We start from the raw sequence: 143785 nt of genomic DNA, 5'->3' as shown, positions 1-143785 counted from the left end.
ACCTAGATCCTGAAGCCTCAGAAAACCAGCGCATGGTAAATACAATGTTCATAGGGCAAGCAGCACCAGATATAAGAAAGAAGCTGCAGAAAGCTGAAGGAGCCATGGGCAAGCCACTCTCCGAGTTGGTAGAGATTGCATATAAAGTGTATGGCAACCGAGAGCAAGTAACAGAAAGAAGGGAGACAAAACGCGTCGAAAAGCAGCTGGCGATGCTAGCAGCCGCCTTGAGTGGCAGCTCAGGACGCATAGAGCCTCAGCAGAGGCCAGAGGGGGGGCAGAAGAAGGGAAAGGGCCGCCCGATGTTTGACGAATGTGCATATTGCCGAGAGAAGGGACACTGGAAGAAGGACTGCCCACTGAGAAGGCAGAGAGAGAGAAGAGCCAGGGGGAGGGGCGCCAATTGAGAGCAGACTCCTCTGAGGAATGTAGCTGAAGGAGACCGGGATCTAAAGCCACCACCCTACGAGTAAGTACTCGGGAAGATCCCATGGTAAAGATAAGGGTCGGTGGCAGAGACTATGAGTTTCTGGTAGATACTGGAGCCACCTTTTCCATGATCCCTGCAAAAACCCCCCTCGCCAAAGAAAGCGGACGATACGTGACAATAGAAGGGATTGAAGGAAGAAAGGCTAGATTGCCTGTATGTGAGCCCCTCCTCACAAAGATCGGAGACAATAGACTAGAACATGCCTTTGTGGTCTCACCCACATGTCTGGTCGCCCTTCTGGGGCGGGACTTGCTGACGAAGCTGCAAGCTGAGATCTTCTTTCGTGGGGATCAGATTGTAGTACAGCTACCAGTGAAGCAGAGCTCAAATTACCAGATTGCCCTCCAGGCAACTGAAACTGTGTCAAAGGCCAAGGGGATTGAGCTCTTAGAGAATGTTGACCTGTGTGTATGGGCAGATGGAACCCCAGCTCGGGCAAAGTATGTAACACCAATCAAAATTCCCCTAAAGGAGGGAGAGCTGCCTGTGTACGTGAAACAGTATCCTTCGAAGAGAGCTACTCGTGCAGGCTTAAAACCGCTTATTGAAAAGTTTAAGAAGTATGGCTGGCTAGTAGAGGGCTCATCCCCCTTTAACACCCCAATATTGGGGTTGCTCAAACCAAACAGCACCTCCTACAGGCTGGTGCAAGACCTGAGAGCCATAAACAAGAAAGTTTTAGTGGATCATCCCCTGGTTCCGAACCCCCACACCATTTTGATCCAAGTCCCAGCAAATGCAAGGGTGTTTTCTGTCCTAGATTTAAAAGATGCTTTCTTCTCTATCCCACTGCACAAAGACAGCCAGAAAATATTTGCATTCGAATGGGAAGACCCAGATACTTATAAAACTCAATTGTTATGGGCTGTGTTGCCCCAAGGGCTCGTTTCAGCCCCCCACATGTTTGGATTAGCATTGCAGAAGGATTTGGAGCAGTGGAGAGACAAGCACCAGGAGGTGGCGCTGTTGAAATATGTTGATGACCTGTTGATAGCGAGCCCTAGCATGCAAACGGGGAAGAGAGCAACAGAGTCCTTGCTGAACACCTTGGGAGAAAGGGGGTACAAAGTATCACGAGAGAAGGCTCAAATATGCCAACCAAAGGTCACTTTCTTAGGCTATGAAATTGAAATGGGAACAAGAGCCCTGAGCAAAGATCGAATTCAAGCTATACAAAATATGCCTGCTCCTAAAAGCCCAAAGGAGCTACGAGCCTTTCTGGGTCTGACAGGGTTTTGCAGAATGTGGATTCCTGATTATGGGGGAAAGGCTAAGCCAAAGAGGGCCTCGCAAGTTGGAAATGGATCAAAGAAAATCAGCATGCATTTGAACTATTGAAGACTGCCCTCTCACAACCTCCAGCACTCATAATTCCAAATGGGCGCAAGCCCTATAGACTGTACGTGTATGAGAACAAGGGAGTTGCCTCGGGAGTCTTGACTCAACCAGTGGGCCCGACATGGAGGCCTGTGGGCTATTAGTCCAAGGTCCTGGACCCTGTAGCAAAAGGGTGGCCAGAATGTCTGAGAGCCATTGAGGCCACTGCTACCCTTGTAGAGGAGGCACAAAAGATTGTCATGGGAGCTAACATGGAGATACACACCCCACATGGTGTGCCCCAAATCCTTGGAGCAGAGGGAGGAAAGTTCTTAAACCCTTCCAGACAATCTAGATATGAGATCTTTTTGTTATCTAATCCAGGCCTCACCTATAAGCATACCACGGCCCTGAATCCAGCCACCTAGGGATGGCAGAGAATTTCTCCCCGAAACTTCGGGGGGCCGAGCGCCAACGTGTTTGGCCCCCCGAACAAGTTTCAGGGAGAAATCCTCCGGACCCCCCTCGCCCCCCGCACCCCCCCGGGATGGGACTTACCTTCGCCGAATGTCCCTCCCAGCAGCGGGTCCGGCCGGTGGTTCGGCGGGTGTTCAAGCGGGGCAGGAGCGGCAGACGGTCTTTCGACCAGCTGCTGCCACCGCCATTCCAATCCAAGAAAAAAAAAATGCCCCCGTGATAGGCTACGTGACGATTAATGTAGCCTATCACGGCTAGATTTTCAAAGTCAGCCGTGATAGGCTACGTTAATCATCACGTAGCCTATCACGCGTGACTTAAAAAAAAAAAAAAAGCACGTACGGATAATGGCGGCCCCCATAGGGAGCCACCATTCCCGTTCCTTATTTGGTCGCTGTAGTCTACGTAAAGATTTACGTAGACTACAGCGACCAAATAAGGAACGCGAATGGCGGCTCCCTATGGGGGCCGCCATTAGCGTACGCTCTTTTTTTTTTTTTTAAGTCACCCGTGATAGGCTACGTGACGATTAACGTAGCCTATCACGGCTGACTTTGCAGATCTAGCCATGATAGGCTACGTTAATCGTCACGTAGCCTATCACGGGGGCGTTTTTTTTTTTAAAAAAAAACAATGGAGTTCGCGGCTGGGTGAGGCGGGAAGCCTCCCCCCCGGCCTGAATTTTGGCCGGGGTGAGGCGGGAAGCCTTCCCCCCGGCCTGAACTTCGCAGGGGGAGCCGCAAAGCGCCTCCCCCCACCGCGAACAAGCTTCGACGAAAGGTAAGTGCCTTTCGTCCACCCCTACAGCCACCCTTCTGCCAGAACCAGGACCCCCATGTCATGATTGTCTAGAAATGTTAACTCAAACATTCGACCCGACTTGACAGATGACCCGCTTGAAAATCCAGAAGAAGAGTTCTTTGTAGATGGCTCAAGCAACGTAATTGATGGCACACGACATACAGGATGCGCCGTGGTAACGCTGACTGAAACTATGTGGAAAGAGAAACTCCCCGCAAGTTGGTCAGCGCAAGCAGCAGAACTCACTGCCTTGACACGTGCACTAGAATTGGGGAAGGATAAAAGAGTGAACATATTTACAGACTCATGCTATGCCTTTGCCACCGTACATGCCCATGGACTACTGTGGAAAGAACGTGGGTTCATCACAGCCTCTGGACAGAAGATTGCAAATGGACTGCAGATTGTGGCACTACTGGAGGCTCTCCAACTGCCAAAGGAGGTAGCCGTGGTGCACGTAAAAGCGCATGGCAGAGCCGCAGATGAGCACCAGAGAAGGGGAAATGCGAAGGCCAACATGGCAGCCAAAGAAGCAGTGCAGATGGGAGGAGAAGTAGTGTTTCAAGGCTTAGCCCATGAGATACCCCTCCGCTTGGAAGACTGTAAAGCAAAATACACCCAGGCTGATGACAAAGCTGCCGAGGAAAACAAGGCCATAAAAAATCCCCAAGGGTGGTGGATAGTCCCAGGAGGAAAAGTCATGCTACCCTGATGGCTGGCAGAAAAAGTGGTAAAACAACTTCATGCGAAGACCCACATGGGAGGCACCGCAATGGGAGACTTACTAGTTCGACAGGTTGTGGCACCGGGATTGAATGTAGAAGCCCAATGAGTCGCAGCAAGATGCCCCACCTGCCAGAAGGTAAATCCAAAAGGGGCCCAAGCGCCACCGCCAATGGGAGGACGACAGTGGGCGCACTACCCTGGACAGGCCTGGCAGATTGACTTCGCAGAGCTTCCAAGGTCAGGCCGACACCAATATTTATTGGTACTGGTGGACCAGCTAACGGGATGGGTAGAGGCCTATCCTACAAGGACAGCTACAGCATCAACAGTGGCACGCTTCCTGCTCCAGGCACTGATACCCCGGTTCCTGTTGCCTGAGTCTATTGAGTCGGATCAAGGGAGCCACTTTGTGGGAAAGATAGTGCAAGAAGTGTCTAAAGCTTTAGGCATTAAATGGAGACTCCATACCCAATGGAGGCCTCAGAGTTCAGGTCAGGTGGAGCTCATGAATAGGACATTAAAGACAATGATAACAAAAATTTGCATTGAGACCCACTTAAAGTGGCCCCAGGCGCTCCCACTGGCTTTAACTCATATTCGTAGCACTCCACGTAGAGGGATAAAATTGTCACCTTTTGAATTAATGTTTGGAATGCCTCCTAGGGTTCTGCCAGCAGGGTGGAGGGAACAAGTCACTGTCGATTTGGGAAAAACTGAAATTGGAGAACATGTTATTGCCTTGCAGTCTGTTTTGTCATCCCTTCACAGGTTTGCTGCACCATTCCAGAGCGTACCGCTGGATGCTCCGATCCACAACTTCCAGCTGGGGGACCAGGCGCTGCTCCAAAAGTGGAAAAAGGGCCCCCTAACTGAGAGGTGGGAGGGACCATACCAGGTGTTGTTGGTAACCCATACAGCTGTCAAGCTCAGCGGCAATGACAGGTGGACTCACTGTTCCAGAATAAAAAGGTATAACCAAGGTGAGGACACCAGCTCCCAGGGCGTGGTCACTCCGGAAGCTGACCTCCTCTCGGAAGAAGAAGCCTGCAAACAGCGGGATAAAGACAACTGGCACAGTTATCCTATTTCAGAACTGAAATTAAGATTATGTAAAACAAGGACCAAAGATTAAGTATGCAGCAGCTGTGTCTGTTAGTAATAATCCTAAGGCTAAATCTAGCTGTAGGAGAAAACAGCATGCTGTTTTTAGCTGAAGCTGTAGCCAGATACTTGAACCTCTCGAACTGCTGGGTCTGCATACAGGCCGAGAATGAGGGAAAGGTAAGCACATGGATCCCTCATCCTCTGAACCTGACTGAATTAGTACAGACTGATTATAGAATACATAAACAAACAAATGTTACTTGGGAAGACGATTTTATCTTAAGTCAAACTCCATCATGGGAAGTACGGCCCCAATTAGGAGAATGGTGCTTCATGCAAAACAGGTCTGACACACATACACACTTTGTAGGAAATAGCAGCTGCAGGAATTATATAGTAAAGGGAGGTGCATGGCACAACAACCACACCTAGAAGAGAACTTTTTGTGCAGGATATGCAGATTACATCACCCTTCGGCCCGAGGTTTCAAGGGTGATAGGTGGCCACAAATGTGTGTTGTGGTCAATCCCTCATAGTAGCTCACAATCCTTGTTCTATTGCATTCAAAACCAGACAAAAGATCAAAATGCTAGAGCTTGCTATATGAATGGAACTCTCAGCCCGCATGGAGATTCAACCCTATATTTGGGATATTATAATCAGTATTTGGATCCCCCAAAATATGGCCTAGCAGACAAGTCTTGGCCTGCTTTGACTGGCCGATATTGGATCTGTGGGACTCACGCATACACCCAGTTGCCCACCAACTGGACTGGCGTGTGTTATCCTGGGATATTAAGGCCCCCATTCACGCTGTTGCCTCAAAGGGCCTCAGTACTGCACCGACTATACGGAATAGATAAAAGATCCCTGAGCATGAAAGACTTGTCTGCTACACAAAGATGGGGAAATGATGAGTGGCTGGCAGAAAGGATAATAAGGTATTATGGGCCTGCCACTTGGGAACCCAACGTGGTGGGGAGAGAACCCACGTACCTTACTAACCATATAATCCAGCTTCAGGCAATAGTGGAAATCTTTGCAAACGAGACTGCAAGGGCCATAGATTTAGCAGCCACACAGCTAACCCAACTCCGCAATGCTGTCACCCAAAATCGGATGGGACTTGATTGCGTGTTAGCAGCAGAGGGGGGCCTTTGTCAGAAGTTTAATTGGACAGACTGCTGCTTGCAGATTGATGACAATGGCAATATCCTTAGGGATATTGCAACCAAAATTAGAAAAATAACTCACGTCCCAGTACAAACCTGGAACGGGTGGAGTACTGACTGGCTGACTTCATGGTTGCCAGACTTTCTCTGGCTGAAGACTGGATTTATGATATTCTGCTTAGTTATGCTAATTTTGTGCTTATTAACTTGCATACTTCCCTGAATTATAGCCCTAGTCAAACGTACAGTAGAATCTGTAGTCAGCAGGGAAATGTTTGTACATTACCAGAGATTAGCGATGGCTGAAATAGACTAAGTGTTATAAGAAGAAAGCATCTTGAGGGGGGAATTGTAGTAAAAATGTAACCTAAAAGCCATTGTATGTGCCTTAAGCAGCACGTAGCATTGTAAGAGCTGCGCATGCCTGGAATGAGTGGACAGTAACCCTAAGATAAGGTTGCTAAGCAAACCTCTGGCAACCAATCAAAAGTAACACGCTGGCTGAGGAATGCAAGCTAAGTGATAAAACTGTAGCACGGGGGTTGCCGGGGGTCGACTCTGCTTTTGAGCGTGAGCTCCTTTGTCGAACTGTTTGCAAACAATAAAATCGAGTTGGACCCAGCCTGAAGTTGACTGTCCTCTTTGGGGCAAATTGGACTAGCCTCCAGGAGGCAAAACTAGCAATTTGTGCAACAGCCTCACAATGTCAACAACAACGCTGGATGTGGAAATATAAAGCTTAGCAGGGAGAATAATACCTTGTGCAGGGCTCCAGACCAGCACGGTAATTTTAAAAGGCTTTTCTTTCTTTCGAACAGTGTTGCTTTAAACAAAGAGTGCATCGCTCAGGCACACCTAGGACAGCCTTGTTTTGGGAAGCCCCGAGGAGGAGGAAGTGTTTTGGCTGAAAGTAATTACTGCACGTCTCAGGGTAGGGGAAAAAATACGTAAATATCTATGAAAAATAGCCTTTCTTATGGAAGTTATGCAGACTCACGGAGATGGTTGGGCACCGGAATTATGGTTGTCGGTACGGATTTATCTTCGTAATCTTCGGAGTGGAAAAAAAAGAGGAGAATTCCAGGGGCTTGTGAACAACTGTACGGAGCACTGGCCGCAAACTGTGGAAGTCAAGTGGCACGGAAGGTACACAATTCGTACATCCCTGGAGAACAATGTCAGCAGTAGTCCAAAATCTTGGGGGCCAACAAAGGTGATTTTGAAAAAAGAAATCAATGTCTACTGAAGCTACCTCAGTCATGCAGGAGAGAGAATTCCTGTTCCTATTCTGGCCTTGCAGTTTCCATTTCTTTCAAGCTTTTTTATGTTATGCTAATTGTTCATGGATACACACACTTAAATCCATACCACTCATGGAATGCATAAAATGTACTCTGCGTTAAAAAAATATATATGCAGAGTTGCCATATTATCCTTTATATATAATGATTAGGGATGTATGAAAGTTCCACCACGGATCTCGGGAAGCCGAATGCCAGCGCATTCGGGACTTACCTGGGGCAGATCTTCCTGGCGGCGGCAGCTCCGGCGGCGGCTCTGGTGGCGGTTCGGCGGCAGCGGCTGCTGCGGGACTTACCTGGGGCGGATCTTCCTGGTGGTGGCAGCTCCAGCGGCGGCTACGGTGGCAGTGCAGCTGCAGTGGCTGCTGCCGCCGCCATTTCCAAGTTTTTTAAAAAAACAAAAACAAAAAAAATGATAGGCTACATAAAGATTTACGTAGCCTATCACGGCTAAATTTTAAAAAACACCGTGATAGGCTATGTAAATGTTTATGTAGCCTATCACGGCTGATTAAACAAAAAACAAAAAAACGCACGTACGCAAATGGCGGCACCCTTGGGTGCCGCCATTTGCGTTCCTTATTTTGGCACATCTTAGTCTACGTAAACATTTACGTAGACTAAGGTGAAAATAAGGGGAACGCAAATAGTGTAGTATCTACGCTATTTGTGTTCCCCTTATTTTCGCCGTAGTCTACATAAATGTTTACGTAGATTAAGACGTGCCAAAATAAGGAACGCAAATGGCGGCGTCCATGGGCACCACCATTTGCGTATGCGCGGTTTTTTTTTTTTAATCAGCCGTGATAGGTTATGTAAAAATTTACATAGCCTATCACGGCTGACTGCAGGGACGCAAACGGAGGCGGGTACAGCCACCGCCATTTGCGTCCCTGCTAGCCAGTGGCCGGATGTCCGGCCGCTGGCGGAGCTGGCTGGCGGCTCCGCAGAATCCCTGCGGAGCGGAGCCGGCCGGCCAGGATTCGGGGGGGGGAGGGATGGAGCGCCTCCCTCCCAGCCAGAATTTCAGGGGGAGGGACGGAGCGCCTCCCCCCCAGCATCAGCATAATCCACGAACAGGTAAGTGACTTTCGTACATCCCTAAAAGGTTTGGAAGTAGCAGTATTTGCGTACTAAGAATATAGGTATTTGCCCCATCCCACATTGTGGTAATTAAGGCAGTGATTTTGTGCCCAGCCCTTATTGGGTGGAGGAGCGGAAGGTGTTGTGAAGGGGCGTATGCGCCCAGAGGGGAAGGGGATGAGTGGGCAGCTTAAAATCACAGCTGTTCCTCCTTCTTGCATTATCAGCTTGGCACCATCAGCCTGGAATACTGAGTAGGTGTCTTCATTTGTTCTTGATGGTTATATAGGGATTTTATTTACCACAGTGATCTAGTTTGCCTTGGTGGTTGGGTTGCAGGGTTATTTTTTCACCTATGCCATACTGACCTGGGGCTACGGCTGTACTCAGGTTCATAGAAAAGTTATTGGATATGAACAACAAGGCAAGATAAAGAGAAAAAAAATGCAACATCAATACATGTAGCAGTGATGCCTGAATAAACAAATGCTCCCTGCATTTAAATCAGGGGTGGGCCAACCACGGCTCATGGGCTGCATCACTGGTTATGGGGCACATCAGTTAAGACATCAGTCTTAGCTTTCAATTTCCTTGCATTGTGGCTCTCTTGAGCCAATATAAGCTAGCCTTAACTCTGACCTTTAACTGAGCAGGTTTTTTAATCATTTAATTTATCTGGTTTTTTAAAAGGAATTTTCTCCACACAGTATTTGAATCTCCTTTCTTGCATATGAACCTGTATGGCTGCAATTCTATTCTGACTTCTTGGACAGTACATACTATTAAATGAAATCGAACTTTCATTTGAGTAAGAAAAAATGGGGTGGGAATTTACTCCGGGAACATGTGCAGTCCTGTCAGTAGGATTCACTTCTGATGAACCATCACAGGATTATAGTTTATTATAGTAGCTGTAATTCCAGCCTTCCATCCCTAATAAAACCAAATAACCTAATTAAGGGCGCAATCCCAACGAGATAGGCGGCTGCCTCTGAACTTGGAGGCAACCACCTATCCTAAGCAGGGCAGGAGAAGCACAGGGCGGATCATTCCCTCTGCACTTCCCCTGCCCTGCTTCTTTGGCTAGACAGTGACTGCAGTTGTCTAGCCACAGGAGCGCAGAGCAGGGAAGAAGGCTGCTGTATGACACATGGGATGTGTTGTACACACAGCTATGATCTCGCCGCCCCAGAATGCCCCTAGCCACACCCCTTTTTAGCCATGATCCATGCTCCTCTTGTGAGTGCAGAGGATGAGGCTGTTCTGGGCTGCCTCTGAGGCAGCGGGGAACGGGGGGAGGTCAGTTTTCCGGGAACCAACCTCAGAGCACGGGCTCCAAAGTCAGTTCCCGGAAAACAGCATATCCTATGGCCATCTAGCTGCTGTCTAGCAGCCATAGGATTGCTCCCTAAGTTAATCACAATGAAATTTAGCCTATTTAATAGCTACTCACAAAACTCATGGTGTAAAAAGCCGGAACAGAACAGAATGAGCTGCAATGGCCCTTTTATTATTGTTGTTGTTGTTGTTCAGTCATTCAGTCGTGTCTGACTCTTCGTGACCCCATGGACTATAGCACGCCAGGCCTTCCTGTCCTGCACTCTCTCCCGGAGCATGCTCAAGTTCATATTCATTGCATCAGTGATGCTATCTAGCCATCTCATCCTCTGCCATCCCCTTCTCCTTTTGCCTTCAATCTTTCCCAGCATCAGGGTCTTTTCCAGAGAGTTTTCTCTTCGCATTAGGTGGCCAAAATATTTGAGCTTCAGCTTCAGTATCGGTCCTTCCAATGAACACTCAGGGTTGATTTCCTTTAGGATGGACTGATTTTACCTCCTTGTAGTCCAGGGGACTCGTAAGAGTCTTCTCCAGCACCACAGTTCAAAAGCATCAATTCTTTGGCGCTCAGCCTTCCTTATAGTCCAGCTCTCACAGCCATACATTACTACTGGGAAAACCAAAGCTAATCATAGCTTTGATTAGACAGGACCTTTGTCAGCAAGGTGATGTCTCTGCTTCTTACTATGCTGTCTAGGTTTGCCATAGCTTTCCTCCCAAGGAGCAAGCATCTTTTAATTTCATAGCTACAGTCACCGTCTGCAGTGATCTTGGAGCCCAAGAAAATAAAATCTGTCACAGCTTCCATTTCTTCCCCTTCTATATGCCAGGAAGTGATGGGGCAGATGCCATGATCTTCGTTTTTTTAATATTGAGTTTCAAACCAGCTTTTGCACTCTCCTCTTTCACCCTCAACAAGAGGCTCTTGAGATCCTCTTCGCTTTCTGCCATTAGGGTGGTATTGTCTGCATATCGGAGGTTGTTGATAATTCTCCCAGCAATTTAATTCCGACCTGTGATTCATCCAACCCAGTGTTTCTCAAGATGTACTCTGCATATAAGTTTATGCAGCCTTGTCATACTCGTTTCCCAATTTTGAACCAATCGGTCGTTCCATGTCTGGTTCTTACTGTTGCTTCTTGACCCTCGTACAGGTTTCTCAGGAGACAGGTAAGGTGGTCTGGTACTCCCATCACTTTAAGAATTTGCCACAGTTTGTTGTGATCCACACAATCAAAGGCTTTAGTGTAGTCAATGAAGCAGGAATAGACATTTTTCTGGAATTCTCTTGCTTTCTCCATGATGCAGAGAATGTTGGCGATTTGATCTCTAGTTCCTCTGCCTCTTCGAAACCCAGCTTGTACTTCCGGTAGTTCTCGGTTCACATACTGCTGAAGCCTAGCTTGTAGGATTTTGAGCATCACCTTGCTGGCATGTGAGATGAGCGCAATTGTGTGGTAGTTTGAACACTCTTTGGCATTGCCCTTTTTTGGAATTGGAATGTAAACTGACCTTTTCCAGTCTTGCAGCCACTGTTGAGTGTTCCAAATTTGTTGGCATATTGAGTGCAGCACTTTAACAGCATCACCTTTGAAGATTTTAAATAGCTCAGCTAGAATATTGTCATCTCTGCTAGCTTTGTTGTTAGTCATGCTTCCTAAGGCCCACTTGACTTCGCTCTCGAGGATGTCCAGCTCAAGTTCAGTGACCGCACTATCATGGCTATTAGGGACATTCAGATCTTTCCTGTATAGTTCTTCTGTGTATTCTTTCCACCTCTTCTTAATCTCATCTGCTTCTGTTAGGTCCCTGCCTTCTTTGTCCTTTATCATGCCCATCTTTGCACAAAACGTTTCCTTGAGATCTCCGATTTTCTTGAAGAGATCTCTAGTCTTTCCCATTCTGTTGTTTTCCTCGATTTCTTTGCATTGTTCATTTAAGAAGGCCTTCTTTTCTCTCCTTGCTATTCTCTGGAACTCTGCATTCAGTTGGATATATCTTCCCCTTTCTCCCTTGCTTTTTGCTTCCCTTCTTTCCTCAACTACTTGTAAAGCCTCATCAGACAGCCACTTGGCTTTCTTACATTTCTTTTTCTTTGGGATGGATTGAGTTGCTGCCTCCTGAACAATGTTATGGACCTCCATCCATAGTTCCTCAGGCACTCTGTCTATCAGTTCTAATCCCTGAAATCTATTCCTCACCTCCACTGTATATTCATAATGGATATGATTTAGGTCATACCTGAATGGTTTAGTGGTTTTCCCTACGTTCTTCAATTTAAGCCAAAATTTTGCAAGAAGAAGCTCATGATCTGAGCCACAGTCAGCTCCAGGTCTTGTTTTTACTGACTGTATAGAGCTTCTCCATCTTTGGCTACAAAAGACATAATCAACCTGATTTCAATATTGACCATCTGGTGATGTCCATGTGTACAGTCGTCTCTTGTGCTGTTGGAAAAGAGTGTTTTCTATGATCAGCGTGTTCTCTTGGCAAAACCCTATTTGCCAAGCTATTGTGTTGCCCTTATTTTTGCTGTAGTCTACGTAAATCTTTTTACGTAGCCTACAGGGACCAAATAAGGAACGCAAATGGCGGCGCCCCATGGGGGCCGCCATTTGCGTATGTGCTTTTTTTTTTCCCAAAGTCACCCGTGATAGGCTATGTAATGATTAACGTAGCCTATCATGGCTGACTTTGGAGATCTAGCTGTGATAGGCTACGTTAATCGTTACGTAGCCTATCATGGGTTTTGTTTTGTTTTTTACTTCAGCTGTAATGGTGGCGGCGGCAGCCGCTTGGAAGACTGGCTGCCGCCCCTGCCAAAAGCCCGCCGAACCCCCACCGGGACCCGCCGCCGGGAGGGACATTCAGCTATGGTAAGTCCCGTCCCAGGGGGGTGGCGGGGGGGGTGGCAGGGGGGTGGTGGAGAATTTCACCGCCGATTTCAGTGGGCCGAATGTGTTGGCGCTCGGCCCCCCGAAGATTCAGTGAGAAATTCTCCGCCATCCCTAGAGATGGCCCGGAAACCAATCCCCAAGCCAGCCAAGCCAACCAGAGTCACCAGTCATGCATGACTGTATGGGAGGGATGCCATGATCCACAAGATTTCCACAAAAAACATGTTCTGATACCCACACTGGGCAATAGTCCATATTCTGAAGAAAAAAAGTACCCTGCCTGGAACAGCAACTTCCAAGTGAGCCAAATCAACCAACTTCAGCAGTTAGACATGACTAAATGGGAGGGATGCAATAAGCTCATAAAATCTCCACTGAAGCCACATTTTGGTATGTGTTCTGGACAATAGTCTGTATTCTGGAAAAATAATGTTCTGGAACATGAACTTCCAAGTGTGCCAAACCAACCAAATTCACCAATCACACATGACTGTATGGGAGGGATGCAATGAGCCCCCAAACTTCCACAAAACCCACATTTTGATACACGTTCCAAGCAATAGTCCTAGGGATGTACAAAGTCACTTACCGTTTCATGGATCAAATTCGTGATGGGGGGGAGGTGCTCCGTCCCTCCCCCCAGAATCCTCAATGGGGGGGAGGCACACTGTCCCTCCCCCCAGAGACCTGCCCGGCCGGCTCCGCTCCATGGGGATTCCGTGGAGCCGCTGGCCAGCTCTGCCTGCAGCCGGACATCCGGCCGCTGGGAAGCAGGGATGCAAATGGCGGCGGCCGTAGCCACCACCGTTTGCGTCCCTGTTCTTAGCCATGATAGGCTACATAAATATCTACATAGCCTATCACGGCAAAGTAAAAAAAAAATGTGTACGCAAATGGTGGCGGCTATGGCGGCCGCCATTTGCTATTTTTCGCCATTCTAGCCTGTGTAAATATTTACCTAGGTTAGAACAGCGAGAAATAATGAATGCAAATGGCGGCCGCCGTAGCCGCCACCATTTGCATAAGCTGCGGCTGGCTGTGGCTGGCCAGGAGACCAGCCGCCGCCACCCCAGCTGCTGCCCTCGCTGCCCCACCGCAGCACTCGCCACACCTGCTGCCGCCGCCCCTGCCCTGCCACCCCGCCGCCGCTGCTGCTGCCGGCCCCGCTGCCTCGCTGCCCTGGCTGCCCTGTCGCAGCACCCGCTGCCGCCCCTGCTGCCCCGCCGCACCTGCTGCCGCCGCCCCGCTGCCCCCGCCGCCCTACCACCGCCGCACCCGCTGCCACATCTGCCGCCGCTGCTGCCGCCCCACTGCCCTGCCGCCAAATCCGCTGCCACCACACCCACCACCGCCAAATTCGCCACCGCGCTGCTGCCCCAGGTGAGTGCCATCCCAGGATTTCGCGGGTGGGCGGGGGCAGGAGGCTGTCCCACCATGGATTCTAGGGGGGTGGATTCTACAGAATCCGGCCTTACTGGAATCCGTGGCGGAATTCTCCGCCATCGCTAAATAGTCCATATTCTGGAAAAATGTCACAAGTGAGCCAAACCAATAAAATTCTCCAATGACGCATAACTGGATGAGAGTGATGCAGTAGGCCACGAAAGCACATTCCGATATCCAGTCTGGGAGAGAGTCCACATTCTGGAAAATGGCCAGGAATGGCAACTTCCAAGTGAGCCAAATCCACAAAATTCACCACGTAACTGGATGCAATAAGTCACAAAGCTCTCACAGAAACTATGTTCCAATACCTATTCCAGGCAATAGTCCATATTCTGGAAAATGGCAACTTCCAACTGAGCTAAATAAATCAAATTCACCAGCCACATGTAACTGCATGAGAGCCTCAAACACATGCCAGAATTTTTGACATTTAAAAATGAATGAATGAATGAATGAATGGGCCCTTCTGGGCCATTCCATTCAGTTCCAGCTTTTACACATTCCCCAATTTATCCATGTATTCTCAGCTCTCTAACATCTCTCTCTCTTAGCCCCTAGACTTTGTAGGGATGTCAGAAAATTCCGCCATGGATCTCGGTGAGGCCGAATGCCAGTGCATTCGGCCCTCCAAAATCCATGGTGGAACGGCCTGCCCCCCGGCCCCCCACAGATTCCCCCCGGGATGAGACTTACCTGGGGCGGATGTTCCGGGTGGTGGCGGCTCCAGCAGTGGCTCCAACGGCGGCTTCGGCAGTGGTGGCTGCAGTAGCTGGTCTTCCAACTGGCTGCTGCCGCGCTAGGGATGTATGAAAGTCACTTACCTTTTAGCGAAATTGATTCGAGGTGGGGGAAGAGGTGCTCCATCCCTCCTCCCAAAATTCTGGCCAGTCGACTCCGCTCCACAGGGATTCTGCAGAGCCGCCAGCCAGCTGCACCAGCGGCCGGACATCCGGCCGCTGGCTAGCAGGGATGCCAATGGCGGCGGCCGTAGCCACTGCCGTTTGCATCCCTGCAGTCAGCCGTGATAGGCTACGTAAATGTTTATGTAGCCTATCACGGCTGATTTAAAAGAAAAAGAAACGCGTGTATGCAAATGGCGGCGCCCATGGGCACCGCCATTTGCGTTCCTTATTTTGGCACGTCTTAGTCTATGTAAACATTTATGTAGACTAAGACGGCGAAAATAAGGGGAATGCAAATAGTGTAGACACTACGCTATTTGCGTTCCCCTTATTTTCGCCATCTTAGTCTACGTAAATGTTTACATAGACTAAGACGTGCCAAAATAAGGAATGTAAATGGCAGTGCCCATGGGCACCGCCATTTGCGTATGCACGTTTTTTTCCTTTTAAATCAGCCGTGATAGTCTACGTAAACATTTACGTAGCCTATCACAGTGTTTTTAAAAAATCTAGCCATGATAGGCTACGTAAATCTTTACGTAGACTATCACTTTTTTTGTTTTTTGTTTTTTTTAACTGGAAATGGTGGTGGTGGCAGCCCGTCGGAAGACCAGCCGCTGCGGCCACCGAACCGCCGCCGGAGCTGCTGCCGCTGCCACCAGAAAGATCCGCCCAAGGTAAGTCCCGGGGGGGCGGGGGGGCAGACCGTTCCTCCACAGATTCATGGCGAAATTCTCTGACATCCCTACCGCCGCCGCCATTTGCAGTCTTGTCTTTTTTCTTTTTTTTTTTTACAGAGACGTAATAGGCTACGTAAGTTTTTACATAGCCTATGACGTCTCTTTAAAAAAAAAGATGAAGAAAATTAAGGAACGCAAATGGCAGTGGCCGTAGCCACCTCCATTTGCATACGCGTTTTTTTTTTTTTTTTACCCAGACGTGATAGGCTACATAAGTTTTTACATAGCTTAAAACGTCTGGGTAAAAAAAAAGAAAAGAAAAGGCATACGCAAATGGCTGCGGCTACGTAGATTACGTAGATTATTTACTTAGATTAAGATGAAGAAAAATAAGGAACGCAAATGGCGGCGGCCATAGCCACCGCCATTTGCATACGTGTTTTTTTTTCTTACCCAGAGCCCTCTACGGCTGGAAATCCGGCTGTGGACAGCCTTGCCCTGGGCCTGGCTGGCTGCTCTGCGGAGCCACTGTGAAGCACAGCCAGCTTTCGAGGATTCTGGGGGGGAGGACCGGATCGTCTCCCCCCCGGTGAGGATTTCGTCTCCCAGCGGAACCCGGTGGAGCCAGGTAAGCGGGGTTTCGTACACCCTTAATTTTTTTTTTTAAAAAAGAAAAAAAATAATTTTTTCAAAAAGTCTTAATTTTTTCAAAGTGGAAACTTCTATGCCAGTATAATTATCATGATGTTTTGTTTAAAATATCAAAGAAGGAAGTTAGGATTTCAACAGGTACAGTTTGTTGCCTCTCTTGCTATGTACACACGTTCTGATTTTACTAGTTCGCTGTCAGAACACCAAGGAATGCAACACTAAAATAATAATGAACTCATGATTATAACTAAGGGACACAAACAAAGTGCCAAATATCTACACATTAAACTCTAATTTACTACTGTACTTCTGTCCTACCTTTCTTCATCAAAATAAATTCTCAGGGAAGCTAGGGATGGTGGAGAATTTCTCCCCGAAACTTCGGGGGGCCGAGCGCCAACGTGTTCGGCCCTCTGAACATGTTTCGGGGAGAAATCCTCTGCACCCCCCCGCCCCCCGCACCCCCCCCGGGACGGGACTTACCTTCGCCGAATGTCCCTCCCGGCGGCGGGTCCGGCCGGCGGTTCGGTGGCTGTTCGTGCGGGGCGGGAGCGGCAGCCGATCTTTCGACCGGCTACCGCCGCTGCCATTCCAATAAAAGAGAAAAAAATGCCCCCGTGATAGGCTACGTGACGATTAACGTAGCCTATCACAGCTAGATTTGCAAAGTCAGCCGTGATAGGCTACGTCAATCGTCACGTAGCCTATCACGGGTGACTTAAAAAAAAAAAAAAGCACGTACGGATAATGGCGGCCCCCATAGGGAGCCACCATTCGCGTTCCTTATTTGGTCGCTGTAGTCTACGTAAAGATTTACGTAGACTACAGCGACCAAATAAGGAACGCGAATGGCAGCTCCCTATGGGGGCCGCCATTAGTGTACGCGCTTTTTTTTAAAAAAAAAGTCACCCGTGATAGGCTACGTGACGATTTACGTAGCCTATCACGGCTGACTTTGCAGATCTAGCCGTGATAGGCTATGTTAATTGTGACATAGCCTATCACGGGGGCGTTTTTTTTTAAAAAAAAAACGTTCGAGTTTGCGGCCGGGCAAGGCGGGAAGCCTCCTCCCTGGCCTGAATTTCGGCCGGGGCGAGGTGGGAAGCCTCCCCCCCGGCCTGAATTTCGGCCAGGGCAAGACGGGAAGCCTCCCCCCCCGGCCTGAACTTCGCAGGGGGAGCAGCGAAGCGCCTCCCCCCCACCGCGAACAAGCTTCGACGAAAGGTAAGTGACTTTCGTCCACCCCTAAGGGAAGCTTACATGATTCTCATCTTCTCCCTGAGAGGAAACAGGTGTTCAGAGGACCAAAAGGGGTTATGCTACATGCATCCTTCAGGCATCTACATTTTACATCAGTCTCAATAAGGATTGAGGTATGTACGTGTATATGTATACATGCACACACACACACACACACACACACACATGCCTCAATCCTTATTGACGCTGATGTAAAATGTAGGAAAATGTAAAAAAAAAAAAAAGGAAATAAAATAAAATGTATCATTTTATGTAACTTCTTATGTCCTACCCTTTTGTGGTGAGAACATCCCATCTGGACATGGAGCACAATCATAGCAGCAAAAATTCTCCCCCTCCTTTTTCTTGCTGTATCCAGGATGGCAGTTGTCAGTACACAGAGAAAGAGGGGGCATCTGTCCAAAAACGCTGTATTGGTTCAGTATTAAGAAAAGGTTTGCAACTTGTCTCACAACAGATGATCAACCAGTTAACAGGAGGGCCAATAACATGGAATATTACATCTCTAAGTGCACGGCTGACACATTCAGCGGCAAGGATATCTGTTGTACTAAGCATTTTATTTCATTTATAGCATTTCTATACTGCCCAATAGCCCAAGCTTTGCTGGTGAGCCACTGCCCCACATCAGGTCCAGGCAGATAAAAGCCATCCCAGGAGACAAACACAGCTCATTCAGATTGGCAACTAGCCTGCAACAGTTTTTCTCCTTTATTTGGTGGCAAAAACAGCCAAAAATGCAGTCTAGAGCAGGGCATGAGAGATGGTAAATTGGCTCAACTGCCCATATGATGTCCCACATTGTATGAACACTAGAAAACCAGTATTAGTATGGCACAGTGGACTTAGCAATCCATCTAAGGCCATTAACTTGTATTTTGTCTCAGATTTCACATGAAAGTAATGCTGGGCAACATTATCTATTGTCTACTAGTCCATGTTAGTCAGAAAATATCCTCCCTGGACCTTGCATTTTTCTTATGGTGGCTTTTGTCAGCTGGAATGCCCACCCTCTATATAGAGATTTGCTCCTTTAAAAAACCCATTTCTCCTATTTGCCAATACAACACAGTATTCCAGTGAATTTCAGATTATATATGCATTGTGTAAGGAAATGCTTCATTTGCTTTCTTTTCATCTATCACCACCTTATTTCATTGGATAACCATGAATATTGATGTTTGCAAGACTGTGCAGTTGTTTTCCCACCTGAGTCAAGTGACTGTGCCATTCAATTTTGTTCTCATTAATGGTGAATCCTTTGCCTGGGGTAGCGTGAGGATCCAGCCTTCCCACTTTGATCCTGACATAGGACTTATTTCGAAAAGTGACCAAGTTTGTAATATCAAATCCACCTTCCAACGCTCTATGTTCATTAAATGTTATGTCATCTCCAGCACTGTTGTTGAATGAGATTGTCTGAATCAGTGAGTGGAGCTACATGAAGAAAATAAATCAGTTGCAATATTCTCATTAATATTCCCATCACTGTAAATTCAGTAGTTGAAAGTGTTGCAAAGATCTGTGAAAGAGAAATGGTGATTTACATACAGGGCTGTATTTAGACTTAGTCATACTTAGAATTATAGAATAGTAGGGTTAGAAGGGGCCTACAAGGCCACTTAGAGTAGACCCATTGACATCAATGGGACTTATGTTATTTGTGATTTCTGTGGGTCTACTCTAAGCATGATGAAGTCTGAATTCAACCAGATGGCTCTGTGTTATTCACATTTGACAAGGAAGGGAAGGAATTTGAGAAGATGGCAGGGGGACCCATTAGGATGGTCTGCCCTTGGAACCTGATGGGTTCCTGAATGTTCTGGGCAATTTTTATTCTCATATTCCATTAACGAGTAGTGTGTAGTTCCCTTTAGTTCCTCCTAAAGCTTTTTGGTAGAAATTCTGTGTGGGCAATAGGATGCCACAGTGAGGCTAGTGGGGGGGGGGGACTTCCAACCAATAAGATGATTCCACATGAGGTAATTTTTCATTCATGTTTCTCTGACTAATCAATGAAGGCTCAATTTCACCTTGACCATTCATGTTCACTTTTACATCTCTGTCAATGAGCAGCCATACCCTCTTCCCCAGGTGAATTGCTGTGCCAAATTCAGCTAAATGACAAACTGGCTGGTGAGTGTCAGTCACCTGCAGACTATGGGCATTGCTGCATGAGGCTTTTATTATGTGATCATGATTGGTCACTCATGGTTTTTTGCGAGTCCTTTACACAACGTTGTCAACCTCCAGGGCCCCTCCCATGCTTTCTGGCCATTATAGCCACATTATTCTCAATGGGGGAAACCCAGTAAGAGATCTTATCTCACTTTGAAGTGTAATAAATTTCTGGTGAATTTCCAGAATCCCACTATATCGCACTGCCATCTAGTGGCTGCATAATGAAACATATAGAACTTGCCCAGAAAGAAAAAGAAAAACATGTGTAAAGGAGGCAATCTTAATCCCACAAGGAATCTGTAAGCAGAAGCCCCAGTAAGGGTGTGGGATTTTAGCCTCATGTGGAGGAGCTCTATGTCAGCAATGCATGACAATGCATGCAGCCAACCCAGCTCAACTCCTGCCCTGAATAGGGGGACAGGGGGAGTTTTGTCTTGCTCTGCAGACTTATCATGCACTGAGCAGGGGCTGCACTACATGACCTTCAAAGTCCCTTTCAACTCTGTCATTGTATGTGGATGGTATTGGTTGCCAGTTGGGTACTTGTATCATGGAATAGTAGCTTCATGTGCACAACAGCTTCAAGTGCATAAGACTCCATGTATCTATTCCAGTGTACAGACAAATGTGGGACTTGGGTCCACCACTCTGACACTAGCAGCCATCCAGCTCTAACGTAGTGCCCCAATTCCCAACTCACGGTATCAAATTTGTTGAGAAATCAAGAAGAAATAACAGTGTCATATTCCCCCTCTCCCAAAGAAGGTCATCCATCAGGGAGACCAAGACTAATTCCATCCCAAAACTGGGCCTGAACCTAGACTGGACTGGATCTACATAATCAGTTTTATTCAAGGGAAGTTGCAACTGAGATGACACCACTCTCTGGACCACCTTACCCAGGAAGAGGTATTTGTGACCAGACAATAGTTGGCATGGATCTCTGGATCCATGGAGGTTTTCTCAGGAGTGTCAGTACCTCATTCAAGGCAGCAGGGACTCTCCTGATCTAGCTGGTCAGTTCCCCATGGCTAGCTTGAAGAAGCCATGATGGGCAAGGGTCAAGAGAGCAAGTGTTGGGTACCCCCACCACATTGCTGGCATGGAAAGTGAGGTTACATTTGGAAGCACTTGGCAGTGGGTGCATACATTAGTGGATGACAGAGAAGGATGCTGACCCCAAACCAGTGTGCCATGTCTCCAGCCCACTGGGACTCTTCTTCCCTGAAAGCAGGTGAGGAAAAACCAGCGAGCAATGCATTTTTTTAAATGGATTTATTTAACAGGAAGGGAAAATGGGGTGGGGGTGGGGGGAGGAAGCAAAACAAATGAATGAATGATTTAAAGTAGCTTTCCCCATCCTGGCTGTCATCTTTCTTGGAGGGGCAAATTCAGAAGGTGGTGCTTCAGGATTCCTGTTCAACACTATGGCCATTGGCCTGTGGTGTCCTTAGGGGTTCCATCTAATCCTCCGTGCTATTTAACATATAGATGAAACCACTGGGAGATATTTCCGGAGTTTGGGGGTTTGGTGCCAACTGCATGCTGATGACACCCAACTCTATCTCTCCTTTCTATCTAGATCCAAGGATGCTGTTTTCAGTCTAAACCAGTGTCTGACATTGGTGATGGACTGGATGAGAGCAGACAAAAAAAGTTTAATCCAGAAAAGACAGAGGTGCTCCTGGTCAGTCCAAAGGCAGATCAGAGAAAAGGGACTCAACCTGTGCTGAATGGGGTTACACTTCCCCTGAAGACTCTGGCTTCCAGTTTGGATGTACTCCTGGGCCGGGCCAGGGGGTGGGTGGGATCTCCATGACAATGGAAGGAGAAGCAGATGGAGGATTACCCAGATTTTTCAAGGAATTGGCTTTGGTCTGTGCAATGCTCCATGAATGAGTGCACCATACCATTATAAGTCACTTCACAGGAACATATTTCCTGGTGGGGTGGGAGGATTGGAGTGAACGTCGTCAGAGTGTCAGGGGCTGATCAACCAATAAAGGAGGTTCCCCCCATCCAGGCTTTACCCCCTTTCTCCTTCCCTCAGAAGCTCCCATTGTGAAAGATCAAAGCAGCGTATTAATTACTTCTGAAAAGTAAACCAAACATCAAAGACACACAGCCTCGACCTAGTGTTTCATAGCCTTTAAGGAACTTTAGTCATCCTTTCCCCCTATAAACGCACCAACCAGCCCCCTGTCTAACCTCCTTTCTCTTTCCCCCTCAAGATCCAGTTTGGGGGACTTACTCCAGTCAGCATTTACCCCTCTCAACACTTGATTGTGGCTCCAACCAGCCCCCTTCCTAGCCCAATGCTGCGAAGGATCGAAGCTGCGCATAGGGATGTACGAAAGTTCCACCACGGATCTCAGGGAGGCCGAATGCCAGCGCATTTGGCCCCCCAAAATCGGTGGCGGAACAGCCTGTGCCCCCCGCCCCAGGACGAGACTTACCTTGGGCAGATCTTCCTGGCGGCGGCAGCAGCTATCTTTACGTAGCCTATCACGTTTTTTTTTTTTAACTTGGAAATGGCAGCGGCAGCAGCCAGTTGGAAGACCGGCCGCCGCTGCCGCCGCCGCCGAGCTGCCGCCGCCGCCAGGAAGATCCGCCCCAGGTAAATCCCATCCCAGGGGCGGGTGGGGGACCGTTCCGCCACCGATTTCGGGGGGCCAATTGCGCTGGCATTCAGCTTCCCCGAGATCCGTGGCAGAACTTTTGTACATCCCTAGGTGTTTGGCATGTGAGCTAGTCTGCTGGGTTGGATGCCGTTTTTATTCTGTTATTTTTCATTTCTTTTATTTATTGCTTTAATTAAGTGTTATTTCTGATTGTAAGCCATCTTGAGCATCATTTTTTCTTGGTAGAAAGGTGGGGTACAAATCAATTAGTCAATTAACAGATGTGTTATTTAGTCAATATGCACGTGGTATGGAAACTTATGCTGTGGTTAGTTCCAGCTTCACCACTACCTTGGAGCTGGATGAGTATCAGTGGCAGAATGATGGACCTAAGTCCCAGATATGCCTGTGATCTGGAATAGTCACATCAAGTCTATGTAACTGAATCTATCATGTAACTGAAGCTACCATTCCACATTAAATATAACCAGCTGGCAACTAAAAGTAGCAGCGGCCTGTCTTCTGACAGGAATAGAGCCAGGGACTACAGAATGGAGTGTTTTTCCTAGAACAACTCTAATTCCCCCAGTTGTCAATTTCCTGAGGCACTTATTCCCAAAACATGGAAAATAGGTTGAGAGGTTTATTAAGTATAATTTTATCTCTAGAAGTATAGTAAAAACTATTTAAAAACCTGGAGTTTATCCTATATTAAAAGAATTCTTGGCCTCATGGAATCATCACTTACTATTTACTTATTCCCATACGTGGGGAGAATGATTGGGTTGGCAAACACCACAGACACACATTCAGATGGATTATTTTGGTCACAATTCACATTACAGTTATGTTCTTGTGTAGGATACCAAATACATCAGTGAAACCACAGACTCTTCTGTTATTTATACCTTTCTTTGCATTAGCTTCTCTCTGTTGTTCAACTCAGGCCTCACCATAATAATGTAGCATTTGGGGAAAAATATGCAGCTTAGTAACCCAGAACTAGAGGCCAAGATGGAGAAGACCTCCACAGCCACCATGTACTTTCCTTTTGTGCTGAGGTAGGTTGGAACAAAGGACAGCCACACACTGCAAAAGACCAACATGCTGAAGGTGATGAACTTGGCTTCATTAAAACTGTCAGGCAACTTCCTGGCCAGGAAGGCCACAGTGAAGCTGACAGCGGCCAAGAGGCCCATGTAGCTCAAGACACAATAGAACATGAGGACTGACCCTTCATTACACAGCAGGACAATTTCTTCAGTCAGAGAGTGCATGTCCAAATCAGGGAATGGAGGAGATGTTGACAGCCACAGAACACAGATCCCTACTTGAATACTGGAGCAGGAGAGGACAATGGAATATGCCAGCCTTTTCCCCACCCATTTCCTCATCTGGGATCCTGGTTTGGTAGCCATGAATGCCAAAACCACAGATACAGTTTTTGCCAAGATGGTTGAGAGGGACACAGAGAAGACAATGCCAAACGCTGCCTGTCGAAGAAGGCAGGTCACATTATTAGGCATTCCAATGAACAGCAAAGAACAGAGGAAACATAAGAGGAGGGAGCTGAGGAGAATGTAGGTGATGCTTTGATTGTTTGCCTTCACTATGGCAGTGTTCTGGTGCCTAATGAAGATGCCAAGCACCAGAGCTGTGATCAGAGACAATAAAAGTACAGAAAAAGTTGAAATGATGGCCAATGTTTCTTCAAAAGCTAGGAAGTTTGGAATCTTAGGAATGCATTCGTCCTGGAATTTGTTTGGATAGTGACCTTCTGGACAATTGGCACAAGTTTCCATGTCTGAAAATAAACAAACTTATGTGAATTTAAAAAGAACGCAAAACAGTTCTCAAGGTTAAGAACTGTCCACCTAGCCATGGAAGACTTCAAAAACCTCTGCCCAAGATGTGTCAAAGAGGAATTTGAGGTATGAATTCTGGTATTGCCTTCATGAATTATCTAGTGGTGTGACTCCTTCCTTCTTTTTAAAATAACAAGTACTGTGCAATGAAATGAGAGAATAATTCTATCAGTAGTCCAAAATCTTGGGGGCTAACAAAGTGATTTTGATAAAAGAAGTAAACCTCTCCTTGAGCAACCTCAGTCATAACAGAAGACAACATTTCTGTCCCAACCCAGCCTAGCATTTGCTGTTTTTATGCTGTTTCTTTATCATGCTAATTGTTCATGGATACGCACTTTTACATTCATACCACTCGTGAGATGCATAACTTTTGCTGGTGGTGCCAACATATTTTATTGCCTAGAACTCTTCACCTTCATCTGTAATGGTCTTCCTTTGCTGAACACTTTCTTCCTGGACTGTTTGTGCTTCCAGAGAATCTTGTAACCAGACAACTCCAAACTGGCAACTAGGGATGTTAGAGAATTCCGCCACGGATCCCAGGGGGGCCAAATTCCAGTGAATTCGGCCCCCCGGAATCCATGGCGGAATGGAGCAACCCACCCCACCACCCCTCGAAAACCCCGCGAAATGGAGCCTACCTGGCTGTGGCTCCACAGCGGCTTTGGCTCCGGCGGCGGCGGTAGCGGCTCCGGCTGCTGCCAGGCTGGTGCGGATGCAAATGGCGTCCTGAGTGGGGGACGCCATTTGCATCCCTATGGTAGCCCGTGATAGGCTACATAAAAATTTACATAGACTATGACAGCTAAAGCAGGGACACAAATGGTGTCTCCTACACCATTTCCATTCCCGTTTTAGCCATCATAGGCTACGTAAATATTTACTTAGCCTATCACGGAGAAAAGGGAACGCAAATGGCGTAGGGGACACCATTTGCGTCCCTGCTTTAGCCATCATAGGCTACGTAAATATTATCATAGGCTACCATCATAGGCTACCATAGGGACGCAAATGGTGTCCCCTACTCAGGATGTCATTTGTGTCCGCACCAGCCCGGCAGCGGCTGGAGGCCCTGCTGCGGGTTGGCCTGGCCAGCGGCTCCATGGCCTGGCCACGGAGCAGAGCCAATTGGGCAGGATTTCGGGGGGAGGAATGGATCACCTCCCCCCCCGTCGAGGATTTTGGGCCTCCCCCCCACCGCGGATGTCCCTGGACAAAACCAGGTAAGTGTTTCGTACATCCCTCCTGGCAACTAATGCTACACAAGGGATTTGAGACTTTGTCTAGCTCCATGCCAAGGTACAGCTGGTTTGTTTTTACTGCCTGTTCCACTTTCTTCCTGGACTTTCCATCAATCAGAAATGCTGTCTCTCTCTCTGGATTCACCATATACTCCGGATCTTTGTTGAATCTTGTATTGTTAAAACCTGCTGTGGAATATAATGCCAGTCTTCTCCTAGACCATGAATTATTGTTTGCCATGAATCAAGTACCTTCATCCATGATTGCCTTCTGGCCTGGAATATTAATTACTTTTAAGAGTGTTGCTTTGCCTTGACACCTGTACATTAGCGATTTCCAGAGCAGACTTTTTTTGTTGGACCTGATCTCTGCCAGTGTGCATGTATTTCTAGCCTTATCTGATTTTAGGCCTGTCTCCTGAACCAAGATCTGCCAGGGGCCCTTTTCAGTAGAGGTGAAAACTTCCTTTCAGTCTGAGGGGGAAACTGCTTTACTGGTCAGGACTCCTTCTTGGCTAGTTAATTCCTGAATCCCTAGATTTCATTCAACCTGTACCTCAAATGCGAGATCCTGAAATATGTAATATCTCCAATAAACTGGGATTCTGCCTAGACTTATTCCTGCATTCTTGAACCTGAACCAGCTTGGGGCTTCTGTGCATGGAAATCCTGCATTTGGAACTATTTCCATTGCCTTGGGGTCTTTGTCTACTTTATTCTTGAATCCCCATGCTTGGTTTGGTTTGGATCACTGTCATGTAGCAATCCTGAAAAAGGAACAACTCTAAGAACGGGGAATCTGCCTTGCTGTAAATATTCTTGACCCTAAACCTGAGTCAGCTTGGGCCTCCGGAGCATGGAGATCCTGCTTTGGGGAATGTTTCTATTTTTGCCTGGGGCTCTAGCTGTAATTCCTCAGGTTGTGAACCATAGCCTGTTTTTTAAACTTCTGTCATGAAGCTGGATCTTTAAGTGCTTTGAACCCCTAATCTTGTTCTCACAGTATGACTATGCTTCTGTTTCTGGAATGCTACTTAATCTAAGCCAAGGGCCATTAGCTCTCGAGTTAATTGATGTGTAATTTCTAAGACTGAGTGCTGTGACTTCTGACGTATGATCTATGTCACCTGATGCGCCTTTGAATAAAGCTAAGTCTCTGTCATCCTGTCCTACAGTGAGGATGCTAAGCCCACCTGACACACACTAAGTTTGTTACAGTTCTGTCTCCCCTTCTCCCACCTCCAAAGGTTTCCCTTCACACAAACCCCCAAGTCACTCCTTCAGCTTCAGTGAGTCCTGAGTCCTGACACACAATACAGATCGCGAGTTATTTCAGGAAGAGGCATTTCTTCTGCTAACAATCATTGCTTCTCTCTAATGTTTAAACCTTTTGCTCTCACTCTTCTCTGTTGTCTTGGGTGCTTATTTCACCATGTCCCTCTTTGTCATGTAGAATTTCTTTAGCTTCTCTCTTTGTCAGCCATGACTCCTCCACTCTAGCTATTCTTACTCTCCCACTTCCACCACATCAACTGCAAACCTTTTGCTTTCACCCAGGTAACTGCCCCCTCCCCCTGCTGAATCTATCTGGTCATTTCAGGTCCTGTTACAAATAGTTAGGTAATGGTGGGCAGTGTCAGTGCAAGTTTATTTTGGTAAAAAACAGAAAATACAATTTGTGAGCAATCTGATACATTGCTGAAGGAGAAGCGAGGCTTCCTCAGACCTGCTCCTACAAAGCCATGAGATGAGAGGGAATAGGGACTGGACGAGGCCTGCTCAACTCACCCACAGAAAGCTGCAAGGCCTGGACATGGCAGGGAAGAGAGCAGAACTTTCTCAACTTACCATTAGGGGGCTTTCTGGGACATGGGTAGGAGGAAGGCAACCCATAGGCCTGGAGCCAGCAAGCTTCCTCAGAAAGTCCTGAGGAAGAAGCACCAAAGTCCAGAAATTCAGAGGGGTGGGGAACAGCTAGGTGCTGTGGCTTATATCCATGAAATGGCTCAACTGATTGATCTGAAACTTGCTAATAAGGAGAAATATGTCTGGGGTTGGTCCATGCCAGCTTTGAGGTAGGAAGTGTAAGACATGTTTTTCCCCCACCACCTTAGATTTTACTGGGGTCAGATGCACTGACTATATTAGATCAAGGGGAGCTCCTACTACACCGAGTGCATTAGTATTATAATCTGTTGTAGTTTTTAATGTAATGTGCTGTTTTCCATTCCTTTTATCCTATGAGAGGTCTTAAGTTCTGTCATCGCACATCCCCGTTAAGAGCCTATGTTGCCTAGCAACACCTCCAGAATGAGGGCCCCAGGCCTGGCTTTCTTTAGTAGCTCAGTTAGATCCAGCCCGTTTTCAGGTGGACCTCAGTGCTGCAGCCCACCCAGTACCTAGAGCAGGAGGGAGGGATGAAAGAAACTGGCCGCGTAGAGGGATAGGTTATGCAAGTTAAGAAGGGGGAGAAGAGAAGGGGAGAAGACACGACAAGAGGTAAATAAGAATACTTTTGGAGGCATGAGTTCAGATTTCACCAGCCTGGCCAGAAATACTGAGACTGCTTCCTCATCCCACCCGAGAGATAATCAGTTTCACTGTAATTGTTTTCAATAAGAAGGGTAATCCTGAAGCAATTGGTGCATTTCCAAGACAGTCACCTCAATGGGTGGTTTCTTTTTTAAAAAAAGAAGAAAAGAAAATACTTTTGACTAATAAAACAAACATGCTGAAGCAACTGGATGCCCTTGCCTAGACAGTCAGTCACCCAAGTAATCAGTCAGTCACCCAACCACTGTGTACATATATTTACCTGAGTGGAGAGAAAACATATTAAATGGGAATGGGAATGCCCCTTTAGTTAAGAAAAGTCACAAAAAAGGAACGTTTCCACCATTATAAGCATCAAAATTCTACTCCTTATACAAGTGACACACATCTAACTAATCTAGGGATGTCCCTTACCTTTCACGAAACTTGATTCGCGGTGGGGGGGAGGCGCTCCGTCCCTCCCCCCCAAATTCTGGCCGGGGGGGAGGTGCCCCGTCCCTCCCGCCGCGAATCCTTGCCGGCCATAGCCACCGCCGTTTGCATCCCTGCAGTTAGCCATGATAGGCTACGTAAATGTTTACGTAGCCTATCACTTTTTTTTACTGGAAATGGTGGCGGCGGTAGCTGGTCAGAAGACTGGCCGCCACTGCTGCCGCTGCTGAACCGCCACCAAACCACCGTTGAACTGCCACTGGAGCTGCTGCCGGAGCCGCCGCCGCCAGGGACATTCGCACAAGGTAAGTCCCGTCCCAGGGGCGGCGGGGGGGCAGACCGTTTCGCCACCAATTTCGGGGGGCCAAATGCGCTGGCATTCGGCATCCCCGAGATTCGTGGCGAAATTCTCTGACATCCCTACTAATAACATGAAAGTACTGGGCTACTAAAGAAAAACCTTTTTAAGGTTTGTCAGGGACACATGAGTCTTTAATCGGGGCGGTGAAGTTCTGAGTAGCGGTTCAGAAATTAAGGTTTTTCTCTGCCATGAAAGCCTATGGCAGCAACTGTTGGCACAAGTCAGGCATGCTCAGTTTCACTCTGTGCTCCAGTGTTTTGAAAAAAATTCCTGTCAGCATTATGACGGTGGGTTAGGGGTAGCAGGAGACTGTCAACTGAGATAAGAGTGAGATAATTTTGAAGGATGAGAGAATCACTCTCATTGACTGATAGATTACTGATGAAGAGGGGATATTTATTTACATACCTGTACCTAGCTAGTGGTGTATGTATCCGTGTGTATGTTTTAGAATCATTTTGTAAGTTGGAAATACTGCAGGGCTATTGTAACAGTATTGTGCCAGGGCTAATAACCTGTAAGGATCTACGGTAAAGTGCATGAAACTGACTGTGGTGAATGAGGAGTAAATATCTGTAAGATGGGCCATCTCACTCTTCAAGGAGTGTGTGTGTGTAGCGGGGGGGGACTTCTTGTTGGCTGTTACTGTTAAGATGCCTGATGGTAGTCTAGAGTAGGGATGTCAGAGAATTCTGCCACAAATCTCAGTGAGGCCAGATGCCAGTGCATTCGGCCCCCTGAAATCCATGGCAGAACAAAGCCCCCCACCCCACCACCCCACGAAAGATACGTGAAACGGAGCACTTACCTGGTGCCATTTGCGTTGCTTTGCGAATGGTAGCCATGTCTGCGGCCGCCATTTGCTTCACCATTTAGGCCGTGATAGGCTATGTAAATACTTACATAGCCAATCACAGCTAACACAGGGACACCATTTGCATCTCTGCGGAGGCTGTGATAGGCTACATAAATATTTACGTAGCCTGCCATGGCAAAAAAAAGGGAACGCAAATGGCGGCTGCCAGAGCCGCCACCATTTGCATCCACAGGCTCCGCACAACTGCAAATGCACCCGGCCAGAGGCTCTGCAGAGCTGCCGCGGAGCGGAGCCAGCCAGGTTAGGATTTTGGGGGGAGGTGCAGAGCGCCTCTCCCCCACCGCAAATCACCCCCTTTGAAAAGGTAAGTGACTTTCGCACATCCCTAGTCTAGAGGCTCTAAGCCTCCACTGTTTTATACACAAATAACCAGTTTAAGTTAATTCCTTTGACACTGTGTCTATTCTGTGTAGAAGCCAAGGAACACTTCTGAATCTCTGTTTTAGAAGTTTCTGAGCACCAATAGTGACATGGGAGAGATCTGTAAACATGGAGAGAGCACCGTGACTTTTTTGGCCTGGGTCCCATTCCACCTTCCCTATGCTTTTCAGGAAAGGTGTGGGAGGGATGGAATGCCTCCTGCTGAACATACTGCCTTGTTATATGTTGGTACATGCCACACCATTTTGTGCAACAAGGTTTATATTACACTGGCATTATCTATATCTACTGTATATCTATATCTTGCCGCCTTGGGTTCCTTGCAAGAGGAAAAAAGGCAGGATATAAATGCAATAAATAAAATATAAAAATACATATATCTGTATCTATATCTATATCCATATCCAAAAATGTAAAAAAAAAAGAAAAAAAAAGTGGTAGGCTACGTAACGATTTACGTAGCCTATCACGGCTAGATTTTCAAAGTCAGCCGTGATAGGCTACGTAAATCGTTACGTAGCCTATCACATTTTTTTTTTTTTTACTTTACTGGGAAATGGTGGCGGCGGCAGCCGGTCGGAAGACCGGCCGCTGCCGCCACCGCCCCCAAAACGCTGCCGAAACGTCGCCAGGACCCGCCACCAAGAGGGACATTCGCGCGAGGTAAGTCCCATCCCGGGGGGGGGCGGGGGGTGTCGGAGAATTTCCCCACCAATTTTGGGGGGCCAAATGCGTTGGCATTCGGCCTCCCGGAGATTCGTGGAGAAATTCTCTGACATCCCTAATTATAATGCATAAATTATAATAATCTGTTAAAAGCATGGTCCATAACAGCTGGCTGCAATTCCTCATATTTTGGAGTATGAGTGAACATGTAAGTCCTTAACGCAACACGTTAAACTAATTGCTGCTGCTGTTGTTAACTAAATATCTATGAAGAGTGAGAACAATACATAGTAGCGAAGAACCCAAAACAAACAAGCAAACACCTCCAGAAAGTTATCAACAACAGAACCTGGAGAATAGTTGCTTGGATTTTCCATTAAGAAAATGTATCATTTGATATAACATGACTACCTGGGTCATGTAATGACAACCTATGGTTTAATTACCTCATTGGCTGTTTCCTTATCCATAGTTTACCCATTATTTTCTTCCTGGTGATAGACAACACCCTGGTTTCCACCCTCTTCCTAGATTGTTTGTTTTACCCCTTCTTTGCTGATTCCCTCCCTGTATCCCCAATTCCTTGGTGGCACTATAGTACTGGCATGTAGAGTGACTGTCTCTCTCTCTCTTTTTTTAACTTTTTCTTGCCCACCACCTCTGTTTCCCATGAAGAAACCACAGTTTTGGTTGTTGTTCCCAACTGTTGGCTTTCAACCTTCATGCATGAATAAAGGAGTGTCTAACTCAACCTCAACCTCCAGCCTCATTCCTTATTGAGCGGAGAACCCCACACTTCACACATATGACACCCAATGGTTTAAACAAACTTGAGTTCACAACCAAGCAACAAATCATGGGTTGTTCTTGGTTAAATACGCATGATTAGTTAGCACAGCTGGGTTTGCATGTAACAACAACCAAGGATTCAACAACACATGCTATGGATAGTACTTAAGTGTGAACCAGATCAATATGTGCTACCTTTCTGGTTTGAGAACATCCCATCTGGACATGGAGCACAATCATAGCAGCAAAATTCCTCCCCCTCCTTCTTTTTCTTGCTAAAACCAGGATGGCAGTTGTCATTGCATAGAGAAAGAGGTGGTACCTGTCCAAAAATATTGTAAGAGCATCGTATTAAGAAAATGTTTGGGGAGCATGTCTCACATCAGATGAACAACCAGTTAAGAGAAGGGCTAGTGACATGGAAGATTACATCTCTAAATGCACAGGTGGTGCATTCAGTGGGAGGAATATCTTTTGAACTAAGCATCATAAAAACTCAAGAATATTAGATTTTCCATATTGTGCCAGGCCAATATTACAACTAGCTTAGCATTCCATATAATGCCGTTAACTTGAGATTTGTCTCAGATTTCACATGAAGGTAATAATGGCCAGCACCACCTATCCTCTGTTAGCCTCTAGTCCATGTTAGTCAGAACATCTCCTCTCTGGATATTGCTTTTTTGTTATTGTGGCTTTTGTCAACTAGAATGCCCACCTCCATACATAGATTTGCTCCTTTTAAAAAGCCATTTCTCCTATTTGCCAATACAACACAGTATTCCAGTGAATTTCAACTTAGTTACGCAGTATAAAGAAATGCTTCCTTTGCTTTCTTTACATCTATCACACCCTTACTGCATTGGATGACCATGAATATTGATACTTGTGAGACTGTGCAGTTGTTTTCCCACCTGAGTGAAGTATCTGTGCCATTCAATTCTTTTCTCATTAATAGTGAATCCTTTGCCTGGGGTAGCATGAGGATCCAACCTCCCCACTTTGACCTTGACATAGGATTTATTTGGGAAAGTGACTAAATTTGTAATATCAAATCCACCTGCTAACTCTCCATGTTCATTAAATGTTACTTCATTTCCAGCACTGTTGTTGAATGAGATCGTCCGAATCAGTCCGTGGAGCTAGGTTAAAAGAGAAGGAGAATCAGACCATCTAAATGGTGTTGTAATATTCTCATTAAGATTGTTCAAATAGCTTTCCATCAAAGGAGAGCACCCCCCTTTAGGTAGCATATATAGGAAAAGAGTGGCAAATCATGGTTCAATATACATTTAACAATTGAAGGTGTTGACAAGAAAACTTCCAAAAAGATCTGTGAAACAGCAACACAGATGTGTGTGTGTGTGTGTTGGATTCAGTCATACTTAGAGTAGACTCACTGTTAGCTGTGTTTTCTGTGGGTCTAGGTCTGGATCCAACCCTATGGCTGTATGGCATTAGCATGTGACAAGGAAGGAAAGGAATTTGAGAAGATAGGTATGGATGATGGAACAAAAGGCACCTGACAATCCATGAAATGCAGATGGTATGGATTTTACAAAATCCATACATCCCTAGGGTCAATAAACTGAGTTTAAATCCTGGCAAGATGGAAGCAGTGTGGGTGGGTATGTCACAGGTCTGGGAAATTGCCTCTTCTGGATAGGGTTGCATATCTGCAGAAGTAAAAGGTGCATAGTTTGGAGTATTTCTAGATTCATATTTGTCATTGGAGGCTTAAATGGCTTTTGTGGCTAGGACTGCAGGCTTGTCTCTAGATATTTTTGCGCCTCAGGTAAGGTGGTATTTTGGCACACCAGTGTACATGTTGTCACCACTGCCCCATTTTCCCTCCCCCCATCCCCTGGCTGTGCCCTTCTCTTCTCTTCTCTTCTCTTCTCTTCTCTTCTCTTCTCTTCTCTTCTCTTCCCTTCTCTCCAACAACCCCTGATACCCACTGCCAGCCCCACCTTCACTCTGACATCCTCTTCTTCACCAGCTTCTGCAGCCACCGCCTCCTCCTCTGCCTCCTCCTCCTCTTTACTCTACCTTCTATATAGCTCCCCCTCTATGCTGTCCTTTCAGGGGTCCTTTCTTACAGAGAAGCATTCTGGGTGCGGTGACCCTGAGGAAGATCTGTGCAACAGCAGCACAGCCAATCTTCATAGCCAACTCACCCAGAATACTTCACTTTAAGGAGGGAACCCCTGAAAGAATGGCATTTGGCCCTGGCCAGATCTCTGGAGGTCCTGTCTGCCTGATCAGTCTCTTGCTCTGGGACAATTCTCAGAGTGAGAGATTGGGTGGGCATGTGGGCTCTCTAGGTATCATGGAAGGGGGTGTCCAGCATGGGGCGTGGGCAGAGCACCACTGCCACCTTCAAGGGATCATTTTGGTACCCCTAGAATTTGGTGCACAGTGAAGCTGCCTTGCCCCCCCCCCCAGTTCATGTAGGAATGTCTTTTACCAGTTTGGTCTGGTACACAAACTATGGTTGTTCTTGGACCATGATAGCTTAGCCACAGTGGTTCAGACATTGATAACCTCAAGACTAGATTATTGTAATGCACTCTGTGTGGGTCAACCCTTTGGCTTAGCCTGGAACCTGCAGCTGGTGCAGAAAGCCACAGCAAGGTTGAGAACTGGCGCCTCTTTTTGAGAGCAAGTTGCACCCTTGGTAAAAGAATATATAAAGCCCTAAACAACTTGGGACCAGGTTACCCTTAGGTACAGGGACCCATATGTCCCTGCCTCATCTCTGGGATTATCAGAGGGAGCACTTCTAAGGGCGCCACACGCCCCTGAGTTTCCCTTCAGGAGCACTTACAGTAGAGCATTGAGTGTTGAAGCACCCACCCCCTGGAAGGCTTTACCAATTGACACTAGGGATGTCAGAGAATTCCACCACGGATCTCGGTGAGGCCAAATGCCAGTGCATTCGGCCACCCGAAATCTGTGGCAGAATGGCCTGCCACCCGCCGTGGATCCCTCCGGAATGAGACTTACCTGTGGCTGAACTTTCGGGCGGTGGCAGCGGCAGTGGCGGCTTTGGCAGTGGCGGCTGGTCTTCCGACCGGCTGCCGCCGCCGCCGCCATTTCCAAGCTTGTGTAAAAAAAAAAAAGACGTGATAGGCTATGTAAAGATTTACGTAGCCTATCATGGCTAGGGTTTTTTTTTTTTTAAACGTGATAGGCTACATAAATCTTTACGTAGACTATCATGGTTGGGTGGGTTTAAAAAAACCAAAAAAACGCATATGGCCGCTGCCATTTGTATTCCTTCTTTTTCTTAATCTCCTTTTGATTCGCCATTTTAGCCTACGTAAATATTTACGTCCCCTTCATGGATCACAGCCTTGTTGTGGCGAAGGGGCTTGCGTAACTCAGTGAAGCCATAAGCTATGCCGTGCAGGGCCACCCAAGATGGACAGGTCATGGCAGAGAGTTCTGACAAAATGTGGTCCACTGGAGAAGGAAATGGCAACCCACTCCAGTATTCTTGCCAAGAAAACCCCATGGAATGTAGCACAAGGCTAAAAGATATGATGCCGGAAGATGAGACCCTCAGGTCGGAAGGTGTCCAATATACTATTGGGGAAAAGCAGAGGGTATTTCCAAGTAGCGCCAGAAAGAATGAAGTGGCTGGGCCAAAGCCGAAAGGACACTCAGCTGTGGATGTGTCTGGTGGTGAAAAGACAATCCGATGCTGTAAAGAACAATATTATTTAGGAACCTGGAATGTCAGATCAATGAATCAAGGTAAGCTGGAGGTGGTCAAACATGAGATGGCAAGATTGAACATCGACATCTTGCGAATCAGCGAACTAAAATGGACAGGCATGGACGAATTTAATTCAGGTGACCATCATATCTACTACTGTGGGCAAGAATCCCTTAGAAGAAATGGAGTAGCACTCATAGTCAACAAAAAGGTGGGAAAAGCAGTACTGGGGTACAATCTCAAAAATGATAGAATGATCTCAGTACGAATCCAAGGCAAACCATTCAACATCACAGTAATTAAAGTCTATGCCCCAACCACAGAGGCCGAAGAAGCTGAGGTTGATCGGTTCTATGAAGACCTACAACACCTTCTAGAACTAACACCAAAAAAAGATGTCCTCTTCATCATAGGGGATTGGAATGCTAAAGTAGGAAGTCAAGAAATCACCGGGATAACAGGCAGGCATGGCCTTGGTGTACAAAATGAAGCAGGACAAAAGCTAATAGAGTTTTGCCAAGAGAACACGCTGATCATAGCAAACACTCTTTTCCAACAGCACAGGAGACGACTCTACACATGGACATCACCAGATGGTCAATATCGAAATCAGATTGATTATGTACTTTGCAGCCAAAGATGGAGGAGCTCCACACAGTCAGTAAAAACAAGACCTGGAGCTGACTGTGGCTCAGATCATGAGCTTCTTCTTGCAAAATTTCAGCTTAAATTGAAGAACATAGGGAAAACCACTAAACCATTCAGGTATGACCTAAATCATATCCATTATGAATATACAGTGGAGGTGAGGAATAGATTTCAGGGATTAGACCTGATAGACAGAGTGCCTGAGGAACTATGGACGGAGGTCCGTAGCATTGTTCAGGAGGCAGCAACGAAATCCATCCCAAAGAAAAAGAAATGCAAGAAAGCAAAGTGGCTGTCTGATGAGGCTTTACAAGTAGCTGAGGAAAGAAGGGAAGCAAAAAGCAAGGGAGAAAGAGGAAGATATACCCAACTGAATGCAGAGTTCCAGAGAATAGCAAGGAGAGACAAGAAGGCCTTCTTAAATGAACAATGCAAAGAAATCGAGGAAAACAACAGAATGGGAAAGACTAGAGATCTCTTCAAGAAAATTGGAGATCTCAAGGGAACGTTTTGTGCCAAGACAGGCATGATAAAGAAGGCAGGGACCTAACAGAAGCAGATGAGATTAAGAAGAGGTGGCAAGAATACACAGAAGAACTATACAGGAAAGATCTGAATGTCCCTGATAGCCATGAGAGTGCGGTCACTGAACTTGATCCGGACATCCTAGAGAGTGAAGTCAAGTGGGCCTTAGGAAGCATTAGTAACAACAAAGTTAGCGGAGATGACAGTATTCCAGCTGAGCTATTTAAAATCCTCAAAGGTGATGCTGTTAAAGTGCTGCATTCAATATGCCAACAAATTTGGAACACTCAACAATGGCCGCAAGACTGGAAAAGGTCAGTTTACATTCCAATTCCAAAGAAGGGCAATACCAAAGAGTGTTCAAACTACTGCACAATTGCGCTCATTTCACATGCCAGCAAGGTGATGTTCAAAATCCTACAAGCTTTTATGTAAGCAGTATGCGAACCAAGAACTACTGGAAGTACAAGCTGGGTTTCAAAGAGGCAGAGGAACTAGAGATCAAATCGCCAACGTTCGCTGCATCATGGAGAAAGCAAGAGAATTCCAGAAAAACGTCTATTTCTGCTTCATTGACTACCCTAAAGCCTTTGATTGTGTGGATCACAACAAACTTTAGCAAATTCTTAAAGTGATGGGAGTACCAGACCACCTTACCTGTCTCCTGAGAAACCTGTACGAGGGTCAAGAAGCAACAGTCAGAACCAGACATGGAACAACCGATTGGTTCAAAATTGGGAAAGGAGTACGACAAGGCTGCATATTGTCACCCTGCTTATTTAACTTATATGCAGAGTACATCATGAAAAATGCCGGGTTGGATGAATCAGAGGTCGGAATTAAGATTGCCGGGAGAATTATCAACAACCTCCGATATGCAGACGATACCACCCTAATGGCAGAAAGCGAAGAGGATCTCAAGAGCCTCTTGTTGAGGGTGAAAGAGGAGAGTGCAAAAGCTGGTTTGAAACTCAACATTAAGAAAACTAAGATCTTGGCATCTGGCCCTATCACTTTCTGGCATATAGAAAGGGAAGAAATGGAAGCAGTAACAGATTTTACTTTCTTGGGCTCCAAGATCACCACAGACGGTGACTGTAGCCATGCAATTAAAATACGCTTGCTCCTTGGGAGGAAAGCTCTGGCAAACCTAGACAGCATAGTAAGAAGCAGAGACATCACCTTGCTGAAAAAGGTCCGTCTAATCAAAGCTATGGTTTTCCCAGTAGTAATGTATGGCTGTGAGAGCTGGACTATAAGGAAGGCTGAGTGCCGAAGAATTGATGCTTTTGAACTGTGGTGCTGGAGAAGACTCTTACGAGTCCCCTGGACTGCAAGGAGGTCAAACCAGTCAATCCTAAAGGAAATCAACCCTGAGTGCTCATTGGAAGGACAGATACTGAAGCTGAAGCTCAAATATTTTGGCCACCTAATGCGAAGAGAAAACTCTCTGGAAAAGACCCTGATGCTGGGAAAGACTGAAGGCAAAAGGAGAAGGGGACAGCAGAGGATGAGATGGCTAGATAGCATCACCGATGCAATGTATATGAACTTGAGCATGCTCTGGGAGAGAGCGCAGGACAGGAAGGCCTGGCGTGCTATGGTCCATGGGGTCACGAAGAGTCGGACACGACTGAACGACTGAACAACAACAGAATATTTACGTGGGCTAAAAAGGTGAATGAAAAAGGGATGCAAATAGCGCCTGCTATGCTATTTGTGTTCCCCTTTATTTTTGCCGTCATAGTCTACGTAAATATTTACGTAGATTAAGATGGCCAAAAAGAAGGAACGCAAGTGGCCGCCATTTGCGTACGCAGTTGTTGTTGTTGTTGTTTTACCCAGAGCCCTCCGTAGCCGGAAATCCAGCTGCGGACGGCTCTGGCCTGGCTGGGCCTGGCCGGCTCCTCCGCGGAGCTGCCATGGAGCACAGCTGGCTGTTCGAGGATTCCGGGGGGAGGAATGGAGCGCCCCCCCATCAAGGATTCCGGGGGGAGGGACGGAACGCCTCCCCCCCACCATAAACATAATCCGCGAACAGGTAAGTCACTTTCGTACATCCCTAATTGACACCTCCACCACGCCCAGTTCTGATATTTAGACATCTTCTCAAGCTTCTCAAGGATGGGCTTTTCCTGAAAGGTGATCCAGCCAGCTATGGTCTCTACACACAGCAGAGTGTGCAGTTTTACTGCTCATTACTATTTTCATTATTGCACTGTTGTACTTCATTGTTTTGTATTACATTTTACGTTCACTGCTTTAATACCTCTGTGGAAATGAATCAATCAGGCAGGCAAAACAAGAGTTCCATGTTCCTGCTTTGTACAGTTTAGAGCCAAACAATATGTCATAGGTCTTAAAAAAAAAACAAAAAACAGTTGGGGGTTCACTTTATGGGGAAACCCCTTTGGCAGGTGAGGTTTAATATTTCCTTCCCGAGCTGTAACTTTACTGGTAATCACTCCTCTGCCACGGTTGCGACTGCTGCATTTTTTACTAAGTCCCATAGCTCTCTCTGTGTACCATTAATGGTACAATCATGGCCAGGGAGGAAGGTAATATAATCCCCTCCCTGCATGGGGGGCAGGGTCCCAATAAAAATCAAATGACTGAAGTATAAAGAAAAAAGACCTAACTGCTAGCTACACCTTTGATGTTTGGTTTTAGTGGTCTTTTACCTGCCAGGATTCTACGTTCTGAGGAGACAGTTTGCCTGTGCCCCCCATTGCTCCAGGGTTGGCTTTAGGTGAGTGCAAGATGCGTAAGGCATGTGCCACAGTGTAGATAGCATTATAGATACTGTAGCTGTGGCTGATCATACTCATTTCAAAAAGGGATGGAGGAAGGCTCTCCAGAATCTCCTCTCTGGTACGTGGTGCAGTTAAGAAACTTAAAAGAGGAGTTTGAATGCACACTATTTGCCCAATATCTTGGGGGGGGGGGTCTCCATGAGTGATTTACTGTGAGTTGGCTGTGTTTGGAGGTCATTCGGGGCACATGACATCTTGGCCATCCCATAGCCACCCCAGAGATTTTCATGGAAAAAACGTGTTGTTGTTGTTGTTACTACTTTTAGTCCAATTGTTTTCCTTAATTCTCAATAAAAACCTGGCCTCTGAACTATACAGAAAAGAAAAGAAAAGAAAAAGACATTGGTGCTAGCTATGCCTTTATTGTAAAATAGTTTGACTTCTAGTGGTCAATCCTGTACTGACTACTGCATGTCACTATTGCCCAATATCTTGGTCATTATGTATGTTTGTGTGTGTGTGTGTGTTTGTTTGTTACATTTATATTCCACATTTTTTCCTCTTTAAGGAACCCAGGGCGGCATACATAATCCTTCTCCTCTCCATTTTAGCCTCACAACAACAACCCTGTGAGGTAGGTTGGTCTGAGAGTCTATGACTGGCCCAAAGTCCCCAGTGATCTTCCATGGCTGAGTGGGGACTAGAACCCAGATCTCCCAGCTCCCAGTCCAACACTCTGGCCATGACACCACACTGGTCATGACAATTGACTTCTGTCAGTGAGGAAAAGTTACCTGCCAAGGTTCTACACTCTGAGAAGACAGGCTGGCTCTGTTCTCCATTGTTCTGTGGCTGGCTCTAGTTGAGTACAAGACGTGTAAGGCATGTGCCACAGCATAGACAGCATTATAGATACTGTAGCTGTGGCCAGTCATCCTCATTTCAAAAACAGACCCAGGAAGGCTTTCCAGCATCTCGTCTCCAGTACATTTTCCAGCTATGAAACTCATAATTGAGTTTGCAAATGAACAACCAAATGCTTGTTCCCAGAAACCATTAATAAAACCATCTTCCTCTGCCCAAGAAGGATTTACAAACTGAAGAAATTCTGGGAAGTCTTGAAGGTCTCTTGTTTGAATTGTAAAGGAGATAGCACCATGGAGCATTTGTATATCAGTACCACTGATCCTTTGAAATGTATTTAATGTGAAATCTATTTGTGCTGTTGTAATCCACACTTTTTCTGCAGAGAAGCTTTCCTTGTATTGTGGAAATATTAGGTGAAATACCCTGCTTGCCTCTATACCAAATTGCAACCATGTAAGGGATGAAGTTTCTCCATGTATTACAACTGCATTGGCTTTGCTCACTAGGAAAGCTGGCAAAATATTCTCTTCATTATAGAGCATTTCATTTATGTTATCGTAAATATACATATTTTTTTTAACCCTTTCTGTGAAGGCTGAACAGATTCTATTCTGAAACAGCAGGGGCTCCATGGTCCGAAAGAAATGATCTCCACCATCGTCATCCATAGCTATGAGCCCCACCCATTTCCACTGGAAATGCAGAAGTAACTGGACAAGTCCTTGGTATTGAAGCTCTTCCTTGGGGACCATGCGGTAAAAAGAAGGAAAATTGGTGTGATCATTCTCTGCAGGTTCAAATGAGCCATATGAAATCTGAAACAGGAAAAGAAAGAGAAAATAAGCTAGATGTTTCAGAGTGGTAACAGTAGTATCTGGTGGTCTCTTCAGTCCTTATATTCTCATTTATTTTGGTTCCAACCCTATAAACTCTTAACTGAGACACAGCTCCACTGACATTAATAAGACTGCCTTCTGAGTAGACATGCATAGGATTTCACACTTAATTATTGTCTTACTTATTTAAACACTGCTTTTACATACAGATGTTCACCCATGGTGGCTTATAAGGGATCATAAAGTATAATTAAACATTTCAATTGAAAGATGGATTTGTCACTATCATTTTATATTTCCTCTTTAGTTCAAAAAAGTAATTCAATGTCAGTCTTCCCAGCCAGATAGAACTGGAGGAAGGAGGCAGATAAGGGACAAAAGAGCTATTGAATGGATAAACACATTTTTTTTTAAAAAAAAAATATTCTAGGACAGAATATATTTCACTGTAATTGTACAAATAAAATTTGGGTTGGATCCAAGATCTGCTTTCCATGAGAGGAAGGACTAGAGGTGCTGCTGTGGGAAGGAGGGGACAGAGAAATCCACTTCTGTCTGCATAGTTGATCAGTATAAATCTGGATCCAACCCTATGATTTAGAAGTGACATTGTTTTGAATAACATTTTCATCAAAATAGGTATGTTTAGGATAAAAGACTTCATTAAATTCGAATTGAAAATACTTTAAACAAAATCTGTCATTTCTAGGCATGTTAAAAAAGTGAAGTCTTTTTCTTCTGAATACGTGCCCAAAATGAGCACCCTCCTTGAATTTTTAAAGGAGGAAACATTTGCCTTCAAGAGGAGAAACTCTCCTCAGCATTTAGAAGTGGTTATGGCCAAGCAACAAAGGAAGAGTACAGGCAGGTAGCACAGAATTGTAGGGATGGCGTCAGGAAGGCTAAAGCTGAGAAGAGCTGAGGTTAGCGAGGGATGCTAAAAGCAACAAAAAGGCTTTCTTCAGCTACGTGCATAGTAAAAGGCAGAGGAAAGAAATGGTGGTTCAGCTATTAAATCAGGATGGCAAATGATAACAGTTGAGAAAGAAAAGGCAGAGGTGCTCAATTCCTACTTTGGCTCAGTCTTCTTCCAAAAGAAGATCTATGACCTCCCTGGCAAAGGTGAAGTACAGGCTGTAGGGGCAGGATTGCAGCTTGAGATCGATAGGCATATGGTCAAGGAACACCTAATTACTTTGAATGAGTTCAAATCTACATGGCCAGATGAACTGCACCCTAGAGTAATAAAGGAACTGGCAGAACTCTCAGAACCACTGTCTATTATCTATGAGAAATCATGGAGGACGGGTGAAGTGCCAGATGACTGGAGAAGGGCTAATGTTGTCCCTAACTTCAAAAAGGGTAAAAAGGAGGAACCTGGGAACTACAGACCAGTCAGTCTGACATCAATCCCTAGGAAAATTCTGGAGCAGATGATAAAGCAATCCATCTGTAAGCACCTTGAAAACAATGCAGTGATTACTCGAAGCCAACATGGATTTGTCAAGAACAAATCCTGCCAGATGAATCTGATCTCATTTTTTGATCAAGTAAACTCCCTTGTGGACTGTGAGAATGCTGTAGGCATCATATACCTCAACTTCAGCAAAGCTTTCAATGAAATGCCCTGTGATATCCTGATGAGCAAACTAGCTCAAAGTGGGCTAGATGAAACAGCTCTCAGGTGAATCCACAGTTGGCTACAGAATTGGACTCAAAGAGTGCTTATCAATGGGATCTTCTCAAACTGGGGAGCGGTAATGAGCATGGTACCACAGGGCTCAGTCCTGGGCCCAGCGCTCTTCAAGATTATGATTAATGACTTGGAGGAGGAGGTGCAGGGAATGCTGATCAAATTTGCAGATGACACAAAATTGGACAGGATAGCCAATACGTTGGAAGACAGAAAGAAAATTCAAAGTGATCTTGATAGACTGAAGCGCTGGGCTGAAAAGAACTAGGGATGGGGGAGAATTTCTCCCCGAAACTTCAGGGGGCTGAGTGCCAATGTGTTTGGCCCCCCGAAGTAGTTTCGAGGAGAAATTCTCCGCACCCCCCCGCACCCCGCACCCCCCCCGGGACGGGACTTACCTTTCCCGAATGTCCCTCCCGGCGGCGGGTCCCGGCGGCGGTTCGTCAGGTCTTCGTCAGGGGCAGGGGCGGCAGCCGGTCTTTCGACCGGCTGCCACCGCTGCCATTCCAAGAAAAGTAAAAAAAAAAACACAACGCCCCCGTGATAGGTTACGTGACGATTAACGTAGCCTATCACGGCTAGATTTGCAAAGCCAGCCATGATAGGCTACGTAAAACGTCACGTAGCCTATCACGGGTGACTTTAAAAAAAAAAAAAAGCGCGTACAGCTAATGGCAGCCCCCATAGGGAGCCGCCATTCGCATTCCTTATTTGGTCGCTGTAGTCTACGTAAAGATTATGTAGACTACGGCGAAAATAAGGGCAACGCTATTTACATTGCCCTTATTTTTACCATAGTCTACGTAAAGTTTTACATAGACTACAGCAACCAAATAAGGAATGAGAATGGCGGCTCCCTATGGGGCCGCCATTTGCGTACGCGCTTTTTTTTTTTTTAAAGTCACCCGTGATAGGCTACGTGACGATTTACATAGCCTATCACGGCTGACTTTGCAAATCTAGCCGTGATAGGCTACGTTAATCGTCACGTAGCCTATCACGGGGGCGTTTTTTTAAAAAAACTTTTTATTTCGCGGCTGGGCGAGGCGAGGCTCCTCCTCCTCTGCCTGAATTTCGGCCGGGCGAGGCAGGAAGCCTCCCCTCCCGGCCTGAACTTCGGGGGGAGCAGCGAAGCGCCTCCCCCCCACCGCGAAGCAAGCTGCGAGACCAGGTAAGTGGCTTTCGTGCACTCCTAAAAAGAACAGAATGACATTTAATAGGGATAAATGCCAAGTTCTGCACCTAGGAAAAAGAAACCAAATGCACAGTTACAAAATGGGGATATGTGGCTCAACAACACTACAAGTGAGAAGGATTTTGGAATTGTTGTAGATCACAAGCTGAATATGAGCCAACAATGCGCTGTGGTTGCAAAAAAGGTAAATGCTATTTTGAGCTGCATTAATAGAAGCAAAGCTTCCAGATCCCATGAACTACTAGTTCCGCTCTACTCAGTGCTGGTTAGACCTCATCTGGAGTACTGTGTCCAGTTCTGGGCACCACACTTTAAGAAGGATGCAGACAAACTGGAGAGGGTTCAGAGGAGGGCAACAAAGATGATCAGGGGACTGGAAACCAAGCCCTATGACAAGAGACTGAAAGAACTGGGCATGTTTAGCCTTGAGAAGAGAAGCCTGAGGGAAGAGATGGTAGCGCTCTTCAAGTACTTGAAAGGTTGTCAAAGAGAGGAAGGCCAGGATCTCTTCTTGATCATCCCAGAATGCAGGACACAGAATAATGGGCTCAAGTTACAGGAAACCAGATTCCTGCTGAACATCAGGAAAAACTTCCTGACTGTTAGAGCAATACAGCAATGGAACCAATGACCTAGGGAGGCGGTGGGCTCTCCCACACTGGAGGCATTCAAGATGAGGCTGGACAGCCATCTGTCAGGGATGCTCTGACTTGGATTCCTGCATTGAGCAGGGGGTTGGACTCGATGGTCTTGTAGGCCCCTTCCAATCTTACTATTCTATGATTCTGTTGAAAGCTTCACCTGTTGAATTCCTGCCTGTTTTAAATTTCTGGGTGGTGGCAGCCACACCTATCACCCTGCTAAAGTTCTTTGAGAAATCAAGTCAAAATGAACACCCCAAGTGTAAAAAAACCCTGACAATATTGCACTGGACCAGTTAATGGTTTATTTTGAAAAGTTTATAATACCCATTTAGGTACAATCATCCTAAATGGTTTCTCAAAACAGCCATATCAACTGTAGACAATCGGACAATTTTTCAAATACAGCAATATCAATTATATCTGGCAGTCCATTTTACAGAAAAGTTAGATCTAGCAGTCTATGGATGCCTGGTATGATTCTGTTTCAACCATGAAAAGTCTTCCTTGGGTGCTCCTGTATACATAACACAATCTAACAACAGTTTACAGAGACTGATAATGTTAAAAGTAGTTCCACTTTCCTGAGTGAGTGAATTCTTTCAGTAGTGAAGGTAAAATAGCTAGGGATGTCAGAGAATTCCGCCATGGATCTCGGTGAGGCCAAATGCCAGTGCATTCAGCCCCCCAAAATTCGTAGCAGAACGAAGCCCCCCGGGCCCCGACCCCACGAAAGGCGTGCAAAATGGAGCATTTACCTGCTGCCATCTGCACTGACTTGCGAATGGTGTCTGCGTCTGCGGCTGCCATTGGCTCCCTCATTATAGCCATGATAGGCTATGTAAATAATTACGTAGCTTATCACGGCTAATGCAGGGATGCCATTTGCATCCCTGCGGAGGCTGTGATAGGCTATGTAAGTATTTACGTAGCCTATCACGGTAAACCCCCCCCCCAAAAAAAAACCAGCGGACTCAAATGGCGGCGGCTACGGTGGCCGCCATTTGCATTTCCTTTTTTTTGCCGTTTTTTTGGCAAAAAAAACAGCAAGAAAAAGGGAATGCAAATGGCCGCCATAGCCACCGCCATTTGTGTCTGCAGTTTTGTGGGGGGGTTTTGCCGTGATAGGCTATGTAAATATTTACTTAGCCTATCATGGCAAAATACAGGGATGCAAATGGCGGCAGCTATGGCAGCCGCCATTTGTGTCCCTGCAGGCTGCCCAGCGGCTGAATGTCCTGATGCGGGTGGCCCCAGCTGGCGGCTCTGTGGAATCTGTGGAATCTGTGGATGCAAAATATTCCAGCCCAGAGAGAGAAAAGATGTCAATGCTGGGGTAAAAAGGAAAAGGTGAATAAGGAGAAATAAACTCATTGGCAGTGTAGTATGGCATCTATAAACAAGGTGTTCTAGCCAGCAGCTAAGAGAAATAGAATGGATATGAATTTCACTCTGCCATGGACCTCTGCCCATTAAGTTGAGTAAAGAATGGCAAGACAATTTTCTGGATTAGCATTTTTCCACCCTTGGCTTAGTGGTTAAGATGCTGAACTGCAGACCAGAAGGTCGGCAGGACAGCAGTTCGAGACCCGAGTGCCGCATGACGGAGTGAACTCCCGTCTTCAGTCCTAGCTCCTGCCAACCTAGCAGTTTGAAAGCAAGAAATTGCAAGTAGATAAATAGGTACTGCCTTGGCGGGAAAGGTAACAGCATTCCATGCACCTCGGTGTTTAGTCATGCCGGCCACATGACCACGGAAGCATCTTCGGACAGCGCTGGCTCTTCGGCTTAGAAACGGGGATCAGCACCACACCCTAGAGTCGGACACGACTGGTTGGGGACACCTTTACCTTTTTTTACCTCATGTGCAGTGGGCATATTTGAAATATATGCTTGAAAGCTCTCCAATTTTGGTTCATATATGGGCTCTTGCCCCTCATCACCAACTTACTTCTTTTGAGGACAGCTTTCCCCACCCTTTACACATGCACACTTATACAGACATGGACACTTGGTCAATGACTCTTCTAGATATTCATTCCTATAACTATTGGAGCAATTGTCCTCTATGCATATAAAACAGACAGTGATGGACTACTCCAAGTAAGACTAAATATGGACCTTTGGAACCTCCCTTTCCTCATACAGATATATGGATACCCATATAATGCCCCAATGCAACTCCACATATTACAGCCCCCTTTACTCCCCTGCACCTGACACCCCCATAATACTCTATCCTTACAAATCATCAACTTGAACTGGAAAATGAGGGAAATTAGAGTGGAGTTTGGAGGGTATCCCTATAACTCCCATGTGATGACCCTACCTGTGGAATCTTGTAAAGTCCTAAGATGTCTGCCATGCATGAAGAGATATCTGAGCTAAGTCCTCCGATCACTCCTATTACTTTTTTATAGATGCTACATTTATAGTTGGGAAGAAGCTGATGTGAGGTGAAAAGCACGTCCAAAGTGGTGCGGTAGGTCATCTTTGAATTAAAGTAGCTGTCACAGATGTGGAACCCAAGAGTGATATTGGGCAAGATCTTGGGATTCTCATTGATCTCATCAATGGCAAACACCAAAGCCAGGATGTGCTGGTAGAACTTTGTCACCACTCTGCAAAGAAAGTGACTTCCTGTTTCATGGGAGAATTAAACAGTGCAAAAACTCAATGTATAACAGTACTGGTCTACTCGAAAGATTCAGCTCCCTGGCTTTAAGTAGAGAGCATAAACAGCACTGGTAGTAATAAACTGAGTCCTTTTGGAAAGAAAATGTGGCTACCTTTTGTTGAATTATGCCTTTTGGCTTGTATATCATAGAATTAGGTATGTCTGGATCAATTTTCGGCTCAAATCATGTTAATATCTCAGAACACCAGTATGTATGTATGTATGTTTGTATTTAATTAATTTCTTACATTTCTGTGCTACCCATTAGCTGAAGCTCTCTGTGGAGATGTCTAGGTACAATGGATCAAACATTATCTTTAATTTCACTGTATTCATCTTCAGTATTTCTATCTCTTGTGTTCTTTATTATAGGCTTACACTACAGCTTTTGGAACCATTGCCACTTCCTGAGTGCTCCTGAAACTGCATCTTCTTCATAGCCAACTGGATCTCTTTGAATCTTCAGCATCTCATTTTTTATAGCTTGAAATCCATGGATGGGTGAACAGAAGAAGCAATATGGAAGGAAACTGTGTTATGTAGATTCAGAGCACTGTTCCATCCAGCTCAGCAGTGACTTGCTGCAGCTCTCTGGAGTTTTGGGAGGATATATTTCCCAACTCTACCAACAAATGTCAGGGATTGAACCTGGGCCATTCAGTTGACAAAGCATGTTGTCTACCACTGAGCTATGGCCGTTCCCTTAAGGAAGATATAGACAGAACAGGTGTGTTTAAGGCTTGCCCACTTCCTAGTTTTCTTTTAGCAAGTAGTTTCAAGACACAAGTGATCCAAAAATGTATTCCCATTTTGGGTGCTTTACTGAATTTTCATCTATTCTGCAGGATATTTCTATGCTTATAACCACATTATTTTAGATATATCAAATAAAAAGACAGTACAAAATGAAATCAATGTGTGTTTCTTTACAGTGGTTTGCTCTTTATAGCTTGCAACACATCTAGAAGTGAAGGAAGGCAGTAACGGAACAGTTGTTTTGCAGCTGTGGTGCTCAGTTTTTCTTTAGCTCAGGAAAGGAAAGAGTGAAAATCCTTTCCCTCTAGAATGCTCTATTCGTGCTTTTTTCTCTGTTGGCAATATAAAATTAGAATATATTGTGAAATGAAAATAATGGCATTTAAAACAGTCATTTTCAGAACACAATCCCCCCCCCCACGCCCACCCGAGCATAAAGATGCTGTATGGACAGCTTCACCTGTTGAAACTCTGCTTGGTATGCCCACCTAAACTGGCAAAGGTTGTTGTGATGTCATTTTCAATTAAAAATAGAAAGCCCTGATCCAATAATTACTATCAGGACAACTCTATGCACCATGTTCAAGGGCACTTACTCCCAGATAATCACACATAGGATTGCATCCTTAGGCAGCAATCCATTACTAACTTCATCCTACTGTTTTCAATGAGCTTTAAACATGGTTTTTGGTTTGCTACATTTTAATACCAAAGATTAAATTGATACCCTTCATGGATCACTGCCTTGTTGTGGCGAAGGGGCTTGCGTAACTCAGTGAAGCCATAAGCTATGCCGTGCAGGGCCACCCAAGACGGACAGGTCATGGCAGAGAGTTCTGACAAAATGTGGTCCACTGGAGAAGGAAAAGGCAACCCACTCCAGTATCCTTGCCAAGAAAACCCCATGGAACGTATCACAAGGCTAAAAGATATGATGCCAGAAGATGAGCCCCTCAGGTCAGAAGGTGTCCGATATACTACTGGGGAAGAGCAGAGGGTATTTCCAAGTAGCGCCAGAAAGACTGAAGCAGCTGGGCCAAAGCAGAAAGGACACTCAGCTGTGGATGTGTCTGGTGGTGAAAAGAAAATCCAGTGCTGTAAAGAACAATATTGTTTAGGAACCTGGAATGTAAGATCAATGTATCAAGGTAAGCTGGAGGTGGTCAGACATGAGATGGCAAGATTGAACATTGACATCTTGGGAAACAGCAAATTAAAATGGACAAGCATGGCCAAATTTAATCCAGGTGACCATCATATCTACTACTCTGGGCAAGAATCCCTTAGAAGAAATGGAGTAGCACTCATTGTCAATAAAAGGGTGGGAAAAGCAGTACTGGGGTACAATCTCAAAAATGATAGAATGATGTCAGTACGAACCCAGGGCAAACCATTCAACATCACAGTTATTCAAGTCTATGCCCCAACCACTGAGGCTGAAGAAGCTGAGGTTGATTGGTTCTATGAAGACCTACAACACCTTCTAGAACCAACACCAAAAAAAGATGTCCTCTTCATCATAGGGGATTGGAACGCTAAAGTAGGAAGCAGGTAATTGCTCCATTTCGCACACCTTTTGTGGGGTGGGGGGGCGGGGGTCTTCGTTCTGCCACGGATTTCGGGGGGCCGAATGCACTGGCATTTGGCCTCACTGAGATCCATGGCAGAATTCTCTGACATCGCTAGATGAATCACAGGACAGAATTAAGATTGCTGGGAGAATTATCAACAACCTCAGATACACAGATGATACCACCCTAATGGCAGAAAGCGAAGAAGATCTAAAGAGCCTCTTGCTGAGGGTGAAAGTGGAGAGTGCAAAAGCTGGTTTGAAACTCAACATTAAAAAAACTAAGATCATGGCATCTGGCCCCATCACTTCCTGGCATATAGAAGGGGAAGAAATGGAAGCAGTGACAGATTTTATTTTCTTGGGCTCCAAGATCACCGCAGACAGTGACTGTAGCCATGAAATTAGAAGATGCTTACTCCTTGGGAGGAAAGCTATGGCCAACCTAGACAGCATAGTAAGAAGCAGAGACATCACCTGGCTGACAAAGGTCCTGTCTAATCAAAGCTATGGTTTTCCCAGTAGTAATGTATGGCTGTGAGAGCTGGACTATAAGGAAGGCTGAGCGCCAAGGAATTGATGCTTTTGAACTGTGGTGCTGGAGAAGACTCTTACGAGTCCCCTGGACTGCAAGGAGGTCCAATCAGTCCATCCTAAAGGAAATCAACCCTGAGTGCTCATTGGAAGGACAGATACTGAAGCTGAAGCTCAAATATTTTGGCCACCTAATGCAAAGAGAAAACTCTCTGGAAAAGACCCTGATGCTGGGAAAGACTGAAGGCAAAAGGAGAAGGGGATGGCAGAGGATGAGGTGGCTAGATAGCATCACCGATGCAATGAATATGAATTTGAGTACACTCCGGGAGAGAGCGGAGGACAGGAAGGCCTGGCGTGCTATGGTCCATGAGGTCACGAAGAGTCGGACACGACTGAACAACAATACCAAAGAGCTCTGAATGACATGTGTCATTCCCCACTCACCACTCTATCTTCACAACAACCCAGATTATAAGCAGAGAAACATAGCGACTGGCCCCAATGTCCCACAGTGAGCATCACAGCTGAATGAGGATTTAAAGACAATTCTCTCAGTTCTAGGCTTCCATGCTAACTGTTACACTAAACTGGCTCTCAGTTGATTGGATGACTAATTGACAGACTGATTTCAGCTAGACATAATTGAGCACTGAGGAAGGAAGAATGAAGTCTGAAGGATTAAGAAGAAAGGAATTTTGACACCCAGTCCACTCCCTATTCTCCCATTTTATTCATTTAGGGTTTTGTTTTTGTTTTTTTTAAAGTTGTATTTTTAGATATTTACACTGCTACTGGTTTTTCAATTTGGTTTTAAACTGTACTTTAAAAGTTTTATATTTTTATCACATAGTTATATATATTTCATGGTTTTAACTGTTGTGAACCTCCCAGATGCGTTGGCAATTGGGTGATGTAAAAATGTAATAAATAATAAATACCAGCACATGTAAATGTCAGTATGGAAGAGAAAACATTCGATTATTTTAATTTCATTTATAAAATTGATATCCTACTTTTCTTACAAATAACTCAGAGTACCTAAGAGCAACATTATTTTTAACTGTATTAGGATTAAACCAACTCAATACCATTGAGAAAACTCACAACTTCAAAAACAGATAAGTATATCTATCTCGAAACAAAGTCAAAATATAGAAAACAAAACGTCAGTCAATCCCAAGGTCCTTTGTGAAGGGACAAGTTTTGTCTGGCATTATAGGCACCCAGTGTTGTAAGCAGGGGGCTTCCATAGGGAAGGCATTCGACAGAGTTGTTACCACTACCGGAAACGTCTGAAAAGATCCCACTACAATTTTCCATAGAGTAAAGCAATGAAGATGATTGGAGATGTAAGGAGGACATGGTATAGAGCCATTTCAGATGAGCCAGGGTGGCAAAAGTTAAAAAGGTGTGAAGAAGGTGTGAAATGGAACCCACAAGAAGATAATGAAATAAATGATATCAGATGAAAAGCAAAATCAATATCATGGGTTGGTTCCTGCTTTGTGTGTGCAAAATTAGACTGGTGGAAGTGGATTTCCCTCCCCCCTCCTCCCCACAGCAGTCCCTGCAGCCCCCAGAAAATGCAGTACAGAAGGTCTGGGGCCCTGTGTAATTGGGTAGGCCCTGGTGTCAGGAGGGATGAGAGGGAAGCGGGGGTAGTATCAGTCGTGGGCCTATGCCTACATGCAGACTTGCCCAAGATCACCTTGAAAAGAGAGAGAGAGGGAGGGAGGGAGAGACAACACTCCATCACACCCCACAAGGAATGCCTCCTTGGCCACCAGATTATCCATCTGTTTACTTATATCTGAGACTAGAACAAAGGAGGTCAAAGCTCAGGTGGGTATACTTAATGTACAGGTCCAGTGACATTAATATGGAGCTTAATAAAATATTGCAGAGCTCTATTCACATCCACACTTTTTATAGAGATGGATGAAGTGGGTTGCGACATTTCCCACCCTATGGAAGTGGAGCCCATCTGACACCCTCCATACATACATACATACATATTAAAATAATAAGTAATTTGCAATCAGTCATACAAATATAAAGAAACACAAAAATAAAATTAAAGATTATATTTGGGGACAAGGAGAATTACTTACATTGGGAAGTTAATTGACTCCTGAGAAGGATGCCTGTTGAACAAAACTTTGGGAAATGCATAATAAATATGTGATACCATCCCACCAATCAGGAAATCACCTGGCTGGTACCACTCGTGTGGAATGTATGCAGGCTTATTTCCAGTGCACTTAATAGCGTGCACTTTGTACACCATGTTTGGGAGCAGCAGCATTGGAAGCAGCACCATCCTGATGGCAAACTCCCGTCTAGACATTATTGGGTCCCCCACGTCTCTCTCTACATCAACATCATTGCTACCATCTGACACCATTTGAAGCTTGACAGGAGAAAAACAAATCAAAATAATAGAGCCCTGCTGTCTCTTCTTCTGAATCACAGCTCTACATGGCACATTGGGAGACTAATAAGTATTTCAGACGTACTTGATTATTTTTCTTTTTGTTTTTCTGGAAAGCCATTTGTAGAAGACGAATCAATTATAGTGATTGTGGTAATTACGGGGGAGATCTACTCTTATGCAATGTTTTTGCACTCCATGACACCTCAGCAGTAGTAGAACTGCTGAAACAAACATATTTGTCTGTTCTCCCTGCTACATTCTGCTGCTCTATAATGGTGAGGAGAAATAGAATAAAGAATAATAGAGTTGGAAGGTACTTCAAAAGTCATCTAGTCCAACCCATGTTAATGCAGCTAATCCACTGCATTGGAGGAAGAGTTCACGTAAATAGGTACATTCAGGATATCCCCAAGTGACTCCTAGAAAGAAATCAATGAGAAAGTGAGCATGCGTGGAATAGGAATACAAATCCTGTTAGTGACCACCTCCTCTTCTTTTAAAAAGCCTGATTGCAGTGTGTGTGTGTGTGTGTGTGTGTGCATGTGTGTGTGACTGTTTTACAGACTGCGTAACTTCAGAAACACATGCCAGCAGTGGCATAGTCTTACACACTTTTGGATGTGTCCCTCCCCACTGCTGTCATACAGACCCCCTTGTGTTTGACTGGAACCAATTCACCCCATGGCCCAAAACTATTCCCCGTCCCAGATGTAAAGAGGGAGAAAAAAAAATCTGCTTCTGTCTTTGAACAATATAAAAAAGATGTTCTGGGCACATACAATGGCTACCATGTCTGCTAGTAGTTATCTCTTCTTCTCTGGGATACCTTTGGGTATTTTCCATTTCCTCTCCCTTAGAATGGATTGATTGCGGGTGAGAGGGGGGGGAATAAAAGAGATGAGACACAAGTATTTGGTATGAAATTTGAGCCACATTTATTGAAATTGCTCTGGTCTGCAAAGGGCAAACTAAGTGGGCACCTTCTCTAAGCCAGAGTAGCTTGGTATTGTATTGGGTGAGACATTCACTGCCTGTAGAGTGGCATCTTTGATCGCCACCCTTCAGGACTCCCCAATTTGGGGATGGGAGGCCTCCCCTTGTCACCTCCTCTCGAGTTGCAAAACTGTGAGTGGGTGAATAGAGTTGGCTTCAAAGGTAATCTTCCAACTGGGGCTGCAAAACCCTGAGCAGGAAGCCTCAGGCTTTACCAGTCACCTGAAACAGTGCCTCCGAATGCTCACTGACCCTATAACCACCAAAGGTGCCCACGCAGAACTGCCACAGGAGGATGGCAAGCCTCTGCTTAGCCATTCACCCACCACCTGTGCTGACTCAATTCCAGCATGCCCCTTGCAGATCAGCCAGAAACAAATCATTGCCCTATCAAATAAATGGACCCCATCCTGCCTATATAGCACCCTCTGCCCATGAGAAGTATCTGGATGTCTTACTATCCCATCACCCTGACTTGATAAGGAATTACCTACTCCCCTATTCACATTCTTCCTTGCATCAAGCCAGGCAGCTGTGATAGGCTATGTAAGAATTTATGTAGCCTATCACGGCTAAGCCCCCCCAAAAAAACCCAGCGTATGCAAGTGGCGGCGGCTACAGCCGCCATTTGCGTTCCCAATTTTTTGCTGATTTATCTTACGTAAATATTTATGTAAGATAAAACGGCGAAAAAAAGGGGAACACAAAGAGCGTAGTGGGCGCTAGTTGCGTTCCTTCATTTTTCGCCATTCTAGCCTACATAAATATTTACGTAGGCTAAAATGGTGAATTAAAAAGGAACGCAAATAGTGCCCACTATGCAATTTGCATTCCCCCTTTTTTTCGCCATAATAGTCTACGTAAATATTTACGTAGACTAAAATGGTGAAAAATAAGGAACACAAATGGTGGCCACCGTAGCCACCGCCATTGGCGTATGCCATTGTTAAAAAAATTACAAAAAATTAAAAAATTAAAAAAAAACACGCGCGTATGCAAATGGCGGCGCCCATGGGCGCCGCCATTTGTCTTCCTTATTTTGGCACGTCTTAGTCTACGTAAACATTTACGTAGACTAAGATGGCAAAAATAAGGGGAACGCAAATAGCGTAGCGTCTACGCACGTTTTTTTTTTTAATCAGCCGTGATAGGCTTTGTAAATATTTACATAGCCTAACAAGGTGTTTTTAAAAAATTTAGCCGTGATAGGCTACGTAAATCTTTACGTAGCCTATCACGTTTTTGTGTGAGTGTTTTTTTTTACTGGAAATGGCGGTGGTGGCAGCCAGAGCCGCCGCCACCAGGAAGATCCGCCTAAAGTAAATCCCGTCCCGGGGGGGTGGGGGCCATTCTGCCACTGATTTTGGGGGGCCGAATGCGCTGGCATCCAGCCTCCCCGAGATCCGTGGCGGAACTTTCGTACATCCCTACCTGTACCCCTCTGGTCGGTCCTGGGCCTCCTGAGCTGGATATGTATGGCCATTTGTGAGAACTAAATAGGGATGGCAGATAATTTCTCCCCGAAACTTCGGGGGGCCGAGCACCAACGTGTTCGGCCCCCCAAACAAGTTTCGGGGAGAAATTCTCCGCACCACCTCCGCACCCCGCACCCCCCCCCCCGGGATGGGACTTACCTTTGGCAAATGTCCCTCCCGGCGGCGGGTCCGGCCGGCGGTTTGTCGGGTCTTCGTCCGGGGTGGGACCGGCAGCCAGTCTTTCGACCGGCTGCCGCCGCCGCCATTCCAATAAGAGAAAAAAAAAATGCCCCGGTGATAGGCTACGTGACGATTAACGTAGCCTATCACGGCTAGATTTGCAAAGTCAGCCGTGATAGGCTACGTAAATCGTCACGTAGCCTATCACGGGGGCATTTTTTTTTTTTTTACTTTTAATTTCGCGGCCGGGCAAGGCGGGAAGCCTCCCCCCCGGCCTGAATTTTGGCCGGGCGAGGCGGGAAGCCTCCCCCCCTGGCCTGAACTTCACGGGGGGAGCAGCGAAGCGCCTCCCCCCCACCGTGAAAAGCTGCGAGACCAGGTAAGTGACTTTCGTGCACCCCTAGAACTGAATATCCCCCAACTAAAAAACCCATTTGGCCACATCGTCCTTGGCTGCCATGATTTAGGGATGTACGAATCCCTTACCTGTTCCAGTCGGGACATCTGCTGGGGGGGGGAGGTGCTCCGTCCCTCCCCCCGGAATCCTCAACGGGAGGGAGGCAATCTAGTCCTCCCCCCCCCGGAATCCTGCCCCGCCGCCTCTGCTCCATGTTGGCTCTGCGGAGCAGCCCACCAGGGCTGTCTTCAGCTGGAGTTCCGGCCGTGGACGGGCTGCTGCGGACGCAAATGGCAGCCACTGTAGCTGCCGCCATTTGCATCCTTCCAGGCTGCCATGATAGGCTAAGTAAGAATTTATGTAGCCTATCATGACATGCCCCCCCCAAACGGCATACACAAATGGCAGCGGCTATGGCGGCCACCATTTGCATTCCCTATTTTTTGCTGTTCTAGCCTACGTAAATATTTACGTAGGCAATTACGGCAAAAAAAAGAGGAGCCGCAAATAGCGTAGTGGGCGCTATTTGCGGTTCCCTTTTTTTTGCCGTAATTGCCTACGTAAATATTTACATAGGCTAGAACGGCGAAAAATAGGGAACACAAATGGTGGCCGCTGTAGCCGCTGCCATTTGCGTATGCCGTTTTTTTTTGGGGGGGGGGTTAGCCGTGATAGTCTACGTAAATTCTTACGTAGCCTGTCACAGCTACAAGGATGGCGATGGCAGCCGCAGTAGCCCGGCCATGGCCAGCCAGGAGACCAGCTGCCACTGCCGCTGCACAGCATCCGCCGCCGGAACCGCTGCCACCACCGCATCCGCCGCATCCACCGCATCCACCCCAGGTAAGTTTCATCCTGGGGGTTTCTGCAGGGGGGGGCAGGAGGCCGTTCCGCCTTGGATTCCGGGGGGCCGGTTTCTAAAGAATCCGGCCCCACTGGAATCCATGGCAGAATTCTCTGCCATCCCTACCACCACTAGTTAGGAAATTTGAAACACCCCAAGGGAGGCTGTCCATTCTACCACAGGGAAAACAATTGCTTCATAAGGAGAGTTGCACTGAGGGCCACTGTCTCCATAGGCATTGTGAAATACAGTGGGTGCCTTGTAGCTTGGCCTCTTATACCAAGGCAGATATGAAGCCCTTTGCTTTCGGGTCGGGCATTCAAACGACAGCATTTGTGGCCCATTTTGGTGTGTCACCTTTACAGTTCTATGTCCATTCATGGATAGGACTCTTGGCCAGGTGGTAAGTTGGCAGCACTTACCTTTGTGTTCAGAATAAAGGATGCCTGACAACACCACAGATTTTAGGGTCTGGTGCTGTTGGGCAACAGTGTCGCCCGCAGAGTTTATTCAAGGCACCCACTGTATTTCACGATGCCTGTGGAGTCAATGGCCCTCAGCACAACTCTCCTCATGAATATTAAGTGCATGCCCCATGTGCATGATACTTGAAAAACTATCAAACAGCTATTCAATGGTTTAACAGAACTGCTGTACCCATGGAATGGTCACTTAGTGTTTGTTTGTTCATTCTTTCATTCATTCATTCATGCATGCATTTCTTTGTGTGAGGAGAATGATTGAATTGGCAATTAGCACAGAGTCAAATGTACAGTAGATGTGCTACTTCCATCATGATTAATTTTCACCAGCTTTACATGTTTGTGTAGGATACCAAGAACATTAATGAAACTGCAGACTCGTCTGTTATTTACATATTTCTTTGCATTAGCTGCTCTTTCTTGTTCAGCTCAGGCCTCACCACAATAATGTAGCATTTGGGGACAAATATGCAGCAGAGTAACCCAGCACTGGAGGCCAAAATTGAGAAAATCTCAACAGCCACCATATATTTCCCTGTTGTGCTGAGGTAAGTTGGGACAAAGGACACCCACACACTGCAAAAGACCAACATACTGAAGGTGATGAACTTGGCTTCATTAAAACTGTCAGGCAACTTCCTGGCCAGGAAGGCCACAGTGAAGCTGACAATGGTCAGGAAGCCCATGTATCCCAAGACACATGAGAACATGAGAACTGACCCTTCATTACATAACAGGACTATTTCTTCCATCATTGAAGTCATGTCAAAATCTGGGAATGGAGGAGATGTTGCCAACCACAGAACACAGATCCATGCTTGAATACTGGAGCAGGAGAGGACAATGGAATATGCCAATCTTTTCCCCACCCATTTCCTTATTCGAGATCCTGGTTTGGTAGCCATGAATGCCAGAACCACTGAAATGGTTTTTGCCAGGATGGCTGACAATGACACAGAGAAGACGATGCCAAAAGCAGTTTGTCGAAGAAGGCAGGTCACATTATTAGGCATTCCAATGAAGAGTAATGAACAGAAGAAAGACAAGAGGAGGGAGGTGAGGAGAATGTAGTTGAGGCTTCGGTTGTTTGCTTTGACTATTGCAGTGTCTTGGTGCCTAATGAAGATGCCAAGCACCAGGGCTGTGATCAGAGACAATAAAAGTGCAGAAGAAATGGAAACAATGGCCAAAGTGTCTTCAAAAGCTAGGAAGTTTGGAATCTTGGGAATGCATTCGTCCCGGAATTTGTTTGGACGGTGACCTTCTGGACAATGGACACAAGTTTCCATGTCTGAAAAGCAAACACATAGAAATGCATAAAAACAAAAATTATTCCCAAGGTTAACAACTGACATGGTGTCCTGGTTCACACAATCAAATTAAGCCACTGTGGTGTCATTTCTTTAATCACCAACCTAGGTGCAGCTTATTGTGTCATCCACACCAAGGCCACATGGCTTCTTTGAGGGGGAAACAACCCTCAAATAACCCAAAACTGGCCATGTTTTTTTTGGGGGGGGGTTATTTCCTCTTCAAACAAGCCATGTCATCTGTGTTCTGATGACATGGCAAGCTGTGCCTGGGTGGATAATTGGGGAAATCATGGATGGCATATGCCAGTAGCTAAAACAAGCCACTGTGGCTTATTTAAGCCATCAAGGGCTTGTTTGATCACGTGAACTGGCCCAGCATCTTACCATGGAAGGTTCTGAATACCATTGCCCAAGATTCTTCAAAAAGAAATGCCAATTCTGGTATTTTGTCCTTGAATGACATATGTTTATCTTGTTATCTTTGCCACTTTCCTTCATCTTAGGATCACAAGTACTATGCAATGAAATGAGAGAATAGTTTTGGCAGTAGTCCAAAATTTTGGGGGCCAACAACATTTAGTTTGATGTCTTTTCAACCTTTCCCCAAGCAATCTCATTCTAAGAGCGATTATCACTTCTTTCCCATCCTGGTCTAGTCATTTCCTTTCCTTCAGGCTCTTTCATCTCATGCTGTCTTGACTCTGCTATACCTAATTGTTCACAGACACTCAGCTTTACACTTATACCACTAATGTGATGGATAGAACATACTGTTCTTTAAAAGTCTACAAATGTTGTCATAGTATCCTTTATTGAAAATGATTAAGCACACTTCTGAAAATAACTGGAGCTTATACATTATATATCTATATCTACGTATATCTATATCTCTCTATATTGCTACTTGAGGGGGGATGGTGGAGTAGATTTGCACCTCAAACTTGTGGGTGGATGGGAGGATGGTCTAGCAAAGGGCTATGTAAGGTAGGAGGGGAGGGTGATAGGTGGAGTGGCTTACAGCCATGGCTCTGTCTTCTTCCTTCATTCCCATCATTAGCTCAGCACCACCCACCTGGGCTATGATGGCCATCGTTAATGAGGTTCTCTGTAACGGAAAAGTGAATGGAGAAATGACTGAGACCTGAGGCTAGAATGGAATGGTGAGTAGAGAGAGATGCTGCAGGTATCTGGTTGGAGCTCAAGGCTCTGTGATTTCTTGCCAGCGCAGCCCCCCGGACACCAGTCCTTGGACACCCCCCCACCCGATTTGGCACTCACTAAGTTGGGAATGCATGGTGGTCCCTGTTGATCTGCTGAGCTGCCATTCTGCACAAAATGGCAGATCGGCCTTTTCCATAAAGGCCAATTTTATGTAGATGGAGGCCTTAAAGAGGCCCATTTACACAACACGATGGGCGTAAATGGTCTAAATAGACCATTTATGCCTGTCATGTTATGTAAATGGCCTACTTATTGCCATTTATGTCAAATCATCCTTTTTGGAAAAGGCTGAGCTGCCATTTTGCACAGAATGGTGGCTTGGTGAAGGAGCAGGATGCTGTGCACTGCTCGCTGGGCACCCACAAACCTCCTGGTGGCTTGTCATGCAGGGTCTGGCGGGTGGCGAGAGTCTGGAAAGCAGTGGGCTGAGATGAGATCACCAGTTCCCTATGAGTGGAGATAGTGGCAGTTGAAGAAAGTTGAAGGAAGAGTATAGAGACAGTGAGTGAGAGGTTGGGAAAGAGGGAGCTGACTGAGTTAGAATGGAGAGTGAGTGAAAGGAATTAGGGCCCAGAGATAGCTGTGGTATTTAGTGAGTAGAATCAGAGGCAGGATGTGAGGAAGGGAGGAAGAAGAGTTACTGAAAGCAGACATATAGTTTTAGGTTTTTAGAACCATTGTTATGACTATTTATCAGTGATTGTTCTGAATTTTAACTAGTTAAATATATAATTAAATAAATACATGTTTATTCTTTGAATACCTAAGTTCTGGTGTGGGTGGATCTGAAGGCTGGCATATCTCGCCCTGTGTGTTAAAGATGTAAGAGAAGAGTCCTCCTGCACTCTATGGTGGTATGGTGGTGGTAGCTGTGTTTTGGGGAGCCCCATGAAAAGGTCTGAACTCAGTGATCTCTAGGGATTAGGGGCTTATAGGTGATTCCTAGATATGTCACAGTCACATACATTTTTTTTTTTTTTGGTAAACCCCAATGGCCTAGATTGGCTTGGTAGCTGGAGGCTTCATTGACCTGGACCTGAGGTTGTCAAAGTTCTGTAATGATAGGCAAGTTCAGTGCAGGTTCATGGGGAAGAAACCCAGAAAACAAAATTTGATGAGTACCTTGAGGCATTGGTGAAGGTGAAGGTAAAGGGAGTCTTTCTCAGGACTATCTCTTCATAGCCATGACGGTAGATGTGATAGGGACAGGACATCTGCTTGAGGCCTGCTTAACACATCCACATGAAGCTGCAATGCCTGGGAGGCTGTGACATGGGCACACCTCCCTCAGCACATCAGTGTGAGGCCCATGTAGGGATGCATGAATCCCTTACCTTGCTCTGCTGAGGGGCATCCACGGTGGGGGGGGAGGCGATCCATCCCTCTCCCCGGAATCCTGCCCGGCTAGTTCCACTCTGCGGCAAGGCCACAGAGCCGCTGGCCAGGGCCAGCTGCAGCCAGACTTCTGGCTGCTGCTGGACTGCGGCTGCAAATGGTGGCCGCTATGCTGGCCGCCATTTGCGTCCCTGCCAAGCTGTGATAGGCTATGTAGATACTTAAGTAGCCTATTACGGCAAAGAGCAGGGCCGTAAATGGCGTAGCAGCCGCCATTTGCGTCCCTGCCTTTTGCTGTGATAGGCTATGTAGATACTTACGTAGCCTATCACGGCTTGGCAGGGATGCAAATGGCAGCTGGTGTAGCGGCTGCCATTTGTGGCCGCAGTCCGGCAGCAGCCGGAAGACAACCTGGAGCCACGGCCGCCACTGGAGCCACTGCTACTGGAGCAGTGGCTCCTGCCGGAGCCAGGTAGGCTCCATCCCAGGGGATTCCATGGGGTGGTGGTGGGGATTGCTGCATTCCGCCATGGACTCCCGGAGTCTGTGGTGGAATTCTCCAACATCCCTAGGTCCATGAGGGTTTGTGGATGGGAGGAAGACCCTGAGCTTGGAAGCATGCACAGAAAAGGCTGAGAAAGAATGGCTCAGTCTGATAGGGCACTCACCCTGGACAGAGGGAGGCTCTTGTAATGTTTAGTTTTAGACTGTGGTTGATCTCCAGAAAAAGTATTGTTAGTTGAATTTAAAATGTATTAAAAATAATATTAAAAAAATCACGCATGGTTATTCATTTGAAACTCCAAAAATTACTGAGTCTTCTCTCTTCATTTGGGTAACAGGTGCAAACACCTTCTTCGACCTCCTCTCCACAATTACCAGGAATGCCAAATATCATTCTAGGTCTTCCAGATCACACAGGATGAGCTATTACTACATCATAATTTCCTGGAAACTTGTTTTTTTATTTATGCTAAAATATATTATGTGACTTTCTAAAAGTATATTCCTCAGGATGGTTGACATCCCAAATATCAATACAATACAATTATATGTATAAACAATGAGAATAGAACATAGTGCCATTAAAAATCTCCTGAATGTTAATGGAAACAGAACCTGCAGAAGAGTGGCTTGCACTTTCCTGAAATTATATCTGAAAAACACACACACACAACTAACAACAACAACAAGCCCAAAACCATAATATGTCCTACCTTTCTGGTTTGAGAACATCCCATCTGGACATGGTGCACAATCATAGCAGCAAAATATCATCCCCTCCTTCTTTTTCTTGCTGTTACCAGGATTACAGTGGTCATTACACAGAGAAAGAGGTGGCACCTATCTCAAAAATAAACGAATAAGTTGATATTAGGGATGTATGACTTACCTGTTTGCGGATTATGTTGATGGTGGAGGGGGGGCATTCCGTCCCTCCCCCCGGAATCCTCGCCGCGGGGGGAGGTGCTCTGTTCCTCCCCCCCAGAATTCTCCGAGGCCGGCTGTGCTCCGCGGCAGCTCCACGGAGCAGCTGGCCAGGCCCAGCCAGGCCAGAGCCGTCTGCAGCCGGATTTCCAGCCGCGGAGGGCTCTGGGTAAAACAAAACGCTCATGCAAATGGCGGCGGTTACAGCCGCCACCATTTGTGTTCCTTATTTTTGCCCTCTTAATCTACGTAAATATTTACGTAGACTATGATGGTGAAAATCAAGGGGAACGCAAATAGCGTAGCGGGCGCTATTTGCGTCCCTTTTTGATTCCCCGTTTTCGCGTACATAAATATTTACGTAGGCTAAAACGGTGAATGAAAAAGGGACGCAAATAGCACCCGCTACGCTATTTGCGTTCCCCTTGATTTTCGCCGTCATAGTCTACGTAAATATTTATGAAGATTAAGACGGCCAAAAATAAGGAACGCAAATGGCGGCGGCCGTAGCCACCGCCATTTGCGTACGCTTTTTTTTTTAACCCACCCAGCCATGATAGGCTACGTAAAGATTTACATAGCCTATCACGTCATGTTTTTTTTTTTAAACCCAGTCATGATAGGCTACGTAAATATTTACGTAGCCTATCACGTCTTTCTTTTTCTTTCTTTTTTTTTTTTTTTTACCAGAGTGGAAATGGCGGTGGCGGCAGCCGGTTGGAAGACTGGCCGCTGCCGCCGCCAGAGCCGCCGCTGCCTGGAAGATCCACCCCAGGTGAGTCTCGTCCCTTGGGGGATCCACAGGGGGCCGGGGGGGCAGGCCGTTCCACCATGGAGTTCGGGGGGCTGAATGCACTGGCATTCGGCCTCACCGTGATCCGTGGTGGAATCCTCTGCCATCCCTAGTTGATATTAAGGACATATTTGGAGAATTTGTCATCTCACATCAGGTGATCTACCAGTAAACAGGAAGGCCACTGACATGGATAGCTCTAAGTGCTAGATAGTACTTTCAGTGACAGCAGTACTTGTTGTATTAAGCATTGTATGAACACTAGAAGGTTAACATTTCTGTTGTTAACCAGATCAATGGTACAACTAGTTTAGCAATCCATCTAAGACTATTAACTAGATACATGTCTCAGATTTCACATGGAAGTAATGATGGACAATATTATCTATCCTCTGTAAGCCACTAGTCCACATCAGTCAAAGAATGTCTTCTCTAGATGTCACATTTTTGTTATCATGGCTTTTCTCATCTGGATTATCTACCCTCCATATATTGATTTAGGGTACAATCTGTCTGGGGCATGCTGTGAATTGTAGGACTTTTTTCTGTCTAAGCATGCATAAGATTTCACCCTTACGCCTTTTAAAAAGCCATCTCTCCTATTTACCAATATTATATGCTAGTGAATTTCTAATTAATTATGTATTGTGTAAAGAAATGCTTCTTTTGTTTTCTTTGCATATGTTGCCCCCCAGTTCATTGGATGACTATTAACATTGACATTTGTGAGAAAATTCAGTTGTTTCCTACCTGAGTCAAGTGTCTGTGCCATTTGATTCTTGACTTATTAATGGTGAATTCTTTGCCTGGAGGAGGATGCAGCCTTCCCACTTTGACCCTGATATAGGAGTTATTTGTGAAAGTGACCAAGTTTGTAATATCAAATCCACCTGTTAACTCTCCAAGTTCATTAAATGTAATTTCATCTCCAGCACTGTTGTTGAATGAGATCCTCTGAATCAATGAGTGGAGCTAAGTGAAAAGAGAGAAATAATCAAACCATCTATAAATAGTTGTAATATGCTCATTAAGATTGTTCAAACAGTTTTCCATGAAAGGAAAACATCCTCATTCTGGTAGCAGACATAGGGAAAGAGTGGCAAATCATGAATCATTGTAAATTTAACAGTTGAAGGTGTTACCAATAAAATTTTCGAAAATCTCTGGAAAGAAGACGTGAAGTTATATACATATAGGTTTGGATCTGGACTTACTTGTACTTAGAATACATCCATTGAAATCAATGGGACTTAAGTGAGTTGTGATTTCAGTGGGTCTGCTCTAGCTATGACTGGATCCAATCCTGTGGATGTATGGTGTCACTTAGGGCCTTTCTGTCTGGGTGCTGGGAGTAGAGGGCTTATAAGGGAGCCATGGAATAGAATGGGAGTAAAACTTGGGTTCACATGCAGGCCTGCCTTTCCTTGAGGGCAGAAAGTTCTGCTGCCTGGAGTCTGAGATGCAGGTGATCATGGTGACAAAGCTGTGGTCAAGCCATGGAACAATGGACAAGCATAAGAAGAAGTTAATATGTTTGTTACTCCCTGCAGCTAGCAGCTCCATGTGTCTGGGTGTTCCCATGTACTCTTATAAGGCCGAGGGTAACCTCAGCTGCCTAAAACAAGAGGAAGCTGTCCCTATAGGTTTCTGCTAACCACCCCCATCCTGCAATGTGTCGTTCACTATTCCAGAACTGAATTTTCCAGTTGGCAACTAGGGAAAATTTCAAATAAAAAAACAGAAAATTGGGGGTGACAGGGGATTATTTATCTATTTTATTATTTATTTATAGTATTAATATACTGCTCTGCATCCAAAGACAGGATAAAGAATAAAAACACCAAGTTAAAATAATTTAAAAATGTTTTAAAAGAAACAACAAAAAAGAGACGGATTAAAAAAGCAACTGCACCATATTAGAGGATCTAACCTTTGTTCCTCCCTTTCTTGCTTGATCTTTACTTTTGCTTATCTCTGAGTTTGGCTAACAGATTTTGTTTGTTTGTGGGGCCTTGCTGCCCTCAGCCTGGTGCCTGGTTTTGCCTTCATTTGAGAGAAGAAGCATCCTCCCGTTTTCTCAACATGCCTTTTCCTTGGCTTTGAAACTATTTGGGGTTACCCCACCCCACTACAAGCCAGTATTTTTGAGCTGGATGCTTGAATCCTGAGCAGTTTAGCTTTGTCCCCTCTATTATACTCACTGGTCTAAAGCTTCACCATTTTTTTTCATTAAAAACTAGGGGTGTACAGATTCCTCACCGTCCATTCTGGTGGGGAATCCTCCCGGGGGGAGAGGTGATCCGTTCCTCCCCCCTCCCGGAATCCTCCGGAGCTGCCCGGCTTGAGGGCCACTTACCTGCTGGACCTGTCCCATTCTCCTCCATGCCGATCGCCCTTTTTTTTTTAAATGGCGATCGGCAGGATGTGCCCATAGACATATACGCAAACTAGAGCAGTGAATCTTGCGTATAAGTCTATGTGTCCTTAGATCTCTGCTTTGGATATATAGCTATAATTTGGCTTTTCATTTTCCCTTCCTTTTTTCCAGTGGTTTGGACTATTGGGAGCTTTCAGAATTGCATTTCACTAGCTTGGACTGGTGTGAGTTTAAGTAACAATTCAAACTGCTGCTTATTTAGCCTACTATGACTTTTGGATGCTATAGCTGTTCCATTTGATGCTCTAATACAGTTTTTTCCTAATATTGTTTTCTAATTGACCTTAGCAAGAGTTAAACTGTAGTTTACTTTGCATGGTGTCATCTTTGCATACAACTGTCACACAGCTTAGTGGTTCATAGTACAATTGTATTTTCTCTGCAATTATTACATGTTTCACACTTTATTTCTGCATGTAATGTTCTTTTGCATTCACTTTCCCCCCTATAAATCAGTCATATCTTGATAGTTCCTGTGTGGTATGTTTTCATTTGTTTAACAAGTTGAAAGGGCATTCACTGCTTTCCTTCTTAAGTTTGAAATGCATTCTCAAATATACTGAACTTTTAAGTAGCCTCAAGTCAGCTCTTAAGTCAGTAGCAAAGTCAGAACCTCATTTTCATATGGCATTCACATTTGGCCAGGAAAGGAAGAGGTTTGAGAAGATCAGCAAGACAAGAGTTGGGTTTTCATCCCCTGTAGAGATTCAGAGTCAAACAATATGTTATGTTAAATATGTAACTAGTAGAAATGCCTTTTTAAAAACAATTGGTTTTTTTCCCCATTTTATTGGGACCCCTGCATAGGGAGGTGATGTTAATACTTCTGTCCCCAGCTGCAAGTTTACTGGTAATCACCACCCTGCAACTGAAAAATCTGGGGGCGGGGAATCATTTTCCCCCTAAGTCACACAGCTGTCTGTTTTGGAGGGAGTGCTGGAAAAAATAATGGCTGGAGAGGGAAGTACTAAACATACCCTCCTTGCACAGGGAATCTCGATAAAAAAACACAACCTTGAATTGTTAAAAAAGAAAAGAAAAATACATATGTACTAGTTATGCCAGGGGTGGGCAACTTGTGGCTCTCCAGATGTTTTGTTGTACAAGCTCAACAGCCCTAGGCAGCATAGCCAATCGTGTGGAAGCATGGGAGATGTAGGCCAACACTTCTGGAAGGTCACAGGATGGCTACCCCTGAGCTACACTTCATAGTTTGCTTTTAGTGTTTAATGGCACATTGTGCCATTGTCCAGTATCTTGGTCATGACAGTTGACGTTTATCCTGGGTAATATGAGGAAACATTACCTGCCAGGGTTCTAGATTTTGAAGAGACATTTTGCCTCTGGCCTCCATTGATCTGTAGTTGGCTCTAGATGAGTACAAGATGTGTAAGGCATGTGCCACAGTGTAGACAGCATTATAGATACTGTAGCTGTGTCCAGTCATGCTCACTTCAAAAAATGATCCAGGAAGGCTCTCTACCATCTTGTCTCCGGTACATGTTCCACCTATGAAACTCAAAGCGGAGGCTGAAAGTGAACAACCAAATGCTTGTTCCCAGAAATCCTTAATAAAGCCGTCTTCACTGGCCCAAGTAGGATTTACAAGCTCAAGAAATTCTGAGAAGTCCTGAAGCTCCCTTGATTGAATTGTAAAGGAGATAGTACCTTGGAACATTTGCATATCAATACCACTGAGCCTTTGCAAGGTATGTAATGTGAAATCAATTTGGGCTGTTGTAATCCATACTTTTGCTGCAGATGCCTTCTTGTTATTCTGAGAAAATATTAGCTGAATTACCCCATTTGCCTTCATAGCGAATTGCAGCCATGAGATGGATGCAGTTTCTCCATGTATTACAACTGCGCTGGCTTTGCTTATCATAAACGTTGTCAAAATACTCGGTCTGGCATACATTTTTTGTATGTCATTGAATATATTCACATTTTTTGGAACCCTTTCTGTGAAGGCTGAACAGATTCTGTTCTTCAAAAGCAGTGGCTCCATGGTCCGTAAGAACTGATCTCCACCATCGTCTTCTGTAGTGATGAACCCCACCCATCTCCATTGGAAATGCAGAAGTAACTGGACAAGGCCTTGGTATTGCAGAGCTTCAGTGGGGACCATGCGATAAAAGGCAGGGGAATTGGTGTGATCATTAACTGCTGGTTCAAATGAGCCATATGAAATCTTAAAGAAAAGATAAGACAAGAAAGGCCAGACATACAAAATGAGAACAGGAGTATCTGGTGGACCCTTCTTAACTCATTATATTCTCATTTATTTAAGTTTCAATCCTATGCACACTTACTTTGGAGTCTGTCCCATTGAAATCACTGGGGCTTATTTCTGAGTAGACATGCATAGGATTGCACTGTTATTTATTGTCTTCTTTGTTTACTTTAAATCCTGCTTTTTTTATCCAGAAGGATCCCCAAGGTGGCATATGTGGAATCATAACAAAAAAAGAATGTCATTAAAACATTGTATTTAAAACGGAGTTAGCATCGTCTTTATATTTTCAATCTAGTTCAGAAAAGAAGTAGTTGCATTACAGTTTGTCTAGCCAGAAAGAACTGGGGGAAGGTGGCAAAAAAGAGATGAAACACATTTTGAAGGGGTAAACCTCTGAGACAGAAATAACTATATTTAACTGTAGAATCATAAGATCATACAGTATTGCTGGAAGGGGCCATTTAGGCTATGAAGTCCAACCCACTGCTAAGTGCAGGAATTCAGTTTAGAACAGCCCTGATTGATGTCTGTCCAGTCTCTGCTTGAATAACTGAAATGATGGAGAGCCCACCATCTCCCCAGGCAGTTGCTTCTATTTTCTGACTGCTCTGACCATTAGAAACCTTTTCCTGATGTTCAGCCAAAATCTGCCTTCCTGTAACTTAAGCCCATTATTTTGTGTCTTGGATGATAGAGAACGGGTTGTGGCCCTCTTCTGTGTTACAACCCTTTAGCTACATGGAAAGAGCTATCATATCCCCCTTCAGTCTTTTCTTCTCAAGGCAAAATAAACCCAGTTCCTTCTATCTTTCCTCATGGTTCCCTGTTCTAGTCCCCTGATCATCTTTGTTGCCCTTCTCTGAACTTGTTCCAATGTATCTGAATCACTCTTAAGGTACTGTGTCCAGAACTGGACACAATAAGCGAGGTGTGGTCTGACTATTGCAAAGTAGAGTGGAACCATTACTTCCTATCATTTAGAAACTATGCTTCTATTGATGCAACCTAGAATCGAATTTGCCTTTTTTACAGCTACATTACACTGCTGACTCACATTCAGCTTGTGATTGACTACAACGCCAAGATTTTTTTCACATGTACTGTTGTCGAGCCAGGTATCCCCCACCTTACACATTTGCATTTGATTTCTTCTTTTTTTTCCTAAACAAAGGATTTCACACTTTTTTATGTTAAATTTCATTCTGTTATTTTTTGCCCAGTTTTCTAACTTATCAAGATCATGGTGATTTTTTTTCTGCCTTGTAAGATATTGATTATCCTATCCAATTTTCTGTCACCTGCAAATTATCCTATATTTTCCTCCAAGTAATTAATATACATATCGAAGAGTAGAGGGCCCAGGACCAAGCCCTGTGGCATCGCACGTGATAACTCCCTCCAGCTTGATGAGGAACCATTGATGAGCACTCTTTGAGTACAGTTCTCTAGCCAGCTGTAGATCCATCTAATAGTATTGCCATCCAGTCCACACTTAACTAGCTTGCTAATCAGACTATCATGGGGGACTTTGCCAAATGCCTTGCTGAAGTCAAGATATATAACGTGCATAGCATTTCCACAGACTTCTAAGTAGGGATGTACGAAGGTCACTTACCTTTTCGAAGGGTGACATTCGTGGGGGGGGGAATTCTGGCCAGCCAGCTCCTCTCCACAGGGATTCTGTGGAGCCACTGGCCAGCTCCGCCAGCAGCCGGACATCCGGCCGCTGGCTAGCAGGGACGCAAATGGCGGCTGTAGCCGCCGCCGTTTGCATCCCTGCAGTCAGCCATGATAGGCTACGCAAATGTTTACGTAGCCTATCACGGCTGATTTAAAAAAACAACAACACGCGCGTACGTAAATGGTGGCGCCCATGGGTGCCGCCATTTGCGTTCCTTATTTTGGCACATCTTAGTCTACGTAAACATAAGACGGCGAAAATAAGGGGAACGCAAATAGCGTAGATGCTACGCTATTTGCGTTCTCCTTATTTTTGCTGTCTTAGTCTACGTAAATGTTTACGTAGACGAAGACGTGCCAAAATAAGGAATGCAAATGGCGGCGCACATGGGCGCCGCCATTTGCGTATGCGCATTTCTTCTTCTTCTTTTAAATCAGCCGTGATAGGCTACGTAAACATTTACATAGCCTATCACAGTGTTTTTTAAAAATCTAGCCATGATAGGCTATGCAAATCTTTACATAGCCTATCACTTAAAAAAAAAAAAAAACTGGAAATGGCGGCGGCGGCAGCCGGTTGGAAGACTGGCTGCTGCAGCCGCCACCGCTGAACCGCTGCCAAACCACCGCCGGAGCTGCCGCCGCCATGAAGATCCGCCCAAGGTAAGTCCCGTCCCGGGGGGGGCGGGGGGGCAGACCATTCCGCCACCGATTTCGGGGGGCCGAATGCGCTGGCATTCGGTCTCCCTGAGATTCATGGTGGAATTCTCTGACATCCCTGCTTCTAAGAAAGATATCTTCCTTAGTAGAAATAAGGTTTTCTTGACAAATCCCTGCTGGCTTTGAGTTCTCACTGCATTAGTGTCAAGGTGTCTATATACTTTATAATCTGCTCTAGATCTGAATTCTTCAAATTATATATGTAGCACTGCTTTGAATAACTTTTACATCCAAATACACATGTTTAGGATGAAAGCCTTAATTAAAATTTCAATATAAAATTCCTTTAAAACAAAAACAACTGTAATCTTGAGGTGCTTCTAAAAAGGTTTTGTTTTTTTCAAATAGTCACCCATAGCAAACCCTTTGTTGAAGTAGAGGAAATATTTGATTTAAACAGCAGCAGTTCAACAGAGGAAGCTGTCCTCAGCATCCAGACGTGGCAAGGGAAAGCTTGTCCTGTTCAATTCCTGACTGTTATTAATTTGTTAAAAATCAAGGAAATCTGATATGGTAAATATACCATACTGAGATGCTTTGAGAGACATCTGAAGTAGCTGAGCCCACCAATATATCTCAAGGCCAGGTCAGAAAGAAGGAAACTCAGTCTAGACAGAAGACATTTCAGTTCAGAAAGAGTCAATGGTGGGTTAAACAAGAAAGCGTAAAAAGGGTGACTGAGGAGAGTTAAACCTGCACTGAAAGTTTAGGAGGACATCCATCCATAAACAAGGTGTTCCAGGCCGCAGCTAAGTAGGGATGTATGAATCACTTACCTGTTCCAGTCGGGGCACCCGCTGGGTGGGGGAGGCACTCCGTCCCTCCCCCCGGAATCCTCGACAGGGGGGAGGCGCTCTGTCCCTCCCCCCAGGAATCCTCGACAGCCGGCTCTGCTCCGCAGGGATTCCGCAGAGCCGCCGGCTGGCTCCGCCAGCAGCTGGACATCTGGCCGCTGGCTAGCAGGGACGCAAATGGCGGCTGTTGTAGCTGCCGCTGTTTGCGTCCCTGTATTCAGCCGTGATAGGCTACGTAAAGACTTACATAGCCTATCACGGCTGGGTTAAAAAAACACACAATGCATATGCAAATGGCGGTGGTTATAGCCGCCGCCATTTGCGTTCCTTATTTTTGGCCATCTTAGTCTACGTAAATATTTATGTAGAATAAGATGGCGAAAATAAGGGGGAACGCAAATAGCGTAGCAGGTGCTATTTGTGTACGCGTTTTTTTTTTAATCCAGACATGATAGGCTACATAAGTCTTTACATAGCCTATCACATCTACGCAAAAAAAAAAAAAGACAAGACTGCAAATGGCGGCGGTTGGAAGACCAGCCGCTGCCGCCGAAGCCGCTGAAGCTGCTGAAGCCGCCGCTGGAGCCGCCGCCATCTGGAACATCTGCCCCAGGTAAGTCTCATCCTGGGGGGGATCTGTGGGGGGCAGGGGGGTGGCAGGCCATTCCACCATGGATTTTGGAGGGCCGAATGCACTGGCATTGGGCATCACCGAGATCCGTGGTGGAATTCTCTGACATCCCTACAGCTAAGAGAAACAGAATGGGTGTGAATTTCACTCTGACATGGACCTCTGCCCACTAAGGTGGGTAAAGAATCACAAGACAATTTTCTGGATTGGCATTTTCCTGCCCTTATCCTCATGTGCAGTGGGCATATTTGAAAAATATGCTTGAAAGCTCACTGGTTATGGCATGCATTTTGCCTCTTACCCCTCATCAATATGCTCCTTTTTAGGAGAAGATCCCCCATCTTATACACATGCATACATTGGCCAATGACTCCTCTAGATATTCATTCCTATTAGCACTGGAGCAGTCACCCTATCTACATATCAAACAGATAGTGTTGGATTTACCTTTAGTCATGCTTCAAGCATACGGTACCCACTGAAATAAATGGAACTACTCCAGGTATGAATAGTTCCAGATCCAGCCAAGAATGTCTTCAACCTCCCCCTTGTCATACACATATTTAGATAATCATATGATGCCGCAATGGAGCTCCACATATTTCACCCCCGCCATATGTGAATTTATCTTTAGGCGATTGCTACTGGAAAGAGGGAAGAGTGAATTGTGGGGGAGCTTGGGGGAATTCCCATGGCTCCAATGCACTGATCCTACCTGTGGGAGCTTGTAAAGACCTAAGATGTCTGCCATGCTTGAGGAGGTATCAGAACTAAATCCCAAGGTGACTCCTACCATATTTTTCTGGATGCCGCATTTGTAGTTGGGGAGAAAATGATGCGAGTTAAAAAGCAATTTGGGAAAAACACCACAACCCGCATAAACAATTCCTACCTGTGGAATCTTGTAAAGACTTAAGATATCTGCCATGCGTGAGGACGTATCAGAATCAAGTCCTCCAATGACTCCTATTAGATTTTTCTTGATGTCACATTTATAGTTAGGAACAAATGTCTGTGATTTGCAGAGCAGGTCTAGAGTGTTATGGTAGGTTTTCCTGGAATCAGAATAACTGTCATAGATGTGGAACCCAAGAGAGAGATTGGACAAGATCTTGTCATTCTCATTGATCTCATCAGTGGCAAACACCAGAGCCAGGATATGCTGGTAGAATTTTGTCACCACACTGCAAATAAAGTGACTTGCTTTTACATGGGACAGTTAATAAACAGTGGAGAAAATAATTTTATCACAGCACTGGTCCACTGTAGACCTGAAAGATTCAGCTCATCAAATAAACGTAGAGAGCATAACCAGCAAAGTTGGCCATTTACTAGGTTCTTTTGGAAAGAAGGAAAATGTGGTTACTTTATGCTGGATTATGCCTTTTGGTTTGTATATCATAACATTAAATTAATCTTCAGCTCAAATCAATTTTTTAATGACTCAGATCTAGGGAGGTCAGAGAAATTGTCAACAGAAGCAAATGAGTTTGGATTTTCATGAATCTGACCCATAGATTCTGTAGTGGTCTGGCTTTTCTGCTGTTGGGTGGATTCTGTGGACTTGCAGACTGGTTTTCTAGCTTTCCCAAATTTTGCGCAAATTTCATCATAGTGACATATGCAAAATAAAAAAGTCCAGCAAAAAAAATGTGCATTTCCCCCATAGGCTAAGGTGTGAAAATGCACATTTTGGGGAAGTTTGTGCATTTTCGAAGGTGCAAATTTTGCACGTGCACAGGTGTGCAAATTCGGAAACAAAAAAGTCCAATTCCATTGATGGGCAGACAATAGAATGAAAAGTGCCTGACAATGTGCAGATGGAACAGATCTTACACAATCTGTACATCCCTTCTTAGATCACATATTTTGTGGGGAAATATATGTAGAATGGATCAAACATTTTCTTGAATTTTGCTATATTCATTTTCAATATTCCTATCTGTGTTGCTTTTTTATGACTACACTTTTCCTGCTACAAATATTCAATGTGCCACAGTGTTATACTATGGATTTTCAAACCATTGCCATTTACTAAGAGCTGCTGAAATTGCATCTGCTTTATGCACCATTAGATCTCTTTGTACCTTCTAGTTTTTTATAGCTTGAAACCCATGGATGAGTGAACATATGGAGGAATGTAGGAAGTTGTCTTATATGGAGTCAGAATACTGGTTCAGTATTGTCTCCACACGGACTACTAGCAGCTCTTTAAGGTTTAGGGAGGGGGTCTTTCCCAGCCCAAACAGCAGATAACAGGGATTGTGTCTGGGACCTTCAACATACAAAGTATGTGCTCTACCACTGAGGTATGTTCCTTCCCTTAAGTCAGGCACAGACAGAGAAGATGTGTCTAAGGCTATTATCTGTCTGTCTGTCTGTCTGTCTGTCTGTCTGTCTGTCTGTCTGACTATCTATCATCTATCATCTATCATCTATCATCTATCTTATATATATAATTAAAAGTCATGAGTTAGTTGGTCATCCCTTTTTTACTGCCTTTCCGTTGACTGGTGCTCATGAAACTCACTTCATTGGAAAGCTCTTGACATGCAGATTCCACGAACAGCAATAGTTTTCACTATAATTCAAAGTTGAGAGTTTATTTATGTCCATAGAGCTTTTTTTTTTTTTAAGAAAGAATTAAGCTTTTATAATAATGTACTATAAAATTTTATTTTTAATATAAAAATGCCAAGTATAATTAAACAAAAATAATTAATTGCAAATTAGAGCAAAATGAACACAAAAAAGTATATGTACACCTTTATAGGCACAGGTGTAGGCCAAAGTACAATGATATGCCAGTAACATATGGCCCATACACAAATCATGAAGGGATTAAGAGGAACCTACAGTTAAAAGTAACCCAGCCAAAGTTTAGTTATTGCTCAGAAAGGAAGTCTCTAGCTGTTAAATTTAACAAAATCTCATTTATACATTCTATGCATTATTAACATTCCTAGACATCAAACACTTCCTGGTAACAGTAACCAGCAGGATAACTGTGAGTCTAAGCGTGCCTCACACCACCACACTAATTTTACCCCTCCAACATTCAAAGTGTTACATCCTTTATGTTTACAAAACTTCCTTAAATACGATGCTCTTGGTGTAAACTCCAGGGCAAACCACTGTAACATCCTTGTTGTGGTCCATCGGTGACTTGAATCTTGAGATTTGTCAATTAGTGCACAGAGCTCATGGCAACATAGAGTTGTCCCTGGCAGAAGACAGGTATAGGCAGATAGATGCCAGCTTGGTTTGCCTGGCTGTAACATACACCCTGCCAGGACCCTATCCAGCCTCACCATGAAAGTGCTGCACAGGGTAAACCAAAGGGTCACCATGACTGTCCATAGGGGTGTACGAAACCCCGCTTACCTGGCTCCGCTGGGTTCCGCAGGTGGGGAGAGGCGATCCGTTCCTCCCTCCAGAATCCTCGACGGGGGGGAGGCGATCCGTTCCTCCCCCTCAGAATCCTGCCTGGCCGGCTCCGCTCCATGGCCAGATCGCGGAGCTGCCGACTGGGCCAACCTGCAGCGGGGCCTCCAGCCGCTGCCGGGCTGCTGCGGACACAAATGGTGTCCTGAGTAGGGGATGCCATTTGTGTCCCTACACAAGCCCTTGATAGGCTACATAAATATTTACGTAGCCTATCACGGCTAAAGCGGGAATGCAAATGGCGTAGGGGACGCCATTTGCGTCCCTGCTTTAGGCGTGATAGGCTACGTAAATATATATATAGGCTATCATGGGCCAGTGTAGGGACGCGAATGGCAGCTGCTATGACAGCCGCTATTTGCAGCTGCAGCATCCTGGCAGTGGCCAGAGCTGCAGCCGCCACTGGAGCCAGAGCTGGAGCCACATCCAGGTAGGCTCCATTTCGCGGGGTTTTCACGGGGTGGTGGGGTGGGGGGCTCCGTATAATAGAGGCATGATAGGCTACGTAAATATATATATATAAACGCTCATCAGCGTTTGAGTTAACAATAAGTAGGAGTTTAGTGAGTGACTTCAGCAAGGTGCAGTCCAGTGTGCTGTTCTCAGCTTGCACGAGGCGAGCTGTAGTGGCCTCATCGGTGTCAAGGATGTACAGCTGGCTGAAGCTTGGAGCCTCATGCAACTGCAAAGTGTCCATCAGATGGTAAACTGAGCCTTCCACCTTGAGCACAAATGGACTGGGACCTTGCAGCTGTACAATCTTGAGTGGTGTGTAGAAGGAAGGAAAGTGTAGGTCACTGTTGAACAAATGAATGTCCTTCAGGAATTGCCAAGGGCGAAGCCATTGGTGACAATGGTGTGTATGAAGTCCAGAATCGTGAGTGGCGGTAGTGAAACCTTTCTTGCATGGCAGCAAAGAGTTGATAATTTGTCATTGAAAACCAAGGTGTTGCAGTGTTCACAAATCTTGACATGGTTGCCAATATCAAACCTGTTGAGAATGGTTGCAGGATGCATGCCAACAGGCACAGTCTGCCCCCTGTGCTTGAGCTGGTTTGACATACTGACTGATGCAAGGCCGGCCAGAGCATTGATGTGGTTGATAGGCCGATGGGCCACCTGCATATGCAGGTTTGCTAAGGCAGACAGAGCAGCATCCAGGCATGGGTGCAAAGCTTCTTCTCTAGGGGTGGAGGTTGAATTAGTGCAGTGGCGTGAGGTACATTTAGACTCCTGGTTCACCTACAGGTTACTGTTAGCAGTAATCTTTTGACGTCTAGGCATGTTAGTAATGTGTGGAATGTATGAATGGTATTTTGTTAAATTTAACAGCTAGATACTTCCTTTCTGAGCAATAATTAAACTTTGACCGGGTTACTTTTAACTGTAGGTGTCTCTTAATCCCTTCATTGTTTGTTTACTGGCTGTATGTTACTGGCATATCATTGTACTTTTGTCTGCACCTGTGTTTATAAAGGTGTACAGATACTTTGTGTGTGTTCATTTTAATTTGCAATTAATTATGTTTGTTTAATTATACTTGACATTTTTATGTTAAAAATAAAACTTTATAGTACATTGTTATAAAAGATAACCTAATTCTTTTTTTAAAAAAGCTCTATGGACATAAATAAACTCCCGACTTTAAATTATAGTGAAAACCATTGTTATCTGTGGAATCTGCATGTCAAGAGCTTTCCATCCAAGTGTGTTTCATGGGAAGGCAGTAAAAAAGGGATGACCAAAAACTCCTGATTTTGAATTATATATATAAAATGATGATGATGATTTAGCAAGTTGCTCCATGACACAAATGGTCCCAAAACCTGTTCTCTTCTACTAAACCTATTTCTATTCTATAGTACATTCCTTTTCCTGTAACCACATTATCTTGGAAATATCAAATAAAATATAGTATGAAATCAATGTGTGTTTACTGTGGTCTTGCTATTTATGGCTTGCAAACCATTTAGGAGTCCAGGTAGACAATCGCACAACACTTGTTTTCTGGCTGTGGTTCACAGTATTCCTTTAGCTAAGTACTCCAGGAAAGGAATAATTGAAAATCAATTCCTTTCTAGAATATTGTAATTAATCGTGTTTTCCCTGTTCTATAATGCCAGAAACCATATCTGTTTAGCAATATAAAATACCGTGTTATGAACTCGAAACATTGGAATTGACAGCTGCCATTTTCAATACAAAATATAATCCTCCCCCCCCAGCATAGTGATACAGTGTTGGAAAGCTTCACCTGTTGAATTTCTGTCCAGTATGTCCACATTAGCCAGCAAATAGTCATTTTAATCTTTGTAAACCACCCAGAGAGCTTTGGCAATTGGGTGGTATAAAAATGTAATAAACAAAATGAAATGAATGAAATTTCGTATACAGAAGGGCCTTGATCCAATTTACAAACAGCATAATCCTATGCATTGTGCTCAGTGTGACTTAGAACCCATCTTGTCCACTGCCAAATCCCCTGTCCCTGCTCCAATCATGACCCCTGAGTGTGGCAGGTGAGGAGGGTATCAGGGCAGCAGAAGGAAACTTCATTTTGTTCCTGTAGCTATGCTGCTGTTATGATTTAAGTGAGCTTAAAATGGGGGGGGGGAGCACAAGCTCTGATATTTGAATCAGGGTTGCCAAACAGTTTTGTTGTTGCTGTTCTATCATACCAGAAAGAAGAGAAATGTTAGTTGTGTCCTTCACAACTGAGGTGATACTGACGGGTTTCTAAAGGACTACCCTTAGGATCATAAAACCTGGGGTCTTATATTACCAGCTGCACCAATGTTAATGTGGAAATTAATCAAGTATTGCAGAGCTATCTTCACATCTCCACTTCTTAATATTTTGGGATGGAGGAAGGAGGTTTCAACATGCCTCACCACCCTATGGAGAGGTCAGCCCAACCAACACCATCCATCCGTTATTATTATTTTTAAATGCTCTCCTCCCTCCAATAATAACGTACAGTCATACAAATATAAGAAACACATGGGGTGATGGGGGGAGGGAGAGAATTCCTTACAATGGGAGGTTACTCAACTCCCGCGAAGGGTGTCTTTTGAACGAAACTTCATGGGCGATGTAGTAGATATGAGACACCATCCCACCAATGAGGAGATCACCTGGCTGGTACCACTCATGTGGAATATATGCAGCCTTATTTCCGGCACACTTTATAGTAGGTACTTTGCACATGATGTTTGGGAGAAGCACCATTAGAAGCAGCACCATCCTGATGGCAAACTCCCTTCTGCACATCCAATCTCCTGTCTCTCTCTCTACATCAACATCATTGCTACCATTAGTCTGGTTTGTGCGAACTGCCCAGAGAACATTGGCTACCGGGCAGTATAAAAACCTAATAAATGAAGAAATAAATACATACATTTGAACAATATAGGCTGCGGCTGCTTCTGCCAGTGCACTTATTAAAGAGGCATGCATCATTTCTATCTTTAACCTCAATGGTGTAACAAAAGCATGGCTTGCATGCCAATTGGGAGACACCATTTGAAGCATGACAGATACAATGAAAGTGGGAAATTGATCAAAATGACAGAGCCCTGCCTCTCTCGTCACCTGAATCTTACTGTTAATATGACACTGGGAGATGTATAAATATTTCAGACATGCTTGATTTTTTTTTCCTGGAAAGCCATTGAATTGATTATAGTGATGCCGATAATTACAGGGGAGATAACCTTCTGCTATGTTTTTGGATTCCATGATGCATCATCAGTAGCAGAACCGCTGAAGCAAACATATTTGTCTGATCTCCCTGCTATGGTCTGCTCCTCCATAGTGGTGGGGAAGGAAATACCAAGTAGAATCTTAGAGCTGCAAGGGATCTCAAAGGTCATCTAGTTGAACCCAGTGTAGGAAATGCATGGCACTGAGGTGGTGAGGGAAGGTTTGCATAATTAGGTAAGTTCAGGATGACCCACAGTGACTCCTAGAATGGAATCAATGAGTAGGTGAGCATGCTTGGAATAGAAATGCCACTCCTAAAATTGACCTATGGCCCTCAGGTAGCAAATGCCAAACAGGAAACAAACAAACAAAACCGAAGACCCCAATGATGCACTATAACGTACATTAATTAAAAAATATTTTTTAACAAGGGATACATTTATAGGACACCTGCTGGGCAATCTAAAGTTTATACTTTCTCTGCTAACATGCAACCACTTGAGTATCCAACACCCTATGGCCCATCTAACATTGGTTGGACCCTTCTTGCCATCCCATGTGCATGGTGTGCTGCACTATCCATTGGATCTTGGGAACAGTGATAAATAGAATCTGATGCATGTCAGTAGGGGTGCAGAGGGCCTGGGACATACAGTTCCCATGATACCTGACTACATTAGACACAACACTGCATCCTTCCTAATATAGATGGGAACCACTCTGCCAACACACTCTCTCGCTACAATAAGTACTGCAAATCAGAAGAGTGCAAAGCCGTACTGGAAAGGCTATGAGGTATAGAAAAGGCCTGGCAGGTGGCACACTCTGTATCTATCTGGGGTGTGCCCTTTGAACCTGCCACACTCCTCTTGGCATAGACCCGTCCTTTCCCGCCTCCTATGCTCCTGCAGACTCAGATGAGGAATGTGATTCCAGAAGCACAGAGGTCCCAATTCACACTGAGAGGGTTCAGAATGGTTGGAAGCATCTAGGTCCCTTTGGATTGCTGGACTTGTCTAGGGGATGACCTGAGTGATTTCTGCCCCCTTTGGATCCCCTTTTTACAACCCGTCTCAATTGGCCTATTGAGATACAAAGGGGTGTGTGTGGGAGGGGTTGAGGATGCAAATATTTTGAATAAAACAAATGAATGAATGAATAAACATGGGAACGATAAAACATGCTCTCCACATCTTAAGGCATCTCCTTTTGCCTGAGAAGGATTGATAGCCTGAAGAAATTCTAGGAAACCTAGAACTTTCCTAGAGTTAATCGTGAAGGAAATAGTACCATGAAACAGTTGTATATGAAAATTCCTTTGGAAGATGCTGAATGTGAAATTAATTTGGGCAGTCATAATCCACACTTGCAGAAATCATCTCCTTTTATTCAGGATCTACAGTCAGGGCTAGAAATATTGGAACAAGGATAACTGTTTTGGCAGTTGGCCTCTGTACACCACCACATTGAAGTTGAAAGGAAACACACCCAGATGGGAGTGAAGTCAGGGCTTTCAGCAGTAATTCAAGGGGGTTGACAAAAGCGGGGCACTAAGCATTCAGGAAATACAGCCAGTGGCATACACACACACCCATCGTTGGTGGCTCATAAGTAATGGAACGAATGGCTAACAAGCAGCTGCATGGCCAAGTGTGGTCTGTTTCCTGGGTACCCCATGACCAATCAAGCAGATAAAAGGCCTGGAGGTGGTTCTGAGTGTTACATTTGCATTTGGTAGCTGTTCACTGGAACCCCCAACATGAGGTTCAAAGAGGTGTCCATGCAAGTGAAGGAGGCCATCATTAGGCTGAGGAAACAAAATAAACCCATCAGAGAGATAGCAAAAACAGTGGGAGTGGCCAACACAACAGTCTGGAACATCCTGAAAAAGAAGGAATTAACTGGCAAGCTCAGCAACAGCCAAAGGCCTGGAAGACCACAGAAGACAACTAAAATGGATGACCACAGACTTCTGCACATGGTGAAGAGGAACCCTTTCACAACATCTAGCCAGGTGAAGAATGCTCTTGAGGAGGCAGGCATGTCATTGTCAACATCTACAGTCAAGAGATGGCTTTATGAATGTAAATACAGAGGCTTCACAACAAGGTACAAACCACTGGTAACGTTCAAGAACCGAAAGGTCAGAATAGCCTTTGCCAGCAAACACCTAAAAAAGCCTGCCCAGTTCTGGAATAAGATTATTTGGACTGATGAAACCAAGATTAACTTGCAAGAGAATGATGGGAAGAGAAAAGTATGGAGAAGGAAAGGAACAGTTCATGATCCAAAGCATACCACATCATCTGTCAAACATGGTGGAGGCAGGGTTATGGCATGGGCATGTATGGCTGCCAAACACCTTAAATTACAGCTGGAAGTCCTGACTTCACTCCCATCTGGGTGTGTTTCCTTTCATCTTCAATGTGGTGGTGTACAGAGGCCAACTGCCAAAACAGTTATCCTTGTTCCAATATTTCTGGCGCTGACTATATTAGAGGCATCCATGTTGTTGCCAACCATATGACATTAGCCAACCATATAATTCATGTACATTTGCCATATATAATAACTGCATTGGCTTTGTTTCCCACAAAACCTGGAAATGTAGTGAAAAGGGTTGTAATCATTTCATTCATGTTAGATAAACCAAAATGTTTTGTAATTCTTTCTGTTAAGGCTGAACATCTTCCATTCTTGGAAAGCAATGGCTCCATGGTCTGCAAGAAATGTTCTTCACCATCACCATCAATAACGAGGAGCCCTACCCAATTCCACCTGAAATGCTGAAGGAGCTGGACAATTCCCTGGTATTGGGGACCATATGGTAAATGGCAGGGAAATGAGATCCATCACTCACTGCTCATTCAAATGGGCGAAATGAAAACTAAAGGAAGGAAGGAAGGAAGGAAGGAAGGAAGGAAGGAGTGAAAATAGGACTGAATGCTTCTTTGGTCATAATAGTCTTATGTATTTAATTATTTTCTCTCTTATTTACTGAAATTCAGACCCACCATTTCATCCAGAAGAAACCTCCCACCCCACCCCAAATAAGTTATATAGATTCATACTATATAATTAACAGTTCTATTACATTAAATTAAATGGGGGTTGCCTCTCTTATCAGTGACTTCTGGCTGCTGGTAAAGGTGCTGCATGTAAATTCCATGCCAGGTGGAACTGGAATGGTGCAGTGTTGGGTGCTTGCTGGGAAAATGCTCCCTGGATTTCCTTCTACCCTTCTCATTGTATCATCTACATCCATTGTCCACATCTAAAGATGGATGGATGGAGTCTCCAGGTGATGCAATGCCTGAAGAGCTGCCATCAACACATGAACTGTGACAGCAATTACTTAGACATACTGTATAATATTGGTGGACATGAGGTCTGAATCCATCTTTTCACAAAGAACCGGCAGTGAGGCAATGCATCCAAACAAGCCAAGCAAGAATATACCAAATAAATCAAGAAAGAATATACCAAAGAAACTGCCCTATAACAAACTGTCAAGCACACATACCAGGAAATAAATAAATTAAAAAAGGTGGTTTAAGACAGGGTTTTCACAACAAGGACATGATGGAAGGAATGTGACCGCTAGAAGACTGCCCTGAGTTCTCATACCCCACTGTTGCAGTAGGGGAACTCAGGAAAAGGAAGTGTGACTTGTGATACCAGGAGAACTGCTACAGCAGACATTGTGTGTGCCGAGAAGTAAAAATACATAACAGGGATATAGCATCCTATTGGATTGCTGTTGATATGACAGGATGTATAGCTCTGAAGGCAGTTTATGTGAGTGGAGCCCTTCTATCTATGGAAGTCAGATCTTGGATCCAACCCTCTGTGTTTTTAGACTCTTACAGTACAATCATATATATGTCTACACAGAAGTAATTCCCATTTGGTTCAATGGGATTTCCCCCCAAGGAAATGTATAGGATTGTAGCCTGAATTTATTGGTCTTATGAATTTGTGGTTCTGATTTTGTTAAATTGTTGCTTTTATTTTCATTGTTAACAGCTTTGTGGATTTTTCTTTTAAATTGAAAAGTGGAGTATAATACCCAAAGGAATAAGTACACGTGCATACATTCATGGGAGTACATTTTTCCGGAATCTCATTTTAGGATATTATTATGATTATTGCCCTTTTGCAGCATCTGAGAATTTTCCATCCAATGCTCTTTTGGATTGACTCAAATGCATCTGAAACAGCACCTTCTGTCTGGGGCAGTAACTTAAGAGTGGAACTGGACTGAGGCAAAATGTACCAAGCAGTTTATAAAAAAAGAGAATGAACCCTTGCTCTGACCATAAACTGTTTGGCTCTTTCTGGGTGAGCCCTGAATTCCAAACAGCAGACAAAAGAAGCACCATGGATGAATGAGAACTGAATTCCGCCATGGACTGCTGCTGGCATGTTTGGACACAGGATCGGCAATGCAGATTTTGCTGTGAGAAAATGCCACCTTGTTAAGCCATTTATACTTGAAATACCTCCATCTGCAAATAGCATTGCTTTATACATATAAACACACATACATAGTCTCATGCCTCACACAGATAAGCTCCAACATCCTACTTCTCTACCTCTTTCCCCTCCTGTCCTTTCCCCCTCCCATCATACCTTTCTCTTTCTTCATCATGATAATGCTGCTAGGAAGAGAAAAGACATGTGAATTATGGGGTGAGAGTAAGGGTAATCCCCATAATCCCCATGAGCAGATCCTACCTGTGGAATCTTGTAAAGACCTAAGATGGTTGCCACACATGAGGAGGTATCATAATCTAGTCCTCCAATTACTCCCATTAGATTCTTCTGGATGCCACACTTGTAGTTAGGAACAAACCTATGTGTTCTGAAAAGCAGGTCCAAAGTGGTACAGTAGGCCATCCTCAGATCAGAGTAGTCATCATAGATGTGGAACCCAAGGGTGACATTAGGCAAGATCTTGGGGTTATCATTAATTTTACGGATGGCAAACACCAAGGCCAGGATGTGCTGGTAGAACTTTGTCACCATTCTGTAGGCAAAATTACATTCTAGAGTTTCATGGGAGAATTCTTCACTGCATTCAATTGTTTTAAAATATTACCAACTCTTAAGAGATTCAGATTCCTGGCAGTGAAGGCACAATCCAGTGAAATTAATTGTTCTAAAACCCCTTGGAAAGAAGGAAAGTGTGGCTAAAGTGTGCCTATAGATTTGTACATTTTACAGAGATTTCTGAGGAAAGAAACAGTTTAGTATTCTGCCAAAATGTATCAGAATATGTAAGCTGCAAAGTCATCTAAACAGAATAGATCAAACTGTTGCTTGAATTTCAGGGATGCTATATTTAAGTTTTCCCTGATTGTGGCTTTGGGGAGTGGGATGGATGGCCTTGGGGTTTAAATGGTGTAGTGGGGAAGGTAAATTTCACTTCTCCAGCACTGTAGTCCTAATTCAAATGCCCTTCCACCATCCACATGCATACTGCTGTGTTAAAAAAACAACCTTGCATTGCAGATCTCCTACATCATATGTACTTGTGCTCTTAAGGACTTCATCTTTAACATCTAGCCTTCATGAATCCCTTTGGTGTACTTAGCAGAATGAAGAGCTGTATCTTTAACACCACACTTTAGTCCACAATAGGGATGGAGGGATCTGTTTTGCTTTCTCTCTGTTTCTCATTCTCCCATTATAAAGTTTGGTTAATCTTGAACTTTGAGAATTTCTCCAGTCTCGAGTTTGGTTCATCCTTCTCTTTGAGAAAGTTCGTTCTAAAAAAGTTTGCATGGAAATTCATAAGCAGTTTTGTTCACACTTCTGATACATGCATTGTTGGATGCATTTTTGCCTACTATACACATTTTGGCAAGCCATTTTCTAATTTACTGCATTTTTTTAAGGGATTTACCCCAATGGACAAATTTTTGTATGGATTGCTTTTGATTGGAGAATTTCACTGCAAAATTAGTTGAAGTGAGAATTTCAACAGATAACAGAGTTTTGGTACACATAGTGCTTTGAAAGTGTAAAATTAGTAGGGATGTACGAAAGTTACTTACTGTTTCGCGGATCTGCTTTGCAGTGGGGGGGGAGGCGCTCCGTCCCTCCCCCCGGAGCCCTGCCCAGCCAGCTCTGCTCCGTGGGGGTTCCGCAGTGCCGCCGGCCAGCTCCACCAGCAGCTGGACATCTGGCTGCTGGGTAGCAGGGATGCAAATGGTGGCTGCCATAGCTGCCACCGTTTGCGTCTCTGTATTCAACCGTGATAGGCTATGTAAATATTTACATATCACGGCAGGGGGGAAAAGACCCAGCGTACGCAAATGGCGGTGGCTACGCTGGCTGCAATTTGCGTTCCTTATTTTTCTCCGTCTTAGTCTACGTAAATATTTACGTTGACTATTACGGCGAAAATAAAAAGGAACACAAATAGCGTAGTGGGCGCTATTTGCGTTCCTTTTTGATTCGCCATTTTAGCCTATGTAAATATTTATGTAGACTAAGATGACGAAAAATAAAGAACGCAAATGGCGGTGGCCGTAGCCGCCGCCATTTGTGTATGCGTTTTTTTGTGTTTTTTTTAACCCAGACGTGATAGGCTATGTAAGTCTTTACGTAGCCTATCACCTCTATGTAAAAAATTAAAAAAACACAAAAGACCAGTCTGCAACTGGCGGCGGTGGCAGCCGGCCGGAAGACCAGCTGCCGCCGCTGCCGCCGCCGCTGGAACCGCTGCCGTCCAGAACGTCCGCCCCAGGTAAGTCTTATCCCGGGGGGATCTGCAGGGGGGCAGGGGGGTGCAGGCCATTCCGCCATGGATTTTGGGGGGCCAAATGCCAGTGCATTCGGCCTCACTGAGATCCATGGCGGAATTCTCCGCCATCCCTAAAAATTAGATAAGTTCACATTCAAATGAGAACTGAATGGATTTCTCCCCCATCCCTAATCTACAAGTAACACGGGGTGTGTCATGGGGTTATGCTTAGGGATGCACGAAAGTCACTTACCTTTCTGCGGATTATGTTTATGGTGGGGTGGGGGAGGCGATCCAGTCCTCCCTCCCGGAATCCTCGATGGCTGGCTGTGCTCCGCGGCGGCTCAGTGGAGCAGCCGTCCAGGCCCAGGCCAGAGCCGCCCAGAACTGGATTTCTGGCAGCGGAGGGCTCTGGGTAAAAAAACCAACGCGTACACAAATGGCGGCGGCTACGGCCACCGCCATTTGCCTTCCTTATTTTTCGCCATCTTAGTCTACGTAAATATTTACATAGACTATTACGGCAAAAATAAAGGGGGGAACGCAAATAGCGTAGTGGGTGCTATTTGCGTCCCTTTTTGATTCGCCTTTTTAGCCTATGTAAATATTTACGTAGAATCAAAAAGGGATGCAAATAGCACCCACCACGACCATTAATTGAAGTGCATGTTCTCCAAAAATGTTTGCAAATTCTTGAACTTGCATTTGTGTTTGCAAATACTTGAAAAATGCACAACTTCCTCAAAATGCACTTTTAAAAAACATTTGAATGACCTGAGAATAGGTTGCAAATGAGGACTGGAGCGAGCTGAACCAAACTTTGAAGTAAAGTTTAGAGAATTTCAGTGAACTTGGACATCCCTGGTTCTCCCACCTCTAGCTAGAGGAATCCTTGCTGCTACCTCTGATAACAGGTCGGAGGTAGCAGTGTAGGGGTGTATGGATTACTCACCCTGTTCCGGTGGGGCCGTCCACTGGGGGGGGAGGTGATCCATCCCTCCCCCCCAGAATCCCCCCCAGCCACAGCCGGACTTCCGTCTGCTGCCAGGCTTTGGCCGCAAATGGCGTCCACCGTAGCATCCACCAATTGCATTCCTGCATTAGCCATGATAGGCTATGTATATATTTACGTAGCCTATGACGGCAAAGAGCAGGGATGCAAATGGCATAGCAGCCACCATTTGCATCCTGCATTAGCCGTGATAGGCTATGTAAATACTTACATAGCCTATCACGGCTAAAGTAGTGAGGCAAATGGCGACCACAGACTGGGGCAGCCATTTGCGGCCTCAGACAGGGGCAGCGGATGGACTGGACGGCCAACAAAAGGTAGGGTCCGTCCCAGGGAAATTTTGTGGGGTAGCCGGCGGGGATTGCTCTGTTCTGCCATGGACTCAGTGGGCCGGATGCCTTAGAATCTGGCCTCATTGGTGTCCGTGGCAGAATTCTCTAACATCCCTATAGCAGTGAAGATGCAGGTGGCAGGGAACTCGGATGGTGTTGGCAGGAGGGGCTTCTCTTTCTGGTGCCAGTTGAGTAGCTCTACACAGCGCATGTTGCTGCTGTGGGGAAGCTGAATGCCATGAGAAGCCACCTTGGCCAGCCCTGGGAGAAGTGCCTGCTGTTCCGAGCATCAGCTGAATGGCTTCATGCAGCATGCTCTGCCCCATAGGGACAGTAACAGCTCCAGTTATTTGACATCCTCAGTGGCCCCTCGTTCAGTGAGTCCACCTTTTTGCTCCCACTGTCACCATCTGTTCTTGCTCAGCTGGTTTCTCTTTATTGCTATCGCTTGCTTGCTTGACAGGCAGAGAGGGAGCAAGTAGGAGAGGCATGTGCTGTCTTTCCTCACCATTGCTGTTGTCTGGGCCAGAACAAGAGGCAGGTGAACAAGCAGGCTGCAATGGGGAAGAGGGGCTCTTGTCAGTGGGCCCCTGCTGGGGTATGGACTCTCGGCAGGTGATGTCAGGGTTGCCTCTGAGCATATAGAGTGCCAGAGCAGTTCAGATTCTGAGGAAGAGCGGCAACACGTGGGGGAGAAAATTTCCCAGGCTTCAGAGGCACAGCTGGATGGAGAGGTCCTCCCTTCACACTTCCCCGTGAGTGATAGTGAATGGAGGGAGGCGAGGGAAGGACAACCTGAACTCTTAGATGCAAGGCGCAGACGCAGGCACAAGTGGGAAATCGCAGGGGCTGAACTTAGGCACTCTGCCTGATTGGCTCGCCATCAACAGCTGTGCCTAGAGATGTTATGGGAGAGGGGGAGAGTCCCCCCCTCTTAAGTTAAGAGAGTTTTCTGCCTTTTCCCAAATGGAGACCAACTTTTGTAACTCCCCTTCGAAATCCTTGAAGGCTTTTACTTTGTAGTCTGTGAGTCTATAGCAATTTGCATCTGTATGCCTCATTAGTGTAAATGGAATGAAAGCCTTGGAAATGCAGCCTCTTGCCTGAGTGTTGATTTTGGCTATTGGATAGGCATGGCAGAGAATTCCACCACGGATCTTGGTGAGGCTGAATGCCAGTGCATTTGGCCCCCCAAAATCTGTGGCGGAACGAAGCCCCCCTGCCCCCCCACCCCACGAAATGGGCCCGGAATGGAGCACCTACCTGCTGCCGTCCACGCTGCATAGCAAATGGCGGCCACGGTTGCCATTCGCTTCGTCCATATAGCTGTGATAGGCTACGTAAATACTTATGTAGCCTATCACGGCTAATGCAGGGACGCCATTTGGGTCCCTGCGGAAGCTGTGATAGGCTGCATAAGTATTTACGCAGCCTATCATGGCAGAACTAAAGGAACGCAAATGGTGGCGGCTGCGGCAGCTGCCATTTGCGTTCCCTTTTTTGCCGCCTTCATAGGCTATGTAAATATTTACGTAGGCTATCACGGCAAAACAGAGGGGCACAAATGGCGTAGTGGCCGCCATTTGCGCCCCTCTGTTTGTGCCCCTCTATGTAAATATTTACGGAGCCTATCATGGGGGAAAAAGAAGGGAACGCAAATGGCAGTGCCGTAGCTGCTGCCATTTGCATTCACTGTTTTTTTTTTTTTTCCGTGATAGGCTACGTAAATATTTATGTAGCCTATCATGGGCTGGTGTAGGGAAGCAAATGGCGTCCCCTACACAGGACTCCATTTGCATCTGCACCAGCCCAGCAGTGGCTGGAGGCCCCGCTGTGGGTTGGCCTGGCCAGCGGCTCCGTGGCCTGGCCGCGGAGCAGAGCCAGCCGGGTAGGATTTTGGGGGAGGAACGGATCGCCTCCTCCCCGTCGAGGATTCCGGGGGGAGGAACGGATCGCCTCCTCCCCGTCGAGGATTCCGGGGGGAGGAACGGATCGCCTCCTCCCCGTCGAGGATTCCGGGGGGAGGAACGGATCGCCTCCTCCCCGTCGAGGATTCCGGGGGGAGGAACGGATCGCCTCCTCCCCGTCGAGGATTCTGGGGGGAGGAACGGATCGCCTCCTCCCTGTCGAGGATTCCGGGGGGAGGAACGGATTGCCTCCTTCCCGTCGAGGATTCCGGGGGGAGGAACGGATTGCCTCCTCCCTGTCGAGGATTCCGGGGGGAAGAACAGATCGCCTTCCCCCACCTGCGGAACCCAGCGGAGCCAGGTAAGCGGGGTTTTCTACACCCCTACTATTGGAGTTTTCAGCAGGGCAAAGGGGGAATCCTGACAGGTACACAAGCATGCCTGTCCTTGATGATGGCCCTGCATAGGGAGGTGCATCACACAAAACCAGGGACACAGCCAGCTCTGGGAGGAGCCACTTGCTCTTCCTGGAAGCAGCCAAGTTGCTTTGCACAGAGCACAACATCCCTGTGGAGATGACATACACCACGCAAAAGCAAGGGCTCAACTATATGGGGAGGACAGCTGCCCCTCCCTGAGCTATCCAAGTTCCTTTCTCCATGCCTTTCTCAGGACAGAGAAAGGCAAAGGAGGGGGGCATAATAAATGTTGATGTCAATGGGTGTGGCCATGCCCACTGATGTCATCCAGCCCACAATTCAGGCCCCCACCCCATTCCAGTTCTGCAATCCTGCTATAAAGGGTTTATATTTCCCCCCCAGTCATGTTGTGAAGGTTTGAGGACTACAGAGGCAAAGGGGGAAAACGGTCAGGCTTAGAGGCCTGGGGTTTTCTGTCAGGAGGGGGTAACCCTGAATGGAGTAGTTTCATTTCTCTGGCTAGGTGTCAGTTTCATTTCTCCTTAGGTTTCATTTCTTTAGGTTTGAAGCAGTATTTGTGGTTTTGAGGGAGGAGGATATTTAAAGAGAGCAAGAGAGCCAGTAAGAGCAGAGACAGCCAGAGCCTGAAGTGAGAGAAGAGTCTGAAGATTGATCAGGGAGAAGCAGCCTAGAAAAGTCTAAGGACAGCTAGGGTAAAGGAACTTGCATTTTGCAACTTTTATTTTCTTTTAGGGCCTTTTGTATCACTCATCTCTATTGTGTAAATACCTTTAGTTGTAATTTGTTTGCTTTAAATCTATTAGTAAACTACTGTGGTTAAACCCTGTGTCTACAGTGTCAGTCACCCCATGTCTACTGCCTAAACCCCATGTTACTGGGAAGGGGAAGTTTAAAAGAATGAAGGTGGGACTCTTAAGGAGGCAAGAGATCCTTTAGAAGTTGCCCAGGGGGTCCAGGTCATAAGGGGAACCTTGACGCATGTGCACTCCAAAGTGAAACACTTACCCTCCTCATAATTATTTACTTCCTCAAAAATGAAATTAATACTACTTGTCACAGTATGCAGTTCTGTGTATTGCATGAGTTAATTATGCATTGAATGAAGAATGGCTTGCTTATGTACTGGTTTGCCTTGAATCTAATATTTCTCTGACTCATTGAAATACACAGTATTTCATTTTTAGTCATGTACTTATTTCTCCACCTGAGTCCAGCCTCTGGGCCACTGGATTTCCTCATCATCTGTGGAACTAACATCTGTCCCTTTGTCATGGTCAGATCACTTCCTGCTGAGGTTTAGACTCCTGGCAGCCTTCCCCCTCTGCAAGGGTGGGGGACCTATTAAAATGGTCCACCCCCGGAGATTAATGGATTCCAGAGGGCTCTGGGGGATTTTCCTGCTGGTATGGCTGGTGCTCCTGTTGAAGCCCAGGTCGCTCTGTGGAATGCAGAAATGACTCAGGCAGTTGACACGATCACGCCCAAGCGCCCTCTCCCTCTGAGCAGAGCCTGGCCAGCTCCTTGGTATACACCTGAGCGGAGGGCAATGAAGCAAGAGGGGAGACAGCTAGAACGCAGGTAGAGGAAAACTCGTGCTGAGTCTGACCGAACACAGGTAAGAGCCCACTATCAAACCTACTCTGTGGTGGTGAGGGTGGAAAAGAGACAGTCCTTTTCCACCAGCATTGCATCTTCTCAGTGTCATCCAGAGATTTTCCGAGTGGTTCGCAGCCTGTTACATTCTAGGCCAGGGAGAGAGACAGTGGAACCCTCAGTAGCATGCTGTGACGAGTTTGCATGGCACTTTGAAGATAAAGTCGCTCAGATTCATCATGAATTGGACACCACCATTCATGCAGTTTCATTGGTAGAGGTGTTCAGAGCACTGTCTGGTCCAGTTTTATTGGATGAGTTTCAGTTACTGAGGACTGAGGATGCGGACAAGGTGCTTGGCCAAGTCTGATCGACCACTTGTGTGCTTGTCCTTTGCCCTTCATGGCTTATTAAATCAAACAAGGAGGGGTTGTCTGGTTGGGTCCAGCTCATTCCAGAGCCGGGGTGCCACAGCAGAAAAAGCTCTCCTCCTAGTAGCCACCCACCATATTTACACAAAATGGCTGCTCCTGGGAGTCCCCATCCCCATCCACCAACCACTTGTTCTCTTCTTTTTAAAGAGAGAATGAGGGGTTGGTGGGCAGCATGGGAGTCCTGCCCCCACTGCCTGCCAGCCCCTCACACTCTCCTTGCAAGGAGAGAATGAGGAGTTGGCAGGTGGGACAGGAGTCCAGTCCCCACTGCCTGTCACCCACTCACACTGTCCTTGCAAGGAAGGAGAGCATGAGGGGTTGGCAGGCTGCACAGAGAGAATAAGTGGTTGGTGGGCAGTGGGGCAGGAGTCCCGTGCTGCCCAACAAGCCCTCACACTGTTCTTTCAAGGAGAGTGTGAGGGGTTGACAGGCGGTGATGGGGACTCCTACCTCTGCCACCTGCTGACGCTTCCTGCTTTCAACCCTTGGAAGGAGAGTGCAAGGGACTGGCAAGAAGTGGAAAACATCAAGCTTGCCTGACTGGTCATGCGGCGAGCCAGGCATGCTCAGGGATGTGCAGTCTGGAGTCCGGGGGGTCGAGCAAACAATAGCTCACTGAGATGTACCCCCAAACTGGATTCCTCTGGCATCCCGTGATTCAAGATAACATATTCCTAACATGAGACATAGCCTTCATTATGGGAAATCAAAGCACTTATTCTTGGAGAGAGAATCCCAAGAGTTCTGCAGAAGATGTGTCAATAACTTCTCATTTGCTCAATATGATCTGCAGGAAAGGCCTTAAATAGCGTAGACAAAATGTATTTAAGAATCTACATATAAAACATTTCTTTGATCCATTGTTCATCTGAATTTGATTTGGCCATACATTCTTTGCTAAATGAGCAGCAGACATCTAGGCAATCTTTGACTGGATAGAGAGAAAGGAAAGGGGAAAAAATGGATATGAAGACACTGAAGAAGACCTGAAGGAAATGATGGAATAGATCTCCAGTCACCCTTGGAAGAAACATGGATAATTTATCTCAGAAGAATAAGAGCTTAGAATGACGGCTCAAAAATATATGTTAATTGGATATCTAATCCTTGGCTTGAACCTGCACCATTGGCACAATTTTGATGGATTCATAATTATATGAATAATTAAAAATAACATTCATAAAGATGTAAGTATCATTATTTCCTTAGGTTCCATAGTCTTCTTTGGGAGCTTGAATATGCAATACTTTTCCATTAATAAATGCATTTCCTGCAAAGGTCTATAAACTACCTTGCTTGTTTCATATCATTTTCTCAGATCAGTGGCTTACAACTAAAACAAAACAAAACACATTTTGAACTGTGCATTAGTATTAGAGGAATCTCTCTCTCTCTCTCTCTCTCTCTCTCTCTCTCTCCCTCTCTCTCCTCTCTCCTCTCTCATTTACCATAGATACATTTATCGTTTATCGTAACTATCCATCATCAGCCTTCTTAATGACATCTTCTGTACCATACTTCGAAGTAAGGTTTTGGTGAATGAAAGAAGCATAGATACAGTTGAATATATTTGTTTGAAACAGGTTCTTTCATTGTACTGGGTGTTTCATTTTGCTCTTCTCCCCTCACCCATTATTGCAAAGTATGGATTAGATCCAATCTAATTTAGGCTTTAGTCTGAAGGAAATCAATGGGGGTTAAGTTAGTCATGACTAACTGGTCTCATTGATTTCAGTGAGACTGATGCATGACTAACTGAGTCTGCACCCAACCCTATGAAGAGAGAGAGAGAGTGTGTGAGAGAGAGACAAGAAATGTGGTATCTCTTTACCTATCTGGCCACCAAACTTACTGCCCTCTCCTTCTTTGGCTCTTTCTATAACTGAATCCATCAGTTGATTTCCTTTTTCCCATACCATTTATCTTTCTTTTGTATCTTTCTCTATTTCATCCCCATTATATAGTTATACTTATTAACAATCTTTCTCCAACTCCCTCTGGCAATTTCCACACTCTCTCTTCATCATCCATCTATCCAATCCTGTAATCTTTCTCTTTATCCCAATGTATGAATGTAAGTCTATCTATTCTCTCTCTCTCTCTCTCTCTCTCTCTCTCTCTCTCTCTCTCATTACTGTCTGTCCTCAACTGATCTATGTAATTATTGATTTACTATAAAGGCATATTAGTTTGTAATCATAAAACTTTATAGATCCATTAGGTTGTTGTTGTTGTTGTTTTAAATACAGAGTTCATATATATGGCTCAGAACATGGTGAAAACCCCAGATCCAACCTTCAATTTAGTGGGTTTTCTTGGGATTGACTTTTTTGTTTTCTACTCCCAGTTCTTCCTTCTATAGAATAGGAATAGAAATGATATAGGAAGAATTTGTATTCTGCTCTTCATTTTTGCAGCAGGGTAAAATGAACATCTGAAAAAATAAAGTCTCCAACACTTTTCTCTTATTTTAGTTTTAGGGAGTCAAGTTATGGATTTGAGCAATTGTACAAGAGTGACCATGTTTATCCTCCTTGGATTCCCATCCATTTGGGGAATGAATATCACGTTGTTTATAGTTGTCCTTCTGCTCTATATTTTGTCCATTGCAGGCAATGGTCTCATCATTGTCTTGGTAAGAGTTGACCGCCAGCTCCAGAAGCCTATGTATTTCTTTCTTAGCAACCTCTCTTTCCTTGAGGTGTGGTACACCACTGCTGTTGTCCCCAAGATGTTGGCCAACCTTCTCTCTGAAAAGACCACCATCTGTTTTTACTGCTGCATGGCACAGTCATACTTCCACTTCCTCTTTGGCATCACAGAGTTTTATATCCTCACCGTCATGTCTTTTCACAGATACTTAGCCATCTGCCAACCACTGAGGTACACGGCCATCATGACCACCAGCATCTGCCTTCAGCTTGCATTGGCTGCCTGGTTTGGGGGATTTTGCACCATCCTTTTGCAGACGGCATTGGTGGTGAGCCTTCCCTTCTGCCACTCCAACATTGTCAACCATTATTATTGTGACATTGGGCCAATGTTGAAAATTGCAGGTGGTGACACACATCTCATTGAAGCCCTCGGTTTTCTGATTGCAGTGGCTGTTATACTGACCTCTTTACTCCTAGCAGTGGTATCTTATGTTTTCATTATCTCCACAATTCTCCGCATCCCTTCCGTCAATGGACAGCAGAGGGCCTTCTCCACCTGTGCCTCTCACCTGACTGTGGTCAGCATCTTGTATGGGGCAGTCCTTTTCATCTACTTAAGGCCTTCTGCCGCACACTCTTCATTCAGCCTCAACAAAGCCATTTCTGTGCTCAACACTGTAATCACCCCTGTGCTCAATCCTTTCATATACACCATTAGGAACAATGAAGTCAAGGAGGCTTTATGGAACGCTTTAGGAAGGAAGGTGCTGGGTGTTCCCAGAGTGAGAGTCTTGCTCTGTGTTGGGAAGAGCTGCAGAACAATTCAATGCTGACACCACCCAGTTTCCCAAGCCCAATACCTATCATCTTTCTTGAAGCTTAAAATTGGGGAAAGCCCTTATTTGGAATGGTACCATTTAAAACCACTTGGGTACTAATGAAAGAAATATCCATTCCTTTCTTCTCACTGAATGTAGTTTTGCTCTTGTCATGGAGATAAAGGTAAAGGGCACCCAGGTGAGCATTTTGATGAAGTAATGATACACTTCTGGGTCCTTCTTTTGGGCCACATTCAGTGCAGCTTTTGGAATAACGATGGACACTATGGGAGAGAGTTCCCCTCCCCTCTTTATGCAGATCTCAGGGGTAGTTGCTGGATCTGGGCAATAGGGCTTTGGAGTTACCAGTTGACCGAAATGCCGTTTAGACATGGGGAAGGCCTGATCACTAAGGGATCATGGGCTGTCACAAGGAGGGACCTATCACCAATGCCTGCCCCCCATGGAAACTGTGGTGGCCACCCTCAATGGATTCCAAGCTAGCTTCAAAAGCTACCTCCAATATTGCTGGCTAAGGAGGGTGATGTTTTGAAAGAGATGAAAGGAAAATGTGTTTCTTATCAACAGATAAGGATGGATGGACTCACCTGTGCCCGGCTTTGTCAGGTGCTCCATCGGATGCTTTCATGCCTGTAATGTTGTGTAGCTGGCCCCTCTACAGCCACCAAGTACACAACATTACCTACCTGGAAGTGTCTGAGCCGCTGTTGTTGCACACATTGTTGCACACAACAGCTAGGGAGGACGGGTAGCTGTTGGGTGCTGCTGAGCCACAGGGTGCTTGCCAAGCAGGACGGTGAGCACCATGCAGTTCAGTGAGCATGGTCTGGGAGGGTGGATGAGGGGGAGTTCATTGGACTCCACGCACACACACACACACACACACACACACTCACAACATCCTTAGTAACGGCCAGATATGTGATTCTTGTGGATATCTGCAGCAGTTAGCATCAGAGGGAGAGGGAGTATTATAGGCTCATTTAGTACTCTTCAGCCTAGGGTTTGGAGTATAGGGGCAGTGATGACCTAGTAAGTATTTCTACAGTTACATTTTCCCAACCACCACCATTAAACACACACACACACACACACGAGCACGCTCACACACACACACACACACACACACAATAAACAGGCTTTGCTAGAAGGAAACATTTGCTCCTCTTCCTCTTCCTCTTCCTCTTCCTCCTCCTCCTCCTCCTCCTCCTCCTCCCCTCCCCTCCCCTCTCCTTCTCCTTCTCCTTCTCCTTCTCCTTCTCCTTCTCCTCCTCCTCCTCCTCTTCCTCTTCCTCTTCCTCCTCCTCCGCCTCCTCCTTCTCCCCTCCTCCTCCTCCTTTTTAAATATTAAATGAAATATTGTTTTTAGTATTTTTTTGCAGCTTTTAAAAACTGTATATGTTATATAATGGAGCTTTAAAAACAACACCCCCCCCAAACCATCTGTATATATGGTAGTGTGTCCCCACCCCCATTCCCTTGTTAGCTAGTCAAACTGTGTTCACCACCTTTGGTCCAGAAAGGCCAAAGTATAAATTAATACATTAATAAATGTTGTTATAATCCAAAAATAAATAAATAAACCAGGGACAGTAGCTAATGTTGCCACTCCACTGCCACCATCAGTGTAGACATATCATTAGCACAACACCAATAGCATATGCTGGTCTGACAGGCCTGTCAGGAAAACCTGTCGCACCAGCACAAACTTCTGGCATTGCACTAGTGGTGGCTTATACTAGCGCTTCTTCGGTGACTTCAGCTGAGCACCAGTGCCGGATTTTGCCCTAGGAGTTAAATAAGGTTCAGTGCAAAGGAAAACAGAAGAGAATGCAAAAGGTTGTGTTTCAGACTAGTAACACCCCACAATTCTTCCCCCTTCCCCTGACTTGGTTGCAAAATGGTTGTATTCAACCATAACGATGCAACTGACACATTTTTTGCAGAGGTGATCAAAGATCCCCTCCTTCTATCTGTGAGTGTTTATGGCTCATTTCTGGGGGCAGCAAGGGTTATAGCAATGGATGATGGACAAGCAAGAAAGGCAAGAATATTAAGCACCTGGGGATTGAAGAGTAGGATGCCAAGTGTCCTAACGAAAGAAATGTGCTCCTTATTTTGGGGTGCCTGGGAAACGTAGATGGTGATGATTGCCTTCCACACTTACAAATTATACTGTGAATGCCACCAACTGTCAGGGTGGGAACTGAGCCGATAGAACCCCAGAGCAGTTCTGATTCTGAGGAGGATCAGCAATCCATGGGAGAGGAACCCGCTCATCCCTCACAGGCACAGCAGCTGGCAGAGATTCCTCCTGCCGGCATTCCTGAGATAGATAGTGATCCTGGCAGCAAGAGGGTGCAGGAGGGGGGCTTGCTAGACGCTCAACGCAGATGCAGGGAGCAACGAGCGATGGAGGGCACGGAAAGGAGGTGTAGTGCCCGTTTGGCATGCAAGCAACAGCCGCATCCCGTGGACCCAAGGGAAAGAGGAAGGATCTCTCCTTAGCCCATAAGTTCAGGGTCTTCAAGCAATTCTCCTTCAAACAGGGATCAACTGTCTACTTGAAGCTTAGGCCTCTCTGCTGTTCCTTGCTTAGTCACTGGTGATTAGCATCTGAAAGAGTCATTAAGTTGTAAAAGGATTAAAGCTTTGAAAAGAATCCTTCCGTCTGTGTCTTGAGTTGGCTATTGGAGTGTACTGAAAGAGGCCGCTAGGGCGCTCCTGACACCAACGCTGTTTACCTTACTATGTCTATGAGATGTTGGTATTGTTGCGAGGTGTTGTGGGGACACCTTGTGGCCAATGCCGAAAGACCCACCTTAATTTAGAGGCAGGCATGAAACTAATAAGCAACATCCTGAGCCTTGAGAGCTTGTGTCTTTCCATTTGCATCTCAGAGACCATCAGATTTATTACAGATTTGACCCATTGCAATTAGATGTATGGAAAGGCTGTTTCTATGGAATGGCATCTTTAGTATCACACACACACACACACACATTGGACCTTCATCCACTGTGGAAGTAGAGAGAATATCACACACTTGGGGGGGGGGATGGGGTCGACAGAAATGTCTTTTGGGTAGGGATGCTGGAGAAATTCAAGACAGATTGAAATGAGCTCGGATTTCTAGGAATCCAACCTGCGGAATCCACTGCGGAGGGCCCCCGTCACGCTGCACAGAGTCTGTGGACTTTCGGATGATTTTTTTTTCCTTTCCTGAAATGTACGCATATAAATCCCTAGAAAAATATGTAAGGTTCTGCTGAGGAAATGTTGAATGGAATGGGGGACAACAATACACTAAATGTTACGTACAGAGGTAAATTATGTAAAATGTCCGTAAATACGTATATATTTATGTAGTTATTTCTGTATTTTTTCCACATGACGAAAAAAATATCCGCATCTGTTTGTGGGCCGATGATGGAAAGAAAGATGCCTGACAATCTCCGAAACATAGATGGAGTGGATTTTACACAGTCCACATCCCTACTTTTTGCGGGGGGCGGAGTGTTATTTGCACTTCTATTAGGTTTTCTTTCTTTGTTTTCTTTTTAAAGCAGGAGCCTTTTCCTACCCTACCTGAAGATTCCAGGGATTAAACAATGAACTGAGCTATAGAGCCTCTCATGTTGCCACCGTCACCAGAAGAGATTGTTACACTCCTGCCCTCTGGATCTATCTATCTATCTATCTATCTATCTATCTATCTATCTATCTATCTACCTACCTAATCTATCATCTATCTGTGTTTAATAATATTTATGTACCGCTTAACATTAAAAATCTCTAAGCAGTTCACATACAATATGAAAAATCACAGTTAAATACAATATGGAGAGAGCAATCCTATGTCCCCTAGACAGTGCCTGGGAGAGGTAGGATTTTTTGGTTTCCCAGCTCTGAGCTCATAGACAGCACTATGAGCTCATAGCCAGGAGGAAACTGTGCTCCCTTCATAGCCAGATGGAGACAACTGCGGTAGCTGGCCCTCTATCTTATAACATGGAGCACAGACAGGGTGAAAAGGGGGCATTCCCAGGGGTAGGGAGGGGAGGAGATGGCAGAAGCTGTTTTAGACAGCTTCCTATGCAGCTTCCAGCCTCCAGCTCCTCTGAGAAGCCACACTTAGATGCCTGAATTCTCGCATCTAAGGCAAACTGCAGGGTAGCTGCACCATGGAGGGAATCCTCGCCTCTGTAGGGACGGGAGAGAAATCTGCCACAGACCTCAATGAGGCCGGATTCCAAGAATCCGGCCCCATTGGGGCCCATGGTGGAATGGGGACCTCTCACCTCCACCTCCGCGCGGAATCCTTCTGGGTCGGATCCATCGCTGCCTTGATCCTGCGGAGCCGGCCACATCCCTGGCGAATGTCGATACAGCCAGCAGCCATTGCTGTGCCATATCGCTGTAAGTCAGGCTCCGGACGCAAATGATGTAGTGGGCTCCATTTGCAGCCATAAAGCTGGTAGATTAGTCTAAACGCAGCTGTAAATGGCTGCATTTAGGCTAATCTACCCGCTTTATGGCCGCAAATGGCGTATTGACTTTCACCAGTGAAGTGGAGCTGGCGGCCGGCTCTGCAGGATCAAGGTGGAGCGGAGCCGGCCTGGACAGATTCCGGGGGGAGGAACAGATCACCTTCCCCCCTGCGGACCCCCCCACCTGGAACGGGGTAAGTGATCCACCCATCCCTACTCCTCTGTGCTTCAGTTGCCCTGCGTTGGATAGGCGTTCACCTCCAACTTCAGAGGAAGTCAGAGGCGACCATCTATCTCAATAGGATTGCACCCTAAAACACTATTAAAAACAATTTCAACTAGAACAACAAAACAAATATATTTAAGAGCCAACACGGTGTACTGGCTAGAGCGTTGGACTACAAGCTGGGAGATCTGGGTTCTAGCCCTCACTCGGCCATGGAAGCTCACTGGGTGACTGTGGGCCAGTCACAGACTCTCAGCCCAACCTACCTTACAGGGTTGTTGTTGTGAGGATAAAATGGAGAGGAGGAAGAGGATCATGTAAGCCACCTTGGGTTCCTTGCAAGAGGAAAATGGTGGGATATAAATGCAATAAATAAATAAATAAGTAAAATTAAAAACAGTTTAAAAAAATGACAACAATACAAAACCATACAAAAGGCAGTAAGGTGGAGCAGCGTATGATGGACTGCAGTTGTTTACAAGCCAGAGAAATGGGTGCCACTACTGAGAAGGCCCACCTTTGTGATATTACATGGCAAAATTTTGTTGATCGCGGAATGAGCAGCAAGGCCTTAATATAGTGTACCTTTGAGTTGCGTTTCAGGTGTAAGCCACATTGGTAGCCAATCTTGCCTGGTCAATGGGGTATAAATAGGGATGGGCGAGGAATTAGTTTCAGTTTGTTTTTGACCAGAATTTATTCAACTTGCACCTCCCCAAAACAAACATGGATCTGAATGCAATCTGCAGTCCACACATGCCCAAGCTTGTGAGATGATTTGTGCAACAACACAAACGTGTTTGATTACTGCGTACATCATGCAAAAATCTCCAATCCACAATCCAATATGGATACCAGTCAGAACGAGCTTCGAGGAAGATATTGGAGAATGTCAACAAGCTCAAGTTTTGCTAGAGCCCAATTGATATATTTATTTATTTTTAATTTAAACAGGTCAAGCAGTGAACTGAAATAACTTAAAGATGAGGATATTGTAATGCAAAGTGGCCATTTGATGGCAGCAGAGGTTTAGAAATGGAGGCAAGTCCCCCAGTCCAGTCTCAATTACCAGCCCCCAGCCCCAAGCCATCAGTCTCTCATTTCCTACATGAGAAACCAGCAGAGGTATATCACTTTCATTTTGAGTCATATCTGGAGTAGGGTGAACTTTTCTCTGGTTGACATCTGCCAGCAGGTTAGTGGCACTGAAGTATCTCACAAACAGGCCTTTGCTTGGAATGACAGGAACTTGGGCCCCGTTTCAATGAGTTTGAAAATATATTAATTGCAATGAGGAAACCCCAGTGTGTGTGGATGGTGTTAGAATGCTCTTCCTGAAAGCATTCACAGTTGATCCATCATAGGTGGCTTCCCCACACATTCCTTATTTAAAATCTTTGGGAGACAGGAAGGGTTTCCTTTGGTAGTTGGAAAAGGTTCAGAGGTAGGTGGAAAGTAGAAACTGTGTACAAAAGGAACACAGGGAAATAGCAATCTGCCTTATACTGAGTCAAACCATTGTTCCATCATACCCATTATTGTTGACACTGACTGGCAGCAGCCCTCCAAGGTTTCAGGCAGGATTTTTTTCCTAGCCCTATGTGGAGGTGCTGGGGATTGAACCTGGGACATAAAAAACATAAGAAGAGCCATGCTGGGTCAGACTAAGGCCTATCTAGTCCAGCATTCTGTTCACACAATGGCCAACCAGCTGCCCATGGGAAGCCCACAAGTAGGACATGAGAACAACAGGACTCAGGACCTTCTGCATGCAAAGCCAGTGGTCTTCTATAGAGCTAGATCCCTTTTAAGGGTGCCATTACCCACAGAGGTCGAATTGTCAGGCACAAGTGAAAGGACTCTCTCCTGTGTTGCTTCCAAACTGTGGAATGTGCTCCCCAAGAACTTCAATTGGCTCCCACTTTCTTAACTCTTAGAAATGTGAAGACACGTATTTTTGATCTACCCTTTTCTAGGGATGGGGGAGAATTTCTCCCCGAAACTTTGGGGGGCCGAGTGCCAACGCATTCGGTCCTCCGAAGGTTCGGGGAGAAATTCTCTGCCCCCCCGCCCCCACCCCCCGGGATAGGACTTACCTTTCACGAATGTTGCTCCTGGCGGCGGGTCCCGGCGGCAGTTTGGCAGGTCTTCGTCAGGGGCGGGGGCGGCAGCCGGTCTTTTGATTAACGATTAACTGGGATCTAAAGCAGAGGTAAGGAACCTATAGCCATTCCGATGCTGATGATTTACTATTCCCATCATCCCTCACTATTGGGCAGGGTATTTGGGGCTGATAGGAACTGGAGTCCAGCAGCACATGGAGATCCACCAATTCCCAACCCTGATCTGAAGTACTAGTTCCATTTATTTATGCATTTATTTTATTGTATTTCTATTCTGCTGTTGGAACCAACCAAGACAGTTTACAAAAATGGATGCACACAAAGGGCTTTAAATTTCAGTTTCTTTGTGAGCTCAGGCCTGGTACTGAAAATTCATTTTTGGGCTAAGATGTGCAGTGACATATGACCAGCTCTATTAGTTGTAAGTGGATGTCTTCCCCTTTTCTAAGCTATTGCTTTGCACTCGGCTCCAGCTGGCAGAGCTTTTGTCAGGAATGAATTGGAGCATGTAGCAGCTCAGATTTGGAATCAGAATGGGAACAGCAAGAACAGAGGGAGGCACCCTCCCCAGTGAGCCCAGATAAGGCAAGACTTTCTTCCCAAGACCTTTACACTAGGGATGGGGGAGAATTTCTCCCCGAAACTTCGGGGGGCCGAGTGCCAACGCATTCGGTCCTCCGAAGGTTGTTCGGGGAGAAATTCTCCACCTCCCCTCCCCCTCATCAGGGGCGGGGGCGGCAGCCGGTCTTTCAACCGGCTGCCGTCGCCGCCATTACAAGAAAAGTAAAAAAAAACACACGCCCCTGTGATAGGCTACGTAACGATTAACGTGGCCTATCACGGCTGACTTTGCGAATCTAGCCGTGATAGGCTATGTTAATCGTTACGTAGCCTATCACAGGGGTGTTTTGTTTTTTTTTTTACTTTTCTTGTAATGGCGGCGGTGGCAGCCAGTTGAAAGACCGGCTGCTGCCCCTGCCCCTGACGAAGACCTGCCGAACCGCCACCGGGACCCGCCGCCGGGAGCGACATTCGTGAAAAGTAAGTCCCATCCTGGGGGGAGGGGCGGGGGGCAGGGGGGGTGGAGAATTTCTCCCCGAACCTTCGGAGGACCGAATGCGTTGGCACTCGCCCTCCCGAAGTTTCGGGGAGAAATTCTCCCCCATCCCTATACATCATTTGGGGGATAATGGTGGAAGTGAAGCACAGTCCTGAGAAAGATAGGTTACAAAGGAGCCAGTACATGGGGGTATGAAGCTGGTAATCTTTCCATATTAAAAATATGATCATGAGATTGCCAGACAATGTCAGCATGTAGGTTACCAGTATGGTTAGGAAGGCAAGAACTTTCACTTTCTGGATCCCAGGAAAACCTACCAAGATGAATTCTTCCACACCACGGTGGTATTGCTTTCAGATCTCATGGCTTCTTTTCAAAACTGATCTGTAAGATAACGAATGCTGAGTAAATTTGGAAGAAGTAGCCTTAATTCCAGTTATATGTCCACAGTCACAAAGAGGTTCCAGTGGCAAATCAGGAACCATATATTAAAAACAAACAAACAAAACCTAGTTATATTGGCTTTTCATTAAGGTAATATAAAGCTATTCAAAATGACAATATTTTAAAAATTGGACCAGGCTTTTTTTTTTGTCTGAAACTGAAAATACATAACAAGGAAATGTAAGATGAAGGTAGACGAAGAGCATTCTCCTAGTGGATTGTCTCAATTTCTGAACATTTTCAGTTGTTTTTAAAATACATAAGGGCATGATCCAGTCAGTGTTAATCACTTTTCAGTATGACTATTGACAACTGGACATACATAAGCATGCTTCCTCTGAAATATATATGATACAGCAGGATTCTATGCATGTTTGCTCCAAAGTGTGTCACACCTTCCAACTCTTTGTGGGATTAGGAGAAAGAGCATACATGGGAAATAAGCTGGGATATTGTTCCTGATTTCTTGATAAACTGGGATAGTCCCCATTAAGTAGCTCCATGATGGCTGGAGAAATGGTGGGACATGAATGTGATACATAAGCAATGCAAGCTTCCACCATTATTCCAAGAAAGACCATCTGAACATTTTCTTCTCCCTCTTACAAAATTCTGGGTGTCACTGTCCATTGTTTTGCTATCACCTACCTTAAGGAATCAGCAACAAACACAGGAACTAGAAGATTGCTTAATAAGTTCTATCATCATGAAGAAGTTTTAATACTGATTACTATAGAAGCACATCCCAGATGTCATATGGCAGAACAATGGCACAAGAAAAGAGAACACCACAGTGTTTTCAGTACTATAAGAGCAACCAGCTACAATTGTATAGCCAAAAAATGGCATTAGGGAATGTAAATGAATTAATGAGATGCATTTCTCACTGGAGATGGAGATCAGTCTTGGGATTCACATTGATTTGTTTTTGTTTTTGTTGCCCCACCATGTGGCTAGAAGAATATGTAGAACTGAGATACCTGGTTCTTTCTGCAATTCCTGTTAATCATCCTAGAGATTTGCTGACATTGACAATGAGATGACTGGTTATTTTAATATCTGTATCTCTCTCCTTGGCTTCTGTGCTCACAATTCTCCTGCCACTTCAGCTTTCTGAAGACACTACTACAAACACCAGTGGAGGCTGGTAGCTCCAATTTCGGTGGGGCTGTGAACCCACTCTGGGTTTCACTCAGAATCAGCCAGAACTCTAAAGGAGAATCCAAGGTGATGAACCTAGTTTGGGGATTGAATTTGGCACATTGGATTTATTTATTTCATTTCTATACTGACCAATAGCTGAAGCTCTCTATGCCATTGGATGGCTCCTTTAGAGCTCTGGTGGGTTCTGACTGAAACCAAAATGGATTCACAGCCCCACCATAGTTGGAGCCACCAGCCTCCACTGCTTCAGCCATACCAAGAGTAAATTTCCCAGGGTGGAGGGGTGGGGAGTCAGGAAACCATTTGGATCTATCAGCTTCCAGGTTGGGCAACCATCACTGGTCCTCCAGCCCTGCGATTTCTCAAATCTTGTAACCCAAACCCTATCCATGACAAGGCAAAGCAACTATGAAAGGACCAACTACCCACATGATAACCACCCTGTATAGAACACTGAATGGTGCATATGACCCATCATATCTGTAGTGTTCTCTGCACCATCACCATTAGAGGTTTGACAAGTGGGCATATGGGACAAAGCCTTTTCAGTGGTGGCACCAAAAGTCTGGAATGCCCTCTCCACTTAGATCCATGAGACCCCTTTTCAAGATGTTTACTCAGTTTTTGTGAGCAGCTTTGGCCACACATTCCTGTAGGGATGTCAGAGAATTCCACAATCTGGGTGAGGCCGAATGTTGGCCCCTCGAAATCTGTGGCGGAACGGCTTGCCATGTGGCTTCGGCAGTGGCAGCAGCAGCTGGTCTTCCACCACCACCGCCATTTGCAGTCTTGTTTTTTTTTTTTTTTACAGAAACGTGATAGGCTATGTAAAGACTTACGTAGCCTATCACTTCCCAGTTAAAAAAAAAAAAGTATGCAAATATTTATGTAGGCTAAAACGGCGAAACAAAAAGGGACGCAAATAGCGCCAACTATGCTATTTGCGTTCCCCTTTATTTTCGCTGTAATAGTCTACGTAAATATTTACGTAGACTAAGACGGTGAAAAATAAGGAACGCAAATGGCAGTGGCCATAGCCGCCACCATTTGCACATGTGTTGATGTTGTTTTTTTACCCAGAGCCCTCCGCGGCTGGAAATCTGGCTGTGGATGGCCCTGGCCTGGGCCTGGCTGGCTGCTCTGTGGAGCCACCTCGGAGCACAGCTGGCCGTCGAGGATTCCGGGGGGGAGGACAGGATTGCCTCCCCCCGTTGAGGATTCTGGGGCGAGGGACAGAATGCCTCCCCCCCACCATGAACAGAATCCGCGAAAAGGTAAGTGGCTTTCATACATCCCTACATTCCTGTGGAAAAGCAAGCTATGAATCTAACATTATGAATAATAATATGGATCTAATAGTTTGGGACAGACCCATGCTTATCATGGAATCTATAAACAACAAAACAAAACCCCAATCCACCCCTGACTAGAATTAAGAGGGATACTAAAAGCTCTCTCTCTCTCTCTCTCTCTCTCCCCCTCTCTCTCTCTCTGTGCGTGTGTATGTGTGTGTGTGTGTGTGTGTGTGTGTGTGGCCCGGGTGGGATGGGGAGTATAGAAATTGAGAACCAAGCAGCTTATTCAGAAGATCCATCAGAGTTGGGAGAATGCTGTCAATGAAATTATATCCAGTAGAACCGATTTCCCTAATTCCATCAAGTTGAAATTTCTGGCTACATTCCAAAGCTGTGAGGTCCCAGATTGCTCTAGATGCCTGTCAATACCTTTTTGAATGGTCTTCTAGTTATTCTTGGCAGTATTTATTTTGACAAAGTCTCTCCCTGCAATAATTTGATTCTGCTATCAGTGTACACTCCCCATTTCCTGGGCACAGCCCTTAGTTCTGAAAAAGTTTGCACTTTGCTTGTGGGGATGTCCAAGGATATGGAATGTAGGAGAAATACAATGCACCATCCTCAGTGTACATGCCTATTGCTTTACTAATTACTAGACAGACGTGTCATCATTTTGTGGATATTGTTTGTGACAAGCAACATAACTCCCTTCCAGACACACCTGTGGTGCATGGAAACACCCTCCCTAGTTTCTGATCTTTTTCTAAACAAAGTTTAATTTACTCTAGAATAATAATAATAATAATAATAATAATAATAATAATAATAATAATAATAGCCAAACTGGTTGGAATGTAGAGGAATGGACTGTAGCAGGCCAGATTTAAACATTATGGTAGCATCTTTCCCCTGCTACAGCAATGTTAACTATATTTGCAACCTGAAAAGAAACTGGCCTGTCAGTGTCGTTGCTGAAAAAAGCCTGATATGGTGAATGAAGATAATGTGGTGGGAATGGACATTTGGAGAAGGGACATTTCTGAAATGCAAACTAATTTGTATGCCTTGGATTATATAAAGACACACTGTTAATTCTGCTTAGCGTCTCCACAAGGAATAGATGAAAGGCAGGATCAATCTGTTATTATGCAGTTCTTCTATTATATCTTCCCTGTCCTGTGGCTCTTCTTGCCTGGTGAGTAAGAAATACAAATATATTTTGGACTTTGGCACACATATAATTATCTACTTGATACGATCCACAGTAAGTATGATCTTGATTCCCTATTACAACTGTAAATGTTGGGATGCAAATTAAAACATAGTGAGAAAAAACTTTCCTAACGTAGATTTTGTAAATTTTCAGCACTAGATTTCAGCTCTTTGTGATGAAATGTAAGTGTCATGACTCCACTTATGGTGACCCTTATCAAAATTGCCAATTTAAGTTCACCACATTTTTGTTTTGTTTTGTTTGTTTCCCCTTTCTTTCTTTATCTGGAATATCTTTTCCCATATAGACCTGGAATATCTGCTCAAGGAGAGATGAAAACAAACAAAAACAGACAAACCTTATTCAGGAATTACTGCCTTCAACCATCACAAGATTGTTGATGGGGTTATTCATATTAGACGGAATCCTGGGGATGGGATTGTGGCATGTGAAACATTGTAAAATGTGAATCTAGAAGGCCAGAGAGATGTCGCCACTTGTATTTTCCAGCGTTCTTATGTCATGCTTTGTTAGCAGGTACTTCTGGATCCATTATTTTGACCCAACCTAGTACAGTAAAGGCATTGCCTGGGAGTTCCATAACTTTGGACTGTGTAGTAGCTGGATATGACATCAACAGCCACCACATGCTGTGGGTTCGTCAAGCCACTGGGAAAGGCCTTGTCTACATAGCAGGCTTCAGAACTGGACATTCTCCAGAGATCGCCAATGAATTTAAGGGACGTGTGGCCCCCTCCACTAGTGATTCTACAGCAAAACTAAGGATAGATGCTCTGAAAGCTGAAGATACATCTGTCTACTATTGTGCAAGACAACACACTGACATAGGTCAGGTCTGTCATTTTACATATCCTGTAGAGGACACAAAATATCTTGGCCAGAACTTCTTGTTGATGGGTGTTCTCCTCCACTCCTACTTCTTCTTTTTTTAGTTTCAGTTACTGGTTTGAAGAGAGCCTGAATGAGCAAAATGGTAAGAGCCCTGGGGGAGGCATTGCCCCTTGGTTCCTCCTTACTCCTTTGTGGGGTGAGAAAGAGGAAGTTGGTGCTGTGCTGGTCCACTAGTTCAACCATACATGCTGAGATGTAAGGCTCAAGAATTTCCTTCCCTATTTATTGCACTTGGCAGGAGTTGTTTTGACACATTTGAGGGTGTATCTTGGATATTTGGCTGAGGCTGAGCACAGTCCCAGTAAACACAGTTGAGGCTGGACTGGGGAAAATACCTCTTCTCTCTACCTGTCAGGAATGAATCTGAGTGTGAGATGTCTGGCAGCTCAGATTCAGATTCACTTGGGGAACAGCCAGAACAGGAGGAGGCACCCTCCCTAGTGAGCTCAGATATGGCAAGATTTTCTTCCCAAGACCTTGACACACAGATGGCCCCCCCTGAAAGCCCCCCCCCTTTATTCCGTCATGAGAACCAGGTTTTGGAGGATGAGGAGAGTGAGGATTGTGACTTGAAGGATGCTAAGGTCCGTCACAGAGTGAAACAGGGAAAATTAGGGGCAGGGCTCAGATGCTTTGCCAGGTTGGCCACTCATATAAGTCAGCACTGGAGGAAGCCACCCTAAGGGAGGGACATTTCCTCGAAGCTAGTCTGGCTGAAAAGCTCTTGCTCAGACTGCTGGCAACTTCTCTAACGCCCACTTCATCACCTCTATTGATATTCATAGATGTGTGGATTAGCTGTTTCATTGCAGTCTGAGAGTTTCCTAGAATCTGCACTTGCAAAGAAGTTAGTCATTAACTAATAAAGAAGTGTAGCTCAAAGCCTTGTTTCCTGGAGTCTGTGGATTGTGGAGGGAGAGGACAAAGCAACATGACACTACCCCAGTGTCTGTCTGTCTGTCTGTCTGTCTGTCTGTCTATCTATCTATCTATCTATCTATCTATCTATCTATCTATCTATCATCTGTCATCTCTCTCTCTCTCTCTCTCTCTCTCTCTCTCATCTCCCCCCTATCTATATTTTATGTCTTTAGATGTTTATATTAGATTTTTATCCCACTCTACCTCCAGTGAGCTCAGGGCAAGTTACCTCTATGGCCCTTCAGCTCCAGGTTTTGGAGAGCCCCTGGGCAAAATGCTCTCACTGGCTTCCCATGCTGAGTGGGCCTACCTCCTCCTTTTTGTCACTGCTGCCCAGTCAAATGTGCTCTCCCTTTGGGCCCAATCCATTCTACTACCCAGAGTGAGTGCATGAGGGAGGTTTGGGATGTTGCTGTATTTCTTCACTCATGTTACTGCTCATATGCTGCTCACAGAGGAACAAGCAGTGACAGTAAAGAGGAAGAGAGGGATGGGGAGGAGGTTCAGAAGGCTCTAGGGCAGAGGTGCAGAACCTTTTCAGTCTAAGGGCCAAATTCCATTTTGGAGAAGCTCTCCAGGGCAACATTCCAGTGCGGGGTCAGACTGAAGGAAAAAGTGGTGAAGTCAAAAATCCAAAATCCAAACCCCCTATTTTAATGTGAAGCTCTTACTTCCAGGAACCAAGCATTAGGAGAGGCATTTTTGACCTTTTAGAACAGGGGAAAACTACACAAAAGCTGGGAAACCACCAAATGACTGGTGGTCAGGGGAAAGGGGTAGGGCCTGGGGAAGGGGGGATCCCCAGAGGATTGGATTGGGGCCCTCAGAGGGCTGGATTTGACCCCCAAACCTGAGCTTTTGAACCACTGCTCTATGTGTTGGCAGTGCTCCCATGCCTGGCCATGGGTTAAGGCATGAGCCCAACAAGGCCAACCCCTGACATTGGCCATGAGCTCCCTGTCTTAATCCTCACAACCCAAAGCAGGTTAGCCTAGGGATGTCACGGGATTCTGGTTGGGGCTCGAAGCTTGGTGAATTCTCACCAGCTCAGCCCCCCAGATGTCAGTCTGCAGATCTCCTGCTTGCCCAACTCAGACTGGCCTGTAATCTTGCATACATTTTTTGCATAAGACCAGATGTGTGCATATTCACAATCACCATTTTCTTTTGCAAAATGGTGCTTGTGGATGGGTCCAGGGTGAATGCAGACAGCTCAGCAAGTGTGAGGGAGGGGATTGATTGGGGCAGGGGATTGGCGGGTACGGCTTGGCGGTGTGCGGGCAGTGGGGATTCCACCGGACTTCCAGCTCCAATCAGGCACCCATGCCATCCCTATGTATTTGTTTAGGATGTGTGAATTAGGTGGATTTATTTTTTTAATGCGAACCAAACAAATCTCTTCTAAATCCCTAATATAGACTATGGCTCTCCACTTAACTACAGACCACTGACAGAATATATATAAACATTGCCACATCATCCGTGGGTTTCTTCATTTTAGGCCAAATCCTGGATCAACTTTGTGAAATGAGAGGAAAAAAAAACAACAACCTTTGAATTATGAATCTGAAAGGCCTGAGTTAATGTCAACTATTTTTCTGCTTTCTTCCTATGTTTGTATTTTGTGTTTCTATAGTAGGTTCTTCTGGAGCTATCGGGTTGTCTCAACCCACTGAGCTAAAGGCATTGCTTGGGAGTGCTATTCTTTTGGACTGTGTGTGTCAAGGGCTCCTTGGAGGCCTCTCTCAGTCTAATCCAGTAGCCAAGTCCAGACACAGACAAAGGGATTCTTTTCAAAGCTTTATTCCTCTTTTACAACTTAACAACTCTACTGTTAGCAACTAGATATGAGCAGCAGAGTACCTATGCCCTAAGTTGGAACAGTTGGTCCAAATCTGCAAATCTGTAGACAAAGCAAAAGCAAAAGGGCCAGAACTGCATATTTTGAACTGTATGACTGAGTCTATGTCATAAGCAAGCTTAAGGAGGAAATAAAATGTGCAACTCTACAATATCCTTTTTAAGTGTATCCAGTGTCCAGAACTTTACACAGTATTCCAAGTTTTTTAACTGTCTTACGAGAGTTGCCTTGGTCTTTGCCCTAAAATGCCAACTATAAATGGTGGAATGCATTAAAAATAATATATATGGGTGAAGGCTCTTCACCATCTTCAATATGCTCTGTTCAACTGCTGGATAAGAGAGATAAATCCTCAATGGGATCTAATCCATTCACACACATATTAACAACATTTTAGAAGGCATTGCCCAAATGCCCTCAGAGGGCAAAAATATAAGGGTAGTGACTGACCAATTATAGCAACACTAAAGCAATCTCTGTAAATGGGGACAATTGGGTCACATGGCATGCTGAAACTAGAAAGCTGTATATTTTTGCCCAGAAGAAACTCAGCTGAGGATGTGATAAGAGGCTATTTCAAATGCCCTTTTATTCCTACACCCAGATCTTTATTTCCCTGTGGGATAATTAATGGGGTAAATAATAGTAGAGTTGGTATGATGGATATTGAAGCCCTGAGTTCCATTAGGAACATAGTGGCCAACAAATGACCCAAGAGAGTAAGTGAGAGGAGTCATCTGTTTTCATAAAATGATGTCTTTATTTCAGAGTAAATGTCAGAAGACTACAAATACTGGATCCAAATAGTATAAGGAAAGTGTTCAGGTCAAAGTCACACAAGACATCCAGAGCACTGAGGGGGTCTATGTCTCCAAGTTCAAAGGCCAAAGTGGTATTTCCTGGATGATATCATTTCACTCCAAAATTTGTAAAGGTAAAGAGGCCTCCATTGTCCAGTCATTATGGTGATACTGATGAGAAAAGTTGCCTTAAAGGCAATAGCTGAAAGAAATTAAAATGACACATTACTGCTATGGAAGTAGATAGGGCTTTTCAACATCTCCAGACCAGAAATTCTGCAAGACCCCTCCAGTGCTGTGGGTAGTATCCAGTGCTGCCTATGTGTCAGCGGGCATTTAGTTGCACCAGCGGGACCCCTTGCCAGAGCACCAGGATTCTTAATGCAACCCTGGAAATGAGCCAAAATGTTCATTTGCAGAACAGGACAAGCCTGTGGAGCTCATTTCTATGAGCTCCACTGGCCGGTTCTGTTACATAAAGTAGCATTTGGGCTCATTCCCAACAAGCTTCCTGTTGCACCACTACTCAGTCCTTCTGGTGTCTGGGCAGCATCAAATACTGGCCTATAATACTATGACCATCTTTTGGCTATGAAGTAACTCACCATCTTCAGAAAAGAAAAACAAACAATCACCTTACATGCTTTAGGAAACCCCGTCTCTCTCTCGCTCTCTCTGTGGCACACACTAGGGATGTATGAACCTGCCACTGTCCAGTCTGGGGGGGTCATCCGTTATGGGGCAATCCAGGCCGCTTGGGGCCCTGCGGAATCCTCTGGAGCCCTGCCGTGTCTGCTAGAGTTGGCAGATTGGCTCTCCAGCTTCCTATAAAACACAATACACTAATGGCAGGTGCCATTAGCCTATTGTGGGGAAAATCATAGCCATAAATGGTCATTGTTGTGCCATTTGCATCCGTAAAGCACTTACTTTTACCTAAATTGCAGCTTTTAATGGCAACATTTAGGTAAAAGTAAGTGCTTTACGGCCGCAAATGGCATACAATATGCCATTTATGGCTGCAACCTTCCTGCAATAAGCTAATGGCAGCCGCTATTAGCATATCACATTCCATAGGAAGCTGGAAAGCCACCTCGCAGGAGCTCCTCCAGACCCAGGGGTGAGTGTGGCTGGTTCGCTGTGGACTCCGGGGGTTGGATTCTTTGGAATCCCGCCTCATTTGAGTCTGCGGCGGATTTCTCCAGCATCCCTAGCACACACGCATGCACAGACAGACAGACAGACAGAGAGATAGAAACATAAGTATCAGCAATCACCCCCAACTTTTATGACTGTAAGCTGCCTTGAGTTTTTTCTTGATAGAAAGGTGGAGTACAAATCAAATAAGTAAATACTCTCTCTCGCTAACGTTCACTAACCCCACCACTATGAGATAGGTCTAGTTCTTATTGAGGTGATCTTGGATTTATCATCTCAGGCTTCAGTTTTGGCTTCACGTGTTGGAACAATGAGAACATTCTCCTGACAAGTAGACGTGTACATGAAGTGCTTTAAAAATAATAATGCATGAGTATTCACATACGATTCAAGCTGAATATGAGCCAACAATGTGATGTGGCTGCAAAAAAGACAAATGCTATTTTGGGCTGCATTAATATAAGCATAGTTTCCAAATCCCAGGAAGTACTAGTTCCCCTCTACTCAGCACTGGTTAGGCCTCATCTGGAGTACTGTGTCCAGTTCTGGGCACCACACTTTAAGAAGGATGCAGACAAACTGCAGAGGGTTCAGAGGAGGCAACAAAGATGATCAGGGGACTGGAAACAAAGCCCTATGAAGAGAGACTGAAAGAACTGGGCATGTTTAGCCTGAAGAAGAGAAGACTGAGGGGAGATATGACAGTGCTCTTCAAGTAGTTGAAATGTTGTCACAGAGAGGAAGGCCAGGATCTCTTCTCAATCATCCCACAGTGCAGGACATGGAATAATGGGCTCAAGTTACAGGAAGCCAGATTCTGGCTGAACATCAGGAAAAACATCCTGACAGAGCAATATGACAATGGAACCGATGACCTAGGGAAGTGGTGGGCTCTCCCACGCTGGAGGTGTTCAAGACGAGGCTGGACAGCCATCTGTCAGGGATGCTCTGACTTGGATTCCTGCATTGAGCAGGGGGTTGGACTCGATGGCCTTGTAGGCCCCTTCCAACCCTACTATTCTATGATGCTATGATTCTATGATTCCCCTAAACACCCCCACCCTGCCCACACACACATATGTAGCTTGAAAGGTTACTGCCCTGATAGAAGTTTACCCCTGTATTGAGGATTAGACCAAGACATTCACCATCTACAGTCCATAAAAGTTCATACCTTCTTAACAGTATTCACACCTGTACTGGAGATAGCATTCACTGTGAGTGGTCTAGATATCAGCTCTGTTCACTGAGACTGTGTGTAAGCTTATCCTCTCCCCCCTCCCTCTCTTTGTGATGTCTTTCTTACTATCTCAAAGACTTCCCAAGAGTCTTTTGAAGACTTCACAGGTCTCCCCATGCCAATTAAGGAAACTAGTTGGCTAATGTGTAATGTGTGTGTGTGCGTGCGCGCGTGTGAAAGGTATTTATTATCTATACATGTCCAAGAGTCTAATGCCCCCCCATGCTCGCGCCTTGGGGCTGCGCCGGCCAAGCCCACCTGTAAAGTTGTATACGTGGGCCTTTACCGCCAACATGTTTGCAATATTAAATTTATGGAAGTTCCCGAGTCGCCATGTTTTTTAGCAAAATGGTGACCACAGGAAGGACGGGTGCTCACAGATGGCTCAGGATAGGTGCAGGCAGCTCAGCGAGCACAGGGTGTGTGTGAATGAGTCCGGGGGCACACAAGTGGGAACAGTGGCTCAGCAGGCACATGGAGGACCTGGGAGGGGAGGCTGCCATCCATCCCTACCTTCTGCAAGAAGGGCAGCACTTACACACATTCCGAAGGCAGCTGTAGGACTTCACCCTAAAAGTCCTAATAAAATTACTTTAGGGCAGATGTGGGGAACCTATGGCCATCTACATGTTGCTGGACTCCAACTCCCATCAACCACAGGTAGCAGCACCAATGATCAGGGATGATGCTTAGTTGTGGTTCAGCATAACCACAAGTAGGAGGACCATAATTACCTGCCCCTGCTTTTGGGACTAAAAGGAAACTGGAAAACTTTAAATTTGCCAATTGTAGACAATGGATTAGATCTGTGCTCAAGTGACAGGAAGCCAGATTCCAGCTAACATCAGGAGAAACTTCCTGACTGTTAGAGCAATATGGCAATGGTCCCAGTTCTCTAGGGAGGTGGTGGGCTCTCCCACACTGGAGGCATTCAAGATGAGGCTGAACAGCCATCTGTCAGGGATGCTGTGACTTGGGTGCCTGCATTGAGCAGGGGGTTGGACTCAGTGGTCTTGTAGGCCCCTTCCAAACCTACTATTCTATGATTCTATGATTTCCTTGCTAGCACTAGCTAGAGAACTAGCTGGCTGTTGCACTCGTGTCCTGCTTATGGTTTCCTGGTTGACAGCTGATTGGCTGGTTGGCCACTGTGCAAACTGAATGGAGCCTTGGTCTGATCCAGCATGGCTCTTCTTGTGTTCTTATGATCTTACCCTAGGCTTTCTGTATCTCTCTGATGAGTTATTGGAGATAAGGGAAGGGTTTCCTTTGCTAGGGATACCACTACCAACAAAACCCCCAAGCTTATATACGTGTGTGTGTGTGTGTTCGTGCGCGCGTGAATTAGGGACCTACAAATTGCATAAAATCCATTGTATCTATATTTGCGGACTATCAGGCACCTTTTGTTCCATCGTCCACACACTGATGGAATCAGATTTGTTTTGTTTCTGAATTTGTGCCAATGTACATGTGCAAAAATGTGCAAACTCCCTCCTGGAAGCCGGAGAAGGCCATCTGAGGATGATCTTAGGGTCCAGGAAGGTTAATGAGACAATCCTTCAGATAAGAATCAGTCCTATCTCACCGGAATGGTATAAGTTAATCTGTGTGCTTTAGTCTAATTGGAATTTTTGAGGAGTTCGGACTGAGCTCAAATGTATGTGATAGCAGACAAGGATTTGCTCTGATGTTTTGGGAAAATCAGCTCCTTAACACTCATAAGCTCACCCATGCTGTGAACCTACCTATGTAGAGATGGTGCAGGTCCTTGATTCCATCTGGGAATCTGGTAGGGATGGACGAAAGGGACTTACCTGGTCCCGCAGCTTGCTTTGCGGTGGGGGGGAGGTGCTTCGGTTCTCCCCCCGAAGTTCAGGCGAGGGGGGGGAGGCGCCCTGCCTCGCCGCCGAAATTCAGGCCGGGGAGGAGCGTCCCATCTACCCGGTCGCGAAAAAAAAAGGAAAGTAAAAAAAACCAAAACCACACCCGTGATAGGCTACATAACGATTTACGTAGCCTATCATGGTTAGATTTCCAAAGTCAGCCGTGATAGGCTATGTAAATCGTCACGTAGCCTATCACGGGTGACTTTGAAAAAAAAAAAACAAAAGCACGTACGCGAATGGCGGCGCCCATGGGGTGCCGCCATTTGCGTTCCTTAGTTTGGCACGTCTAGTCTACATAAAGATTTACCTAGACTACGGCGAAAATAAGGGAACGCTATTTGCATTGCCCTTATTTTCACCGTAGTCTACGTAAATCTTTACGTAGACTACAGGGACCAAATAAGGAACGCAAATGGCGGTGCACTATGGGGGCCGCCATTTGCGTACGCGCTTTTTTTTTTTCAAAGTCACCCATGTTAGGCTACGTGACGGTTTACTTTGGAAATCTAGCCGTGATAGGCTACGTAAATTGTTACGTAGCCTATCACGGGTGTGTGTGTGTGTGTTTTTTACTTTCCTTTTTTATTTTGTAATGGCGGCGGCAGCAGCTGGTCAGAAGACCGGCCGCTGCCGCCGCCTCCGACGAACCGCCGCCGAACCGCCACCGGGACCCGCCGCCGAGACGGCCATTCGCAGGAGGTAAGTCCCCTCCTGGGGGGCGTGGGGGGCCGGCGGAGAATTTCACCACCAATTTCGGGGGGCCGAATGCATTGGCATTCTGCCTCCTGGAGATTCGTGGAGAAATTCTCCGCCATTCCTAGAATCTGGTAGAACTGCCCCTGCCCACACCCCTGAGTCCCACTAGCCAAACCCCTACCCCTGCTCACCCACTGCCCATGCTCGGCAAATCGCCAGCACTCACCCCGGCAGTCTCATCGAGCTTCTCAGTAGCCATTATTTGAGAAATAAAATGGCGATCGCAAAAATGTGCATATTTGCGTATGTGTGAACAGGCCCATGTTTGTGAATGCTCATATTTGCATATGTGAAAATGCACATTTTTTGCAAATGTGCATATTCACATATGGTGAAAATGTGTACTTTTTCAAGAATGCTCATTTTCACATATAAAATTATTTTAGTAATTCTGAAAAAAAAAATCCTGCATAGTAGGTTAATATTTCCTTATTGTGCAGTATGAGCAAAATAACTGTGTGTGCTTCTGGTGTGTGTGTGTGTGTGTGTGTGTGTGCATGTGTGTGTGTGAGAGAGAGAGGGAGAGAGAGACACAGAGAGTTACTTTTTGAGTTTATGGCACAGGAAGGATTCATACTTTGGATTTCATCGGTAACTGAACTTTATCATATAACTCGATGCAAAAAGGCTTGCCAGTTATTTAACTAATTGGGTATGGGTTCATTAAATTCCACCTTATTGGGATTTGTCTTTTAAAAAAAATGTTTTGACTCTCTTAACTTTGTATTTTATTATTTTACCTCGTTGTTCACTGCTCCAAAATCTTCTGATGTGGAGCGGTATATAAATATTGTAAATAAATAGATAAATATTTGGGGGCTCAGAATCTTACAAACAAGGTAAACTCTCTGATCTGAACAGCATCAAAGTGTTCTGGTGACTCATTTAGGTGGTGATTCCATTTGGCACATGTTCAAAGGTTAAACAAATAGTAATTGTGGTTTGCACAGCATAGAACATGGCACAGAACATTATTGCCACAATGCTGTTTTAAATCTGGAGTGCACAATGTTGCTGAGTTGGAGTGCCCTTGTCCTGTTCATGATGGGAAATGGATCTAAACATTTTCCCTTTACGACTTATTGTTAGTAGGGATGTACGAAAGTCACTTACCTTTTCAATGGGGTGATTCGCGGTGGGGGGGAGGCGCTCTGCACCTCCCCCCAAAATCCTAACCCGGCTGGCTCCATTCCATGGAGATTCCACAGAGCCGCCGGCCAGGGCCGCCTGCAGCCAGACATCCGGCCGCTGGGCAGTCTGCAGGAAAAAAAACACCACTGTGTATGCAAATGGCAGCGGCTACGGCGGCCGCCATTTGCATTCCCCTTTTTTTTCGCTGTAATAGCTTACGTAAATATTTACGTAGGCTAAAACAGCGAAAAAAGGGGAACACAAATGGCGGCCACTGTAGCCGCCGCCATTTGTGTATGCGGTTTGTTTGTTTTTCACTGCAGGCTGCCCAGCGGCCAGATGTCCAGCTGCGGGCGGCCCCGGCCAGCAGCTCCATGGAATCTCTGTGAAGTGAAGCCGGCCAGGTTAGGATTTCAGGGGGAGGTGCGGAGCACCTCCCCCCCCACCGCGAATCACCCCGTCGAAAAGGTAAGTGACTTTCGAACATCCCTACTCAGCAGCAGAGGGAAAATTTGTGGCAAAGCATAATAGGCAGAGTCTAGAAAACATCAGTGTGTTTGTTAAGGAGATATTTGAAGCTTCATAAAGGAGTTGTGGCTCTCCTCTGCAGCCACCACTTAACAAACACTATCATTTTTATTTTTATTTAGGAAATATTTCTTTTGAATTTAAATATGTCAACCATGCCAATAATCAGGATTTCAGGATTTACTGTTGCATTGTGTCCCCAATCAACCTGATGTGGATATTTGTGTTGGTGTTGACTCCCTATTGCAATCTTTTAATCATCTGTCAATGAACAGGGACTACATGATCTCTGAGGTTCCTTCCAACTCTTTCATTATGTGATTGTGCTCCAGGGCGCAGAGGAGAGCTGAGGTCAGATTTGGAAAAAGAAAAGAAGAAACAGTATGCTTGCCACCAAGTGAGCCACTCAAGACCCAAAAGCTGAAGAACGAATTGTCTCCCATTGGTATTATCTGAATTGCTATAATTTGCTTGCCTGGACAAAGCCCCAAAGGTTTCCAGAAGGCAGCATGATGCAAGCAATTAGGAAGTGTGATAGTGGTAATAAATGACCCCGCTGTGCCATGGAGCAGTGCAGTCATGGCAAGAGGTAGGCAGGGCTCTGTCATTTATGTTCCAAAATTTCCCTCTTTTCATCTAAACATCGACACGTGGTACTGGAGTGTTTGCCATCTCAGCTAGTACTCAAGATATGCCATTTAGTCAGGTTGTTCCTCTGGGCGAACACAAGGGCATCTGTGTCTAGAGAGAAATGTCAGCACTAGAATGTTCTGGCTACTTGTGTTCCAGCTTCTGCTCCCTAATATGCTCTGCAAAGCTGATGCCATGCAGTGTTCCATGGATGCTCCTGTCGCTGTTCCACAGGAGTGGTATCAACCAGGTGGCCTCCTTATTGGTGGGGTTTCTTCTCAGATCACTTACTCTTTTGATGAAATATTCTTCAAGAATCATCCTTCCCAGAACCTGTTTACCATTCCAGAGTAAGGGATTATCTCCCCACCCATCCCAATCAGTTCTCATGCTTGTGCATGCCGCTGTCTCTACAATAAATATAGACATTGTTCTCCCATAATGAGAACTCTTCCAGTTTGGAATGTGGCATGAGGGTGGGGAGAGTGACTGTGCGTTTGCATTAAATTGCACCAAATTTGCATGCCACCATATGTGTACAACCTCTTTGCAGAACATCCATTGGAAATCATGGGGGGGGGGAGAGAAAGCCATTTAAAAGAAACATTTCTCAGAGTCAGTTTTATCATTCATCATAAAACTTACCTAAATGTGGGAAATCTGCACAAACCACATCAACTTTGCAAAATAAAGGGGGGGTGTCTGCGCAGAGTCATGAATGGGCAATCAGATGTCATTTTTGATGATGGCTAAAGCAACAACAAGCAGGATATAGCTATGAATTCAGGACACACACACATCCTCCCACCGACCCCTTTCTTTGCATCTGTATAATTTTTGTGATTTAATGGTGAGAGGGGGGAGAACTGTGCTATTGCCACTGTTATGGTGAGCCCAACCCACAAGAAATGGTTCGAGAATTTTTTCCTCCCCCTGGATAAATGCAGTGAATCCCTCCCCCCAGCCCCGTTTCTCTGCCCAGAGGTAAGGTGGAGAATTCTGAGAGGCCATTTGTGTGCAGCTCTTACTAGTGTAGAAGGGGAAAGGTGAATTTAATACACATGGAGGCATTTAGAGTATAGTTATTTATGTCCAGGTCAGACTAATTTTGTAACTTCTCTCAACATTTGCTTTAAATGCATATTGTGACATTTTCAATCTGCCAAGAACATTTTGAGACATGTAAAATACACATTAGTCTGAGAGGGGTAGATCACCATATAGGTCATTTCGTTTAAGAATTCCCAAAGTTGAAATAATATAATGTCTGTGAACTCAATGTATGATATACAACCAAGATAAGAGTTAGAGAATAATAATGAGCATTTGTTGTGTAGGTGGAACCAAAGGTAGATACCTTATAATCGTAAGAGATATTTTACTGTATGTCTATTGTGTGTTTATGTTGTTGTTTTGTTTTGTTTTTAAAAAATATTATATAAAAAAAAAGAATTCCCAAAGTTTGGGTTCCTCAAGCATCTTTATTGTCAACTTAATATGACTTTTTCATCTTCAAACTTATCCGTCCCTGCTACTGCAATTTGATTTCAAAGTTGTAGTTGATGAAATCTCTACATGGAGATGTAAAATATACATCAGCATCAAAATGTATTTATGAACGTATTTCTGAAAGGAATTTGGGATTATTACTGGCATGGGACACTTTGGTAAAAAAAAAAAAAAAATTAGTGGAAGGTATTGTACTGGGACATTCCAGGGTTTTATTTTAGCTCTGCTGTCTTAAATCTGCTATTGCATTTTGAATATCTGCACTGCTCCTGGGTTTTACTCTGGTTGCATTTTTATTCTGTAGTTTTAATCGATTATATTTTATATTGTATTTTTTGTTGTATTCTTGGGATTTTAATTTTGTGAACTGCTCAGAGAGTTTTGGGTATTGGCGGTATAAAAATGAAATAAATACACTATTTACTTCAGCCTATTTCCACTCCTGCTCAGGCATGACGCTATGTCCACAGAAATAATAAAGGTATGAAGATGCAGACGCTCTTTGAAGGACACTAGAGGTGGCAATGACTCTATATATTGTTTCATACGTCTCCCAAAAAGCTTGGGTTTTGAATATGAAGTAGTGATACAGATGTAGGAACATGTTTCTGGTCTTTGTTCATTCAGAATGGAAAAGGTTCCTTCCTGAAAAAATTGCAGGGGAAATAAACAAAGGCTAAGAAGCAGAGAGTGAGACAAAACATTTTCTCTCAGTTTTTACATTTGTTTTCCCAATGTAGTGAAATTAACAAACAGTATTCTGGCATATAAAGTGGGAGAAAAAACAAAGTGATGGGGGGGCATCATTCCAAACCAGTTAAGAGAAATTAGCTGGTATTGCGATACAACTACCATACCGCAGAACATCCTTTTAATATAGCAAATTCGCTCCATTTGCAGTGTGACAACAAAATTCTACCAGCACATCCTGGCCTTGGCCTTTGCTGTGAATGAGATCAATGAGAATCCCGTTTTTGTCCAATGTGACTCTTGGGTTCCACATCCATGACAGCTACTACGATGAAAAGATGACCTATCGTGCTACTCTGGACCTGCTCTTCAAATCACATCAGTTTGTTCCCAACTACAAATGTGACACACAGAAAAAAGTCATAGCCATCATTGGGGGACTTGGCTTTGATACGTCTTCTCGTATTGCAGATATTTTAGGTTTCTACAAAATTCCACAGGTAGGACGTGTGTGTGTGTGCGTGCGTGTGTGTGTGAAGGCAGACTAGGAAAATCACAGCCTTTTTTGTCATTCAGAAATAATTTTGTGCTTCAAAAGTAGGGAAGGGTAGAGCTGGGAAGGGGGGGGGAATCCAGAGATTACATCATATTCTGATAGCTTGAGAAAAGCTCACCAGAAGAGTCCTCTTATTTATTTGTTGCATAAGAAGCCATATGCATGGAAACACTACTCCAAATGTATCTTTACATTACCTTACATAATCCTTCCACTCACGTATGACTTATTTGTCCTTCAAGGAAATACATACTACTAAGGTCTCTTCATTTTTCTGTTAATTAATTTAGGGCTGTCCAACAGATTTGGCCAAATTCTGATTCCAGTACCAAATCGGAATCATTCAGAAAGATTCAGGAGATGTACAAATTGAAGTGGGGCTCCTCCAAAGGAGAACAAATTGAATCTGGACCATCCTGAAGCTTCATTAGTGATTCTGAGAGTCAGAAGGACACAGAGACACAGATTGTGCATCTGCATGAACTGACACATGTCTCCCCAAGCTCTCTATATAAGGAAAAGACCAGGGTGGGGAAAGGGAAGAAGGCAAAGAGAGTGTGTAGTCTTGTGACTGAAAGCTCTACCTTCTTCCAGTCACAGTGAAAGATTTTACCAGCTCTTCCCCACAGTATTTTGGGGTATGGCTGTTCAAGTAATATTATCAGAGGACTGTTCCAGTACTCAGTGATCTTTACTAGGTTTTTTTTCCCTCCCAGAAGCAGTAACATTAAAGAGATTTGGTGGCTTCTGTGAGACTTGGGAGGGTGTAGTGTCAGTAGGTAAGGATGAACTGACCTCCATCTACACCTGCTGGGTGCTCGCTGAGCCACCACTCCTGCCCACCTCTGCAAGCCCCCCACCACACAAGCCCCGGATGGCCCGACAAGCACCCAGCAAGCACCGTGGGGATGCCCACCCCTTAGCAAGCTGCCGACAAGAGGCAGCAGTGGCAACGAGAGGCGGCGGGGCAAGTCTAGCCCCTGTTATTGTGCAGAAGTCCCCCTTCTTCCTCCTGGGGCACCAAGGGAGACTTGTGTGCAAGGCAGGCATTGGACTTGCCTGCCCCTCTCCTTCTCCCCTCTGGGGCACCAGCAAGGAAGAAGTGGGACTTGCCTAGAAAGACAGGTGCTGGACTTGCCTGCACCTCTCCCTGTGAGGAAATCTCCCTTCTCTCCACTGGAGGACCAGCAAGGAAGAAGGGAGTCTTGTGTGCACATAGACTTATATTCCAAAATCGCTGTGAATCGACCATATATGCAAGATTCAGAGTGCTCTTTGCATACAAGTCTATGGGCACAGATTTCTGACTGCCATGTTTTTTGAAAACATGGCAATCGCTGTGGAGGAGGACAGGGCAAGGTAAGTGCAGGCCACTCACCGAACATGGAAGGGGCTTGAGCAGGGGGGAAGGCTTAGCGGGATCTGCTCAGCGGGCGTGGGCGCTATCGGTTCAATGGATTTGTGGACCAAAACAGGAGCCCACGCCATCCCTAGGTGTCAGATCGTTGTTTGGAAATCCTGGATGCTAAAGGCCTTCGGCATTTGCCAATCTGTGCTCCATGGCCATCATCCATGCCTGTCCTATTCCACTTTCTGTGACTTTGGTGCCAAGTGAACAGGAAAAAGCCTTAGGCTGTTGTTTATACGTAACTCCCTAACCTGATCACCTATCCTTATGAATGTCTGCAGGTCTTGGCTTCAAACATCTCTATGATGCATACCATTTTCATATACAACCCCCCCCAAAAAAAAAAAACATAGAGAAATAAGCATATTCTTTCATTTGAAAAAAAAAAAAAAGCATGTAAAGGCCGGTTTTGCAGAAAAGCCCCTTCACCTCTTCATTTGAAACTGGGCAGGCTTCACTCCCCACAAGCAGTAACAATACTTGGGAATTTCATTCAGTTCAGTCAAGAAATATAAATGTTTTGAATTGTTTTTTAAGCACTTAAGGAGGATGAAGTGCATAAACAAGCATGCACATATAGATATCCTAAAACATCTGATTTCCATTTAGCTTACATATGGCTCAAGTGACCTAGAGGTGAGAGACACAATTCGGGTACATTCATTTTACTGCATGGTCCCAAACGAAGACAGTCAGTACACTGGGATTATCCAGTTGCTCCAGCATTTTGGATGGACGTGGATTGGGATCCTTCTTGCTGATAATAAGAGTGGAGAACATTTCTTGCAGGCCCTGGAGCGGTTGCTTTCTGAAAATGGAATCTGTTCAGCCTTCACACAAACAATCCCACAACTGCCCCGTATGGATAAGATGGCAGAAGTTTTTTATACACTCTCAAAAATGTATGGAGCATTCCAATATAATGAAGTCAGTACATGTATCATTTATGGAGATTCACTGGCAATAACATGGTTAGGAATGCTTAAATTTCTACAGGGTCTTGGAAACGAGGAAAATGTAATGTTTAGAAAGGTGTGGATTACAACAACCCAGATTGATTTCATATTAAAGGGCTTTCAAAAGGGTTGGGATTTTCAATTGTTCCAAGGTGCTGTTTCCTTTACAATTCATTCAAAGCATCTTCCAGGATTCAAAGAATTTGTTTCTATCAGAAAATCTTACTGGACTCAAGCAAATGGCTTTCTCAAAGACTTCTGGGAGCAAGCATTTGACTGTTCATTTCCTGATCCAGGAGTGCTGGAAAAGGTTGATGGATCATGTACTGGAGAGGAGAGGTTGGAGAGTCTTCCTGGACCTCATTTTGAAATGGACATGACTGGCCACAGCTACAGTATCTATAATGCTGTCTATGCTCTGGCCCATGCATTGCATGCTGGGTTCTCATGTAGAACTAACTGTAGAGCAAATATGAGGGGTAGAAGTGTTGATCTTCAATCTTTGCAGCCTTGGCAGGTAAGGGATCCTCCACAAAATATTTTTCTCTCCGTGAACAGAGTAATACAAGCTAAGACTATAGCCGGCCTTCTCCTCTAGGGATGAGGAAACATATGATGAGCAACGTCACTGAGTTTCTCTGAATTCCTCCTCAAAGCTCGGTTCACCTCATTTGCATTCCTGAACATGAGCATATTTCTCGTTCATGTTCAAGATTGCCAATGGGACATATTTGCATGATTTCCAAACAGGAATGACATTCTCGTACATCCCTTTTCTCCACAAATAGTGCATGAAATGAAGTTGTACATCTTATTCAGTGACAACATTTTGTGGGTATCGCGTTTCTTCCTACCAGCACCCCCTTGCTGAGAGGACGCAGAAGAGACACAGCCCAGGTAGACTGTAAGTGAGATTTGCTTCATACCAGCTTCCTGTAGCTGCTCCAGGGAAACTTTTGGGGGTCAGAAAACCCTGCCATTTTGTGAGATCATCCCCCTGACTCTGCAATGTCTCCAAGACTCCAAGGCCCTGTTCAGACATCACACTAAGCCATGATGGTTAGGAGTTGTGAGCTAACCATGTTGGCTTAGTGTGACATCTGAATAGGCATCTGTCCCAATTATGGTGGTTTATTAACCATGGACTAACCATGTTCACTAACCACTTGCTGCAAGATGGTTAGTGGACTCTACCATGGCTTAGTGTGATGTCTGAACAGCCTCTGTGGTTAATGGACAGCTGCCATAGAGCTTTGCTGCCGAGCACCAACATGGCTGATAGCACCAACCCAAAATGGCTGGTGGCACCAAGCACCAAAATGGCTGACAGAGCCAAGGGTGCTGGGATTCATGGCCACTCATCCGGACGACCGTAGGTTCTTGTGGCAGGGAGGATGGTTACCAGCACATGTGGCAGTAGCACTTGCATTGGTTAGCAGTAACCACCACGCAGTATGGTTAGCGTAACCACTCTTCCCCAGTGTGCATCAGAACGGGGCCCTCCTGTCACCTGGCAAGAAATTGCATCAGCTCCTGAAGCTGGTGTGTAAAAAATGGGCATCCCGGTGGCAGGGCTGCCAGTGGTAGGGCTGCCACCACTTCAGTGGTGAATAAGGGCCATCCAGTCTGTTGCACAGAGGGGAGGGGGAAGGCATTGCTTGTACATCTGCTCACTGCTGGGTTAAAAACGACACTTTTAATGAGTTTTTCGTGGGTCAAATCTCTTGGAGACGCACGGACTTGGATGAGGTGGTCAGGACAGAATTCAACGGCGGGATGTCCAGCAACTCTGCTTGCATGACTAAACTGGATCATTTTCAGCTTGTGACCCCTAGTGATGTGGACACACTGCTTGGTTTGGTCAAAAAGACAACTTGCCCTCTCGATCTCTGCCCATCCTGGCTTGTAGTCCAGGGAGGGGAGAGGGTAAAGCAACTTTTGCTGAATGTTATTAATGCTCTCTCAGGGAAGGTGAATGTCCATCATGTCTAAAAGAAGAAATTGTTAGATCGCTTCTGAAGAAGCATTCCCTTGATCCCCACAGACTTCAGTAATTATAGGCCAGTAAGTGATCTACCATTTTTGGGCAAGGGGATAAAGAAGGAAGCGTTTATTCAACTCCAAGCAGTCTTGGATGAAACTGATTATTTGGACCCATTTCAAACCAGCTTCAGGGTGGGATATGGAGTTGAGACTGCCCTGGTCACCTTGGTGGATGATCTTTGCCTGGGAATTGATAGGGGGAGTGCATCCCTGCCCTGTTGATTATTTTGGATCTCTCAGCGGCATTCGATACCATTGACCAGGTATCCTTCTTGATAGCGATGGTGCAGGCACCTGTTTTGGTCGGCAAAACTGCCAGACCGCTGGTGCCCATGCTCTCTGAGCTGTGCCCCTGAAACCTCCCCCCTGCTTGCTGGTCCCTAGGCTGCCACCAGACCACCCTTCCGCACTCACCAACCGGCCTGCTACTTACCCAGACCCATCCGTGTCCGTGCCAATTGCCATGTTTTTTAAAAAGCATGGCGATCGGCAGTATGTGCCCATAGACTTATACACAATGTAGCACTGTGAATTTTGTGTATAAGTCTATGTGCCCATAGATCATTCCATTCTCCCCCTCCCATTCCAGGCCAGCTACATGGGGGCAGCAGCTTGACAATAGGAGGAAGGCAAGAAGCGCTTCCCTCTTTCCTTCTCATCCTGTCAAGCCACTCGCCCAGGATGGGAGAGGGAGACAGGAGCGATCCTTCCCCCACCTTCATCCCAGTACAAATATAGAGCTCCTTTTACACAACATGGAATGCTATATTTCGTTGTTGTGCAAAACATGGATGGAAAGGGGCAGTTCTGCAACATTAGAAGCCTCTTAATGATGTGGAAATGGACCTTTCTGGCCACCATTGAGTGCGACAATAACTCTATGAAAATAGAGCCCCATCTTGAGTAAAAGATGGCGGCTCGTTTAGAGGAGTGGGCAGCTGCGGCACACTCCTAGACTGCTCGCCAAGATCTCCAGAGGCTCACACAGCCTGGCTCACACGGGCAGGCAGAAACTCAAGCTCCTGCCAGGCTCAGACTAGGGATGTACGAAAGTCACTTACCTTTTCGAAGAGTGACATTCGTGGTGGGGGGGAGGCGCTCCGTCCCTCCCCCAAAATTCTATCTGGCCAGCTCCGCTCCATGGAGATTCCACAGAGCCGCCGGCCGGGGCCGCCTGCAGCTGGACATCCAGCTGCTGGGCAGCCTGCAAGTAAAAAAAACCAAAACAGCTTATGCAAATGGCGGCTGCTATGGTGGCCGCCATTTGCGTTCCCTTTTTTTGGCTGTCTTAGCCTACGTAAATATGTACATAGGCTATTACAGTGAAAAAAAGGGGAACGCAAATCGCGCCCACTACGCTATTTGCGTCCCCCTTTTTTTTCACTGTAATATCTTATGTAAATATTTACGTAGGCTAAAACAGTGAAAAAAGGGAATGCAAATGGTGGCTGCCGTAGCCGCCGCCATTTGCGTACGCTGTGTTTTTTTTTTTAGCTTGCCGTAATAGGCTACGTAAATACTTATGTAGCCTATCACGGACTCCGCAGGGACGCAAATAGCGTCCCTGCGTTAGCCGTGATAGGCTACGTAATTATTTACGTAGCCTATCACAGCTATGATGAGGAAGCGAATGGCGGCCACAGCGCGACCATCATTCACAAGTCAGCGTGGACGGCAGCAGGTAAGTGCTCTGTTTTGCGCACCTTTCGTGGGGAGGGGGGTGGGGGCTTTGTTCCACCACAGACTTTGGGCTGAATGCACTGGCATTCAGCCTCACCGAGATCCATGGCGGAATTCTCTGACATCCCTAGCTCAGACTGTAATGAGTTAATCCATCCCTACTTCTGGATCGCCTGAGGGAGTTGGGGGTTGAGGGCACTGCTCTGCAGTGGTTCCGCACCTTTCTCTCAGGATGGTTCCAGACAGTGTTGCTGGGGGATAGTTGTTCCTTGAGAAAAGAACTATAATGCTGAGTCCCTCAGGGCTCCATTCTATCACCAGTACTGTTCAATATCTACATGAAACTGCTGGGAGAGATCATCAGGAGGTTTGGGGCTGAGTGTTATCAATATGCTGATGACACCCAAATCTATTTCTCCTTAACATCTTAATCCAAGGAAGGTATGACTCCTCTGAATGATTGCCTGAAGTCGGTAATAGGCTGGATGAGGGAAAACAGGCTGAAATGGAATCCAGGCAAGACAGAGTTGCCCATCGTGAAGGGTCCTAATTCAGGTATTGAGGTATGTCAACCAGTTCTGGATGGGGTTGCACTCCCCTTGAAGTAGCAAGTTTGTAGCTTGGGGGTGCTTCTTGCCCAACCCTACTCCTGGCACCCCAGGTGGGGGCAATGATGAGAAATGCCTGTTATCAACTTCGGCTGATGTGACAGCTATGCCCGTTCCTGGAACATGTCGGCCTGGCAATGGGGGTGCATGTGCTGGTAACCTCCAGGCTTGATTTCGGCAATGCACTGTACTTGGGGCTGCTTTATATTTAGTTCAGAAAATTCAACTGGTACAAAATGTGGCAGCCAGGTTGGGCTCTGGGACATCCCGCGGAGGCCATATTACACCGGTTTTAAAATCTTTACACTGGCTGCCAATTTGTTTCCGAGCAAAATATAAAGTGCTGGTTCTTACCTTCAAGCCTTACATGGTCTAGGTCCAAGGTACCTCAGGGAGCGCCTTCTCCCCTACGTCCCAGTCCACCACCGAAGGTCCTCTGAGGGACATCTGCTGTGGCTGCCTAATGTGAGATTGGCATCCACACCAAGAGGACCTTCTCCTTTGCCGCCCCTCAACTGTGGAATGGCCTGCCAGTTGAAAAACACCCACTGACCTCATTGAATGATTTTAAACAGGCGTTAAAGATGCTGTTATTCCGGCAGGCCTTCCCTTTTGAAATCTCTTGTTCCTTTTGCAGACATTTGTATACTGTTTTAAGCAGAGTTGTTTTAAGCTGTGTTTTATTTAGAGGTGTACGGATTCCACACCGTCTGTTCCAGTGGGGAATCCGTGGGGGGGGGATCCGTTCCTCCCCCCCGGAATCCTCCAGAGCGGTTCCACTCCAGTCAGATTCCGGGGAGGGGAACTGGCTTGGGGGCACTTATCTTCCCTCCTGTCAGCCAGAGCCGTTCGCCTCCTCCCTGCCGATGGCCTTTAAAAAAAAAATGTCTTTTTTTTTTAAGGCCATTGGGAGGATGTGCCCATAGACTTATAAGCAAAATAGAGTGGTGAATCTTGCATAGAAGCCTATGGACACATAGACTTATACGCAAGATTCATGACTGTATTTGCATATAAGTAGATGAGCACATCCTCCCAATCGCCTTTTTTTTAAGACTTTTTTTTTAAGGCAATTGGCAGGGACAGGGAGGAGGCAAACAGCTCTGGCTGGAAGAAGCAGCCGAGTGCCATTCCGCCTCCAGTCCTCCTGGAGCAGACATAAGTGGTCCCGATCTGCTGTGGATTCCTGAGGCCAGATTCCAAAGAATCTGGCCTCATTTGAATCCACAGCAGATTTCTCTGACATCCCTAGTTGTATTGTTGGATTCTTTAAGAAGTCTTTGTTGTTGTTGTTTTGTTTAAAGTTGTTTTTAGTTATATGTTGTTTGTATATACTGTCCATATGTTTTTGTCTAAATGGTTTTTAAGCACTGTATATTGTATTTTAATGTTTTAACTTTTGTAAACCACCCAGAGAGCTTCAGCTATGGGGCAGTATAGAAATAATAACAATAACAATAACAACAAACAGAACAGCTTCCATTTTATTAGACTGATGGATCTGGATGGTTATCTGATGTCACCTTGGCTGGTGATTCTGTCAAAGCCCTGGTTGATCTCTGGAATGGAGAAATGGCCCAAGTGCTTGATACTATCATTCCAGGGCATCCTCTGCCATGCACTGGAGCCAAATGAGTCCCTCCATTTTCCAGCGGGTTGTGAATGATTGAGTGGGCCATCAACTAGAGTAATGTTAGCAGAAAACTCAGAACAAGTCAATTCCAATTGAATGTGGGTTAGAACTCATTTTAAAGCCTACCCCATGGCAACAAGGATGGCAAAGAAATTGTGCTTCTCCACCATCATTGCATCTGCACAGAATCACCCAACAGAGCTTTCTCAGGTGATCAGAGGCCTATTACACTCTGGCCCACAAGAAGAAAAGGTGGACCAGTTGATAGCCCACTGTGACCAATTTGCATGACACTTTGCAGCTAAAGTCACTCATATTGTGCTGACTTCGATGCCATCGCTGATACAGGTCAGGTGAATTCAACTTTGGCCCCTGCTCATCCAATGGATACTTTTCGATTTGTACATCCAAAGGATGTGGACAGGATCCTTGGAGAATTGAGGCTTACCTAGGGATGTACGAAATACTCACCTGGCTCTGCGCTGGGGCATCCGCGGTGGGGGGGAGGCTCTCCATCCCTCCCCCCTGGAATCCTCCCCAGACAGCTCCACTCCACTCCATGGCAGCTCCGTGGAGCCACTGGCCAGGGCTGGCCGCAGCCAGAGTTCTGGCTGCGGCCAGGCTGCTGCAGCCACAAATGGTGGCCATCATAGCAGCTGCCATTTGTGTCCTTGCAAACAGCAATGATAGGCTACGTAAGTATTTACATAGCCTATCACGGCAAAGAGCAGGGATGCAAATGGCAGCTGCTACGCCCTTTGCACCCCTGCTCTTTGCCGTGATAGGCTACATAAGTATTTATGTAGCTTATCATGGTACAGGCAGGCACACAAATGGCGGCTGCTATGCCATTTGCGTGGCTGCCTTTACCGTGATAGGCTACATAAATACTTACGTAGCCTATCACGGCAAAGAGCAGGGGCGCAAATGGCATAGCGGCCGCCATTTGAATCCCTTCTCTATGCCGTGATAGGCTACGTAAATACTTACGTAGCCTATCATGGCTGCAAGAACGCAAATGGCGGCCGCAGCAGCCCAGCCACAGCTGGCTGGGAGACCAGCTGGAGCCACTGCCGGAGCCGCCGCTGGAGCTGCCGCCGCATCCAACCCAGGGAAGTTCCATCCTGGAGGGATTCTGGGGTGGGGGGAGGCCGTTCCGCCATGGATTCTGCCTCACTTGAATCCGTGATGGAATTCTCTGACATCCCTAGGCTTACCACCGGACCCTTGCCTTCTTTGGTTTATTAAAGCAGTCATTGGGGACTGGCCAAATGAATAATGGTAGTGGTGTTGTGAGAGCTGGGATGGTGGTGGATTCCTCCTGGACCCCACTCAACAAACTGTGGGTTACAGTGAGCACATGACTCCTTTGTTACAAAAGTGTCACTAGCTACCTGTCTGTTTCTGGTCAGAATTCAAAGTGCTGGTTATGGACTTCTAAAGGCCTATACCGCTTGGGGCCAGGCTACCTGAAAGACCACCTTTTCTCATACAAGCCTGCCTGAATCTGAAGATCTTTGGGAGTGGCCCTTCTTTTAAGACTGTTGCCTTCAGAGGTGTGTTTCATGGCAACGTCAAATAGGAACTTCTTGGTGACAACTTCCAGGCTGTGGAGTCCTCGGCCGAGGGAGGCTAGGTTTGCTCCCTCTCTGCTTTCCCTCTGCCATAAGGCAAGAACCCTTTTTATTCAAGCCAGCCTTTGTCATGTAAGCAGGTCTGTTGGGTTGGATGCTCTTTTTATACTGTTGTGATTTTAATTGTGTTTTAATGCATTTGTTTCAATATTGTTCTAATCGAGTTTCATTTATGATTGTAAGCTGCCCTAAGTGACTTTTTTCTTGGCAGAAGGGGAGACGGGGTACAAGTCAAATAACAAACAAATACTTAATAGAAAAAAAAACAACTTCTGGACGTTACAGGAATATAGGCATATAGGATACTGCCTTCTAGCAAATCAGAATATGGTCCATCTAGCCCATTTTTGTCGACACCGATTGGTAGGGATGTTAGAGAATTCCGCCATGGATCCCAGGGGGGCCAAATTCCAGTGAATTTGGCCCCCCGGAATCCATGGCGGAATGGAGCCCCCCGCCCCTCCACCCCGTGAATAGGGGTGGACGAAAGTCCCTTACCTGTCCTCGAAGGATGTTCGCGGTGGGGGGGAGGCACTTCGCTGCTCCCCCCGCAAAGTTCAGGCCGGGGGGGTTGGCTTCCCGCCTCACCCCAGCCGAAATTCAGGCTGGGGGGGAGGTTTCCCACCTCGCCCGGCCACGAACGCGAAAGTTTTTTTTTAAAAAAAACGCCCCCTGATAGGCTACGTGACGATTCACGTAGCCTATCACGGCTAGATCTGCAAAGTCAGCCATGATAGGCTACGTCAATCGTCACGTAGCCTATCACGGGTCACTTAAAAAAAAAAAAAAGTGTGTATGCTAATGGCGGCCCCCATAGGGAGCCGCCATTCGCATTCCTTATTTGGTCGCTGTAGTCTACGTAAATCTTTATGTAGACTACGGCGAAAATAAGGGCAACGCAAATAGCATTGCCCTTATTTTCGCTGTAGTCTACGTAAAGATTTACGTAGACTACAGCGACCAAATAAGGAATGGGAATAGCGGCTCCCTATGGGGGCCGCCATTATCCATACGCTTTTTTTTTTTTTTAAGTCACCCGTGATAGGCTACGTGATGATTGACGTAGCCTATCACAGCTGACTTTGCAAATCTAGCCGTGATAGGCTACATTAATCGTCACGTAGCCTATCAGGGGGTGTGTTTTTTTTCTTTTATTGAAATGGCGGCTGCCGCTCCCACCCTGCTCGAACACCCGCTGAACCGCCGGCCGGACCCGCCGCCGGGAGGGACATTCGGCGAAGGTAAGTCCCGTCCCGGGGGAGGTGCGGGGGGCGGGGGGGTTCGGAGGATTTCTCCCCGAAACTTGTTTGGGGGGCCGAACACGTTGGCGCTCGGCCCCCCGAAGTTTCGGGGAGAAATTCTCCGCCATCCCTACCCGTGAAATCCTCGCGAAATGGAGCCTACCTGGCTGTGGCTCCAGCTGTGGCTTCAGCTCCGGCGGCGGTGGCGGCTCTGGCTGCTGCCGGGCTGCTGCGGATGCAAATGGCGTCCTGAGTACGGGATGCCATTTGTGTCCCTATGGTAGCCCATGATAGGCTACATAAATATTTATGTAGCCTATCATGGCTAAAGCAGGGACGCAAATAGCGTCCCCTATGCCATTTGCATTCCCATTTTATCTATGATAGGCTACGTAAATATTTACGTAGCCTATCAAGGATAAAACAGGAATGCAAATGGTGTAGGGGATGCCATTTGCATCCTTGCTTTAGCCATGATAGCCTAGGTAAATATTTACATAGCCTATCACGGGCTACCATAGGGACACAAATGGTGTCCCCTACTTAGGGATGTATGAAAGTCACTTACCTTTTCGACGGGGTGATTTGTGGTGGGGGGGAGGTGCTCCACATCTCCTCCCAAAATCCTGATCCGGCTGGCTCCGCTCTGCAAAGATTCCGCAGAGCCACCGGCCAGGGCTGCCCACAGCTGGACATCTGGCCACTGGGCAGCCTTCCGGAAATAAAAACAGCGTACGCAAATGGCGGTGGCTATGGCGGCTGCCATTTGCATTCCCTTTTTTTTGCTGTTTTAGCCTACGTAAATATTTACGTAAGCTATTACGGGGGAAAAAAGGGGAATGCAAATAGCGCCCACTATGCTATTTGTGTTCCCTTTTTTTGCTGTAATAGCTTACGTAAATATTTATGTAGGCTAAAACTGTGAAAAAAAGGGAACGCAAATGGTGGCTGCCATAGCCACCACCATTTGCATATGCTTTTTTTTTTTTAGCTTGCTGTGAAAGGCTAAAATGTATTTACGTAGCCTATCATGGCAAAGGCAGCTACGCAAATGGCGTGGTGTCCGCCATTCGCGTGGCTGCCTTTGCCGTGATAGACTATGTAAATACTTTCATAGCCTATCACGGCAGCCTGGCTGGATAGGCTACGTAAGTATACACTACGTAAGTACCGCTACGGCGGCTGCCATTTGAGTCTGCAGTAGCCGGCCGAGAGACCAGCTGCCACCGCCGGAGATACCACCACAGGTAAGCTTCATCCTAGGGGGGATTCCGCGGGGGGGGGGTGGGGAGTGGGAGGCCATTCCGCCATGGGTTTTGGGGGGCCGAATGCCAGTGCATTCGGCCTCACTGAAATCCATGGTGGAATTCTCCACCATCCCTAACACTACGCAGGATGCCATTTGCATCCGCACCAGCCTGGCAGCGGTTGGAGGCCACACTGTGGGTTGGCCTGGCCAGCGGCTCCGCAGCCTGGCTGCGGTGCGGAGCCAGCCAGGCAGGATTCTGGGGTGGAGGAACAGATCACCTCACCCCCGTCGAGGATTCCGGGAGGAGGAACGGATCGCCTCCCCCCACCTGCGGAACCCGGCAGAGCCAGGTAAGCGGGGTTTCATACACCCCTACATTGGCTGCTGCTCTCCAAGGTTTCAGGCAGGACTTTTCCGAGTCCTACCTGGAGTTGCTGTGAATCAAACCTGGAACCTCCTGCATGCAAAGTAAGTGCTCTGCCACTGAGCTACGGTCCATCCCAAACATGTTCATGTTTGTCATATGAAACTATTTAAACGATATCAGTAAGGAAAGATGAAATCTGTAATATTTTGTTATGTCCCATTCTCTTCCACTCTTTCATTTCCCTTTGCTCCTTCTCCCCCCCCTTTTTTTTCTTTTTAATTAGCTTCATCTGTTTCTTCAAGGCATTTCATTTAATAACTCAGCTGGAGAAATGGTGTCCTTTAATGACAGAAGGGAAATTAAAGGTGGATTTGACATCATTAATTTGGTCACTTTCCCAAATGCCTCCTTCCAGAGAGTGAAAGTTGGAAGGGTTGATCCCAATGCTCCTGACGGAAAAGAATTCATCATTCATGGAGACATGATTTTGTGGCACAGAGGGTTTAACCAGGTATGGATCTGTAGGAATTCTTAGAAGACCCTCCCTTCTCCATGTGGGCCATTTGGTTGCATGGGATTTATAGAATAATAGAATCATAGAATAGTAGGGTTGGAAGGGGCCTACAAGGCCATCGAGTCCAACCCCCTACTCAATGCAGGAATCCAAGTCAGAGCATCCCTGACAGATGGCTGTCCAGCCTCGTCTTGAATGCCTCCAGTGTGGGAGAGCCCACCACCTCCCTAGGTCATTGGTTCCATTGTCGTATTGCTCTAACAGTCAGGAAGTTTTTCCTAATGTTCAGCAGGAATCTGGCTTCCTGTAACTTGAGCCCGTTATTCTGTGTCCTGCACTCTGGGATGATCAAGAAGAGATCCTGGCCTTCCTCTCTGTGACAACCTTTCAAGTACTTGAAGAGCACTATCATATCTCTCCTCAGTCTTCTCTTCTCAAGGCTAAACATGCCCAGTTCTTTGAGTCTCTCTTCATAGGGCTTTGTTTCCAGTCCCCGATCATCTTTGTTGCCCTCCTCTGAACCCTCTCCAGTTTGTCTGCATCCTTCTTAAAGTGTGGCGCCCAGAACTAGACACAGTACTCCAGATGAGGCCTAACCAGTGCTGAGTAGAGGGGAACTAGTACTTCCCGGGATTTGGAAGCTATGCTTCTATGAATGCAGCCCAAAATAGCCTTTGCCTTTTTTGCAGCCACATCACATTGTTGGCTCATATTCAGCTTGTGATCGACAACAATTCCAAGATCCTTCTTGCTTGTAGTGTGGTTGAGCCACGTATCCCCCATCTTGTAACTGTGCATTTGGTTTCTTTTTCCTAGGTGCAGAACTTGGCATTGATCCCTATTAAATGTCATTCTGTTGTTTTCTGCCCAGCGCTCCAGTCTATCCAGATCACTTTGAATTTTGTTTCTGTCTTCCAAAGTATTAGCTAACCTGCCCAATTTGGTGTCATCTGCAAATTTGATCAGCGTTCCCTGCACCTCCTCCTCCAGGTCATTCAGAAAAAATGTTGAAGAGCACTGGGCCCAGGACTGAGCCCTGCGGTACCCCACTCGTTACCTCTCCCCAGTTTGAGAAGGTCCCATTGAGAAGCACTCTTTGAGTCTGATTCTGTAGCCAACTGTGGATCCACCGGATCGTTGTTTCATCTAGCCCACTTTGAGCTAGTTTGCTCATCAGGATATCATGGGGCACTTTGTCGAAAGCTTTGCTGAAGTTGAGGTATATGATGTCTACAGCATTCCCACAGTTCACAAGGGAGGTTACTTGATCAAAAAATGAGATCAGATTTGTCTGGCAGGACTTGTTTTTGACAAATCCATGTTGGCTTCGAGTAATCATGGCACTGTTTTCAAGGTGCTTACAGATGGATTGCTTTATCATCTGCTCCAGAATATTCCCAGGGATTGATGTCAGACTGACTGGTCTGTAGTTCCCAGGTTCCTCCTTTTTACCCTTTTTGAAGATAGGGACGTTAGTCCTCCTCCAGTCATCTGGCACTTCCCTTGTCCTCCATGATTTCTCAAACAGAATAGACAGCGGTTCTGAGAGTTATTCTGCCAGTTCCTTTATTACTCCAGGATGCAGTTCATCCGGCCCTGGAGATTTGAACTCATTCCAAGTAATTAAGTGTTCCTTGACCATATGCCTATCGATCTCAAGCTGCAATCCTACCCCTTCAGCCTGTACTTCGCCTTTGCCAGGGGGGTCATAGACCCTCTTTTGGGAAAGACTGAGCCAAAGTAGGAATTGAGCACCTCTGCCTTTTCTTTGTCATCTGTTATCATTTTGCCATCCTTATTTAGTAGCTGAACCACCATTTCTTTCCTCTGCCTTTTACTATGCACGTAGCTGAAGAAAGCCTTTTTGTTGTTTTTAGCATCCCTTGCTAACCTCAGCTCATTCTCAGCTTTAGCCTTCCTGATGCCATCCCTGCCATTCTGTGCTACCTGCCTGTACTCTTCCTTTGTTACTTGGCCTTCTTTCCACTTCCTATATGTGTCCTTTTTTGTTTTCAGGTCATCCCTAAGCTTTTTGTGAAGCCACATTGGCTTCTTCTGTTGTCTTCCACCTTTTTATCTTGTTGGAATTGTTTGTAATTGTGGCTTGAGAATTTCCTTTTTTAAAAGCTCCCACCCATCTTGGACTCCTTTTCTCATTAGCATCGCTTGCCATGGGACCTTACTGATAATTGTTGTGAGTTTTTTAAAATCAGCTTTCCTAAAATCCAGGGTTTGACTACACTCGGGTTTTCCTTCCTTAGAACCAAGAACTCAAGTACAACATGGTCGCTTTCCCCCAGAGTTCCTGTAACTGCTACTTTATCCACTCAGTCATCTCTGTTGATTAGGATCAAGTCAAGGATAGCTGATCCTCTAGTTCCTTCCTCTGCTTTCTATAGGAGGAAGTTATCCACCACACAAGTCAGGAATTTCCTGGAGGGGCCATGTTTTGCAGAATTTGTCTCCCAACAAATATCAGGGAAATTAAAGTCCCCCATTACTACTGCATCATGCTTCCTTAAAACATTGGCTATTTGCTTTTCAAAAGTTTCATCCTTGTCTTCTCCTTGGTTGGGTGGCCGGTAGTAGACTCCGACCACCAGGTTCCTTTTATTCTTTGCTCCATTTATTTTGATCCAGATGCTCTCAATGGGGCTACCAAGCTCATCCTCCTGTATTTCTGTGCAGAGATATGTATTTTTCACATACAGTGGAACCTCACCTCCCTTTCTGTTCCTCCTGTTCCTTTTGAATTGAATATATCCTTCCATTGCTGTATTCCAGTCATGAGAGTCATCCCACCAAGTCTCAGTTATACCTATCAAGTCATAATTTCCCTCCTGTATTAAGAGTTCAAGTTCGTTCTGTTTGTTTCCCATACTCTGGGCATTAGTATATCAACATTGAAGACCATGTGCGTCATAGTCTGGCTTTCTTCCTACATGTGTCTGAAGACTATTATGGGGCGCTATCAGAGCTGTTCTCTCCATTGCAATGCATGCACCTACGTCCATTGTTACCCCCAACATTACATCTCCCTTCCCCGTAGGATTCAATTTAAAGCCCTCCTGATGAAGTTCTTCATGCTGTAGCCAAACACGTTCTTCCCATCCTTTGTGAGGTGCAACCCGTCCCTTGCCAACAGCCCATCTTCCAGGAAGTATAGCCTGTGTATACTTCCTGAAAGTATATTTCCTTTGCTGCCTAAGACTATGAGGACACAATGATGATTTCTCAGGCTCTAAAATAAAATCTGTGCTGTAAGGACTCATGGGGCCCTGAGCAAGATGTCCCCTAACTCCCCACCCCCACTGCCCCACACAACCTTGCCTCCTTTTCTCACCACCACCCCGCCAGTCAGGAAGAGAATAAAGAGGTCTATTTTCCTATCTGTTTTCAATCTTATTGTAGAGTTTTTCAGGTGCACTGGGGAGTGCAGCTCCAGTGAGAATGACAACTTGTGTAAAAGTTCAGGGAAAAGAAAAGGGACCTGTTTCTTGCCTTCCTTCTGGGGCTTCTCTACATGAGGCTTTTATCAGGTGCTCGTGATTCGCCAGTCACAGAAGTTTGCAGGTCCTATGTCAATCAATTTGTCAATGATGTTTCAATCTCCTGGACCTCACCCATCCTTTTTGACCAATATTGCAGCTTTTTTAAGCTTGGGAAAACTGCAGTAATTAATATAATTCATGTTCAAACAGCTGGTGACTTTCCAGAATGGCACTATATCACAGGGCCATCTAGTTGCTGTATAATGAAACATATGGAACTTGCAGACAAAGGAGCCCCCCTGGGGAAAAAAAAGGGGGGAGCACATGCAATGGGGCCAATCTTAATCCTGCAAAGAATCCAGAAGCAGAAGCCCTGGTAATGGTGCTTGATAAAAGCCTGGTGTAGAGAAGCCCCCAGTACCAAAAAAGTATTTACAAGAGATCCAGAGGTTTTTAAGGCTGTTTGGTGGAGGCTGCTGGGAAAATAAAGAAATACTGGTGGCAGTGGAAAGGTCATAGGAAGGGAAGGGCAACAGAAATGGGGCACTCTATTTAGTCTGGTCTCCCTTCCACATGGATCAGAGCATAGGTCTCCCAGATGCAGTGGGTATGACTTGGGCATAGCTGGCCCAAATACAGTGGGTATGACTAGGATTCTGCCCCATGGCACACCTGGGTTTTGTTTAAGGTTATACTAAAAATAGAAAATAGATTGAATCCCTGGACTGTAGGGATGTGCAAATCAGCAAAACCTGAGCTCACCAAAATTCACAAAATTCTATCTTGAATCTCATTCTGACTCAAGTCTATACCAGACTGTGTGCTTTGTTGTTCTTGTTGTTATTTTTGGCATCAAAACCCAAACTTTTTTTTCCCAAATATACACATTGGTTGTGCACATCTTCAAAATTAACACATCCTTTTCCCATTGATTAAAGAGTACTTGGGCATACTTCTCAAAAGGACACTTTTTTATGCCCATTTTAATTTATTTGATGATGGATTGATTAAAGCACATTTCTTTGCATTTTTCAAAAGTACACATTTTTTTCATGTACATTTTTCAAATGTACACATGCTGTCAAACATTTTTTTCTGGGTTTGTGAATCACATAGCAAGGTCAGAAATCCATAGACATTGACTACAGATTGCATCTGAGTCCATGTTCAGTCCTGAAGGTGCAAACTGGGAAATTCCTGATCAAAAGAAACTGAAATGAATTTCTCATACACCCACTTCTAATATATCCCTTGACTTCCCTCCTGGCTGCAGGACCCTGGAATAGTGCCCCATAGTCCACCTGCAGGGGCAGGATTGCCTAGCATTTTCAACTACTAGATGCAATATTTAAGTCCTAAATATCTACATTCATATTTTGGGAATAATGTTGCATTTCAGTGTAACAATGTTACATTCACACAAACATTTCCTGTATGAGTGAAACATGATGAACATAACATATGTGCAGATTAACAAAATGTATGTCTTATTGTAATTGTTTTCATGTTTATGGACAGGTGCTTCCCCTTTCTGTGTGCAATGAATACTGTCAGCCTGGTAATCAGAAGAAAAGGAAGGAAGGGGAGAAGTTTTGCTGCTATGATTGTGTCCCATGCCCCAAAGGGAAGATTTCAAATGAGACAGGTTATGTAGCACTCCATCCCCTGCCCCCCAGTCATACCAGTTGAATTGACACTCTTGTGTCAGTTGACCATTTACAAGTGATAAATTGTTATGATACAAATGCATGAGTTGCATACAGCAAAATCTGAACAATTGGTTTAGAACAGTCCATATACTGACTTTGCACCATAATAGGGCCTCTTTCTTTATTTCTTTTTATTAGATATGGATGATTGTTTCTACTGCCCCGAAGATCAATATCCAAGCCAAAACAACAATTGGTGCATTCAGAAAATTGTACTATTTCTGTCTTATCAAGGACCTTTGGGAAGTTCTTTAGCCTCAATTGCAGTTTCATTTTCCCTGATCACAGCCTTGGTGTTAGCAACTTTTATTAAGCACAAAGACAGCCCCATTGTCAAAGCCAACAACCGGGGTCTCACCTACACTCTCCTCATCTCTCTCCTGCTCTGCTTCCTCTCCTCTTTGCTGTTCCTTGGCCATCCTGGGAAAGTGACCTGTCTCATTCGACAACCAGCTTTTGGCATCATCTTTTCAGTGGCTATTTCTTGTGTCCTTGCAAAAACAACCATTGTTTCTCTAGCTTTCATAGCCACAAAGCCTGGATCTAGGATGAAGAAATGGCTGGGGAAAAGAGTGGCTTATTCCATTGTTGATTCCTGTTCCCTTATTCAAGCAAGCATTTGTATTGTGTGGCTGGCAACTTCTCCCCCATTTCCTGATTTAGACATGCACTCAGAAACTGAAGAAATCATCGTGCAATGTAATGAAGGGTCTGTTACCATGTTTTATTGTGTTCTGAGCTACATGGGGCTCTTAGCAATCACCAGCTTCATTGTGGCATTCTTTGCCCGTAAGTTACCTGACAGTTTTAATGAAGCCAAGTTTATTACATTCAGCATGTTGGTTTTTTGCAGTGTATGGGTCTCCTTTGTTCCAACCTACCTCAGCACAAGAGGGAAAGAAATGGTGGCTGTGGAGATCTTTTCCATCTTGTCCTCCAGTGCTGGGTTACTGGGTTGTATCTTTTCCCCTAAATGCTACATCATTATGCTAAGGCCTGAGTTGAACAGCAGGGAACAACTAATAAGGAGGAAGGATTAAGAATTTCCTAGACTTTTTTTTGTAGTACTTTGTTGGAAGGGTAACCATTTTACGAATAAAGTGGTTACTATAGAATAAAAGATAGATATTTACATAAAAACACCCTCATGTCTCCCCACAACTACTTTGCAGTCTTTTTTTTCCAGCTTGTATAGATGGAAGGGGTTATCATAGGTACAAGACTTGTGTCAAAAAGTGATTCTACTTTCTTGATTCATGAGAAACTATTTCTTGAAGGCCTCAAGTATATCTACATAAGTAGATAGTAGATAGAACATGGTAACAGATGTGAAAGTGAGGCACATGGGAGAAATGCCATGGATCAGCCTGTGGCAGAAGGTATTCAAATTATGGTGGCTATAATTCATGTTTATGAGATCAACAAAAGGAATCCCACATTAAACCGGTACTACATATGAGACCTATCAACTCCAACATACTTGTAGTGGAACACACCAATCTCAAAAAAGGTACAACATCACAGAAGAAGTGGTTGATGATATTGTTTCCACAACCTGGGTAATTCTACACTACTACATGTTGAGGAAATATTAATGCACTGACCCAAGCCAGCAAAGTCAGTAGGAAGCAATGTCTTAGGCATTAGCTAGCATACTTGGTGTCTCTACACTTTGGGAACAAATCATAGCTATAGAGAAGTTGATGAGGGATAAGTACACTGGAGTATGGAGCAAGGGTTCCATGGAAGCAATCATGGGTATTAAGGTGTGATTTGTAACTGACAGAAGAGACATAAGTAGACATGTGGTATAAAATGCCACCTTCGGGACATGTCATTGTGCGGGTAAAAGGTCTCAGTATAGGCCTTAACCAAAGTCCCCAGGATGGAAAAGTCAGGGAATGTAACTGAGGAAAATAAGACACAGATAACTAAGTAAGAGGGTGGAATAAACATTCCTGAACTGAGATAAAAGAGACTCCAGCTCCTATCTCATGAGGACAATAGGCAGACAGAAACCCATTGCCTAATGAGATAAGGTACTGCCTTGCAGGAATTTTCAAATCATTGAGCCCCAGTTATGCTTAAGAGTGTATTCAGGGATAGAAAGAAGCACTCTGTACATGTGATAAATGCCTGATGTGTGCGTGATTAGCATCATCCCTAAAGTGATTGGATATAGATAATGTATGCAAGCTTTTGATTGGCTAAGACCTCTTGCCCAGTATTTCTTACTACGTACTGTGTTTTCTGATCAAAGCCATGTGTAACGTGTTCCCAACTTGTAGTTCCTTTGTGAATTACCTGTGTACACGTTTTTGAATAAAGTGTGATTTCAGACACATGACCACCAGTCTAATCCTTTGGGTGGGGATTGTTCTCACTCCTTGTTTTCCCCACATCATTCAGGAAATCCCAGAAGAACGAACTCAGTGGAAAGTGTAACATTTGTCATCTTCTTCCTTCATTCCTGAAAGAACAGCAATTGCGAGCGGAAATGGGTCAAAGAAGATGCAGACAACAAGCTTGGGTTGAAAATTGGGCCACATTTATTGAAATATTTGCAAAGGGGTAACTAGGACGGGCATCTAACTGTGTCAGTGGCTAGCTGACACTTGTTGGGCGAAAACACACCCAGCCTGAGGGGTGGCGGTGATCTCGCCATCCCTCCGGACTGCCCCTTCTGGGGGAGGTAGACCTTCCGGTGTCACCCCCAACCCGGTGCCGCACAACACCTGGGTGAGAGAGTAGGGTTGGTCTCCCAGGCAACCCTTATCCCCCCGCGAAGCTGCACAACCTGTTCGGGGGGCCTCAGGCGTCACCTGTCACCATAAGGTGCCTCTGCGTGCACACAACCCCTACTCCCTTTCCTGTTTTGCCCATCCTAGCCGCCACAGGAGTCACAAGCCTATTGCTTGTGAAACTCCCCCCACCTGCGCAGAAGAACTTCCCACAGGCCCCTTTGCAGATCGGACAAAAATAAGTCATTGCCTATGTCTGACAGGTGGATGTCGTCCTGCCTGTAAAGCTCCCTCCTAGTCCAATGGATTCCTTGGTGGTTGATGCAACCATCACCATGCTCTGACAACCCACTTGCCAGTTCTCTGTTCACCTTGTGCCAGGCCCGTTCCATGGCTGCATTGCTCTGCGTCCTCCACATGATTCTTGGGAGCATTGAGGACCATAATATGGTCACCCCCGGCCAGCGATGTCGGATCGTCCGCATATCATCCAATGCCTGCTCAATCAAGCCCTTTCCAGCCTTGTAGCCCAGGTCGTTCCCTCCTAGGTGCAGCACCAGGACCTGTGGAGGAAACTGACCAAACCTCGTTGAAAGAGTGTGGGAAGAAGACCGTCCCATTGCATACCCCGTTGGCCGAGCCATTGTATCGCCACCTGTTGGGGAAACTGCAGCCGGGATCCGAAGGCTGACGTAGAAGCTCTGTGGGCAGCCCAAAAAACCATACTGTGCCCACAAATGAGCACCTGTACTGGTGTCGGTCGAATCCCATCTAAATAAAACATTGGGGAAGGCGAAGAGAATCATCATGAAGCATCAGGCAACTTGCGAATGTAAGAGCGGAAGGCCCTGGACCACCATCTCCCTACCGCCTTCACTTGCTTGGAAGAAAAGCCTATGGCAGCTGCCGTAGAGGCCGCCCCAATACGGAATGAGTGAGTCCCGAAACGATAATGCCCCAGACCCAGTGTGGTCAAGGCTAACTTAGTGACTGCCCAAAATTGGAACTTTGTTAGTGGTGAACCGTCAGCATGGCAAAATAGGGGACCCTCCTTCGCCCCGCGATGCTCAATGAAAGCCTGCAAGGCCCTGACAGGGCATAACTCGTCAGCCTGGGCCTGGTTAAGGGTCACCAATGCTCCCTTGCCTGACTGATCGGTTTTTGAACATCGAATATGGAGGTGAATCAGGCTAGAATGGATCAGGATATCGGAATACCTCAAGGCCCTCCCGGTGGTGTCGGATTTGGATGCCCAGACCAGTTCTGAAATCCTAAGGGCCCCCAAAAAGGCTGTTAAGGCCACAGCGTGAAAGAGGGAGGCTTCGTATGGAGAAGAGCAAATGGAGGGCCACAATGCCCGAAGCCCTATAAGAATAACTG

The 143785-nt window shown here is 45.5% G+C and overlaps 6 protein-coding genes across 6 annotated transcripts; 2 read left to right on the top strand and 4 right to left on the bottom strand.

Annotated features, from left to right (window-relative positions):
- Positions 1-16661: 16661 nt before the first annotated feature.
- Positions 16662-40881, bottom strand: LOC146342625 (vomeronasal type-2 receptor 26-like). Its single transcript, XM_084807941.1, has 5 exons — positions 40057-40881; positions 32530-32757; positions 31811-31937; positions 23356-24251; positions 16662-16691 (listed from the first exon to the last, which is right to left on the bottom strand). Exons 1-5 carry the CDS (start codon positions 40879-40881, stop codon positions 16662-16664), a joined length of 2106 nt encoding a protein of 701 aa, XP_084664067.1.
- Positions 40882-45819: 4938 nt separating this feature from the next.
- Positions 45820-52354, bottom strand: LOC146342624 (vomeronasal type-2 receptor 26-like). Its single transcript, XM_084807940.1, has 3 exons — positions 52146-52354; positions 46824-47115; positions 45820-45825 (listed from the first exon to the last, which is right to left on the bottom strand). Exons 1-3 carry the CDS (start codon positions 52352-52354, stop codon positions 45820-45822), a joined length of 507 nt encoding a protein of 168 aa, XP_084664066.1.
- A 4874-nt stretch (positions 52355-57228) lies between these two features.
- Positions 57229-67494, bottom strand: LOC146342623 (vomeronasal type-2 receptor 26-like). Its single transcript, XM_084807939.1, has 4 exons — positions 66673-67494; positions 63680-63901; positions 61926-62052; positions 57229-58130 (listed from the first exon to the last, which is right to left on the bottom strand). The coding sequence occupies exons 1-4, from the start codon at positions 67492-67494 to the stop codon at positions 57229-57231; spliced, it is 2073 nt and encodes a 690-aa protein (XP_084664065.1).
- Positions 67495-71998: 4504 nt separating this feature from the next.
- LOC146342622 (vomeronasal type-2 receptor 26-like) lies at positions 71999-78114 on the bottom strand. Its single transcript, XM_084807938.1, has 3 exons — positions 77924-78114; positions 75485-75502; positions 71999-72611 (listed from the first exon to the last, which is right to left on the bottom strand). The coding sequence occupies exons 1-3, from the start codon at positions 78112-78114 to the stop codon at positions 71999-72001; spliced, it is 822 nt and encodes a 273-aa protein (XP_084664064.1).
- A 15419-nt stretch (positions 78115-93533) lies between these two features.
- LOC146342621 (olfactory receptor 6X1-like) lies at positions 93534-122248 on the top strand. Its single transcript, XM_084807937.1, has 6 exons — positions 93534-94478; positions 95271-95331; positions 118079-118143; positions 118611-118726; positions 120898-121082; positions 121848-122248. Exons 1-6 carry the CDS (start codon positions 93534-93536, stop codon positions 122246-122248), a joined length of 1773 nt encoding a protein of 590 aa, XP_084664063.1.
- Positions 122249-122458: 210 nt separating this feature from the next.
- Positions 122459-140704, top strand: LOC146342620 (vomeronasal type-2 receptor 26-like). The gene is made up of 6 exons (XM_084807935.1): positions 122459-122490; positions 124736-124867; positions 124977-125037; positions 134234-134461; positions 139474-139600; positions 139803-140704. Exons 1-6 carry the CDS (start codon positions 122459-122461, stop codon positions 140702-140704), a joined length of 1482 nt encoding a protein of 493 aa, XP_084664061.1.
- Positions 140705-143785: the final 3081 nt, after the last annotated feature.

The sequence above is a fragment of the Heloderma suspectum genome, chromosome 6 (assembly GCF_057233095.1).
Source record: "Heloderma suspectum isolate Gila_16-S chromosome 6, 16-S_ref, whole genome shotgun sequence".
NCBI lineage: Eukaryota > Metazoa > Chordata > Lepidosauria > Squamata > Helodermatidae > Heloderma > Heloderma suspectum.
Note: the sequence above shows the minus strand (reverse complement) of the source record. Positions and strands in the feature narration are given on the sequence as shown.

Bases quoted from the DNA above. Each gene is read 5' to 3' on its own strand.
- LOC146342625 (XM_084807941.1), bottom strand. From the start codon at position 40,881: ATGGTCCCCAAGGAAGAGCTTCAATACCAAGGACTTGTCCAGTTACTT. The intron at 32,758-40,056 runs GTAACTTTTCCT...CTTTTAACCTAG, and splicing joins AGAGTGTAGAACCTTGGCAG to CTCCACGGACTGATTCGGAC. The intron at 16,692-23,355 runs GTATAAATAACA...GTAGGACAGAAG, and splicing joins AGAAGCTAATGCAAAGAAAG to TACAGTAGTAAATTAGAGTT.
- LOC146342624 (XM_084807940.1), bottom strand. From the start codon at position 52,354: ATGGTGCTGCTTCCAATGCTGCTGCTCCCAAACATGGTGTACAAAGTG. The intron at 47,116-52,145 runs GTAAGTAATTCT...CTTTCTTTGCAG, and splicing joins GAGTCAATTAACTTCCCAAT to AGTGGTGACAAAGTTCTACC.
- LOC146342623 (XM_084807939.1), bottom strand. From the start codon at position 67,494: ATGGTCCCCACTGAAGCTCTGCAATACCAAGGCCTTGTCCAGTTACTT. The intron at 63,902-66,672 runs GTAATGTTTCCT...CTTTTCACTTAG, and splicing joins AAAATCTAGAACCCTGGCAG to CTCCACTCATTGATTCAGAG. The intron at 58,131-61,925 runs GTAGGACATATT...TTTGCTTTTCAG, and splicing joins GATGTTCTCAAACCAGAAAG to ACATGGAAACTTGTGTCCAT.
- LOC146342622 (XM_084807938.1), bottom strand. From the start codon at position 78,114: ATGGTGCTGCTTCTAATGGTGCTTCTCCCAAACATCATGTGCAAAGTA.
- LOC146342621 (XM_084807937.1), top strand. From the start codon at position 93,534: ATGGATTTGAGCAATTGTACAAGAGTGACCATGTTTATCCTCCTTGGA. The intron at 118,144-118,610 runs GTGAGCCACTCA...GCTGTTCCACAG, and splicing joins AACAGTATGCTTGCCACCAA to GAGTGGTATCAACCAGGTGG. The intron at 118,727-120,897 runs GTAAGGGATTAT...CATCCATGACAG, and splicing joins AACCTGTTTACCATTCCAGA to CTACTACGATGAAAAGATGA.
- LOC146342620 (XM_084807935.1), top strand. From the start codon at position 122,459: ATGGCAATCGCTGTGGAGGAGGACAGGGCAAG. The intron at 125,038-134,233 runs GTGTGTAAAAAA...CTTTTTAATTAG, and splicing joins TGCATCAGCTCCTGAAGCTG to CTTCATCTGTTTCTTCAAGG. The intron at 134,462-139,473 runs GTATGGATCTGT...GTTTATGGACAG, and splicing joins GGCACAGAGGGTTTAACCAG to GTGCTTCCCCTTTCTGTGTG.